The sequence below is a fragment of the Peromyscus eremicus genome, chromosome 1, assembly GCF_949786415.1.
Source record: "Peromyscus eremicus chromosome 1, PerEre_H2_v1, whole genome shotgun sequence".
Lineage (NCBI taxonomy): Eukaryota > Metazoa > Chordata > Mammalia > Rodentia > Cricetidae > Peromyscus > Peromyscus eremicus.
Window position 1 is genome coordinate 72,379,906 of NC_081416.1, and position 142,623 is coordinate 72,522,528.

General features: G+C 47.4%; 2 protein-coding genes across 9 annotated transcripts; both read left to right on the top strand.

Moving 5' to 3' along the window:
• Positions 1-3,534: 3,534 nt before the first annotated feature.
• Positions 3,535-15,016, top strand: LOC131906169 (uncharacterized). Its single transcript, XM_059256987.1, has 3 exons — positions 3,535-3,639; positions 10,545-11,148; positions 14,901-15,016. Exons 1-3 carry the CDS (start codon positions 3,535-3,537, stop codon positions 15,014-15,016), a joined length of 825 nt encoding a protein of 274 aa, XP_059112970.1.
• Fgfr2 (fibroblast growth factor receptor 2) lies at positions 14,968-120,661 on the top strand. Of its 8 annotated transcripts, none has more exons than XM_059265816.1 (17): positions 14,968-15,223; positions 34,658-34,924; positions 36,115-36,192; positions 49,465-49,634; positions 60,002-60,125; positions 80,113-80,303; positions 81,399-81,546; positions 84,858-85,054; positions 95,533-95,684; positions 98,920-99,041; positions 101,187-101,297; positions 103,255-103,445; positions 110,158-110,280; positions 111,348-111,418; positions 113,244-113,381; positions 115,203-115,308; positions 119,010-120,661. In XM_059265816.1, the coding sequence occupies exons 1-17, from the start codon at positions 15,058-15,060 to the stop codon at positions 119,172-119,174; spliced, it is 2,520 nt and encodes an 839-aa protein (XP_059121799.1). In that variant the 5' UTR covers positions 14,968-15,057; the 3' UTR covers positions 119,175-120,661. The 8 variants fall into 8 exon arrangements, with proteins under 8 accessions (XP_059121799.1, XP_059121808.1, XP_059121817.1 ...); XM_059265825.1 differs by lacking the exon at positions 81,399-81,546 and adding an exon at positions 82,749-82,893; XM_059265834.1 differs by having other exon boundaries at positions 118,917-119,127.
• The last annotated feature ends 21,962 nt before the right edge of the window (positions 120,662-142,623 follow it).

Below are 142,623 nucleotides of genomic sequence, written 5' to 3' on the forward strand. Positions count from 1 at the left end.
GATGGGGCGCAAGAGCCACAGAGGCTGCGAGGGATGCTGTAATAGGCTGGTCCCCATCCCACCTAGGTCTCCAGCTAACCTAGCAGAAAACCCAGGGAACCAATGGTATATCATTCTTGGGGCATATGCACATTCTTGGTCCCTGCATGTTGAGGAATGGACAGAGGCTTCCTCATGAGAGTCATACAGGGTGTGTTGTGACTCCTGGAGGAAGTGGTGTCCTAAGGTTGGGGTTTCAGAATGACCGTCATGGTGGCAAAATCTGATGGACATTCTGTGTACACAGTTGACAACCAACTACCACATTTCCAATGGTTCAGGTCCAACCCCAGGGTGGTAGCTCACTCAACGGGAAGCTTGGCTTTAAAAGATATGATGGCAGCCACCACCAAAGCTACAAATAGTTTTGTCAACACACACGTCAGTCACTATGAAGCAAGCCCAGGTTGTCGCAGTGGCCCCAGAAACCAAGCCCAAGGAAGACATTGCAGAGTTTTCTTCTGGCCCACCCTCCCGTTCTTACAAGGCGCTTCTTGTGTAAATCCAGAATAGAAGGCTTTTAGCTTCCTGTCTCCCTTGGGCTTGCCCCACCCATTCTACCCAGGTGTCCTGCTTGGTTTTATCGTCCACTTGACATAAACTAAAGTCACATTGGAAGATGGAACCTCAACCAGGGAATTGCCTACATCAGATCAGCCTGTGGGCATGTATATGGGGCACCTCTTAATCGCCAACTGATGCAGGAGGACCCCGTCCACTGTGGGCAGTACCATCCTTGTAGCTGAATGTGAGCCTGGGAGCAAGCCAGTGAGCAGTGTTCTCCATGGTCCCTGCCTCCAGGTTCCTTCTCTGAGCACCTGCCTTAATGTCCCTTCATGATGAACTCTATATAACATGAAAGGTGAAATAAGCCTTTCCTTCCCCCAAGTTGCTTCTGGTCAGTGCTTTACCGTAGCAACAGAAAAGGCAAGGAATACCAATAAGACTGGCTCCTATCCAGCACGGGGAGGCCATATTTAATACCAGATATTCAGGTAAATCAGAATTTCAAATAAATGATGAATAATGCTTTGATGTATGTATATCCCATGTGATATTGCTCATATGATGCTGTATGGCAAATACAGTAAAAACAATTAGTTTACTATTTACCTCAAATTCAGATATAACAAGGAATTATATATATATATATGTATATATACACACATACACACATATACATATATACAACATAGAATATATATATAACAGATTTGGCAAACAGGTTCCTCAGAGTTCTGAAGTGGTGTCTCATTTGGAGGAAATGAGGCTGACAATGGTTTCTAAACCCCTTTTCAGCACACTGAGACTTTTTATAAAGAAAACAATGGCTCTTTCCCCTCTTTACAGAATGGCACAAATGGGATATAAGTGATAAAGATGACTCTTCCAGCTGTCAGAGAAGCTAACAAATAGGGCGGCTTTCTGGGCCATGCCGAGGGTCTGTTAGCGGAAATACAGAGAGGACGCATTCTGCCCTAGATGGTATAAACCAATGCCTACCGACAGTTTCAAAGCCAGTCATGTCTGAGGGTCAGAGTTCACAGACAGGGATGCAGGGGCTTGGGAGGGCCACACCGTTTGTCTAACATCAGCCAGCAGAGGCAAGCGGCAGGAAGTGAGGCCAGGGTTAGAACTGGGCTCCAGCGAGGGTGGGCCTAGAGGCTTTGGTGTGGAAATGATGCAAGGGATCAGTCGATCTGGTGAACAAAGGCCTTTCCCAGCACCTTCTGTCCCTACAGAGGGTTAAGTAGACATCAGTGTGGTACGTGTCCTTTTCTGTCCGTGAGGGGCTGGCTCCATGGCCACCTACAGATACTCAAGTCTGCGCCTGCTCAAGCCCTTTACATGTAAAGGTATCATGTTTGCATATAAACTGCACATCTTCCAGTAAACGGTAAATAGCCTCTAAATTACTTGAGATACCTGAGACGATGTAAAGAGTCACTCTACTGCATGGTTTGGGGAAGATTACCCAGCACACAAAATATGTACACATTAAATGCAAATATAATTTTTTGCCAAATATCTTTCTCAGCTAGTTGAATCTATGGACACAGAGCCAAGTGGTGATAAGGTACACCTTTAATCCCAGCACCCTGGGAGGCAGAAGCAGGTGGATCTCTGTGAGTTCAAGGCCAACCTGGTCTACAGAGTGAGTTCCAGGACAGTCAGGACTACACAGAGAAACCCTGTCTCTTAAAAAAAAAAAGTGCTTGAACCCATGGACACAGGATCTGGAGATCTGCAGAGCAGTTTGTACCTCACTTACACATGGGTCTGTGGGAAGAAGGGTCAGACACAAAGTCCATTTATGGCTAGATTCCAAATCCTAGGTTCATACCCACTATGGTCAGCCAAGGATGCAGCCACAGGCCGCATGTCTAAAGCCAGCCCCTTCCCCACGACAGTGTTCTTGGCTGGGCTTCTAACACCATAGCATGTCTTGTTACCAGGGATCACCTAGAGGTATTCACGTGGTGTTCTTGTGTTTGAAAGCAGTTAACCCCTAAAAGACCATGGAGCTGCTAGGACAGTGAGCACCCAGTGAATGTCTGCCAGAAAGCTCCTCCCCGTGTAAGAGCCCTGAGTCATGATCCTGCAAACGGGGACCCACCAAAACTCAGAGTGACCTCTGGGACAGTGAAGGTAGTGGTCCCCATTTCTGGGCAGGGTGGCGGATGGAGAGAAGGCAGAATTGCAATGGTCAGTCTTGACTACTAATTTGGTGGGGTTTAGAATCACCATGGAAACAAGTATTTGTGCATAGTTGTGAAGGAATATCTAGATTGGATTAATTGAGGAAGGAAGACACACCCTACATGTGAGTATCACCGTTCTGTGGGCGGGGATCCTGGACCGAGTAAAAAAGAGAAATCAAGCTCTCTTCTTCCTGACTGGAGCAAACCCACAGCTGTCTCCAGCCCCCGCCACCATGACACTCCCGACAGGATGGAGCCGAAGGAAACCTTTCCTTCCTTAAGTTGCTTTTCTCAGGTAATCGATCATAGCAAGGAGATAGGCAATACCGTTTGTCTCCGCCTGGTTTGTTTTCACAAGGGCACAGCCCTGAGCAGGGCACTGACTGGCCTCCGTGGTAGGGAGCCGGGAACCTCAGGCCTGGAGGCCGCAGTGCAGATGGCCCCCAGCCAGATATGCTAAAGGCAGAAAGCAGACTCTAGCTTAAGGCAAAGCTACAGAGGTTGTTCGAAACCTTAGTCCAGGTGGAGAGATGAGGTCACAAGCAGGCCATGCAGAACAGTCTTCGGGGGCGGGGGGGGGGGGGGGGAGGCGTAAAGCCACCCTATGGACAGAGAAGAAGCCCTGGACGGCTGATGCTTGCCTTTCAGGCGGGATGCCAGCCCCAGACACTGAGACAGTCCATCTCAGCTGGGGTTGGGCAAGCACCTGGATTCTTCCTGCAGACATGCCTCCTCACCAATCACTGCATCAGCTGCACAGCAGGGACCACTGGAAGCCAGGAGCGGTGCGAGCATGACTATGCTCCTGCTATCCTGGAAAACCCTTCTCTTGCACCCCGTCAGGTCACCCAGAGCCGGTGTGCGGGCCTCCCTGTGCCCTTCCTTCTTCTGCCCGCAGGTACGCCCACGGCCACACGGGGGCGCTAGCGTCCACTGCTCATCTACCTCCCTGTGCAGAGCTCGAGGAACAAAGAGCCCCCAGACTCAGGCCTGAGGTCCGAAGTGTCCTTTACCTGGGACCACCTGCCCTCTGGGTCCCAGAGCATCAGCTCAGAGAAGAAGTCGACTTTTGCTCAGCGCTGTTCTTAGAAATCTGTGAAAGAAATCTCCCTTCCTTGGGGGCCTTTCTCCCCAACCTGGGGACAAAATACAAGCGCTCTGGGACCCTAAAAGGGTTACAGGGTTTGTGGTTTTACACGCCATCCTGCTCTGTATTCCCTGCCTCCTTCTCTGAGTTTAGCAGGGTCCTGGCAGCAGCATTTTCCTCCCTTTTGGTTTATTAAGGCAACTTCTTTACACAGTTGGACGAAATAGACACACACCCTCGAGAAATAGAATAACGAAACTGCAGAAATCGGCAGAAAAGGAGGCACGCACCGTGGAAACTGGGTCACTGCAAACAAGGGGAGGGACATGTAGCTCATTCAGTCTTGCCCTAAAATGGCTTGTTCTCCCTAGTTTCCAGGTGGACCTCACTGTGTGGAAAGTCTCATCGAAATATGCTTCCCGGCTCCCCCATGAAGAGACCGGAAGGGGCTATGTTTCAGTCCCCATCAATCAGTAAGAATCTATTTGCAGGCGCGTCAGCTACAAGTGCAGCTCACCAAACTCTAGCACGCCCGACAGGCCAGGCCCTGTGAACCCAGAGAGGCAGAGGCTGTGCCTTTCCAGTTGTGATGGCCTAGCACTGCCCACCCAGCTCCTTTCTCCAGGACCTGCTGGGCTTGCCCCAGGACCATGGCTATCTTGGTTCAGCAAGCCCTTCTCATTGGGTACTCACAGCTGTGAATTTCCGAGGATTGGAGGGAACAGTGAACCTCAGTGTAGGGAGCCAGGGCTGACTCAAGGGGGTCTCGGGGTGGGGAGGTAATGCAGGACACAGGTTCATGGGGTCAGCAGCAAACATTGTATTTGCTGAAGGAAACCTCCCCAGGGTTTCTCCTATGTGGTTTCCATGCTAAGCAGTAGAATGGTTCTCAACCCATGGGCCACGACCCCCTTGGGGGTAGAACAACCCTTTTGCAGGGGTCATCTAAGACCATCGGAAAACACAGATCTTTACATTATGATTCATATCAGTAGCAAAATCAGTTATGAAGTAGCAATGAAATAATCTTATGGTTGGGGGTCACAACAACATGAGGAACCGTATTAAAGGGTTGAAGTGTTAGGAAGGTTGAGAACCACTGCCCTGAGTCCTACTGGCAATGCAAGATGCTTCTATCCAGGCTGTGGGAGCAGGCTAGATGGGCTTGGGTAGGAAGGAAGAACTCCTGAAGGGTTGGAGGAGGAGGAGGAGAATGTAAGCAAAGGCTTAGCCCACACAGTCCAGCACAGTATCATGGTAGCAATAGCTTCTCACATCTTTTGCTCACCATGGCATGGCTTGGGGACTCTCAGAATGTGGCTAGTGCTACCAAATTGGAGCATAGGGCTCCAGGTGGGGATGTGTGGCAGGCAGGAACTAAAGGTAGAATTGGATATAATAGTGAATCTCTTCCTATTTGTTCAGCACTGGGGTACAACCCTATGCAAAACTTCTCTGCGGTCTGCCGAAGGGGTGCAGGGTGGACTGTTGTAGTGGAGGTGGTCCCTGTGTGCTGCGGGTGGGGATGGCGAGGGAAGGGCCCGGAGGCTTGCAGCCAAGAAATAACACGCCATTCACTGTTCTTAAATAGCAATGGGCCAGGATTAGGGGAGTTTTCTGGTGGAGGCTCATTGTGAGGAGGCAGGGGTCATCAGCAGTGCTGCAGACAGCTGTCAGTTCTTCAGCACGTCCTTCAGTGACAGGTAAATGACAACCTCTCAGCTTCTTTGGACCTCAACGTGTAGGCCAGGAGACCCATCGGAGATCAGCTTCTCCTTTAGGTTAGATGGGAGGCGTGCGTGCAGTGGGGGTTGGGGGCGGCGGCTCAACTCCGCTCATAATGATGAGCACAGGACTACAGGGATCACAGTCAGCCCTCTGGACAGCAGTGGGATGAAAACCAAACCTGGGATGCCTGGACCTAGTGCTGTCCATGCCACTTGCCAACCACCAAGAGACCCACGGCATCATAGCCAACCATGTGGCTGCTTTGGCTACATAGCTAGCCAACTGGGTCCCTTCTCGTATTCAGGGAAGCAGATGGCAGAGATTCATCCCTGTCCACTGGGCACAGGGCAGAAGGGGGCAGTGTTGAGATGAAAGCCCACACGGTCCACCTGTGGAGTTTCCTCTACTTGTGGTTTGTTTTTATCATGAAATTATTCAAATATCCAGCAAAGGTGTAAGCATGTACAACACCCGTCGTGTGGACTCCAGAGAGGAGGTATATGGTATCAGGTTTGCTGGAGCTGTGTGTTTATGCTGTTTTTCCTTGCAGGGTGGCCCTCAGGGCCACCTGTATCCTCTAGTGTGCGGTCCACCCAGCTCCATACAGTCCTTTCCACATCCCCCAGTAACTACTGTACAGGAGCAGCAGGTATTGACCAGCACTGAGGTGCCTCACTCCCCTCCCTGCACCCACGTTCTGTGCAACCGAGGACACCACCATGCCAAGGCTGACCTCTCAGGTGGTTCTCATTGGGCTGTTCTGCTGGGGTGGGAGGGCCTACCAGCCGCGATGGCTCCAGAAGGCATGAATGGAGGTCCTTACTAATTATTAGTAATAGCACAGTAACGACAGGACAGTCAGAGGAGGCTCAATCCCCTGATAGTCCTGGGCAGGGGGAGAGCAACCTGTGGGGTGGTTGGTGATTATCATAGAACACACACGGCCTCTCCCATGTGCTGACGTTTCTGGAACCCCCTGGAAGTCCCCTGGTGTTTGTCCCATCCTCATCCATCCATGTTTTTTGGAATCCATGAGGCAGCAGCGACGTAAGAGCCACTACTTCCTCTCCTTTGGGACAGAGAAAACAGGTGACTCCGAGAACGGAAGTGACCGGCTCAGGTTCACATGGTTGGAGGAGCTAACAATGGAGAGGGAGAATGCCACAAGGCCTTCCACCCTCAAAGAGCAAATTCCCTTGGCATCAAAGTGAGATAGTCCTTCTAGGAGGACGTTATTCTTCTTTAGCCATTGTCTCATGTAGCCCAGGATGGTCCCCAGCTCACTACCTGAGGCTGTCTGTGAATTGCTGGTTCCCTGTCTCTGCCTCCCTAGTACTGGGATTACAGGTGTACATCACCATGTCTGGCTTCCAGAAGGACTCCATATGCCCAGGGAAGCAGGTCCATCCAGTTTAGAATCCTGGATGACATTCAGTATCAATATGGGATCAACATCTTTTGCTTTAGTGAAATGTCACAAACTGAAGGGCGGAGCAGAGAGTGGGCTCTTCTCATCCTGGAGTAAGCTGCCTGGCTGTAGTCCTGGACCGTGAGCTTGAACTCTAGCCATGCTTTGGACTTTATAGAGATGTCACTTGAAGACTAAAACCCATCATTCTGCATGGAGCCTGGCCCACACTGGCAGGGCTGGAGAGCCCTTCAATGTCACACAGCCTTTCTTCACCCACCTTTTCCATGGGGTGAAGGAAACACAACCCATTAAAACACACGTTATTAAAAGGCAACATCAGGATCTCAACAGAGAGAGGCCGAGCCTTCCGCCTTTCCTTTTCTCCTCTCAGTGACGGGGCTAACCGCACAATTTGTTTCTTGAAACGTATAGGCTAGCTGAGTTCTGGTGCCCCTGTTTCTCCTTCATTCCATTGATAGATCATTACTAGAGGAGCTGGGGGGGGGGGTAAGGGGCCGTCCTGAGGCCTTTTGGGGAGAGAGAAAAGGGTGACTACTCAAGACATTTTGTGAAAGGGGAAAATTGGGAAGAAAGGAGGCCCCGCAGGGGGTGGAGGGTGGAGAATGTGGCCTTGTCTGGGGTTTCTTTCAGCCGAAACCTGCCGCCCGGCCGCCTTCAGTTCCACTGTCACCTTCAGTTCTTGCTGCCTTTTCTGCCCTCACCCCCAGAACCTCAACAGATTGGGGCTTATTTACCTATTCACACTCAGCCGTGGAAACTCATTAATAGGCTTATTAGTAACAGCATTCACGGGAGGCCATTGACAAAAGGGGTTCCAGCCACTTGAAGAAGGGAGAGAGGAGAAAACCTGCAAAGAGATTATTTTCTCATTCAGAAGCCTGGCTGGGGCAAAAGCTTCCCCAGACCCTTGAGGTCACTTGAAGTCTAAATATGATGCAAAATTGATTTCTTCCAAAAATTCCAAGCATACTTAAATTTTTTTTTTTTTAAACTTAAGAATTTCCTACTGTGGATTTGTGGGCTTTGCTCACTTGAAAAAAAAAAAAGAGTGCTCTTTGGTAATCAGGGACTTTGGATGGATGGCTACCTTTTCATCTCCGTAAAGAAGAAATTCTGCACACTGCCTCTGACGTTAAAGAAGGTGTTTTTGTTTTCAGCGGAAGGCTTCCCTCCCATTCAGCATCCATAAAGCTATGGATGAATGGGGGACAGGGACAGCGGCTTCCTGGGCCATTAATTTATGTGAGAATGTGCTAACCTCATTTTCAATGGCTGGTGGACCCGCTGCAGAATGGGAAAGGGCTCTCTGTGCCCTGAGACACGGAGTTTCCCATCAGTAGGAAACATAGAAGTACCGGCTTGGAGCAGGACCACGGCCTCGTGTTTGTGATTCCAGGTCAGAGAATGAACACACATGGGCACTGCAGTGAATGGCCCAGTGTCACCTGGCTGAGGTGTTCTGATCCAGGCCAGAGGACTCATCCAAAACACATCCCTCCCCACTAAACATATAGACAGATCATTTTGTTTGGGGATCGGGTTGTTATTTTTGTTGAATTTCCAAACTATAATTTCATAGCTATTTGCCTGGGGCATAGAAAATAGATTTGTTTCTCCTTGCTTTTCAGTGATTTGCATAGAAGTTTCCCAGGCTATTCTGTGAATAAAAATGATCTAGTCAAGCAGGGCCTGAGGAATCCATGTGTGTCAATGGTATAAAGTCCAAGTGTTAGGTGCCACTCCCTTCCAAACCTGCTGTCACAGGTGGGCTTTACTATCTGGCTCTGTCTGTCTTCAGGCACCAGAAGGAGTCCTTTTGAACTTAGTGGCCTTTTTGAGTCAGGATCTCAAGTAGCCCAGGCTGGACATAAACTCAACATATACCCGAGATTGGCTTCAAACGCCCCAACTTTTCTTTATCTGGTGAGTTCTGGGAATACAGTCCTGTGGTACTATATTTGGCTCAATAATTATGACTTTAAGTTATTTATTTAGACAAAATGTAGCTCAGTAGACCAGACTGGCTTCAAACTTACTATGTGGACCAAGTTGGCCCCAAACTCATGGCACTTTTCCTGCTTCACACTTCTGAGTGCTAGGATTACAATTTATGTGGTCTTGAATTTAAGCACAGTTGCTCAAGGGTTGGATGAGTGAGAGGGTATATTGAAAGATAAATGATCCCAAGATAGCCTAGTGGAAGAGACAAATGGGAGATGCCAATCATTCATAGCCTGGCCTGACATTTAGTAAAGGAATCCTGCTTTACAACTGAAGAACATAGATTCAGAGAGAAGAATCCAATTTGCTCAAGTTCAGATGACTCTTTTTGATAGAATTGAGTATGTAAGTTCCTTTCTCTCTTTTTCTTTTTGGGCTGGAGATCAAACACGGGTCCTTGTACATGCTCGGCAAGTGATCTACCGCTCTTCAACATCTCCAAGCCCTCTAGACTCTTGGATTTCCTCTCTCTCTCTCTCTCTCTCTCTCTCTCTCTCTCTCTCTCTCTCTCTCTCTCTCTTCATTTTATTTGATGGGTACAGATGTAGCCTGCGTGTCTGTCTGCACACCACGCATGCAGTACCCGCAGAGGCCAGAAGAGGGCTTCCGACCCCTGGAACTGGAGTTAGAGGTTGTTGTCAGCCAGCGTGTGGGAGCTGGGAATTGAACTAGAGTCTCTAGAAGAACAAACAGGCAGTGCTCTTAACCACTGAGCTCTCTCTCCAGTCTCCTTTTTTTTTTCTTTTAAAGATTTAGTTTTATTTTATTATTTTTTTTAATGTGTCTGTTTCTTTGTGTGGGGTATGTGCAGTTTCCTAAAGAGGCCAGAGGCTTTGGATACCCTTGTAGCTGGAGTTACAGGCTGTTGTGAGGGCCTGAGAGAATGCTGGAAACTGGATTCTGGCACTCTGGAAGAGCAGGAAGCATTCTAAACTGCCAAGCCATCTCTCCAGCCAAGTCTCCTTTGGATTTCTTTATGCTAATCTACATTGATACTATTAAACGAGATATTTTCTGTTGGAGATTTTGGCTTTTTCGAAGACAGCCACATTAACAACAGCCAGCTGTGGTAACCTCCCTGCTCTCCAGTTTCCTTCTCAGAATCTGGGTATGTTGCTAGGCAGGCAAATGTGGGAATTAAGTACAGTTCCCTAGTCACAAGTCCCCTTCCTAAAAGAGGACTTCCCAAAGACACGCCCCCCACTCCCTTCTATTGTCCAGAAGGACAAGATAACGCTAACAACTTCCACGAATATTAGTTGCTTCCACCCTCAAAGCTCCCGTGGCGTGAATGTCCAGCCCCAGTATCCTGCAGACATATTCTCAGATGTCTGAAGGTGCACAGCCTTCTGTTACTTGTTTCCTAACTTGACACGAAACAATGTAACCCATCCACTCAGTACACCGAAGCTGGCTAGGGAAGGGGACAGCGGCGACCCAGGGCGTACGATCCGATGGATCACTAGTCAGGTTCTGAGAGATCATCTTCGCACCCCTAAGGGCAACGCGGCAGGGCCCCTAGCCTCCCGGGCGGGTGTCTCTTTGCGGCGGCTAGGCGTCGGGAGCGGCGCGGGGCTCGGGACTGCCCCAGCGCGCGGCGCTGATTGGCAGAGCGGGCGCCGCCGTCCAGGAAACGGCTCGGGTTTCAGCGGGGGGCGTGACCCTCCCGAGGAGGCTGCGGCGGCGGCGCGGGCGGCGCGGGGAGAGCGCCGGGAGAGGCGAGCGGCGGCGGCGGGCGCGGAACGGGCGCACGAACGATCGGGTGCGCGGCCGCACGAGCTCCGGCGCCGGGGCTGCCTGCGCGTCCCTGGCCCGGCGTGGCGACTGCTCTCCGGGCTGGCGGGGGCCGGGCGTGAGCCCCCGGGCCTCAGCGTTCCTGCGTGCTGCGAGTGTTCGCCACTCGCCAGCAAAGTTTGGAGTAGGCAACGCCAAACCCCAGTCCTTTCTTCTCGCTGCCCAGATCCGAGGGCAGCGCTGGCGTCATGTCCTCGCTGTTCTGCGATCCGGGGCGTGCGTGAAGCCTCGGAACCTTGGCGCCGGCTGCAAACCAAGGGATCCTTTTCTTTTTGGAGTTTTCCTCCGAGCTCATCGTCTGCTCCATCCCGACCCACTCCGGGCTCCAGCACAGCACCGAGCGCGGAGGAGCGCTGCCGTTCAAGGTAATCGCCGTGCCGAACGCCTCCGGGAGCTTCGCCAGCCGGGAAAGTGGGCGCCGTAGGAGGACTCGGGGCGCAGGATTCTCAGGAGGAGGGCGCCAGGGAAACGATTTGGGGGCGCGCCCTGTCGGTCTCTGGCTGGATTGGTGGTGGGAGAGTGGTTGCATGTGGACGGCTGGCTTTGGGGGAGTTCTTTCAGCACCTCCATCCAGATGCTGACATCTGTGTCTGCCGCCGGCACCCTGTCAGACTCCGGCGGGCAATCCTGCCGACTGGGCGCGTTCCTCTGAGCTCAGAGCCGGCGCGCCATGGGGCCGCCTGCCAGTGGCACAGCCCAAAGGCGGGGGCTCGGGAAGGGCATCTTCGGGGTGCCTGGGCTCTGGGAGCTCCAACCCGGTACTATACAGGCCGTTGGGAGAGGTTCTTTCCTGGGAAGAAACTGCTGGAGTGTGTCCGGCGACATCTCTCAAGGGATGGAGATGCCCGGGTGGCACCTTTCGGGAGGCAGTGGCTCGGGTCCCGGATTCCAGTGCCGGGCGTCTCTCGCCCGCTACAGCGGTTGGCGCAGGAGGGATCGCCGCGCGCCTGGGGCTAGGGGGCGAACTGGACCGACTTTTCCTAGTTCTCCTAGCTGCTCCGACCGCAGCCGCGCCGAGATGTCGAAAGCGCAGGCGAGTTCTAACTTGCGCGCTCATTCTTTCAGCGCCGGGGAATCCGCCGAGGGCCCTGCGTGGCGCTGGCTTCCACCGTCGCAGCCAGGGAGCAGGCTCGGGAGGCCGGCCCCAGGCGCGGAGCCTCGTCCGCGCCCCTGCAAACTTCCCAAGACCTTCTTTCCTCACCCCCCCCCCCCCCAGTTCAATAAAACCTACCCTTAAAGGCAGACTTGCTTTAAAACTCAGGGCACCCATTATGTGTTTGGTGTGAAATGCTATCAACATTTAAAACTCTATTGTCCCAGGCGTCCCAAATCCCTGTAAATCTTCCACCAGCCTCGACTCATTTTCATCTGAAAAGCCTGTTTAGTTTGAATAGAAAAGCAATCAGGCGCCCCTCTCCCTCTCGTTGGAATGTCAATTAAAATGCAGATTTCTCAGAGCTCTTTAGCGCCCCAAGAAGAAGGACAAAACTGGATATTTCAGGCTGACAAATGAAAGAAATACTACAATGAAGTGGGGTGGTGATGTGCACCCCAAGCTGCTCAAAGTACCCAATGAAACAGGAGGGCAGGGGATTGTGGTCTTACGGCAGCTTGCATTTTGGGGATTTCGTTGTGTTTAAGGCTCCCCTCCCCCAGCCCGTGACAGCTCCCTTCCCTGTTCAGCCACGGCGAGAAGTAAGGAAGCCTTGAGCCAGGACTGAGGTCTACATTTAGTATTAGCCTGGTAGTGTTGACTCCTGCCATGAGAAATCCACTTGGGAACAAAATGCCAATTGCTCAGCCCGCTTAGGCATCCTGGGACTGAGAGCCCCTTTAAGGTAGCAGCACCCCCCGCCCCCTCCTCCGCTGGCCCTCAATTAGCCTGCTTTCTTGAGGATGGAGAAGAGTGTGCAAAGTTGTATAGCACTGCGCAAGCTCCCCAGACAGGCCCTTTCTGCCGGTCACTTTGCCTGTTTTTGGAGGCAGACTTGCGCGGAGGTGACCCTAAGGGGCCGGTGGCCGTGAAGAGCCATCCGTCAGAGCGAGGGTGAGGACTCCTCCCTAGTAGGCTGAGAAGAGGATTCCTTTTCAGGGGGAAAAATAAACACGCTGGGGCTTTCACTGGGGCTCAGCCTCCAGGAAGGATTATGGTATTGAAGGCAGGAAGCTGGGATTGTGGCCGCCAGCAGCATGCTGGGCCTGTGTTCCCAACACCGAGCCTTGGGACCTAATTATCCTGCCTAGGAGGTCGCTCAGCACTTTTGTCCACTCCGGTGAGGAGCTGCGCAGACCTGCTGCCTTCCTTCTCGCCTTACAGAGGTTTGAGGAGGGGGCTGCTGTGGGGCCTGGGCCTGCGAAGAACCAACGTTCAAGCTGAGTCAGCCTGGGGCACTGGCCATCTTCCTCCTCCAGCAGAGGCACTCCTGGGTAGGGGTTGTGGCGAAGCGGCAAGACCTACTAGGATCTGAGATTGTTTGTAAAGTGCTTGAGAGGTGGAGAATTTCCCAGAATTCTGGAAGTTCTTAGTAAATCAATGAGAATGTTTGTGGACTTTGCTCTGACAGGTATGTAGAAATAGACAGGGAATTATCTTTTGGGACTCTTGACTTTAAGAGGAAAAAGAGTTGGGGAGGAAAATCCTTCAAGGCATCCTAAAAAACGCTGGGCACCTAAACACACACACACACACACACACACACACACACACACACACACACACACTCTCTTTCCTGGCTTTTGTTGTTAGCGATACCATTTTACCTGTGCTTAAAAACCAAAACCAAAACAGCTTCTTATTCCCGGTTTGGAGAGGATGCCTCCTCTTTCCGCCTATACTCCTTTGAATTCCCAGTGAAGAGTAAAAGGAACAGATTTTGGGACAGGGCCTGTTCAGGGAGGTTCTGTCGATGCTGGAATCCTATGTCATAATTGGAAGCATCAAAAGCGCAGGATTAGACTTTTTCCTTTGGCATTAGAACTCACAGCCAACCCCAGTCTCATGAAGCGTGCTTCACCGAATCCAGCGCCCAGGGTTTTGTTCAGTCCTTCCCTGAAACTGTCTTCCACAGAGTCGCTCACGCTTGTGCATTCTGACTCAAGGCTTAGTCACTGAGGACACTGAACAAATTTAAAGTTATTTGTTCAGTGGTAAGCTTTCTTGGGAAATTCTCTCTGCTTTGGATAGAGTAAGTTGAGTGCCCCCTTGTAACTGATACTCTGGAAGTTTAGCCAATAGGTTGGCATATTGAAAGCCCCCAGGCCAATCACATACCAGGACAGCTTACAGGTATCATCACCATTGCTAATAAACTCCTGCATTATTCATCAAGGTTTGTGTCTGCTCTGTATCTTAACCCCCTTGACGCAGGTCGAAGACATTTAGTTAGTATGCCTGTACACTGCCTGGTAGTAAGTGGAAGGGAATTCAGGCTTCGAATCCCCCGTTTGGATCAAACTCACTCTTTGTAAGTGGCCGCTTGGCGAGAGACTGAAATACAGGCCTGCGTTTGAAAATGAATCCTGACAAGTGTAAACTGGTGGGAATTTTTTTGTAGCCTTCCTGGGATTCTTTGATTCTGTTGGTCTCCTTTCTTCCCGGGAATTACACTGAAGGGGTGGGGGAGGGGGAGGGGGGAGGACACGCCGCTCAGCTCCAGCCCAGCTGAAATGTGGTTCTCGGAGCAGACCCTCCTCCTGTCAGCCTCTTAAAGGCCAGCTGGAATAAGAAAAGTTAATGAGGCTGCTTGTGCCAAGCCCAGCGTTTTAAACTCGGTTTTTCAGTTGCCCTTGAGAGGGAGGAAGGTCAGGTTGCTTCTGCAACCTGGTAGCTTTGATAGTGCATGGAAGGGCACACTCTGTGTGTGTGTAGCTGAGTGGCTGGGTCCTACAGCTATGGTTCATCTTGGTGTCTCCTAAAAGTAAGCTTTAAAAAAGATTAGCCTACTGCAGCTTGTGGACCATTCTGGAAACACTTGGGACGCTGAGGTGAGGATGGAAGGCTTTTGTCGATAATGAAAAAGAATGTGTCTGATCATAGCTGACAAACGATTTTATCCCATCTGGGTTTAAGCGAGTTGGCACGGGAAAAGACTGTACTAACTGGCTGAATCTCTTTCAGTGGCGGCAGCAGCAGCAACAGCAGCAGCAGCAGCAGCAGCAGCAGCAGCCGCGCCGCAGCCGCCTGAGCACAGCCACGCCACAGCGCTCTGGCTCCTGAGCCCCCCCGTGGGCTGAAGGCATTGCAGGCAGCCCATGGTCCTTGAGGAAGTGTGCAGATGGGATTGCCGTCCACATGGAGATATGGAAGAGGACCAGGGATTGGCACTGTGACCATGGTCAGCTGGGGGCACTTCATCTGCCTGGTCTTGGTCACCATGGCAACCTTGTCCCTGGCCCGGCCCTCCTTCAGTTTAGTTGAGGATACTACGTTAGAACCAGAAGGTAAGTTCTTGCATGCCATTTTTAAGGTCCCAAGTTGTTGTGGGGACATGTCTTGGGGAAGTGGTCATTAAAGGAAAGGATTTTTTTTTTTTTTTTTTAGTCAGGTGCCTGAGGAGGGTGATCTTTCTTTACATCTTCCACAGCAGATCTTAGAAAGGAGGGTCTTGGCTCCCAGGCAGGAGCGGAGTGGTTTAGTTTGCTCTGTTCTCTGTGCTGGGTGAGGGAGGCAGCCTGGAGCTCTTTTTCGGCCAGTGCCTTGCTGCACTCTGGAGGGGATGTGTTTTAGCAAGATGACTGTCATCTGTGGCCTTCTGCAGTAGCTTTCGGGATGGAGGGAGAGCCTTGAGTTGCTGGTTTTTGGCTAAAGGAAATAGGCAGCCTCCAAAAGCTGATGTTTTCTTTGCATTGTTTTAAAAAGAAGGTTCTGAAGTGGAGCACCATAGCCTTACTCTGCTGGATGGTTTTTAAGCTGTGGTAAGCTCTTTGTGCTTAAGCCCAGCATCACAGAGGGGCAGGTTTTAGGTTAGGAAGACTCGAAAGTGCCTATGCCAAGGGGGTCTCCCCCACCCGAGGAAACGCCAGCTTTCCCTGGGATTTGGCTTTCGACACTTGGTTGCGAATGTGGAAAGCTAGTTGTGAGGAGGCCATGCTGAAATACTGAGCTGGGCAAAGATCTGGTCCTTCTCCCAGGTCCTTCAGAGACGCGGTCGATAGCCAAGCCTCTCTGCTTGGTGCAGCATGGAAATCTGTCATCGGGAGGGAATATTGGTAGGCGAGTTATTTTTTGAGTGGTAATCCGAGCGTGACGCCGCAGATCCTAGCTCTCATCGCCACTTAATGAACGTGTTTGCCGAGGCCCACCTGGTGCCGGCTGGGCTTTGGAGTCCGTCACGGTCCTGAGTGCTGGCAGGTCAGCTGAGCTGCTGTGGTTATGCACCCCGAATCAGGGTCCTGAGGAGCAGTGTGTTCCTCCAGGGAGGAAGGGTGGACAGAACCCCCAAGGATGTCTGTCCACAAGGAGGACTATGTACTCATCCTAGAGGTGGGCTGGAGAGATGGGTCTCCAGTCACATCCACCCAGGAACTATCACTGGCTTTGTGTGAATGAGGCTGGGGGATGTTGGGCCGCACAGATGCCTGGAAATGTTACACATTACCAGGTGAGACATTGTGGCACCTGTCCTGACTTTGGGAAGGAAATATGGTTGGAGCTGATGTGTGAGGCTAGTTCAACACGCAGCCTCAGACCCATTTTTGGAACCACCACCTCTTTGTGACTTATCCTGTGACATCGGGGAGAGAGTAATTTGCAACAGTGACCTGTTTTCAAAGGGCTTAATGTGAGGGGAAGGGATTGGGTTGCTCAAAGTCTGGTCTGTACTTCTTTAATTTTGCTAATAATTAAAATGGATGTTCCCCTAATTGCTGGTTTTCCCTGGAGTGTGTGGCTCAGCACAAACTCAGGAAGCTGAGCTGGGATTTCCTACAGTGCGGGCTTTAGAAACAGCCCTAGTTAGGAAGGAATTGTCATTTTTCATTTGGACTCTCGGGGCAGTGTTGCTATGAGTTGATTTCGGTGTCTAGTCTAAAATGGTCTTGGAGGGTTTCCTGGGCTGCTTCTAATTACCTAAGGAAGGCTGCAAGATGTGTGTACGTCAGGGAGAAGACAGGTGGGGGAGAGGAAGGAAGAACAGTGAGATGGAGTCCCCCAAATGGCTCTTTGTGTAAGAACTGATATCCAACAATGTGAGCATTGTTGAAAGCAGATCCCACCACCTGGGGACCTGTAGATGCATGTAGGGCTAGGGAGGAAGGCCACGAAGTCCCAGAAGTTGTAGGTCACACACTGCCAATGCCCTTGGGTACACTGCGCTAGATTTAGAGTTTGCATGAATTTCGAATCACATCCAGAGTTGGGAGATGCTAAGAAAAAGAAAAAAGAAGAGAAAAAAGTGCTCGAAGGTGTGGAGCTTCACCAGCACAGGCTGGGGTAAAGCAGAAAACCTGAGGGTCTCAGTTTCCCCTTCTACTACAGAGGGTTCGATATGATGAGTTTGGAGAAGCTCTTTATCAATAGTCATTGAACAGTAACATCCCCAGAGGCCTCTGGCTACCCCCTCAGGTGTATGTTTCATCAGTGATCTGGACAGAAAGAGAGAAAGCATAGCTTCTGGCATTGATGGCATTGATGGTGGCTATGGCTACCACCATCACCAGCAAGCTGGGACAAGGTGGTGCCAGTTCTCACAGCAGCGAGCAATCTCTGTTTGAGATGAAGGTTGCCCTGGGAGGAGTCCTCTGCGCTGGATCCCTGCAGGATTCGCACTTTCTCCTTGTCTGTTAGATCAACATTGCCATGGGTGTCCTGGTGATTAGAAGATAATCAAGTGAGAGATGCTGCTCCCTGCTAAAGGCTCTGGTGTCTCCCCACCCCAAATGAAGTGTGTGTGTGTGTGTGTGTGTGTGTGTGTGTGTCCCCAGCTGTCTTATTTAGTGCCATGAGAACTTTAGCTAGCTAACACTAACTTGCCTTTGATCGGCTGAAGCTTTACCATGCAAGACTTTGGTTTGCTAATTTGGAAGTTCAGTTTAGATAATGTCTGTTGGGCCAGAGAGGTATGTAATCAAGAGGTTCCCAGAAAGAGCCTGTGCTCCCCTACTAAGGAGTCCCTCTTTTTTGACCCTTTAGGGAAGTGTTCTGTCCAGTCATGTAGTTCTCTGTAGTATATTTAATCATGTAATGTATGTAGTCATATCCCATCCTGTCCTGTCCCATGTGTCTCGGGACACTTTCTCAAGTGGCGGCAGCAGCAGGCTTGGGTCAAAGTCAGTTGACCTAAGAAGAAAGTAATCTCTATATGATTTTACTCAGTGTCTCAGACTAGAAATGGTTGTATCCAACTGGTCTCTCGTGACAAAGGACAACAGTGTCAACAGTTGCTGACTGGGGAGGGCTGGTCCTGATGCTAAGAACTGTTCTGTTGATTCATATTTGAATGGTCCCACTGGAGTCAAGCTTGATGACTGCCAGTCCATGTCTTATCTTCAGGTTCTCCTGACATTGTCACCTGCTCTGGTTAATTAAGTAATTGTTGACATTAAGGGAATCTGTTTACCCCAGCCCAGCAGGAGCTAGAATAAAAGGGCTTTTCTAACCCCAAACCCTTAATTACTTTCCCAACCTCTGCAAAGTGAAATTCTGCAAAGTGACAACCTGGGGGAAGGTAATTTGCATGCCTTTGAAAGAAACCACTAGTTTTTGGGCAGTCTTCTGGGGTATAGAGGTGAAGGCAGTCTTCTAGGGTGGTAGGGGTGAAGGCAGTCTTCTAGGGTGTAGGGGTGAGGGCGATGCTGCCCTGGATTCAGGTGAGCAGAGACTTTGAGGTCTGCGTGGAGACCACCTTAAGCCAGACTTTCCCAGGGTAGTTTAAGTCCTTTGCCAGAGAGTAGGCCACGTGCTGTGGTCTCAGCCCTCCACATTTAATGGCCGGTTCAAAGAGGAGAAAAGAGTTATCTTCATGGTGCAAGTGGATGATTTAAAATAAGTCTTGTGTTTCCTATTATCTGCATTTTTGTTCCTCAGTATGAGTGTGAATATTTAACAGTTGACTGTAACTTGATACTTCGCTGAGGAACAAGGGCTTATTCTTGGCCAATTAAACCAAAAGCAGGCGCATGCTGTTAAACATACAATGGAGTACACATTCTTCATTAGTATATAACGTATTTCACAATTCATGGACAAAGAACTGTGTTTAATATTACTTCTAGAGCAAAAATCTGGCAAGCCCAGAAAATTGGCATTTGTCTTAACTTTTTCTTGCTGGCTTCCGCTGATCCAAATAGAGCAAGGCGCTCACGTTCCCCGCCCCCCCCCTCCCGTGTGTGTGTGTGTGTGTGTGTGTGTGTGTGTGTGTGTGTGTGTGTGTGTGTGTGTGTCTGTCTGTCTGTGTTGCCTATTTATTTTAGTCAGTTAAAAGATTGCTTAAAGAAAGTAAAGCCCTCCCCCCGCAGCCAGCACTAAAGACCTTTCACTGTTGTTTTTGTTGTTGTTAAGATTTATTTTGAATTATTTTGAGTTGGGTGTAGGTATGTGTATTTCTGGGTGGGTAAGTGTGCATGAGTACAGGTGCCCATGGAGGCCGGAGGTTTTGGATGCCCTGGAGTTGGGTCTGGAGGTGAATGGGAGTCCTCGGCAAGGGTGGCCTGTGCTCATAACCACTGAGCCATCTCTTCTGTTCCAAGGTCTTTCAAAGTTGGTTTTGCTTGTTTGTTTTTTTCTGTTGATGGTGAGAATTCAAATAACCAAGCATTCCGGTATGAAATGTTTCCAATAACAGATTTAATGAATAATTACATGGTTATGAAATACTGGGGTAGTGTTTAAACAGGAAGGGGATGTTTAATGTTCACATTCTCTGTGGAGTGTATGCAGTAGCCCTGCACATGCAGTAGCCCTCACACTTGCACACTGTTAAGCTACTTACACAGTCAGGGTGGTTGTTAAAGGACAGCCAAGTCCCGTTCATCAGGGTCTGCCTTACTTTTCTATTTCTGATCGAATCCCTGGGAAGTCTGATCCAGCAAGGTGTCTTGGCTTGCTCAGCAGCCCAGGAATTATTTTGGGGAAGGGGAGTGCTGCAGGCTATTTTACAGATAATTATGGGTTTCCTGTGCAGAAATGTCCCTGAAGGGGCTGGGACGATGGCTCTGTGATTAAAGAGTACTTCCTGCTTTTACGGAGGACGGGTGTTGGGTCCCCAACACCCACAGGGAACTGCTCATAATTGTCTTTATCTCCAGCTCCAGGGGGATCGGATGCCTCTGACTTTACTGCTACCTGCACACGCCCTTTTTATACCTGTTTCCCTTGCTCTTACTGTCATGATTGCTTTGTAGAGAATGATAGAAAAATCCAAGATGGCAGTCTCGTGAGTGGTGGCCAAGGGTGTTTAGTGGTAGTCTTGTCCTAATATACAATTGATGAGCCGGGTGGTGGTGGCCTTTAACTCACTTGGGAGGCAGAGGCAGGCAGATCTCTGAGTTCTGAGGCCAGCCTGGTCTACAGAGTGAGTTCCAGGATAGCTAGGACTACACAGAGAAACCCTGTATCAAAAAACCAACATGCACCCCCCCACACCCCCCGCCCCAACACACACAATTGGTGAAAGCTTGAAGCTGTATTTTTGCAAAAGTGTATTTAACCATCAGGATAAACTGTGATCATTCTTTTGTGCTGGTGGTTTGTTTTTGAGAGAGGGTCTCACTATGTAACCCAGACTGGCCTGGAATTTGCCCTGTAGCCCACATTGGTCTAGAGCTATCAATCCTCCTGCCTCAACTTCCATACCCAGCTGTCTGTCATCCTTGAAGAGCCTGTCTCAGTTTTCAGTAATTTTGGAAAACTTACACTATTCTTTTATTTTTTTTTTTTTATAGTGTATTTCTTTTTATGTGTGTAAGTGTTTTGCCTGAATGTATGTATATGCACCATGTATGTGTCTGGTGCCTGTAGAGGCCAGAAGAGGGCTTCCAGTCCCCTGGAACTAGAGTTACAGATGGTCATGAGCTGCCATGTGGGTCCTGAAAATAGAGCCAGTGGTCTTCACCACCGAGCCAAGTCTCCAGCCCTGTGATTAAATGTGGAATGTGCTGCTCATTTGCTTGAGGCTGCCATAAGTAAAGGTGCCCTTTGTGGACTTTTTTACATCATGAGAATAAAAGAAAATCCACTGCTTGCTTTTGACTGGGCCAAGTCAGGGAGCTAAACTGTCACAGACCCTTTCTCTCTCTCTCTTTTTTTAAAAAATAATTTATGTAACTTTTATTTTATATGCATTGGTGTGAAACTGGAGTTACGGACAGGTGTGAGCTGCCATGTGGGTGCTGGGAATTGAACCCAGGTCCTCTGAAAGAGCAATCAGTGCTCCCAACCCCTGGGGCATCTCTCCAGCCCCAACATATCCTCTCCTTTAAATTCTCGTCCAACTAAAGAATAATGACTCCCAAGTAATTTCTGGACAGAATGCGTACACAGAGAATTTCAGATTCTGGTGAGCATGTTTTATGAGGATGTTAAAAGTAGCTCATAAGGAGAATGCTGATAGATTCAGGAGTGAGAACCAGGCAGGCATGTTTATTTCTGTTATTTATATAGCACCTTTCCCGAAACATCTCAATCCTGAGTGCTAGCTAAATAAACTCATAAATTCCATGATTGTTTCCTAACCCTGGAATTTCTCTTTTATTATACAGTAGGGTGTTGTTACACCTGATAGTTTACAAACACTTTTTTTTTCCCCATATGTGACCAAGTTTTAAAGGTATCCAGACACTGAAAATGGCCAACTTGGTGTGTTTGTTACCGATCGAAACTAGAGATCTTTGCAACTGGAGATCTTCCTAAAGTTTATTCTCTTTGGAAACCCTTCAAGTTCACGTTGAGAGTTGACAGTTGGCTAGCCCTAAAGTCACGTGGCTTGCTTCAAGGTGCCTCTTTCCTGCTTCGCCCCAACCCTTTGGATTTCCACTAAGACTGTTGTTTAGCGAGTTGTAGCGGGCACACTGCTGAATATATGACTTATATGGAGAAATGTTCGGATTAAAGAACAAGTCAACATTTGACTCTTAAAATTTTAAATAGAAGCAAGTGGAGTTGGTTTGAATAGTGTGCGATGTGCTTTCTGGAGGTATATTCTCAGAGGAAATTGCCCTTGGGAGCTGAGTTTGAATGTCTCTACTATCTACTTGACCTCAGCCAAGTGAGATAACCCTTCCGAAACACCAAGATAATATCTCTCTAAATTGTGCAGATTGAATACAAACTGGATTGGAGTTCCTGGCTCAGCGCAGGTGCTTGGCAAATGCTGATTTCTTCCCATCCCACACCCTCGTCAAAGCAAATAAAACCCATATTTCAAAGACCTGATAATATGCTTGCCTTGTAATCTATAATGATAAATGGTGAATGTACAGATATTTAAATAGAAAGGAACATCAGACCTTCCTTTATCCCACTCCCTTTGCCCCCGTGGACTTTTGCAAGCCCCTCCCCATCCGGGGTTTAGACATGTGACCCTTCTGCTGCTTCCAATCCAAGTGTTCGAGGTCGGCATTTTCTTTTCTTTATTAAGAAAGTCAATTATAGCCTCACAGTACATAGTGAGAACACACATCATGAGGTATGCTGTGTTTTGGCAAGAGAGTCTTCTGCCTGAGGTTTCTAAAGGATCAATGTAGGCCCGATGAAGGATGGTGGGGAGGTTGTTACGGGCTTGGTTGGATGTGCTGTAATGTGCTCTGCTCTGTCCAGGCCAGTGAGGGACCTGCCCCCAGAGCAGGTGGAGATTGCCAATTGCCATCTTCTCCTATAATGTCTTCCTCCATCAGCCTGCTAGGGTTGCTAGGTACTGGGCTTCCAGTCTGCGTGGAAGAGAACTTCAGAAATTGTGATGGAAGCCAGAATGGCGATAGAGCTGAGTGCTCATTTGCCTGGCGCCTCCAGGAGGGGTTCATGAGAGCGCAGGTTCAGGGTGAGATCATGTCCTTCAGCTCCCTTCTTGGGATAGTGATGGCTACCGTGAGGGTGGATGAGGTCATGCTCTTCTCACCGTTCCTTGTGATAATGATGGTGAAGGTGGCGATGATGGGAGCAGCAGGCATTTATTAAGTGCCTGTGGTGTCTCAGATGTACTAGGTATGTCGACATCTTGTCCCTTTCCACTAAACAAGCAGACCCCAGGGATCCCATTTCATGAACAAAATCCCGGCAGTTCTTGGCGATGCTGGGATCTCTGGACAACTTCACAGCATACACCTAGCCTCTAGGTGAGTTTATTGGTGGAAGATGGATTTCACAGCTGATTCCTCCTTCCTCAGCAAGAGGATATTGGGTATTGGGTGCCGAGCACCCCTCTTGCTTTTTCCTTACCCCTAATTTGAACGTAAAACTTCAAAGGACAGGCTGGCTGATCTTCCTCAAGGACCCACACCCCTTCCTTAAGTCATTTAAAGAAGAGTTTCAGGCAATACATTTTCCCACCCTTGATTCCTCTATAATGGCTTCCGGTGATATGTAGGTAAGAAGTCTGCCCTCTGCTGCTGTGGGGAGACTGCACAGAGTCCTGGATGGTGACTTATGCTGAGTCACTGGACAGGCGCTCGGGACAGGAAGTACTGTCCTGGGCTTGCCCATTTGTTCCTAGGTCACTCCAGGTCTTCTTTGCCCCTTACACCCTGGTGGTCTGCCTCAGATCCTGCCAAACCTTCGCTTGATTGGGTTGCCATCCTGATAGCATTTCTGGCTTTTCTTTTGGTATTTCTGCTATGCAACCAGGTGGGAAGTCAGAGGCCACCTGCACAGGACTACCCAGGACTCCTTCAGCCCGTGGCTATGGAAATGATAGGTGTGGGGACCCTTTCAATGTCACTCCTCCCCAGAGATTAGGGACTCGCCACCCTTCTGCCCACCCTCTGTCTCCTCCCCTTTCCCCAAGGAAAAAAAGAAAAAAAAAATTCCAAGAACTAAAGGCTGGAAACCAAGGCACCCACTCCTCCTCCAACTTTGGCCAAAGAAGGGTGTTCCTAGGGGCAGAAGAAGCCAGGAAATGAAGCCTGTTTTTAAAGCCAGCAAAGTTCACTTTGGTGGCTTAAAAAAAAAAAAAAAAAAAAAAAAAAAAAAGAAGTGCACTCAGGTCCTAGCCAGGTGTAGAGGTGAGTGGCACCGGCCAGGATACAGGTTTTTGTAGAGGTGGTTTGTACAGTGAGTGGGGATGCTCAGAGGCTGCAGGCATGAGGTGAGGCATGGCCACGGTTATAAGAAGGAAGCAAGGCAGCTTTTCCTCAGAACTACAGTCCTTGGGGACAGTGACGACTTCCCAAGCCAGCAGAGAGAAGATGCTCTAGATGTGCTTTTCCAGTCTCAGGGTAATAACCTTCCAGTCAGTTTCCCAACTTATTGGTTAATTAGTTGAGCCAGGGTCTCATGTAGCCCAGGCTGGCCTTGAGCTATGTAGCTGAGACTGCCCTTGAACTTCTGATTCTCCTGTCTCCACCTCCCGAATGCTGGGATTACAGGGCACACCAATATGCCCACTTTCCATCTCATCTTTGTTGTAGGAAGGTGTTCACCCTTGAAGGGGTGGCCAGTCTGAGGAGGCCGCACCATGCCGCAGCTGGGTTATTTTGCTCTGCTCCTTGGTGTCTCTTTCCTGACACTTCATCTCTCTGGTTTCTTGCCCAATCATCATGGAGGTCAGGAAATGGCAAGAGCCGAGAGGCCAGGAAAGCCCTGCTGGTCGTGGACAGAGTAGTGACGGCTCCTTCCTTGCCTGGCATAGTGACACACCTTGTCCTCAGGAAGCCACAATGTCCGGGCGCCTTGCCCGGGTCTTCTGGACTCAGTGGTAAAGTCTGAAGGTAGCTACTCTTCAGATTTGTTTGCTTTCTGAAAGCCTCCCCTCCAGGCAAATCTGAGGTCTGTAAGGCGGGAGAGAAAGGTTAACCGTGGTGGTGCCATCTTCATTAGGAACTTCCAAGCAAATGTGGGTTTCAGGCCTCCTCGACAGCATCCCCAGAGCCTTGCTTTTCCCTGCAAAACACTGCAGAAAAGTGATTCTTACAGCCCTGGCCTGCCTTTCTCGGCCCTGCGGTATTAACCCAGCTGGAATGGTGTCTCCCCCAACTCCAGGATGATCCCTGCCCTCTCCTGAAAGCAACTTTTGGCGAGGTCATTGCTGTCCAGCTGCTTACTGACCGCTCCTCTAGCCAGAGAGTTTCCTCCGGCTTCCAGGAAGGCCTGAGCTAGCTGAGCTCCAGCAACAGGATCAAACCCATCCCAAGCAGGAAGACCATCTGTTTCTCAGTCTCCAGCTGCTGGCCCTTCATTTGCAATTGGCTGGGATGCTGCAGAGGGGACTGGTCCTGGGGACACATCTGCAGCCTCTGAATGGTGTTGTAACTAGGGTCCTGCTGGGAAAAGAAAGGCCAAGCCCTTTAAATAAACGAGCTGAACAATACCCCCTCGAAGGTCTAGAGTCAGAGAAGCGGGAGGCAGCCTGCCCTCCAGGGCTAACTCTTAACCTTGCCTTTTGTAGCCAGGCCACTTTAAAACTGTCCTTTTATTCAGAAGGTACTTACCAAACGGAGGAGGGAGGGCCTGCTCTGAACAAGGAAAATGTCACATAGGATTTGGGCATCGATCTGCCCCTTAAGGGAATTAGAGGGCAAATATCTCTACTTGAGTGTATGCCATTTATTGAATATTTATCTCGGTGTCAGGGAGGCAAGCTTGTTCCAGATGCAGCTCTGAAGAGCCACAGGCAACGTGAAGTCCGAGCAGGCTCGCCTCTGGAATGTAGTTCGGCCTCAGGAACACCTGCCAATTACCCTGGTTCATTGCATGCAGGCCCTCAAGCTGTAGCTGCTTTAGGCACTGTGAGATTCCTGGGCCTGTTGCCTGTTGTTTGGTGTTGGAGGCCTTATCCCCACCATCTAGGGGGTTATGATAACAGCCTGCTGGCGTTTTTAACTGTAGGGACTTCCTACAGGTTGTAACCTGGTGTGTGTGTATTCACTGAATGGATGAATAGCAAGTGTGCTCTGTGTGTGTGTGTGTGTGTGTGTGTGTGTGTGTGTAAGCACATGTATGTTTGCATGTTTGCGTTTGTGTGGTGGCTAGTTTTTTTGTGTGGTGACCTCAGTTTTTCCTCAGGCATTGTCCACCTTGGTTTTAGTGAGAGGGTCTCTCACTGACCTGGAACTCACTATATAGGCTAAGCTGGCTGGCTAGCAGGCCCTGCAGATGGATCTGTCTTTGCCGCCCACCACAGCTGGCTTTTTTATTTTTATTTATTTATTTTTAATGTGAGTTCTGAGGAATCAAATCAGGCTTGCAAGGTTAGCACTTTACTGAGCTATCATCTCCCCAGTCCCCGAAGGTACAGTAGGCTTCTTGAAGCAGGTGTTAGACCTGGCCTAGATGAGGAGGAGCCTCCCAAGACCTTCAGATGTTTAGTTCCACTTGGGAACCTTGCAGGAATCCCCACTTAGGGAAGCAGCGTATATAAGATGTGACAGATCGGTTCATTTGGAAGAAAACACTGGTTTGGAGTCAGAGGAATACAAGTGGACATTCTCACGGGGCTGCATAAATCCTCTGCTGACCCATCGGCTGACCTGTTACAATCAGGTTGTGACCCATAAACTCAAGCCCCAGGTGGCCCCTGGCCAGTGCAGGGCTGCAGATAGAGCTCTTGCCCTACTATGCACAGAACACTTTCTCTCCGTGTGCTCCTCACATCGGGGTACTCGAGGGACTTCCCAGAAAGCCTTGGGTTCTCTTTGTGTCGTCATTTGACAGCAGCAAGCCTTAAGCTGGCTGCGTCGTCCTCATCTGAGAGCCCGTGAGAACGCAGCCCATGTCAGAGGCTGACACCGGAAGGTGGTCCTTATGCACAATAAACCAGGATCATTGCATTTATTTTCCCTTCTCCCACCTCCTCAGAATCTCTCCACGAGACTGGTGGGTGAGGATAAATGTGTTTGCCTGTTGTAGATACTACATAGATAAAACAAGGCTGTGATGTCATGGGGACAGGGATGGTGACATTTGTCGCAATAGGAATCAGGAAATCTCATAGGGGACACACTTGGGTTGGATTTTGAAAGCTGCATAGGAGCCTCTAGAGTGGAATAGTGGTTTGGAGACAGGGGACAGTATACCTCTGGCTAGGCAAGCCACCAAGTGAATGAATGAGGGGAGGAGGGAGGGAGGGAGGAATCTGGGATCTGGGCAACGTGGTAAATTAGTTTTCCAGAGAGACACTTGAGTATACCTTAAGATTGTAACACTGTAGGTATACTTTAAGACTGTAACACTGTAGGTGGTATACCTTAAGATTGTAACCCTGTAGGTATACCTTAAGACTGTAACACTAGGTATACCTTAAGACTGTAACACTGTAGGTTGGATCCCTTCCATTCAGGCTTTCACCTAAAGAGACCTCCTCACCCCATTCCTTGATGTTGCACAAACCTTGCCCCACAGCTGAGATTCACCAGTTTCCCAGTGGCGTTTGTCTGTCTGTGGATCCAGCCCCAGATGGCAAGGTTTCCAGACCAGCGCATCCCAAGGAGTCCTGCGGACCTTAGGAAGCTCACGCCTTCTCTGCAAGTGCGCCTTCAGGACGCAGGAGTCCTGGGTCTGGCTGGCCAGACTGTGGATACAGACTCTTCTTTGTGCCTCTGAGCCTCCGGTACTAGGTGCTTCGACATAACTTGTAATGCCAGTTTCTACTTCCTGGGTGCTGCGGAATCCAATGGCTGAGCTCTTTGGGATAGACACACTCTCTGAACAAAAGGCTCCATTTTGCAGTTCTTGCTCAAGCAAAGCATCAATAGCTAGGGATTTGTGTGGACTGCACGGTTTGATTTCTACTCATGGCCCCGTGGGAATTGTACTCCTGGGACTGTCTGAATTGGGTGCCTCTGTTGTGACCAGAGTGAAATTCGTCTTTTTGTCACTTGGACATCATCATCACATGCTAGGATGGGGTGGGAGAGGGGAATGCAGATGGGTAAGGAGCAAAACTGCCACTTGGAGTCCAAGTATTGGCTGATACAGTGACTCATTTTCCAGCGAGGGCATTCTTAGGTCCTTTTGCCCTTTTTTACATTTTGATTTTCTCCTGGGCTCAGCATAATTTCTTTCAAACACAGAGGGTTGTTCACCCCGTTTCTCAAAGCCAAACCTAAATTATGAGGGGTGTGCCTAAATACGTAATGTGTAATGGTTCCCATATTGGAAACATTGACTACTTACTGGTCCTCTCTGATGGGGCGGCTTGAGCCAGCCCAGAGTTTCTGGGGCTGTCAGGCTACTGCGGCGGAGGTAGCTATTAGCAGGGTTGATGCTGACAGGACACAGGGAGTTTGCAGTCCCGACATGTGTTGGAATAGACGCTCCAGCTATTGGTTGTAAACAGAAAGCCTTGGCAGCCTGCTCACCCATCTCCTCTCCCCGGCCTTTGCATCTCTCTCCTCCCCCTCCCCCATTTTTTTATGCCGCAATATTTCTTGAGGTTGAGAACTTCCAGCTTTGTCCTGTGTGGGTGTTGACCCCCTCCCCTCTTTAAGAATGAATTGTACCACGGCCTTATAAGGCCTGAGTTTGATATCAGGACTTGCAAGTTGGTTCTTGTAAAGGGGACGCTCTGAACGAGCAGGAGCTGTGGCGGCCAGCTCTAGGATGTCACCTTTGTGTCTGAGGACAGGCCACCCACCCGAGGTGGTTCTTCCTGATGCCACCAAAGGACCCCGTTGCCCTTAGTATCTTTATGCTGAGCTCTGGTGCCAGCTCCACGCCAACCATGCCATGCAAAAAATAACAGACGGGGCTCTTCCAAGGTCCCAATGCGGCCAGATGTCACCGGTTTCTAAAAGCCTAGGTGGGCATGCCAGGTGTCATCTGCCCTCCTCTCTGGACGCCTTTGATTTGCAGTTACAAAGAGTATCTCAAGTTCCGAACACTGTTCTGTGGCCAGTGAGCCCAGCCCTCTAGGACTGTGAAGTGGCCACTATCTGGCATCTTTGTGGCCCAGAGGGCAGAGTGGGCTAACCCACTGCCACTCACCTGTCCTGCTCCTGGTGTCCTGTGACTGTGCAGTGACATTTGGCAGCTTGATCCCTATTCTCTGTCAAGACTGCTGGCAGCCCTGTGGCTGTGGCGTTTGTTTGTCTTGCACTAGCTGGCACTGTCTGGGAGAGCACCAGGCCATGTTATTGTGCTGCTGCAGTGTTCTTGACGCAGTCCTCATGGTCTAGAGGTGTGCCGGAAGGTGGGGACAGTTGAGTTGGGCAGCCCAGTCCCCTGACAGGACATGCCTACAGAGAATGCCTCCTCTTCTCCACCTTCCTCCTCCCCGCTTCTCTCCTTGGTTTTCTACCCTGCATCCTCTCTCCTCTTTTCTCCCCATCTCCCCCCTTCCTCCCCATATTTCCTTCTTCTGGGTGAATCTATTCCCATCTCCCTTTCTTTTGCTTCTAGAGGAGTGTGTTTTGGAATCAGATACCCTTGTGGGGAGACTCCCTAAAGTGAGGCGGCTTGGGGGCCACCCCACCGTATCCTTAGCTCAGATCCTGTAGTCGCTGGAAGTGGAGTCATCCTGGGGACAGCCCGAAGTGGCTCCATGTGTGAAATGTGGTGTGGTTAGTTGGCCCAGAGGCGGTCTGCCGAGGTGGCTCCTTCTCCCTGAGCGGTGAGTCTCCTCCGTGCATTCTGCAGGAGGTGATTGGCCAGGGCAGGACTGGGGCTCTTCCATCTGTTCCCTGTTTGCTCTTGGGCGCCATTTCAGAAACCACACGGGAAAAGTTTATAGGCAAACATTATAAAAAGTGACAGTCTGAAGTGCTGCTATCACGGGCTTGGCAACATAAAGCATTACCTGAAGCGGCTTCCCATCTCTCGCCACTGGATCTGTGTGGGAGCCTCAGGACCTCCATCCCGGTGGTGCTGAGGCAGAAGTCCCTCTGTGCACTGTGAGGTTTCTCGTTCCCAGCCTCATCTGCTCCTGCAGGATCCCTTCCTAGGGTGGCTCTCACATAGCAAGTCTCCTCACTTTGCCCACTTATAGGAGGGTAAACACAAGTTGTCACTGGTGACATCCAGGTGGGTCCCACCCAGAGGCTGTGGCCTACCTGGATCTGCAGAAGGACTTGGGGAGGGGGCATGTCAGGAAGATTCTGCCTCAGTCTCCCTTTCACCTGGGTCAGAAATCCCTCATTTCTAAATCTCTACTACCTTCCAAGGAGTAGTGAGTGACTCAAGGGACATCTTGCAGAGAAAGTAGGCCCATGACAGGGTGAGAGCCATACATATACTTTTTTTCATGGCTTTGAATGCACTCTGTAGCTTAGGTAGGCCTTAAACCCACTCCGTAGCCCATGTGGGCTTTGAACTTATAACCCTCCTAACCCAACCTGTTAAATGCCCACCAAGTACCACCATGCCCCCAACACAGTTGATATTTTTGTTACTGACTTTTGACGCTGTGAAGGACCCCCCCCCACACACACACCTCCAGAATATATCAGAGTAGTCAACTCACTGAAAATACACCTACCACACAGGAAACTGCTGGCATGTCTCAAGGGATTAGAACCTGTGGGTAGAAACACAGCTAAGCCTCCACACGGGAGAGCCTCCAGCCAGTGTTTTGTTTGTGGCAGGTAGAAACAGCTGAGTGGATCCCTCCCAGAAAGTAAACATGTCACCCTGTTTGTTCAGAGAGTTTAGGTAACAATGACAAGGTATGGCCTCGCTCCCTCGCTTCTTTCCAAGTTTCCATTTAATTATGAAAAATGTGTGAGAGCATGCTTTCTGTCTATGGTAACTTCTGAAAGAACATTTGGTGTCGAGAAAAGCAGCTTCTGGAACGTTCTCTCTCCCCGTTGTGCTGCGGAGAGTGCCGAGGGAGGGAGGGAGCTTGAAAGCGAGTGTTCTGAGGAGAAGGGAACAGAAGCCGTGGCATCAGAAATGTTAAATCCAGGAAATGTTGATATTGCTATAAAAGGGACTGTTTGGATTTCCCAGGGAGTTCCTTGCCCTATGCCAATAGTCACGTGCTACACAGAGCGAGTGGCTTGGTGGAGTCCGGCAAGGAGCGGCCTGCATCAGAAGGCCGCCTGAGTGGGAGAGAGAGGTGAGGTGTGGTGAGCTCGGTGCCTTTGGTGCCTTGGTCCCCTGTAGGACACTATGAGGTGATTACCATAGAGAGTTGTAATACCACAGGACTCTAGGAGCAGACAATGTTTGTGAGTAGCCAGCCCGGAAGTTCCCTGAAGGATCTGGACACAGAAGAGAAGACTTCAGCTCGGAAGCAAGTCTCCAGGGCCAGGCAGGAACAGGGTGGCTTCTTCCCAGCATGCCTCTGGGGTCCCATGTTCTTAGTACCCTGGTCCATGATGTAACTCATGCGTGCTCCATTTGCAGGGACCTACCAGCTAGATCAGTGGGGACATTGGATGGCCTGGGATGCCATCCGTTTGGCTTTTCTCCCTCCTTGTGGTTCTGCCCATCCATCCCTCAGTGTCCTTCTCTGTTATCTCCTCTCTGACTCTGCAGTGTTTGACCCTCTCCCTCCTTTTCCCCTCCCTCTCTTTTGCCTCCACTCACTGGTTTTCCCTCCTTCCTAGGATACCCAAGGAGGAGGTAGCATGGCTAACCACTGATGCTGCTGCCCCCTGCATGGGTCCTCTTGTGAAATGGCCGTTGTGGAGGCAGGAGGAGTTGTGCTTCCCGCCTTGACGTTAGAATGGCTTGATTGCAGATACTTACCTTTCTTACGTGTGCTTGCAGACGGTACTTTACTGTCTCAGTCATCTTCCTGGGGAACTAGAGAACAACAGTTGAGATGACTGACATCTGGTTGGTTGTGGCCGCAAGATCAAGTTCACAGTGGGTGGCTCCTAGGGGCCTCACGTATAATGCCTGCCTGGGTAGTGCTGTGTCTTGGGGACCCTGTGGCTGCGAGGTTATGCAGGACGGAGAGGAAATGCACTCAGGTGTCCCCCTGTACCCAGGGCAGTGAGAGCCCCTTTACCAAACATCCTGTGTCCTGCCCTACCTGAGAGCCCCACTTCATCCGGTGTTTCTCATGGCAGGACTAGAAATGGTGGTGTAGTGCAGGTGAACTGGTCCAGCATGGACCTGCAGTGCTGCCTGAATTCAGTGAGTCTGGATCCTTTCTTGCTATCATGTGGAGGAAGGGCTTCTCAGTGGATAGGCCCTATCATTTTCTAACATCGCATGAATCTTTCATTCAGAGATGTTGGGATGAGAGTGGCAGGTGGTACCAGATTTGGGGTCAAATTGAACCCCCCTTCCTCTCCATACTTCTCTTCCTTGCTCTTAAAAATATAAACCCTTTATTTTACTTGTTGTTGTTATTATTGTTATTTATTATTATCGTTATTATTGAGCGTGTGGATGATGTATGGGCACACGTGCCATGTTGTCTATGTGGAGGTCAGAGTGCAGTTCTCTCCAGTCAGTTTTCTCCTCTCTTTCCACCTTTCCGTGGGTTTTTGCCATGACCAGTCTTGGCTCTGGGCAAGCATGCCTTCACCCTCTGAGCCCATCTTGCCAGACTCGCCTCTCCATCATTCGGTTAGCTGCTCAGTTCAGCTGCTTCTTGGTTTAAACAGGCCTGGGAGACTTGATCCGAGAACCTTCCAGCTGAACTCTCGACATCTTTCAAACTTGGCTTTGTGCTTTGCCTGTCAGCACAGGGTGGCTGCTACTCCTTTGGAAGCCTCCTCCCATTCCCCTCCTGCCACAGAAGCTGAGACACCTCCTGGGAGGACAGCACTATCCATGTTGGGGGCTTGCAGGCCATGAGGCCTCCTTTGCAATGACTCCGGTGTGCCCCAGTAATACAAAAGCAGCCCCAGACAATACATACCCGAAGGAGTATGGCACTGCTCCAAGAAGTCTTTGTCTACAAAAGCAAGTGGCTGGCTTGGCCCTGGGGCCATGCTTTGCTGGCTCCTGCAGCCCCACGGGCCTTCGCCCACCATCTCCGTATGGACCACCTAGGTGCCTCACCCTAAGACTGCTTCACACACTTTTCATTTTCTGTGAATTTGCTATTTACTCTCGTTTGCCTCACTTACAGTGGAGGGTTCTCCGGGGCTGGGGCTCCACCTTGTCTCCTTTGCTTCCTGAGCATACAGAACAAAGCTTGGCCTGTGGTAGGTGTTCGATAAACAGTGGGCAAGTGAGAAAAACAAGCCTTTGAAACCTTACCTGGCTGTCAGTTGGGGCTTGCTTTCTGCCGTGTGTGAGTGTGTGTGTGTGTGTGTGTGTGCGCGTGTGTGTGTGTGTATTTTCTTCCTTATGTGGGTTTCCCTCTTTGTGTTCCCGAACTGTTTAACGTCTGCACCCCTCTTGGCTTGTGTGCATTTGGAGGGGATCCCCTGTGAAAAGCCTCAGGCCCCTTGTGTTGGCTGCTGCTGCTGTGCTGGTATTTCTTGGACCAGATGTTTATTAAATAGTGGGACTAAAGCATGAATGGACTGTATTTTAGTCATGTGGGAGATTTGTTCTTTCGAGCGAGCTCTGGGCAGAATAATTGCCTTGTGATGTTGCTGCCCAGATCTGGAATTGTCCCAGATTGGATGGAAGGCATTGTGTTTTCTAGGCTTGGGACTCTGGGTACCATCCACAGCTCTCACTATGGGCATGAAAGCTTACTTCATGGGCCCTCAGGGTCACCGTGGCCCTGAGGAAGGCCCATGGTCTAATCCTGCCCTGCCTCTTTGAGAACTGCGATGGTGTTCTGTCTGTCTGCCTCCTCTGTGTATGTCAAAGTTCTCCAGGGTGGAGAGGGGAGTGGGGCATAAAGACCTATCAGAATTGGGCTTTCCGTCTGGGACTTGAAGGATTCCTCAGGAAGTCAGGATATTCACAGGCAATGTGTCCTGTTCCAGTAGTTTTGAGAGACAGGCAGATGGATTTTAGAGTAGGAGAGACCTCTTTATTTCCAGCCAGGTGGGTCATGGAGGGCCATGATTAATCTGGGATCAGAGAAGGAGCTGAGCTAAACAGGAGTGAGAGGGAGACGTTATGTTCTTTAAAGAGAAGGGTGTTAAGGAGACTGGGGACTGGGGCAGGATGGATCTGGCTTCGCTAGTAGCATGAGAGGTGGACAGTGTAGACAGCATCCTTATCTAAAAGTTGATTTACAGGATAGGGCCATTAATTGTTAGGGACCCCCTCCTTTTCTTTCTTTGGATGTTAAAGGCATCCAGGCTTCTATCATTTTGAGGAAGACAGCATCTCCCAGCTCACCCAGTACAGAACCAGCTCAGCACTGATCGGACCCTGAGAGCTAATAAAAAAAAAAGAGTAAGCCAATAGTTGCGGCTTCTCAAATGCCCAAGAGTTTTGTAGATGGGTTCATTTGCCTTCAAATTTGAGACATTTTTGCATCAAAAAGCTTGACTAAGTGAAACATAAATAAGTGGTTAAGTCAGTCTGAGAGTGTGTGTATGTGTGTGCATGTATCACACACCCCGTCATGTTGAATGGCTAGCTTGGCAATCACCTTTAAACATTTCTTGTGGATTTTCCTTCTACTCCGGGGCGTGGTTGGTTTTTAAAGCCCGATTTACAGTCCGTGGAAACAAACCGGCACAGGACAGCTTCTGCTGGCTGCGTCTGTGGCCATTGTTTCCAGGGCTGTCCGTCAAGTCCGAGTGGGGGCTGCTTCCTGGCTTCTGGGGTGTGGTGAGAGATGGGCACCTCCCGAGGCCGTTTGTCAAACAAGAACAGTGTCTCCTGGGAAAGAACGGCCTCCACTGACCTTTGTTGGACCTTCTCTCCTCTCTCCCTCCTCCCCATCTGCCTCTGTCTTCTCTCTCCCACCTGTTCTGCAGAGCCACCAACCAAATACCAAATCTCCCAACCAGAGTCGTACGTGGTCGCCCCCGGGGAGTCGCTAGAGTTGCACTGCATGTTGAAAGATGCCGCGGTGATCAGTTGGACTAAGGATGGGGTGCACTTGGGGCCCAGCAATAGGACAGTGCTTATTGGGGAGTACTTGCAGATAAAAGGCGCCACACCTAGAGACTCCGGCCTCTATGCTTGTACTGCAGCTAGCACGATAGACAGTGACACTTGGTACTTCATGGTGAATGTCACAGGTGAGTTGGCTTGCAAGTGTGACGAACGCTCTGTCTCTTCTGCAGTTGTTTTCTCATTGAAAAGTCATTATGATTTTCGGCCAAGTGAAATCACAGTGAACTGTACTCATTGACTGCCAGGCACAGACAGTGTCAGTTTGCTATTCATTCGAGACAAGGTCGTCTTTTGTTGCCCAGGCTGGACTTGAACTCCTAGGCTCACATCAGCCTCCCACCATTCCCCAACAACCCCCCACCCCCCAACAAACACACAAACAAGCTGAGACCACAGACGTAGACTACTGTGCCTGGCTGATCTATTTCTGACATTCCTCACTGGGACCCAGTATACCACAGATTTCTCAAGTGACAGAGATATTCCCAAAGCAGAGTACACAGTCTTCTTCACCGCGCCCCCCCCCCCCCCCCCCACATTCTTGGCATTTACAGTATACAGTTGAAATATGGGAATCTAGATTTGGGTTCTTTTGTTAAACCCTAAATTTCTCTCCTTTTTATTTCCTTCTATATAGTGAAGGGAATGGGTAGCAGCAGGCCTCCTTTGTGGCCAGTTGGGAATTCTCCCTTCCGAATGTTAGCTAGCAATCAGAAGGCCCACTCGGGAAACTGAGTTTTGTTAGGGAGTCATTTCTATCTTGAGAACCCCAAGTGTTGAAAAGGGGAAATAAAACCAATGTTTGGCTATTATAGAGTCAAAATTTGTTGGGGGTGGGGCGGGACTGGAGAGATGACTCAGCAATTGGGAGCACTGGCTGCTCTTCCAGAGGCCCCAGGTTCAATTCCCAGAATGCACATGGCAGATCCCAACTGTCTATAAACTACAGTTTCAAGGGATCCAACACCCTCACACAGAAATATATGCAAGCAGAACACCAGTGTACATAAAATAAAAATAAAGTCATTAAAAAATTTTAAAAGTTGTTGGGGATTTGAATACTCTTTGAAGCTCAAAACCCATCCCAGTTTTAAATAGGAGGAAATCCTGAGAGTCAACACAGGGTTTCCAGGTGATCCACTCTTCACAGAGATGCTTTAAGCCACTAAAACCGTCTTAACACCCCAAGGTCTCTGCCATTGCTCCTGGGCTCTTGGGTGGTGGAGCTCTCTCTCTCTCGAGAAGAGCTCAGCCGCAGGTGGTGGTGACTTTTGCCTTTGCAAACGCATCCATGGATATGTTCTTTTGAATGCAGATGCCATCTCATCTGGAGATGACGAGGACGACACAGATAGCTCCGAAGACTTTGTCAGTGAGAACAGGAACAACCAGAGTAAGTAACCTGCCTCTGAAGGTCCCCGAGAGGAGAGAAGAGGGGAGTCCTGCCTTCTGTCGAATCCTCACCTGTCTTCTGTCGACTCCTCCGAACCGCCGTGCTGTGTCCCTGGCCCTCACTGTCCGACCCACCCTATGTCTGCTGTCCCTATTTTCCAACTTGAGAATAAACGTGCTGCTGCTGTCCACCCTCTCGCCACTTGTGCTTTCTTTGTGTGTCAACAACTCTCTCTTGCAAACACTGTTTCTGTCTGTGGTTCTACTTTCTTCTTTGGTCTCTCGGTGTTCATAGACAGACCACTAGTAGGACTTGTGGCCATCTTGGTCTTCTTCATAACCCCCATCATGCCTTTCCTGACTTAGGGGTGATTGCCTCTCCTCCCTCCTGGAGTATTTCACTGTTTTTACTGCTTTATTCATTCATGGAGACAAGGTCCCGACTTTGTTGCTCAGGCTGGACTTGAACTCCTGGGCTTGTGTGATCCTTCCATGAGCCTCTCGAGGACTGGGGCCCACCGGTGTGAGCCACCTTGCCTGAATGATCTCTTTTGGAAAGTCCTCCATGGGGCCTGGTGGTGGCTTGTGGTTGGAGGTCAGAGATGTTCCTTATTCATAGCGTATAGCTTAACAAGAATTATCTGGCCCAGAGTACAATGTTCTGAGGCTAAGAGACCCAAGTCTTTGCAACGTTGCCTCTTGCTGAGGGGAAAAAGCATGTCCTACTTTGAGGATGGTGATGAGAAAGGGGTGAAGGTTGGCATGTCTTAAGACAGTGGGCACTGGGCACTCACTCTTGAGATCGCTGACTTGCTCAGTAACAATAACATGACCAGCTTCTTGGAGCTGGGCAGCCAGAGATCCAGTAGTGATTCACTGCTTCTCGGTTGCCCAGTTGCTGTCTGTGCCTCAGATGGGAATGGCAGCCATGTCTTCTGGGAAGTTAGATTAAAGGAGAGCGTGGGCTTCGAAGACTCAGTGCTTGTGAACATTTGTTCCACAAAGGCACAAAACACAGAATCAGTTACATTCTCCAGGTAGGGCTGGACTGTTCCAAAGAGATGGTGGTTCTGTTTGCTTTGCTCACCATACCCTATGCTTGTTGTATTCAGCGTTATTGTGAAAGGATTTTTTTTTTTTTGTCACAGGTGAATTAAATGAGTCATAAATAATAACAATTAGTTACTAAAATGAGCCTGTGGCCTTAAAATAGGTTTTTAGGGCTGGTGATGTACCTTGATTGGCACAATGCTTACCCAGCACGGGCAAAGCCCTGCTCTCAACTCCCATCACTACATGACTGAGCACAGTAGCACATGCTTGCAGTCTCAGCTCCAGAGGCGGAGGCAGGAGGATCAGAAAGAAAAAGGGTACAATTTGAATAGCTCACAGCAAAATCAAGAGATTACCCACAGACTTCCCCTGCCCCAAGGATAGCGTCTCCCATTGTCAACAGTGCTTGAGACCTCTGAAGAGCCCACATCGGCTCAACACCGGAGCCCAAGGTCTGTGGTCCTCAGGGTTCACTGTAGGATCTGGGGCTTATGCAAATGAATAACAATATGTTTCTATCATCGTGCTATCACACAAATTTTATTGTCCTAAACATTGCCGAGCATTACTTATTCACACATACACACACACACACACACCCGCCCAGCCCTTAGCCACCACCAATCTTTCCAGACTTTGCCTGTTCAGAAATAGCATATGTTAGATTCATACACTATGCCAGCTTTTCAGATTGGCACCTTCCGCCTAGTGATATGCGTTACATTTTTTCCCCTGAATTTTCCAATGAATTCAGCTAATTTTTTCTTAGTACTGAACAGTATCCCCTAGTTTGTATGTACACAGATTGTGCACCTCTCCATTGAAGGACATCTTGGTTGTTGCCTAGGTTTGGCAGTCACGAGATGCCATAGACCAGGTGTGGGATTTTTAGCTGTACATTTCCTTCTCCTTGGAACATCACTGTTAGATGCTGTGGTAAGTTCAGATTCACTGGAAGCTTGCCAAACGGCTTTCCAAAGCAGCCACAGCATTTTGATTGCCACCATCCGTGAAGAAGAGTGCCCCTCGCTCTGCATCCTTGCCAGCACTGGGTGATGCTGGTGCAATGGATTTCTGCCATTGTAGAGTGCGTTTCCTCATGATGAGGATGGGAAGCATCTTTATATGTGCTCCTTGGTGAGTGTCTGTTAAATGCTTTGGCTTTTTTTTTTTTTTTTAATTGAGTTGTTTGTTTTCTTATTGCTGAGTTTCAAGAGTTCGTGTATTTTTGGGTCGCAGTCCTCTACTCCTTCATTCAAATCGTCTCTCCTAGTGTGAGAATCCCTTTCTTCCACAATGTCTCCCAGAGCAAGCATTTTAAAGTCTTGCTTATTGGCTCTCTCGTGGGTCCCCTCATGCCACTGGTGTTGTCTCTAAGAAGTCAGGAGCAAACTCCAGGGCAGCCCTCTCACTCCTTGGGAGCGTTATAGTTTCGTGTTTTACGTTTATATTCCAGTTGTGATCTGTTGGCAAGGTCTGGGTGTAGGTGTGTTTCCTCTTGCCTCTGGATGTTGTTCACAGTTATTCCTGTACCAGTTATTGAAAACACCATTGCTTAGCCTGGGTTAGCTAACAGAGAGAATATTGTTAGGCCCTGGGATAAATATTGTCACTCCAGTGAATGTTTGGCTTTGTTCTTAAGTCTCAATAGTTTGAGCATAAGGAGAAATAATTTGGTTAATATAATTTTTACTCTAGGGAGAGTGAACACTCAGAAAAGTGGTTTTCAAAGTGTGCCTGGACCAGCCGTGTTAGCGTCACGTGGGAACTCTCTAGAGATACCTGTTCCTTCAGCTTGTCTTCAGACCTGCTTAGAGATGTGCGGTGTGTGTTCCTGTGTGTGTGTGTGTGTGTGTGTGTGTGTGTGTGTGTGTCCACAAGGCAGCAGTTCTTATACCTTAATGTGAAATGAAACACACACACACACACACACACACACACACACACACACAGATTTGCCCCAAACAGGCACAAACTACCAGCCACATTCCTAAAAACCAAGAAGGCAAGTGAAAGTGTGTGCTGCAACTGTGAGCTGTGGCAGCCTTGCAGAGGCTTGTTACCTCTCTTCCTATCCTCTGGCAACAACACGGACCCAGCGGAATATGCTGTTCATAGTTGCCGTTCTTTGGCTCTCCCCGAAGCAGGAGGCGGAACCCTCCCAAACCGGCTCTGGAGGGCACCGGTGCTCTGGAGGGCACTGGTGCTGGCTGTCGGCTCAGGTTCGGCCTCCAGTAACCCTTGATGCAGAAAGCAGCAAGTCTTATTATAGTGACCAGAAAATAGTCTTAGGCCGCAAAGGGAAGTGTCCAGCCACTTGAAGCCTGGTACCCGTGGGCATCCCAGGTCCCCACGGGGGCAGGGGTGTGTGTGAGCTGATATGTTTGCACAGTTGTTTATAGCTCTCAAGTGGTACCACATGTGGGTGCCTCCATGGTTGATTGAGGTTCCACCCACTTGGTTTTGCTGGCACACCTGGGAACGGTTCTGTGCTGGGTCAGGCCTGCTGCCTGACGACATCACTAGGAACACACGTGATGTCATGACGTGTAACAGCAGGTAGAGGTTATATAACAGCCCAGGCTGAGTGATTGGACTCTCCTAGTGTTTCGGGGTTTGCCTGTTGGGGACCTCTGGGGCTATTGCTGTGACTGCTTGCCTGACTGCCTAGCATCTGTGTAGAAGGGCTGGGCAACAAAGCATGGTGTGTGATGGTGCCACCCCATCGAGAGGTTGCCACACTTTCACCCTGCAGTGGGGCTTTTGGTAATTAGCTCTCAAATGACACCCGCTCTGTCCCTGAGATGGGCGCTGTGTGGTGATTAAGGGCTGGTGTTAGCTGTACCAGGGAGATAGTGCTGCAGGGAGAAGCCTGTGAAACATTAGATGCTATTTAAAGTGATAGCAGTTCTTAGCTGGCTACTTGGCCTCCGCCATCTGTTAGTGTGATTAGCCTGGTCTGATGCACAGGTGCAGCCTGGGGCAGCTGAGATTAAGCAGCTGTGGCCTGTGTGTGGGGACCAAAGAATGCTGGGACCAGGATACTTGGCAAGCAGGGAAAGGGGATGTTACTGTTCAAACTTTTTTTTTTTTCTGCCACCTCAAGTGTCAAATACCTGACCTGATTCCTAGGGAAAATGCAGAAGGTCTGAATTCTTGGCATTTTCAGACACCTGGAAACATCCTTGTGTCCACGTTGATTCCTCTGGTGCCTCTGTGGTCTGGAGATGCCACTGGCATGTCCTTGAATATTTGACTTGAGTAAAGTTAGCCGGTGGTGCTCTCGTGACTGTGCCGACTGTGGTGGTCTTGGGTTTCGTGAGCGCCATTTTCCTATTTTCCTGCTTCCCTTTGGGATGTTGCCTTCCCCCCCCCCCCCCCCCCCCCCCCCGAGACAGGGTTTCTCTGTGTAGTTTTGGTTCCTGTTCTGGATCTCGCTCTGTAGGCCAGGCTGGCCTCGAACTTGCAGAGATCTGCCCGGCTCTGCCTCCCGAGTGCTGGGATCAAAGGTGTGCACCACCATCACCCGGCCCGGATGTCGCATGTTTTAAGTTTGTGTTATTCAGCTTGAAAAGTGTCCAAGTGATTTCTTCTGCCAGATTGCTAGACTGTCGTTTATCTGGTTTTGCTGGCTCATTGTAGGAAGGCAAGCTTCCCTGACCAACAGAGGTCTTCAGTTCTGTGTCAGTGCGGAAAGCATGGTTGCCAAGTCCAAGCACAAAAACAACCACCAAGAACTAAGAGGGCTGGGAGATGGTCCAGTGGGTAGAAAGGTGCTTGGCACCAAGCCTGATGACCTGAGTTAGTTCTCAGAACCCACTTGATGGAAAGCGAGATCAGACTCCCATAGTCAACGTCTTAGTTAGGGTGACTATTACTGTGATAAAACACCATGACCAAAAGCAAGACGGGGAGGAAAGGGTTCATTTCACTCACAGTTCCATATAACAGCTCATCATCTAAAGCGGTGAAAACAGGAACTCACACAGGGCAGGTATCTGGAGGCAGGCAGGAGCTGATGCAGAGGCCATGGAGGGGTACTGCTTACTGGCTTGTTCTCCATGGCTTACTCAACCTGCTTTCTTATAGAATCCAGAACCACTAGCCCAGAGGTGGGGCCACACAAAATGGGCTGAGTCCCTCCCCAATCAATCGATAATTAAGAAAATGCCCTACAGGCTCACCTACAAGGGGATCTTATGGAGGCGTTTTTCTGAATTGAGGTTCCCTCCTCTCAGATGACTCTAGGTTGTGTCAAGTTGACATAGAACTATCCAGCACAGTCAGCATGCATGTGTGTGCATGCACACACACACCCACCCACCCACCCCCACACGCTCATGTTTAAGGAAAAGAATTAAGAGACAGTCATGGGATTGACCATCACCAATGCAGCAGAAAATAAAGGAACGCAAACGGAATGAAACAGAACAGTGCAGTTTGGGTTAAGAAGCTGGTGGCCTTAGAAAGTGCGGTTTGATTTTTGGGTGGATATTCTTGAGCGCTTGGGTTGCTTCTGACTTCTAACTCTCCTCTTGCTCAGTGAGTGGAGCCCATCTTGTCATATAAGCTCTGGGAACTCACCTGTTCTACTTTGTGACATTGTCTACCATGTGACCTGGCATGGCGGACCTGTCTTTTTCAGTAACTCATTGCTTTCTTGAGAGCAAGGACCAGCCTGGTGTAGAATGAATATTTTGTTGGCCTTAAAGGCTTCCCAAGCATCTTTTATGGGTCTCACTTAAAACAGAGCCCTGTTCAGAATTGATCCATATGTGAAGAAAGCAAGCCACTGTTTCTCAAAGGGTATTCTCTGGAGCCCTAGTTCAGAAGAAGTCTCTGCTGAAAGTGACTTGAATCTTATACTAAGTTTAGGAAACACCTCATGCTGTGACCCTTGCTTAGAGAGGGAGTCCAACATGCTCTGAGGGCTCCTCTAGTAAAACATGTTTGATGTTCTTTCCCAGGATTTCTCAAACCTAGCAACCATAAGACCCCTTTAAAATTTAGCATCTAGCCAGGCGGTGGTGGCGCACGCCTTTAATCCCAGCACTTGGGAGGCAGAGCCAGGCGGATCTCTGTGAGTTCGAGGCCAGCCTGGGCTACCAAGTGAGTTCTAGGAAAGGCGCAAAGCTACACAGAGAAACCCTGTCTCAAAAAACAAAAACAAACAACAACAACAACAAAAAACCCAAAACAAAACAAAAAAAATTTAGCATCTCCTAACATCCTGTTACATACACACGCTATGCATCCCTGCATTGGCTGACAGGATGAAGAAGGCTCCCCATCCTCTTTTGAGTCAAATCCTTCTATCGGAGGAGGTGTGAAGGGCAGGCACCGTCTGTCCCTAGGTCGTATTTTAGCAGCTGACTAGCTGATGTCCTCACACCTTGCTAGCACCCGCTCACTCTCCTGAGCAATCCTGTGATGTCATCATAAGCGTAGGCTCAACTTAACTTGTTTTCTCTGGACCAAATGTTACCAATTCAAATGCTGATTTTTGAAATGCATCCAGGTTGAGGTTCCCCGTTTATGCATCAGCACAGGAAAGGTAACTTACCTAGTTCTTGCCTTTTCTGGGAATTTAAGTGTCTTTGTAGATTATCTGACAGCAGATTTATGGAGGTTAAAAAAAATTGTTTTCTTCAAGCTTGTGTTTAAAGTGATTGTTTCTGAAGATTCTGAGAGTTAGTTCTAGTGTAGCTCATGTTTGGCTAAAAGTTTGGCTCCGTTGCTTAACTGGAGGGGCTCCACAGCAGGACAGTGGGACAGCAGGACAGCAGCATCCAGTTCCTGATGTTGGAGTTGTCCTTTCTAGTGACGAGGGATTTTTCCATTTTGGTTTCATCTTTGTTGAGACCGGCAAATGTCCCTTGCCCCACCTGAGAGAGAAGGCGGTGGTCTTAGTTTCTCCTTTTTTCGGCGTGGGGTGGGGGGCCGTGGGAGGAGGGCTGGAGGAACAAGGGGAAACCAAAGTCCGTGGTATGAGACCCTAGACTCATGGGTTACCCTGTTGCTGCTAACAGTTCTGAGTCACTATGGTTCTGATGTTGTTGTGTTTTAAAACTTGGTAGAGGTGGTGTCCAAGTTGGTGAATACACGAATTGAGAAGAGTGAAAAAGACAAGGTGTGTAGGCTGTAGAATGTTCTGGAAATTCTGCCTAATGGAAACCTCCTCAGAAGGTGGGTTCAGGTGCCTCATGGCAGATGGTGCTAATGGTGAGCCTGACCCTGGCTAGCTGCGCTGTCGGTGATTGGGAAGCCTTGTCTTGCAGCAGATCCTGCGAATTCCATGGACTCTCCTAGGGGACTCCAAGTCATTTCTCTTGTAAGTGACTGACCCCACCCCGCCCCACCCCACACACACCACGTGTGTTGGATAAAACACATCACTGTTCAGTGGGCTGTTTGATAGAGATTTCTAGAAGCCAGACTGTACCTGTGGTGGTTTGAATAAGAATGGCCCCCAGAGGTTCATATATTTGAATGCTTAGTCACCAGGGAGTGGCTCTATTTGAGAAGGATTAGGAGGTGTGGCCTTGCTGGAGAAAGTGTGTCACTGGGGATGGGCTTTGAGGTTTCAAAAGCCCACACCAATCTCTGTCTCTTTCTCTCTGCCTGTGGACCAGGATGTAGAGTTCTCAAGCTACTTCTCCAGCACCGTGTCTGCTCTCTTTATGATGATGATGTACCGTAAGCCAGCCCCAGCTAAATGCGTTCTTCCCTAAGAGTTGCCTTGGTCATGGTGTCTTTTCACAGCGCTAGGACAGTGACACCACTCTTTTCTAAGTCCCGCCCTCCACCCCACCCCCCAGTTCTGCTAGATTTGGTTTCTCTCAGTTTATATCAAACCAAAAGCAGGTGAATGACAGTCTGTCGCAAGGATAGTGACATTATAAAAACAGAAAACAAACAAAACCCAAAGACATCAGGGGGCGTAGCATTCAGATGTCCTGATTAGTGATATTTTTAAAAGCCCTAATTATAGACTTAAGGCAGGGGCCTTAGTGAGGCTTTAGGGAGCTGGGGAGACTTGATCTAAGAGCTGAAACAGCTCGTGCGTTTTAAAATTTCTGCATCAATAAAAATAAAGTTGGCAGTCATCAGCGTCCCCGGCTCACATAAATCTTGAACTTTTGACTTAATTACTGTGGGAGAGTTCACAGGGCAGCCTGCTGTGGTTGAAGAGCATTGCTAAGGGATCTGGAGACTGGGGGCTAGCCTTGGCCCGGCCTCTGGCTTTGTGACCTTGATCAAATCACTTAACCTTTCTGGGTGACATTGATCCTGTCAGCCATCAGGCCAGATGGAGGAACATTGTAATATGACTCTGTTTTTCCTTTAAAATATGGGGCTGTGCTTGCTTTTGGTTCTGGACAGAGAACAGCTTGTAAAACTTAGATGTCAATACTTGGCCGTGTAAGGGTTTTTATGGGGCAGGCCCAACAGCTTATGTTTTATCATTAAGTTTAAATTGCAGGGTCAAAAACCCCTGTAGTCCTACCATTTGTTGACAAAATCAATACCTGCGTAGCACACAGATGCCTGGGAAGAATATTAGAACCTTATCAGAACAGCTTCCTTGGTTTATAGTAAAGCTTTTCCTAGCCGTCCATCCTCCTACCCTGTCTGCAACTCAAGCTGTGGCCTATTTTGTTCTCTGCCTGCTAGCTGGCAGTCACCAGCAGGTGTACTTTCCAGGATGGACACCCTGAGCGTGGAAGCTGGCATCCATGATGAGGAAGCAACCATTACAGCGGAGGAGGCACGGACCTCCTCCGTGGTGGGACAGAATGGCTAAGGATGGCCGTAGGGTCCTTGGAAGAACTGTGAGTGGAGTCAGGGCCTCTCTGAATTCAGTTGCATTTTAGCAGAGTGAAAATCTACTTAGCACGATCACCCAGAGGTGATAAGTGCTGGCTGGTATAAAGGAGGACGGCTGCATCTTTCTGACGGGATTTTACTTCTTTGTGATGCTGCATCCGACTGTTTGTTTGATTTCCTTATTGTTTGTATTTTGTGACTAGCAGGCCGTTTTTCTTTTTGCTGTGATCTCCAGGAGGAAGATCTATGAATGTCAGAGCCAAAGGGAAGTCCATTCATTTACTTCACAAGTGACGTGGTGTGCTTCGCTTTTTCGGCCTTTGGAGGTCTAAACCACAATCCCCTCTTAACAAATCGGTGCCTTTGAGTGTGTGCTGCGTATCTCTAAGGTGATACCAAGGGAGGCAGAGAAGGCAGCTGCGCGCGGTCCTGGTTTCAGGCCACCTCGTGTGCTGTCTTGCCAATTCTTTTCCAATAAGTTTGTGGAATAGCCAGTGTGTGGCCATCTGCTAGGTACCAGGATCATCTCTGCGTCTGCAGGCTTTGACGCCGTGGCAACACTTCCTGCTCCACGTGGAATTGTGGACAAGCTCCCAAGCTTTGGTAGGAAAGAGGCTGGCTTGGCTTCTCCAAGATGCTTGGCCCTTGTTTCTCTGATTGTCTATTCTACCTCTATGGTGCCTGGACGTTTGTACGTAGTTACTTTGTGGAAACGGCAGGGAATATTGAGGAGAAGAATCTGCAGAGTCCGGGGTGTTGGACCTGCGATGCCAGCACTAGGGAAGAGGAGGCAGGACCTTGAGTTTGATGCTAGCCTGGGCTACAAAGCAAGACTGTCTCAAAGGACAGGAGGCTGCTGCAGAAGGAAAGAAACACAGTATGATGGTTGTATAGGAGTGTTATTTTTCTAGATTATGAAGTTTATATCGGGAAAGGCCATGTTATTGTTAGAAATAATAGTCTTATCTCTTCTCCAAGCATCATGTTTATTTATTTTTTTAAATATGCACACTCGCCATCTTAAAGGTGGCTCAGTTGCAAAGACTGTTGTCCCGAGGTAGCACTCAGCAGAGTGCTGGAGGCCAGAAAATCAGCAGCACGGTAGAGCATAGGGACGTCCCTTCCCTGGCACACTGGCACCTTGAACAACTTAGCTCGGTGACCTTTCGGCTCCCCAAGGCTTGTTGTGAAATTCAGTTCCAGCTACAGCCTCATAGTGATTGGATTTCATGGTGCCCCCACCCACCTTGGGTCTCTGAGGCTGAGGCAAGCAGTATCCAGACTGTGGTATGTGGCCAGTGCCTGTTTTGTTTTTGTTTTTTTGAGACAGGGTTTCTCTGTGTAGCTTTGCGCCTTTCCTGGAACTCACTTGGTAGCCCAGGCTGGCCTTGAACTCACAGAGATCCGCCTGGCTCTGCCTCCCGAGTGCTGGGATTAAAGGCGTGCACCACCACCTCCCGGCGAGTGCCTGTTTTGTGAGAGCATATTTTCTAGCGACAGTTTCCCTCGAGGGAAGCAGCTACCTGCTAGAAAACCCAGCCACATTCTTTTATCCTCTTCCTTAAGTCATTCCTTGGCTACCAAGACAAAGGCTTGGGTTGCCAGTGTGCTGCTGGCACAAGCCAGGACAGTGCATTGCACGTGGCTGGGGGGCAGTCCCCTGCGGTGGTGCAGCCTCACGGATGGCTTAGAGTAGAAAAGAACATTCCTAGTTCCTGAGGCCAACTCCTACTTTTTGACCTCAGAGAAAGAACATGAAAATCATGCCTAATGGTTTGTAAGCACCTATTTGTTGATTTCTTTTATGTTTTTTTTTTTTAAAAAGGACATTCCAGAGCTCAGCCCCGCAGTAATTGATGCTATCTGAAAGAGTGACTGCATTAATATTTAGCTAATTCATGTGAATAGGCCATTGTGTTTACTTAAACAAATGACATGAGTCCAGACACCTGACAGCATGAGGTATGCTTTCCATTTAGGTCAGATTTGTTAAAGTCTTTGTGTAGGGACAAAGCTCATTATTTATTTTGGGATCTCAATGACTGCTTTCAGTGGCTTTGGATGGATTTTTTTCTAAGTAGAAGCTTTTAAAATGAAAGATGATTGTTTCAGGGTATGCCAGGTCCTTGGGGTCTTGTGATAAGTAGGAGTCCAGTGGTTCCCCTGGTGAACTCTCAGAAGAATAGATGTGTTTACAAGTATCCAGTGCCCTAGCTACAAGGTCCTCAAGATGCATATCACAAATGCAACTGGATTGAAAGGAAATAGTGCAGCCTCTTTTCTTCTGGCTTGGCCTCCTTCCCTCTCCCCTCCCCTCCCCTCCCCTCCCCTCCCCTCCCCTCCCCTCCCCTCCCCTCCCCTCCCCTTCCCTCCCCACCTCTCCCCTCCCCTCCCCACCTCTCCCCTCCCCTCCCTTCCCCTCCCCGCTTTCCCTCTGCTCCAAATGGGTGAGCAGCTGTGATTTTGCAGTCTTAGTGTCGTGAGGTTGCCACCTACACCCCACCACTTTGACACTTGGGCATGCATTAGCAAGAATAAGATACAGTGCCCTCTTGATAAGACATCCCAGCCCTGCCTCTCATAGCAGGTGTCAAAAGCAAGGGCAAGACAGCCGGGGGCAGGGGCAGTTATTCCAGAGAGGGATTGTAACAGGAGAGCCTAGCTGTGCAGGTTGAACCTCTCCCAGCAGATGCCAGAGGGGAGCCTGCCAAATATACTCCTTGGCTGGGACCATTTTGCCTCTGGGTTGTGGAGTGAGCAGGCCACTCCTGTTGCCCCTCACCATGGGGAAAGTATAATTGTTGCCCGGAAGTTCTGGGCAACGCTGGAGGTTGGAGTGTTCACCCTAACAGACTGTTTCAGATCTAGTAGTGTTCAGTGTCTAGAAGGCATGCTCGAAGGCATGACTTCTTGGTGAAGCTGGTCAGTGTTAGCAAGGAGACTGGGGCTAGGAATTGGGACTTGGGCATCAGACTGATGTTGGTTAAATCTCGGTTGCGTGGCTTTTAGTGCTGTGACTATTTGCAGGTAAGGTCTCAGTACCTCAGTTTCCTTGACCTGCAACAGGGACGGTAATGGCTCCCCACTGAGCTGTGAGGATTCACATGCTAGGCATGTACAAGCTCTTAGAGCAATGCTTGGCAAACAGATATTGGGTCATGGGTAGCCTCGAGCCATTAGTACTGGCATAAAGAATTGATAGCAGCATTCTGGATTGATGGTGCGGCACCTGTTTATAAAACATACTTTACTTGTTACTTGGTCATTGAAAGATCTACCTCTTTTTCTGAACTTAAAAAGAAAAATCCCTTGTACCTGTGACTGTGAGGGCCATTTAGGGGTTGTGACTTATTTAGCATTTGATTAGTTCTCCTGTTAAGCTTAGCCATGGCATGGGGATTATAGTGTTCATAAGCACCACTGGAAAGAAAAAAAAAAGATCTCTTCCTTTTAAAAAATTAAGCTATACTTAGCAATACAGTATTTTGATTTATCAAATAAGGTGCTAGGAAATTAATGATGGCTCCCAGGATCATTTTATCATGCTAAGGTAATTTATGCTATTGATCACCATTTACAAGATTGCTTGGGGCTGGCTAGAGTGTTAGATCAATGGGTAAAGGACTTGCTCTGTTAAGTATGAGGACCTGAGTTGGATCCCCACAACCCTTGTTAGAAAAAGCTTGGCATGATGGCACATGCTTGTCATCCCGATCCTGGGGAAATAGAGACACACAGATCCCTGGGGTCGCAATGGCGGGCCAGCCTAACTTGCTGGTTAGGTTCCAGGCCACTGAGAGACTTTGTCTCAAAAAACAAGTCACTTAGCTTTTGGCACTTGAGGAATGTCACCTGAGGTTGACCTCTGGCCTCACACACATGCACATGTGCCGGTACACACATGAACACCCATTATACTCATGCCCACACAGAAAGAAAGTTCTGATGGGCAAGTTTATGTGGTCCCCGAGGACAGTTTATTTTTACAGTGTGTATATATGACCATTTAATAGGCGTGGTGATCTAAAATGATGTGTTTTTGGAGGACTGAGCCCATGCTATTACATGGGCTGTTTCTGTGAATCTAAAGTAGCATTTTAAAGCATGATTTGACATGAAATTATTTTTTGGCACCGGACAGGAACAAGAGAGAAGGTGCTTCAGATGCTTTTTTTTTCCCCTGTTAATAGTCATAACCCAATAAGCAGCCCCTCTGGGGACCTTCTGCTAGGCCAGCTGGACCACACTTCTGAAAATAGTTTCCTAACATAAATATTATTCAAAGAGTCGAAAGAAAATCAGGTCCTTTCTTGTACCACAAAGCAGCCTTACCTTTCTGGGGTTGATGAGGCTATCCCTTCATCTACCGCCTGTCATTTGTCTTCCGATTCAGGAGCACCGTACTGGACCAACACAGAGAAGATGGAGAAGCGGCTACATGCTGTCCCCGCCGCCAACACTGTAAAGTTCCGCTGTCCCGCTGGGGGGAATCCAACGCCCACAATGAGGTGGCTGAAAAACGGGAAGGAGTTTAAGCAGGAGCATCGCATCGGAGGCTATAAGGTAGGACTGAGCTTCAAAAGCCCTGTACTTCTGAAATGTTTATTTTTCAAAGTCCTCTGAAGTTGGCAAGACCAGAAGGAATATGCATTTTTAAAAAGACGTAATTATTGTAATCGATCACGTCACCGTTTGATATGTTTAAAAGATCACCCTGGACGCCCCTGTAATTTTAAAGTTAGTCCCCATTTGCATTCTTCTTTACATGAGGAAAGTTTAATAACCAGGGGGTCGAAAGTTGAGGGTCTGTTTTCTATATGCTTTATGGTCTGTAAAACTTGAAGTGGCGCAGCTGCCCTGTGAGGGTGGGGTTGTGTTGAGAGTGAATAGCTTGGGTTAGAGGAGGGAGTGTGAACTAGTACGTGTTGATAGGGGGAGATGCTGGACAGTGACAGAAGCCGTCGTCCCCCACCCCCCCTTCTCCATCACCGGAGATGCTCAATGGCCCATCAGGCACTGGGGAATTGGGCAACAGGATCTCTGTGACATCCCTGAGAGGACTTTTTGGGATGCTAAGTATAGTTCTGAGCATCCATTCAGCGTCATTGATTGAGTGTCCTCATATACGACACTGTCTAGGCACTGGGGATGCTAAACCGAGCATGGCTGGACACGGCCTCCAGTCGGAGGGGCCCTGGTTTGGCGGGGAGGCCAACTTGAGATCTGGCGTTGGGAGGCTGCTGAGAAAGACAAAGTCTCAAGGGCCTGTTGCATCGGGTGGGCATGGAAGGAAATGTGGTATTAGTACAACTGGAGAAGAGGGAGAAAGGAGCACCAGGCAGCCAGATGTGGTAGCACCACGTCTTTAATCAGAGGACTCAGGAGGCAGAGGCAGGCAGATGAGTTCAAAGCTAGCCTGCTCTACACAGTGAGCTCTAGGATAGCCAGGGCTACATACAACCACCACCACCAAAAAAATAAACAAAAAAGAGGAACAGAGAAAGGTTTGAGGATTAGTTGGAAAGATATTTTTTTTTTCTTTGAAAGAGAGGGATGGAATTTTCAAATTACTCAGCATGGATAGAATTTTAAGTATTTTGCGTGTGAAGAGGATTTAAGGAAATCTTATGATGAAAGCCTGCTGCTGTGCATTTGGAAGAAGAGGTGAGGGTGTATCGGTTATCAGTTGCTGTGTAACAAGTTGCTCCAGGTTGAGGCTTTATAGTCTTACTGCAAATCCGAGGGCAGCCTGGTGGGGTCTTTTGTCTTGGTCTCTCCAGGACTGTGCAAGGTTTTAGTTAAGGCTGGGTTTTCCCTCAAAGGCTACACCAGGGAAGGAAGTGTTCAGTTGCCATTAGCATTCACTGTCTTGCTGCTTGCCACATCGGCCAACACAAAGCAAGTGACAACATGAGAGCGGTCATCTTCAGGGTAAGCCGACGAAGGAGCCAGAGTGGAAGAACCAAGATGTCAGCTTTCTGTCACCCCCTCATGGAAGCAATGTCCCAGCCCTTTTGCTCTTCCCTTTTATTAAATGAGTCCCCAGGGAGGAGATGAGGCAGGGGCATAAATGCCAAGAGTGTGGGTATCACTAAGTCCCATCTAAGAAACTTCTACATGGGTAAAGAGAAGGCGCCAATGCCCAGTTCTTAAAAGGAGGCGTTCGTGGAGGCAGCATTGGAACGTGTGTGGAAGAACAGACTGGTCTCTCCCTGTGTGGAACCTGGTACTGTGGTACCCAGCCCCCATGCCACCTTGCAGAGCGTATGTGGGCTTCCTTCCCATCGTCAGAGAGCTGGGGCTGGCAGAGTAGGCTTTCATCTTCAAAGGCTTATTTGCTTCTGTAAAAACATTTGCCCTTTGGTAGGTCTGCTGGACCTCAGACGTGGAAACTCTTCATTTGTCAACTGCAACTTCTACTTGTTAGTAGAAGCAGAAGTCATGAGGTTGATGTGTCCTCTCCTTCTTAGTTTAGACCCTAAAATAAATAAATAAAAATAACAAATAGACAAGGGTTTTATTAGTCTTTGCTGCTTAGAAAAGGAGGGTCACCGGGGGCTGGAGAGATGGCTCCGTGGATAAGAGCATTGGCTGCTCTTCTAGAGGATCTGGGTTCAATTCCCAGCACCCACATGACAGCTCACAACTGTTTGTAACTCCAGTTCTAAGGGATCACATACGTTCAAACCAATCTACATTAAATAAATTATTTTTTTTTAAAAAAAGGAGGGTCACATCACTTAAACCCCCCCCCCCCCCCCAGGATTGGCTTACTATTCTGGCTTGCGGAAACTCATACAATTGATGCAGTTTGAACTATTTAAATGCAGTTTTACTGTGAGAATGGTGGTCAGAATCCTAATTCTACTCAGAAAGACAAACTCTAAGCAGGTACAAAGCGAGCCCGTGAGTCTCCAGAGACTCTTGGTCTTAAAATAAATGGGCTGTACATCATTATTATGGATAAGGAACATTTTGCAAATGGGAATGAGTGATTACGATTGTGGAGCTGTTAGGCACAGGGGCTTAATGAGGGGATGCCCTTGATTTTTAACAGGTGCAGGTAATTTTAATTACCCATGACAACATCGTGCTGAATAAGAACACCCAGGAGGACCCCGAAGAATGGCTGTAGCCTGTGGACCGTTCTTTTTTTTTTTCAAAGATTCATCTAATTTGTTTTATGTGTATGGGTATTGCCTGTGTGTATATTTGTGCACACATGCCCGCCTGGTGCCCTCAGTTCAGAAGAAGGCATCAGATCCTCGGAACTGGAATTGTGAGCTGCCTTGTGGGTGCTGGGTCCTCTGCAAGAGCAGCAAATGCTCTTAACCATGGGGCCATTTCTCCAACCCTCCCACCCCACCCTGAGGGGTTTCGCTAATTAGTGTTTGAGCTGTTTCTCTGGAGGCAAAGAGAAAGGAATTTGAATGACTAGGGACAAATCTCTAAATCCAAAGAACATTTTGATGTTTTTTTTTTTTTTTTTTTTTTTTTTTTTTTTTTTTTTTTTTTTTTTTTGTGAGGGCTGGGGTGACGGGTCAGTTGGTAAAATGTTTGCAAGCACGAGGACCCAAGTTCGATACCTGCACCCGTGACAAAAGCCAGCTGTGCTAGTGTGTGCCTGTGCTCCCAGGGCAGGCGTTCACTGGCCGGCAGCTCCCCTTGTCCAATCAGTGAGCCTCGGGTTTGCGGAGAGACCTTGTCGCAAAAAATGAAGGTGGGGAGGGAGAGTCCCAAACTTGACCTCTGGCATCCGTACACATCTGTACATAAACATACACTTATGCATGCCGCCCCCCGCAAAAGATGAAGGGAAGGGGGTGAAAAGGAGAAAGAGAAAGCCGGCCTTTGGAATGTGTGGTCCTGCCCCGGTGCTCTCCTGATCTCTCTGATGCACGCAGAAGGAGGCTGTGGCCTGGTGGCCCCTGAGGTGACCCGTCCAATGTAAATGATGGTGCAATAGAGATTTTCACAACAGGGCAATTAAGGTTGACACCCATAGGATGTTTATTTGGTGACACTGGGAATTTAGAAATTCTGTGGAGCCCCAGGGGCTTCTGGGACTGAGGGAAGTCACAGCTTTCAGCTTGGCAAACATGGTTCCCTAAAGCATAATTCTTGCTGAAAACGCGCTAAACCCGCCCAGGTTCCTGGCGCGAGAAACATGGGAGGTCCCTTCTCCTGAGGCTGGTCCCCTTCCTGGTGTATCCGCCTGCCTGACACCTGTCTACTTGAGACTTCACCTGGGCCTTCATGGGACAGTGCTGGGTGTCTTGGTCCCTGTGTGGGCATCTCCTTTTGGTATTCTTTTTCATTGCTATGTGGACTTCTAAACAAATGCACCTACCAGCATTTGCCCTGAGGTGCTGTGTGGAAACAAGCTGTAGCTCTGCATCCCTCAGAACTGAAAGGAGAGACCTACTTAAAAACAAAAAAAGCTTATTTATGTGTGTGTGTGTGTGTGTGTGTGTGTGTGTGTGTGTGTGTGTGTATAGGTGTATCATGTGGAGGTCAGAGGACAACCTGTGGGAGGGAGCTGGTTCTTTTCTTCCACCAGATGGGTCCTAGAGAATCACACTTAAGCCATCAGTCTTGGAGGTGATGGCCTTTACCCACTGAGCCTTGTCATCATTCAAGAAATACTTAATTGAAGAGACCTACCTAACTCAAACCCCACAGAGAGGGCCTGCCGCGTCCCAACCCCTGACTCCTCTGATTCCTGCCTGTTTGCCTCTTAATGAGGCAAGTTGTCAAGTTTTCCACAGTGTGTTTTTCCAGAAAGCCAGAGACCTGGAAGTTTCCGTAAAGGAACATTGGTTATTTGCGCAACTTTTCTTGTTTCTTCATAAACCTGTCATTCTGGAGCCCACCTCGGCTTTGATGGCCAGGCCAGTCCTGCAAACTCTTCTGACTGTTTATGGCTTCGTGGCCCTTGGCCACTACACCCCAGCATGACTTGTGCATGGGGCCATCCTAGGGAGAAGGAAAAACACAAAATCACTTGAAGTCAGAGAATTGAAAAAATGGGACCAAAACTTGGGCTGGAGGGATGGCTTGGAGGCTAAGACCATGTACTGCTTTTCCAGAGAATCTGGGTTCAGTTCCTGGAACCCAAAGATTTGGTGTGCCTCTGGCCTCTGAGGGCACCAGCACTTACATACACATATCTTTCCCACATAATACACATTGATTAAAATAAAAATTATTAAGTATTTTTAAATAGGGGAGGCAGGTGGATCTCCGTGAGTTCGAGGCCAGCCTGGTCTACAGAGCGAGTTCCAGGACAGCCAAGGACAGCTAAGGCTACACACAGAAACCCTGTCTTGAAGGGAAAAACAAAAAACAACCCCCACCCCCCAAAAGAGGACCAAGACTAATTTCAGTGTAGCAATATTTGGCATCCTGCACTTATTCTTGCCGTTTACTTAGAGACATACTGGATAGCTGAGACAGACCGGCCTCCAACTTACTGTGGAACCCAGGCTGCCGTTGAACTCACTTTTCCTGCCTCTACCACCTAGTGCTAGGTAATAGGCATGCACCACCACATGCATCCGTATTTTTTTAGTCAGAGAGGCGGAGGGAATGGCAGTTGGTACTGAAGTAAAGCTTGACCAGAAGCATGGTTCGTTCTTCTCTCTCTCTCTCTCTCTCTCTCTCTCTCTCTCTCTCTCTCTCTCTCTCTCTCTCTGTATTCTTCCAACTCTGCCACCTCTCTGGATTATATTAAAAAAATATTCACCAAAAATTGTCCTAGAATACCTATAATACCATATATTGCTTATCCATTTTTATTATCTCCAAAACTTTTTTGTTACTCTAAATAAAATCTCTGCACCCATTAAGAAATTACCCCTCGCCGGGCGGTGGTGGCGCACGCCTTTAATCCCAGCACTCGGGAGGCAGAGCCAGGCGTATCTCTGTGAGTTCGAGGCCTACCAAGTGAGTTCCAGGAGAGGCGCAAAGCTACACAGAGAAACCCTGTCTCGAAAAACCAAAAAAAAAAAAAAAAAAAAAAAAAAATTAACCCTCCCCTAGTACTTGAGATCCTCAAGTCTATTTTTTTTTGTCTATGAATTTTTGGAGTCACAGGGTGTTTGCTTTTATGCCCAGCTTATTTTACATGATGTAATGTATTCAGGATTCATCTATGTTATAGTATGAGTCAAAACGTAATTCATGTTTATGGTTGATTCCTGTTTCATCAAATGGATGTACCTACCACCTTTTGTGATCGTTTCTGTGCATCTGTCTGCGTCCTTGCTTTCAGTTCTCTGGGGTGGATACCTAGTGGACTCGCTGGACAGTTCTTTGTTCAGGTTTTGAAGGTCAGCCTTGTTAAAGAGCTGAGTTCTCAAGGTGTGAGATGCCCCGTTGCCGATGCCCCGTTGCCGCCCACTTTGTTAGCGCTGTCAGGCAACAGGCCGTTGAGTTGGGCACCCTTGCATTTTGCAGTTGTAAGTCACACTTCCTCTGCAGAGATTCAGGACTTGTTGACTGGGCAGAGTGGAGAGATTCTGTTTCCACTAGCGGTGGTACGGGGCTGATGGTGCAGCCCTGCTCTCTGGACAGCCCCCTGCAAAGCAAACTGCTACCCATCAATGCCGGTTTAAGCATTAACAAGTGTTTGCCTTCATTTCTGGGTGATGACCAGCAGCCCCGAGTGCCAGTCCCTCCACATGTGTGAGCCCCGTGCACGATTACATCCAGAAGGAATGGCTTGACATTCCCAAGAGCCTTCTGGAAATGGGGCTTGATATGGAGTAGTGAGAGTCCATACATCTTAACAAGAGCAGGTGTATTTGTAGACTGCCTTTCTGAAGTCCAGGCTTCAGCGATTGCTGTTTGCTGGAAAGTCACAGGGGCATCTGTTGTCACATGAACACCTCCTCCGAGCTGGCTCAGGGTACAGCTTCTGGATGTTTATTCCACTTGGTAGTGCACGCCTGGGTATTTGGAAATCTTTGAATATTTTGTTGTTTTGCAATGAGGAAGCCAAACATCCAGGTGACAGTTGGGGCCTTTGACCCTCGACTCTCTGGTGATATGTTCGATTCTGCATTGATGTTAAGTCTTCACTCCCTATGGCACCTGGACATAGCTGAAGCCTTCACAGGCACTCAGAGAGGTTTGAGATAGCCGAAGAGTCTGGGAAAACAAAACAAACTAACTGTCTGAACCATCTTCTCTCTTCACATTGGTGGGGTGTGAACCGTTTGTGGAGTCTGTTTTTCGTGCTGCAAGTTAACTGCTCAGGGGCTTAGCGTCAGTCTGCTTTGTTTCAATACTGAAATGTTATTTCAAGAAAGACCTTGGTGAACATAGTTTTGGAGCTCTGCTCACCAGTTCTGTTTCTTGGCAGCGGGAAAATAAGGATGAATTCCACACAAATTTGGCTGTGGGCAGGAATGAAAATAAAGTTCCAGGAATGCTGCCTGATGCAGGGCTCCTCCTGTCCCTGGCCTTTTGTTCTTGGTCAGCTAGAGAGATCCAGATGGGGACGTTCTCCAGAGCAGGATCTAGGACCCAGCAGACGGCTGAGGAGCCCTTCTCTTTCAGTTCGTGTGTCTGTGTGCCCCTGTGTGTGCACACACGTGTTTGGAGGCTGGAAGTGGCCATCAAGTGTCTTCCTTCGTCACTTTCTATTGTATTTTGTGAGACAAGGTCTCTTACTGAACCTTGAACTTGCTGATTGGCTAGACTGGTTATTTTGTGCAGACAAGATACCCAGACGTAGCATTAACAGGGTTAAACAACAACAACAACAAAATGTCATTAATTTTAACGGGTGCCATCAAATTGTTCCTCGGACTGGTTTCTCTGGCTTTATGTTGCCATTTTCCATTTGTCTCTGTGTTCCCTTATATTCACCCGCCAAGTTTGAAAGTGACACTGATCTTCCTAATTTTTGTTAATCAACTGGTGAACAAGTGTCTCATTATTGTTTTAATTTGCATTCCCTTGATTGCTAATGAGGTTGAACAGCTTTTCAGATTTTTTGGCACGGGGAAGGGGGGGGCAGTATTTATATTCCCTGTTCTCTGAAAGCAAAAACAATGTATATGCATTTGACCCAAATGACAAAATAATTGTGGCCCTGCAGATCTGAGACACTGAGAAGAGCACGCTGAAGGGCGAGGTGCTGTTCACATGCTTGCTGCAAGGGTACCCTCTTCAGGTCACGTGGACGCTTGGTGTGCAAACATTGATTTAATACGTTTCCGAACTCGGTGTCCCATTTCTTGCAGAATTGCTGTTGGGGTTGTTTGACTCGCTGTTACTCTCACTAAGAGGAGGCTCTCCTCTACAACAGAAGCATCTACCTCCCACTGTTGGAGGTTTCTAAGAGCATCCGTTTGCAAAACGCCACAGCTTTAAAATTTGGGTTTGATGGTATGTCAAGGAACTCAGTTGGGAGCAGTGGTGTCAGAAAGAAAATATGAACAGCACTGCATGTGGGGGATATTGATTGAGTAACAACGTTCTAGGAGGGTGGAGATAGCTACTTTGGTCTATGTGCTTCTTACTGTAATAGCATACTAACTTATTGATATTTGTAGTGTGTCTCCAAGAGATGAATATTCAGGGCTCTTTCTTAGAATGCCAAAGACCCAAGGAAACACCTAACAGACCATGTGCTTTGCAAGAGAGGTGGGGTGGTGGTGGCGGTATCCAGAAAGGCAGCTGCCAGGCTGTGCTGCCCCAAGCCAAGATCTGATGTCTTGGACAACCAACGTCACCTCCCTTAACAGTTCAGGGGCAAATCCATTTGGAATACGCCATGTGCCAGAGTCTGAATCCAGGCACAAGAAAGACATTGACAGTTTGGATGGGGTCCAGAGTGAGGCGCTGCCATGATTAAAGGCTTACAGGCATGACATTTGAGCGGGGGCTCAAAGAACTGAATATTTACAGCAGGGCTCAAGGCTGGATTATGAGGCTTGGTGACTCTGGAGCCTGTGGCTGCCTCCCCAAATTACCCTCCATGTGGCTGGCAAGGAGAGAGCCGTTTCTGATATTCCTGAGATCCTGGGATGCAGAGGGTCTGCCTTGAGTTCTGCAAGAGAGCTGGTTACTTCCTCCCCATCTTCCAGCGTGCCAGCTTCAGGTAGCACCCTGGGACAGGAATTAGATCGGTTCCTGGAAGACCGTGGAATTTGGCATGTGTTTCCCCCAGCAGGACACTGATACTGCGTGGGGTAGGGAACTTGTACCTGTGAGGAGGCCATCTCTCTTCCTCTCAGACTGTCTTGCAGGTCCTGCAAGGAGACCTATGTGAGTCTTTTGAAGAGCACAGACTTTCTCTGTGATCAGCCTGAAGCCCTCAGATTCGTTGCCTCTCCCCACCTATCTCGCTTGTGAGTTGGTTTTCCGTTGCCACCTTCCTGTGCTGGATTCTGAGGCGACTCCACAGCTGTGCAAGGGTTGGGGTCAGTGGCATCTAAGCAAGGCGATGCTTAGCCTCATTCCCAACCCTTTGCTTGTGCTGTTAAGAGGGATCCAGCCCCTTCCTTACCTCAGTGGCACCATGTGACACCCTGGTGGGAACGATGACCTTGGTGTTGAGCTCAGCAGCAGTAGACCCCCCTCTGCAGTAACAGTCACGGCATACTCTTACCCCTGTTCGCAGGTGCATCATGGGACGACTGCCCTGCCCTCTCCTCTTAGAAGGGAGTGGCTGTGAGGTGACTCTCCTTACTCTCTAGTTTAGGTTCTCGTAAGATGAGAACATTAGAACCTAGTGTGAGCTGACAGGCTATGGGTGGGACTCACAATAGGCCCGTTTTATATGCACTTCTTATCTTTGGAAAGTCTCAAGGCACTTACAAACAGATAAGTAATTTGGAGTCCTTGCTCCCATGCCTGGAATTCTGGGAATACCAGGAACATGTGCCTTTTATTCGTCTCCCAGCAAGAAGGGAAAAGGGCAGACCCATGGTCCCAGGTGAAACTGCTTGAAACTTCCATAGATCTGGGGGCCCAGAGAAAGAAACAAGAAGCTGTCAGAACAAGAATAGATCTGACCCAAGGGTTTCTTGGGGAATTAAGTTAGCTAAGGCAGAAGGTGTGGCATATAGCTGGTGATCACCAATGTTGGCTCCAGGTGGTTCCATGGTGCTCTGGGGACTGCAGGCTCCCATTGGGAGGGTGGCCTTAGTAGTTCGCCTGCCAGTCAGATATGACATTGTGTGGCTTAGTGATTTGGACCTCTTGGCCATGTGGGTTCTCTTAATGGAACTTCAAATCCAAGACAGGGGCATATCTTTGTGTCCTCCTGGATAGCCCTGTGTGTTCAGAGTATGCCACTACCTGCCCGCCAGGCTGTTCTAGGGAAACCTCTCTTATCATTCATCACCATTCTGAATATTAATTGTGAGGGCAGATTACAATTCCTCCATATTCTCTACTTCCACCCACTTCCCTGGAAATTGAACCCAGGCCATGTGGGTACTGAACATGTTGTGTCCACTCTTAGCCCCAGCCAACTTCTGGAGCTGGAGAGCTTCTCTCTGGGTCCCTCCGAGTCCCGGCAGTCCGACAGCCCACTTATAAAATAAACACACAGACGCTTATATTATTTACAAACTGTATGGCCGTGGCAGGCTTCTTGCTAACTGTTCTTATGTCTTAAATTAAACCACTTCTATAAATCTGTACATTGCCACGTGGCTCGTGGCTTACTGGCATCTTCACATGCTGCTTGTCATGGCGGTGGCTGGCAGTGTCTACCCCCCCTCAGCCTTCCACTTCCCAGAATTCTCCTCTCTCCTTGTCCCGCCTACTTCCTGCCTGGCCACTGGCCAATCAGTGTTTTATTTATACAGAACGATATCCACAGCAAACTTCATTTTAAGTCAAGAAAGCACACCACAGGTATCTGGTGCTAGGTTTGTTATAAATAACCACCTTTCCTTTGGCTTTTTCAGGTACGAAACCAGCACTGGAGCCTTATTATGGAGAGCGTGGTCCCGTCGGACAAAGGCAATTATACCTGCCTTGTGGAGAATGAGTACGGGTCCATCAACCACACATACCACCTGGATGTTGTCGGTGAGTTGGCCTCTTGGGCAGCAGCACACTGCCAATCTATCCTAGCTTGACTCAATTAAAACCACACAGTGAGGGTATTTTCTCCTCACACTTAGGGAGAATCGGCTTGTCTCTTTTTTTGTATCCATGAGATATCATCTGAGAAGGTTGCATCTGTCATATGACTATGTTCTATTTCCTGGGTAGCCAGGTTTTATGGGCTTCAGGGGGATCTTCTTGGTTCCGAAGCATTATCTTTCATCAGTATAAAAGTATGAAATAATCAGTATAAAACATCTCATTCTGGAAGCTAAGATTACTTTGAATAATCTTAGTGTGTGCAGGGAAACTTTTAATTATGTATGTAAGTGTGTGTCTGTGTGTGGCTACGTGCAATTGAGTGTAGGTGCCTGTAGAGGCCAGAAGAGGGCATTGGATCTCCTGGAACTAGAGCCATAGACAGTGGTGTACCACCCAGTGTGGATGCTGAGGATGGAACCCAGGTCCTCTGGAAGAGCAGTATGTGCCCTTAACTGCTGAGCCGCCTTTCCAGCCCTGGAAAAATTTTACTTTAAAAGAGAGGCAACATTGTTTAAAGAAGGACAACTTACCATATTGACTGAAGAGTAAAGAAAAAGTTAATATAATGATTGAGCCTGTGCCTGGCTGGAAGAAAAAAGCCAATGTCAGAGATGGTCATTGGGTAGTTCAATGTCTATTCCTGGAAGACATTTCTCTGAGCAAAGGGAACCACTTGTGTTTGAGAGCTCACAAACATGTTTTTGTCAAAGATAAGTAGATCACTTTTGTTACCCATCATATGGTTACACATCCTGTAGTTCCCCAAAGGAACATTTCCTCCCAAGTTTTACTGGTTATCATGAGTTTTTGTGACTAGTGAAGAGATTTGATTGGTTGCTACATTAGTTACTTTTCTTGTTGTTGCACAAAACACTCAACAAAAGCAACCCATGGAAGGAGCCGTTCATTTGGGCTCACAGCTTGAGTCTGCCATGGTGGCAATGGCGTGGAGTCAGGAACAAGGCACCTCGCTCCTCTTTTTGTGCAGTCCATGTAGTGGGGTACCCACTTATAGGGTGGCTCTTCTCATCTTTATTAACTTACTCTAGAAACTCCTGCATAGACTTGCCCAGAGGTTTGTCTCCTAGGCAATTCCAAGTCCTGTCAACTCTGAGTTGGTAGTCGTGTTTGCTCACAGACCCTGACAGGAGTCTGGCTAGGCCTCTCTGTGTTGTGGGGATGGTGAGTTCAGAGCTCTTCCCTATAGAAGCTGTCTGTACTCTGAATTGACTTGACTCCTTTCCTGTCCCTGGTCATTTCTTTGAGTTACTCTTCCGTGTGCAGACTGTTGCCTGAGGTCTCAACGCAAGAGTTCCCAGGGATCCGTTTTGATTTCTCACGGCCTTTGGTGACTCCACAAATGTGGCTATCCACTTTACTCTGTAAACATGGACTCTCCTACATCATTTCCTATGCATGGACCTGGATATTATCTTACTTATGAGCATTTCTGTCCTTTTATAAAGTGTAAACTATTTAAAGGAAGATTCTGCAAATTCTTGAGCTGCCCAAGAACCATTAAAAACCTTCCTCAATGTGGGATTAACCAAATTGCATAGTTTTGTTTAGTTGAAGATTTAGGTTAACTAAAAGTTAAACAGAAAGTCATATTGGTTTTTCTGTCTGGTTAAGTGAGGTTACAGTCACAAAAACTCTGCCTTACCAAGCATAGTTTATACAATCTTTAACTTCCATTTGAGTGTAAGCATTTAAGTGGCAAGAGTATTTTGAGTTATTCAGAAGGCTTAATGTGAAATTTGATAGGCCATTGTGTAATACTTACCTATTAACTATCCATAAAAGAGTGTCAGAGCCTTCTTTTATGTCTTTATTTTTATTTACTTCTATGTTTGTTGAGATGGTCTCATGTAGTCCAGGCTAGCCTTGAACTTGCTGCGTAGTTGAGGATGACTTTGAACTCTCCTGTTCCTCCTGTCTCCACCTCTCTAGTGTGGAGATTATAGGTGCTAACCCCCACACATGGCTTATGTCTCCCACTTTCTCATTCCCAAATACTCAGGACTGAAATCAGGGCCTGCCATGCCTTAGGCAAGTGTTCTATCATTGAGCTATATTCCAGACTTTTCTGTTTGTTTGTTTTGTTTTGTTTCACTTCGAGACAGGGTTTCCCTGTGTAATAGCCCTGGCTGTCCTGGAACTCTCTCTGTAGACCAGGCTGGCCTCAAACTCACAGAGATCCGCCTGCCTCTGCCTCTCGAGTGCTGGGATTGAAGGTGTGTGCCACCATTGCCCAGCTGTTTCCAGACACTTTAAAAATATGTCTATTAAATATTGAAACGAGATCTCATTAAGTTGCCTTGCTGTGTTATCCAGGCAGGTCAAACTTTTGATCTTCCACCTCAGCATCCTGAGCAGCTCATCTTGTGACCTGCATCATCAGGCCTGCCTCTGGTCATGTTTCTTATAGAGACATCTGTGGTATGCTAGGCTCAGATATTTTAGTAAACACACACACACACAGAGGAGTGACGTGTGAGAGGATTTCTTCTGTCACAAATGGCTCTAAATCCATTCATCAAGGAGCACATGATTTGGGATTTACCTCAGGCTGCGTGGACTGAATCTGACACGAAGTGTTTGCATTAAGAAAAGAAAGTTAGATTTGGAGCTAAAAGTTCTGAATACTTAAATTTAAAATTAAGTAATTTATTATGGAGGAAAAAAATTGTTCTGTAAGAGTCCTTTGGGATTTGAGCCTAGCACAGGTCTACAAATTATTCATGATTGGGGCCATTCCAAGAACTGAAGAGTCAAGGCAGGGCCGCTGCAGCCCCAGGGTCTTGCTTACAGCAGGTTTTAGCTTGAGTTGTTGTGTTAAACATTCAAAAGCCCCTCGCCCCACCTCCCCTTTGAGCCCGCTGGCAGCTCATCCCTGTGAAAGCTCTGAAATCTCTCTTAGAGTTTAGGGCTGGGATTTGAATGGGGCTGCTGAATAATGGAATTGGCCTGTCTAATGTTAATCCCCTGGCAATCAGTCTTGCTGAAAAGAGCGTATGATTCAGTGGTGTGATGTGGAGGGAGCATGGAGTGTATGGAGTAATGCAGAGAGAGGCCTGATTATGTCACAAGTTTGGGAGATCGCCCAGCTCAGCCCGGGCCAATAATGACACAATGCTGGTTGGGAATATCCATTAAAGCACAACTCCAGTGATTTTTTTTTTTTCCTAAGCCTTGAACCTTCTTTATAAATAGAAGTCAAAAGTCAGTGGAATAGAAGACATTTTTCAGTAAAGATGGAGGTGTGAAATACTTTTTTTTTTCCTCCCTAAAAACCCCAGCAGTTGCTTTGAGAAGCACTAATAAAATGAGAATTGAGTCAGCGAGGAGCCTCATAAAGACTTACAGGGTTCTGAACATCTTCTTGGCAAGTGGGAACAGAAAGGATTCAGGCTTAGGCAACAAACTCCTGGTGGCCCTGGAGCCCAGATGCAGCACTTTGCTGTGTGGTAACAGGGTCTCAGTTACCTCTTTATTTCACAGAAAACTAGCAGCTGTTTCCAGTGACCGGGCAGCTCGGCTCTTGCTGGAGCGTTTCTGCGCCACCCCCATCTATGGTTCGGTGTTAGGAAGCATGGAGACATACAGGCTCCACATCCACATATCTCAGTAAATGCCGTGGAGTTTAAGTGATACTCTTGTGTTCTGGAATAAAACAGCAGGCCGTTGTTGTTGTGTGTGAGGAGATTGCTGTTCATTGACAAGGTCCTATGAGGAGCCTTGCTTGATCCTCATTAAAACTGACACCATTACTTTTCTGCCATTTACAGGGAAGGGAAATTAGCATGAAGCTCCGTGTCTCGGTGGTTGTGTCAATAATGAAACAGCCTGCCGAGTGAATGGCTAGGGGTGGAGGTGGTGAGTCTTCACCATGATTCCTCAGGGAGGGATGCTGAAGTCCTTGATCTGAAGGATGCCCCGCCACCACCAAGTGGCACCTAGAAGTCATTAACTCTTTTCACTGGGTCTGACCCAAGAACTGAGGCCCTGGCATGTTAGGAACAAATACAGCTTGCTCTCGTGATGAGAGCAGCCAGCCCACTGGCAGAAATACCGTGGGCACCAGAAGAGCTACTGAGCTCTTCTGAACCTGCTTTATAATCAGTAAAATTGGGAAGAAGAGGTTGACCTCACTTGTGTGGTGGCTGCATGAGTGTCCTAAAACTGCTCTAACTAATGTCCCCAAGGGCTTGCTCTCTAATAACTTTTCTTGGTCTCAACTAGAAGAGAGAGACACACACACAGAGACAGAGAGAGAACATGTCTAGTGGGGTGTAGGTGTTGGAGGACAACTTCTGTGCTCCTTAGGAGCCATTCACTCCCCGCCACCTCCTCCTTTCCACCAGGTCTGTCACTGTGACCGTAGGCTAGCTAGTCTGAGTAGTCAGTTCCTGTGTGTCTTCCTGGCACTGGGTTTGCGAGTGTACATTATCATGCCTTGCTTTTTTCCAAGTCTTAACTAGGCAAACAGAGTGCCCCTCGGGGACCAGTAGGTGAAGTTCTGTTTCCTGCTGACTTTGCACCTTTGGTTAATGACATCATCCAGGCCATCTTAGACTGCTTTGGCTCTTGGGCTGACAGAGGATCACAGAACTTCATTTCTCCTTCCACCTCTCACCCTCATCTCAGAGCTGAGGAAATCTGGGCCCAGCAGGGGTCAGTGATGTATGCGAGGTCTTGGAGAAGACACCAGAGTAGGCATCTCAGACCCCACCACAGAGCAGGCATCTCAGAGCCAATCTCTGTGGCTCTTACTTCAGAAGACCCTGTCTCTGTGGCTCTAACTTCAGAAGACCTGGTCTCTGTGGCTCTAACTCAGAAGACCTGTTCTCTGTGGCTCTAACTCAGAAGACCCTGTCTCTGTGGCTGTAACTTCAGAAGATCCTGTCTCTGTGGCTTTAACTTCAGAAGACCCTGTCTCTGTGGCTCTAACTTCAGAAGACCTGGTCTCTGTAGCTCTAACTTCAGAAGACCTGTTCTCTGTGGCTCTAACTCAGAAGACCCTGTCTCTGTGGCTGTAACTTCAGAAGACCTGGTCTCTGTGGTTCTAACTTCAGAAGACCCTGTCTCTGTGGCTCTAACTCAGAAGACCCTGTCTTTGTGGCTGTAACTTCAGAAGACCTGGTCTCTGTGGCTCTAACTTCAGAAGACCTGGTCTCTGTGGCTGTAACTTCAGAAGACCTGGTCTCTGTGGCTCTAACTTCAGAAGACCTGGTCTCTGTGGCTCTAACTTCAGAAGACCTGGTCTCTGTGGCTCTAACTTCAGAAGACCTGGTCTCTGTGGCTCTAACTTCAGAAGACCTGGTTTCTGTGGCTCTAACTTCAGAAGACCTGGTCTCTGTGGCTCTAACTCAGAAGACTAGTTAGTTTCAGGCAAGGGAGAGATTGCTCAGTAGCTAAAGCACCTGCCAAGCAAATGGGCTTGAGGGCTAGAGTTTGGATTCTTAAAACCCTGGTGAATGCTGGGTGAACGTGGCATCCCCAGCCTTGGAGGGTGGAGACAGGATCCCCTGAGCAAGCTGGCTAGTGAGATTAGCTGTGTCAGGGAGCTCCATGTTTAAGAGACCCGGCCACGGAGAATAAAGTAGAAATGATCAAAGAAATTCCTGATGTGTACCTCAGGCCTCCACAGCTACATACACGCTTGGACCCACACACATGCAAGCGTACGTACATGCACACATATGAAGAAGTGGGAGATTAGTACCCTTCCTCACTCATGTAGTCCCTTTGGCTTTGAATTATGATCTTGCTAACCGTTACAGCTCTATGTTCCCAGAGACTATTGGATATTTATTGGTGACCCTTTTATCCGGATGTCTGCTATTGGGGGGCGGGGGCAGAGTGCAGTGGAGGTACGGATAGTTCCTCAGATCCCTTAGTTTAATTCTCTGGAATCTCGTCTCCCACCCCAGATGTTGGTTGTTTGGGCTGTCATATGCTGTCTTTCACTGCTGCCTGGGTGGGGGTGGCTCAGCCGTTACCGCCAGTCCTGACCTGTCACTGGCAGGCCGGAATGATACTGTTGGCTAGCTCTTGACACAAATCCTCCGCAGCTCAGCTCTAGACGTGATGGGACACAGCCTGGCAGCGTGTGCTGAGCACCTCAGGTGTATCTTCTGGAGGAATGAGGTCTTGTTTCTTCCAGGTAGACTGTTAAAAGCCCTGCTGTGTGGCCAACCCCTGGCCTGGAGCCTCCGGCGGTCTCCAGTGGGAGTGGGAGATATTGCACAGAGTATTGGTTTGCTACTTAAAGGCTGGGATGACAGGCTTCAGTGCAATCTCAGAGCCGTGAGGGAGGGATCGGAGAAGTCAGAGTTCCTAAAACCATAGCTGGTTATCCAATTTGGGACCTGCTGTGGCTCTGGAGTAGCGTTCAAGTCACTGATGAAAAGTGTTATCAGGGGCCCGGGCTGCGGTGTGACTCAGCTGGTAGAGAGCTGGCTGGCATACATGGTGAAGTCCTGTGTCCAACCCCCAGCCCTGCCTAAAACCAGCTGTGGTATGGCATATCTGTAATCTTAGCACCTGAGAGGGTTAGAAGCCAGTCGTCATCTTTGGCTACAAATGAGTTTGAGGCCAGCCTGGGCTATATGAGATCCTGTATCACACATGAAAATAACAAAATGGCAATAGCAAGTTTCATAGTGAATCAATTAACCATTGAGTTCATTATAGAACCTGCCACTAGTAGATCTCCTTGATTTCTGCTGAGGAAGACCTTATGTGAGTCTTGGTTGTCATCTGACAGTGGCTTCTTAGAGCTTGATGTGACAGGAAGGGGCTTGGCTGGAGCATTGAAACGACCCGCCCCAAGATCTGGAGGTTTCAAGGCTCTGAATGCCGATTTTCCCTCCGTTCTTGGTTGGAAGGCCTATGTTCCTACAGCACCAGCCAGGTTTCAGCACTGGGCCCCGAGGGGCCCTGAAGTGCTTTCCTGGCCTCCAGGCCTTGCTTACATTTGTCCATATTTATGACCTCGCTGCCAACTGACACTGTCCCATTTCTTGCTATAGCTTGACACCTTTCTTATCTTAGAGCTGGCTTTCTCTGCCAGCTCTGGCCTTAGGAAGTCAAGCTGGAGCAAGGCGTCGAGCCCCTCCACTGTGAATGGGCTAAGGGTTAAGGTTGCAGGCAAGTGATAGGTTGCAGTTAGGGCCTTTGTGAAGAACACAGAATCACAGCCCCAGAGTAGCAGCTGTCGGGAAACTCATTCCTGTTGCTCTGTGGCTCCCACAGCCATTTTTACCTTCCCAAATCATGGCTGCCACAGTTAGGATGTGAGAGTCTCCTTGCCAAATTGTGGGAATTAGGCAGGGCATAGGCATTTAAATCCCACGTTTGCCTTCTGTGACCTTGGGAAGCCCTAGTCCTTCTGTGTGTTGATTCCTTAACTGTTCGTTTATGTTGCTGGTCATATACCCTCTACCACTTTGGGGAAGACATGTTTATTTCGCCTCACAGATTCTGAGGTATTTCAGTCCATCGCTGGAGGAAAGGCAGAGTACAGCTGGCTGGGATGGGAGCGTGAGGTGGAGTGGCTGAGAAATCGGGGAGAGCGTAGCCAGGTCTGTCTTTCAAAGGCCCACCCACGCCTGCCAGCCACAGAGCACTCAAGATAGGGCCACCAATTGGGAGTCAAGCATTCAAAACCCGAGCCCATGGGAGCCCTGGTTCAAACCACAGTGGGCGAGAACCTGCTTCCTTTGTAGCACCCACCAGAGAAAGAGTTGCCAGGAGAGCAGTGTTCTAAATCATGGCACGGGTGACCACTGGTCACTCTTATTAGACAATCCTTTGCCTCTTCACCTGTCTCCAGGCAGAGACACACACTCAGCCTCTTTCTCATTAAAGGAATGGTAAAGCTTAGTATTTTCTTCGGGATGGGGATTTCCAAACTCCCTGGGGTCAAAGCCGTTTAATGAGATTCCTTTCCTCCAGAGCGGCTCTGCATTCCTGCCTTACCACAGGGCTTCCAGGGGCAAAGTCTGGTCAGCGGTCAGCTGCTTCAAAGGCACTGACTGGCAAATGAGTGTTTTCCTGGAAGAGGTTACTCCTTTGCAAGCTCTAGGAGCAGATGATGGCTCATGGGCACTAACCTCGTAGGGACCTGTCGGTGATTGATACTAGCCTACTTTTGCTCTGTTCCTGCAAACCTTCAGATGCCCTTTGACTCACAGTTGAGGAAGGAAGATTATTGATTCCTCTCAGTTCTGGCAGGAGTCCTGGTAGAGGTGACCGACACAGAGGCTAATATTTGGTTGGCTGTCTGATCTTTGGCAGGGCATCTGTGGTAGAGGATATACAAGTGTTGCGGTCGGGTTAATGTCTTACAGGTCTGTGTGTGAAGATGACCCTTCCTGGGGCTGGGCACAGGAATGCAGGTGGAGGCAGGCGGATAGAAAGCTACTAAACGGCAACCGGGCGCAAGTATAGTTTGAGGATGTGTTCCGTGGACATCAGCGACAGTGTATGGCAATGGTTCCCTCAGGTTGAACATTCCTAATCTGCCAAGTCAGTCTCCAAGATGTCTTAATTCTCTCACTGATTGCGAGTTTCAGATTTTGGAGAAGTTCAGATTTCGGAGTTTTAGGATTATGGATGTTTAACCAGTGAAGCAGAAGCACACATATCCTGACATCTGAGAAATCCCTTTATCTGAAGCACTTCTGGCCCCAAGCATCTTCGATAAGACACATTTACCCTGTAACAGAGAAACTATTTCATGAGTAACTTCTAGTTGGAGTTTGGGGCATCCTAATGTATTTCAAATTCTGAAACAGAAAAACCACGGAGTCTTTAATACATGTATTCATACAGCTTAGTCAGCACTATGAGCTAAAGGGCCGTGTTGTTGAGTCTTAGGCCAGCTCCCATTTGGAGTGAGTATGACCCTGACGCCATTTTCTTCCCCTTATAAGTGATGTGTCCAGGTTTGCTCTCATGGACTCCTTACCCTGCTGCTGTGTTTATTATCATCTTCCCATTTGGTTTATGTCCATGGAGAAGGGGGATGTGGCTGGGATGTGCTGCTAAGATAGTTATCATAGGTTTCTTTATTTCTTTTTTTCTTTTTCTTTTCTTTTTTTTTTTTTTTTTTTCCCGAGACAAGGTTTCTCTGTGTAGTTTTGGTGCCTGTCCTGGGTCTTGCTCTGTAGACCAAGCTGGCCTCGAACTCACAGAGATCCGCCTGGCTCTGCCTCCCGAGTGCTGTTGGGACTAAAGGCATGCACCACCATCACCCGGCGATTAACATAGGTTTTGAAGGGTGTCTGTAGCTTCTTACTGGTGTGGTTTTTACATAGCAGGTCCAGGGCAGGAGGCCGTGGGGAGGAGGTGGCCAAAGACACTGATGTTGCTGTGGGGATGGCGTTCTGTTTCTCCTGTGAAGAGAGGCTGTCACTGTCAAGGTTTGGAGGAGACATTAGAACATTGTATCGTATTGTGAGGGTGAATCCTCCACGTTGGCAGTGCAGTGTTTGGGATCTGGGTGATGATTTCGAGTCTTTCCACTACTTCAGTGCTTCTTGAACCACAAGTAGTTTTCAGTGTCCTTGTTTGGTCTCCAAGCAGTTGATGGTTCAGCGTCCCATGTTGTCTGTACCTGAGGGAGGTATTTCTTGTTTGCTCAGATGGGCTGAAGACTTTTCCTTCTGCTTGATCCACCCCAGGAGCAAAACAAGGCATCTGAGGGATTAGCGTGGAGCGCTCTGGACTTCCTCTAAGAGAGGCTCTTTAAATGGTGAAAGCTGATGAGAGGCGCCAAGTCATCTTCGAGATATCCTTGTGCCTACACATGCCAGTCCCTTCAGTTCCTCCTTGTGACCCATATGCTGCTGTCGTAGCCATAGTATGTAATCACATTTAGGATGTGCATACCCTCATTCTCATTAAAACATGACCACAACAAGCTCTGTACACATCTATTAATTGGGCACCTGTGAATATTTTTCAGGGACAGAGCTCTAAATATAGGCTAACTTGATCCTTTCAGGTAGATATTTGCATAACATTTGGAACCCAAGACATAGCATTTTGACTTTGGGGCTTTTCCAGTGATTCCCGTTTTGTTTCTTTGCAAATCATTTGAGAGAAGATGTAGTCTGATTCTGAGTTCAGCCTGTCTAATAAGAGGGTGTATTTAATGCCTGAGCAATTTCAAAGGAACAAAACCTTGTCCAGCATGCTTTTCCTGTGAGGGCAGCCCAGCTCTGCACACACCAGCTAAAATCACACATTCCTGAATTGTGCTGCTCCCCCTAGGCAAGTGGGGTGCAAGGCTTTATGGTGTCCTGCCCGGTGGGGTGGCTCTCAGCTGTGTTTACCTCTGCTCCCCAGGAGGGAGCCTGTGGACATCTGAGTTGACATCAGCCTCCACACCGAAGCCCAGTGGAGGGGGAACCTTGTGGAGACTTAGTGTTGCAGTAAACTGTCATTCAGTAAACTGAGCAAGGGTTGCCAGCTAAGAGTGTGGGTTTGCCACAACCCTAGGAGTAAACCTTAGTGATTCCACGATATGGTCACGATAGCCATGATATATTTGCTGTGTCTCCTTTTTAGAAAGCAGTAGTTGTAGCTCAGGTGTTGAGTGCTTACCTAACATTCACGAAGCCCCAGGTTCCGTTTCCAGTGCCACAGAAACCGGGTCTGGTGGTGTACACCGATAATCCCAGGTGGAGGCAGAAGGATCAGAAGTTTAAGGTCATTGTCAGCAATACAGCTAGGTTGAAGCCTGCGATACGTGTATTGTACAAAACTAACCATTTTAAACTGTTTTTTGAAGGTATGGTTTAGTGATATTTAACACTCAAAACATCACCCTTGTCTGGTTTCCTGAACTTGTTTATCTCCCAAAGCCAAGTCCCCTTTAAAGAAAAGCAGAAGCACTTTCGAATCTAAACATGGTGTAAGCGCCGTCAGTGCTGGCACGCCTCTGAGGCTCAAGGGTGTCTTAAACGTTTGGGGTACAAGTAACACCAAGCCCCGTTCCTGTAATTGGCCTAAGACATCTAAATTGGCAACCTAGCAGGTAGAAAGTGCCCAATTCCAAGCCGAGTCATCGTCTGTGACATTCTTTTTTTTTTTTAAATCAAATTTTTAAATTTATTTTACTTACCAACCACAGTTTCTCCTCCCTCCTCTCCTCCAGTTCCTTCTTAACTCCCCCCATCCACTCCTCCCTCTCCATGGAGTCAACAAAGCATGGCATATCAAGTTGAGGCAGGACCAAGCTCCTCCCTGCTTCATCAAGGCTGAGCAAAGCACCCCACCATAGAGACTAGGTTCTAAAAAACCAGCTCATTAGCCAAGGACAGGTCCTGGTCCCACTGCTAGGGGCCCCACAAATAGACCAAGCTACACAACTGTCACCCACATGCAAAGGGCCTGGGTTGGTCCCATTCAGGCTCCCTAGTGGTCAGTTTAGAGTTCGTGAGCTCCCACAAGCTTGGGTCAGCTGTCTCTGTGATTTTCCCTATCATGATCTTGACTCCCTCTTGCTCCTATAATCCCTCCTCCCTCTTCAACTGGACTCCAGGAGCTCGGTCCAGTGCTTGGCTGTGGATCTCTGCATCTGCTTCCATCAGTTACTGGATGAAGGTTCTATGATGACAATTAGGGTAGTCACCAATCTGATTGCATGAGAAGACGAGTTCAGGCACCCCTCTCCATCTGTGACATTCTTTAGGGAAGGTCCTTTGCTTGTGCTTGCTTGGTCTTCCCAGCCCTGAGCCCCGCCAGCCAGCCAGCCAGCCCTTCACTCTGCCTGTCCACGCCAGTGAGCGAGCACAAAGGAATCAGTAGTGTTTTGCTTCTTTGATTTTGCATGGTGCACCCTTCGTAAGAACTCATGTGACTTCAGCGTTCACTGGAGGGGAGGCACTTCACCTCTTCCTAAACAACCTTGTTCCCCAGACTCTGCTGTCTCTGCAGAGGTGTGGGAGAGGGTCCGGGGTGGGGTTGGTTGGAGGCAGCCAGAGTGCCAGCCCAGTTCTGCAGGACTTTGCATAGGCAGATGTTCCCGTAGGAGGGGGTGGTTACCCGCTGGCACAGCAGCGAAGATCAGAGGAAAGACAGCAAGCCAGGCACCTTCTGCAGTTCCAGCTCTGTTCTTTTAAAAGCGGTGTGGAGGGCTGGAGAGGGGCTCAGTGGTTAAGAGTGCATACTGCTCTCGCAGAGGACCCAGTTTGGTTCTTAGCACCCACATCCGGTGGCTCACAACCACCAGTAACTTGAGCTCTGGAGGATCCAGTGTCTCTGAGCTCTTAAGTACACATACTTCGCACCTTCCTGACACTCATATTATTAATAATAATAAAAATAAATTTTTTTTTCTAAGTAATGCAGGAGTAGGGATGGGTTGGGGAGAGGGCACATCGTGTAAACCCGAGAACAGGGGTTTCCATCCCCAGCTTCCATGCAAAAAAGCGGGGAGACAGGAGGACCTCTTGGGTTTGCTGGCCAGCCAACCATGTCAGTCGATGAGCAGTCCTGGTCAGTTTAGTTCTGAAACTAAAGGGGAGGGGCTGCTGAGATGGCCCAGTGGTTACGGTGCTTGCCGTACAATCCTGATGACCTGAATTTGATCCTTGGAACACCCGGGACGTGCAAGGAGAGAAGCAGTTCTACACAGTGCTGGGGCAGGTCCTCCCCGCATCCATCCTACACAGTAATAAAATGAACCGGAGGGAGAGAGTAACCCAGAGGCACACCCAGTATTGACCTCTGGCCTCCACGTGGAGGTGTGCACCTGCGCACACGTGTGTGTGTGTGTGTGTGTGTGTGTGTGTGTGTGTGTGTGTGCGCGCACACAAGAAAAGAGAGATGAGAAGAAAGAAAAAGTAATCAAGAGCCCTGGGCCTAGTGGTGCAGAAGCCAAGGGAGGAGGACCATGAGTTCAAGCCCAGCTCAGGCTACAGAGCAAGACTCTGCATTTAAAAAATAATAATCCAGGAGACAGAGACTGTCAGATCTTTGTGAGTTCAAGGCCAGCCTAGTCTACACAGAGAGTTCCAGGACAGCTAGCTATTGGGGAGGGAGCAGGCTTGAGAGGGAGGGAGGACTATGCACTACTCTCCTGCCCTGGGCACTAGCACTCACTCTGAAAGTGCAGTGCTCCCTTAATCCCAACTCCGCACTGCCTTTGTCTGTCGATCATTTGTAGTTCTGGCCATCTTTTGTGCTGATATCTGGAGGCTGGGAAAAGGTTAGGGAAAAGAAAACAAAACTCAGAATCCAACCGGATTGAGCCTGTCTGGTGTGACTGTGTCAGCAGAGGCCTGACAGGGCGGTGAACTCATTCTGCTAATTGTAATGAGCATGAGCGTGGTGAGGCCTTCAGCAGGTTGACGTTGGGCCCTGAACGTCAGTGAGCAGCAGCTTTGATGGCTGCTTCTCCTAATAGCCATGCCTTACGAACTGGTTTAGTGCGTTCTCATGCAGCAAAATCAGCCGCCGCCTATTGTTGGGAGAAAAGCCAGGCTGGCTTTAGAAAAAGGATTCTCTCTTGTTTCCACTCATCTTCCAGGTCGTAGAAGGTTCTTTCTCTGTTCAGCCCTGTGCAGTTGCTAAGAAACTGCCATTTTGGAAGAAGGGCAATTAAAATTTGATTTCGATTTAAAGGCAGAGCAGGCGAAGTTATCCATACTCCTTCAATGAATGGGTTGTCCAAGAGGGCACTGGCTGTTTCCAGGACCTTCCTGGGAACTCGGCATGGCTTCAGTGGTGCTGCCAGAGAAAGTAACTTTCAACTTTTTCTTTTGTTTTCTTCTTCTTCTTCTTCTTCTTCTTCTTCTTCTTCTTCTTCTTCTTCTTCTTCTTCTTCTCCTTCTTCTCCTCCTTCTCCTTCTCCTTCTCCTCCTCCTCCTTCTCCTCCTCCTCCTCCTCCTCCTCCTCCTCCTCCTTCTTCTTCTTCTTTGTGTGTGTGTGTGTGTGTGTGTGTGTGTGTGTGTGAGAGAGAGAGAGAGAGAGACAGACAGACAGACAGACAGACAGATAGACAAAGTGTTGCTTAACTTTTGAGGAGAAAAACTCAGGATACTGGAGTATGCCAGGAAACCAGGGACGCTGGGCTTGACTAATTTATAGGTGTGATTTAAGAGCTCGGTCCTCTGATCCCTGAGGTACCTGTTTACTGCATCTGAAGACAGGAGACCTCTGCTCTGTCACAGCAGAACTTGTCGGTCTCTTATAGGTCGACATATCATCATGTCTAGAGGAGTCCTGACATGTTATAAAGTTTCAGTGGTCAATTAACAAAGATTTATTCTTCATCACTCAGATATCCCCCCCCCCCCAGCTCCATAATTACCTTGGAATGAAGCAAGCGGTTGTGTCTACCCTCTTTAGCTGGGTCTTGGCTCCCAGCTACAGAGCAAGGCTTAAGAGAGTTAATGTGTCTATTCAGTCCCTGAGCAGCTGGACTTTCTGCAGGAGTGAAGTGGGCACTTGAAGCAAGGGGGCCAGAGCAAGCCTGAGAGAGAGACAAGCGGAGGGCTTTTTTTTTTTTTTTTTTTTTTTTTTTGAGCACTTCAGTCTGTATTTACTAAGCATTTATTTAGAGGAACCTCATTCCAGAGCTGCAGCCAACTGTCCCATCGGCCACAGCCACACCCTTTGGACTGCATTTGCATGGTGTCTTAATTTGAAATTCACACAGGGGTCTCAAATGGCTATCTGGGAGCCTCCTCCCCCCTATTTTGGGTCCATGTACCTACAACGTGCAAGTCCAAATTGTAACTATTTTAAATTGCAGTCAGGAAATAGAGGTAAGCTGCCCGTCAGCCTATCTGCCTTCTGCGTATTTATTTCACTCCCTGGAAAAAGAAAAATGTGTTTTCTATAATATCGGAGAGTTGAGCATGCTGTAAGAGAAGCTTGCCTCACACTGTAAATCCTGCCTGCTGGAGGAGATGTGATTCTTGCTGTCACGTAGAGGAGCTGAGCCAGCACTGGGCTTGAGTCTCTCATCCAGAAATAATTCACGGACTAATCCTTTTATTTCAGGGTGCTGTGGAAAGCTGCAAACCTGTGCGCTTTGATTTGCTTGGGGCTAGATGAGGTTCAGGGGAGCTATTTGGAGGACTGTCATTCTGGAGCCCCCACCCTCTTCTCTTATGCCCCCTGGGAAGGCCACCTGCTTTGCCAAGCTTCTTCATCAGCCATCTGACTTGCTTGCACCCCAACTTTCCGGAAGGGTTCCCATGTACTTTCACCAATTTCCTGGTGGCTGCTTTTTGTTGTTGTCTGTCTTTTTTTTTTTTTTTAAAAAAACAACAACAACAACAACAACAAGGTCTCACTACACGGCCCACGTTGGCCTTGAACTTGTGTTTCTCCTGTCTTGGGCTTCTGAGTGCTGGGATCACAGGTGTGCACCTTCCACCCTGGCAGGCCCATAGCTGTTCTTAAGGGTCTATTGACACCAGTGGAAGATCCATGGTTGAGGAGGGACAAGAAGAGGAGTGTGGTACTTGGCAGATGTTGGCATCCTGGGACCTTTTCCAAGACGTTTCAGGCCTCATTCTCCGACTTGTTTAAGGGCAGAGACTAAGGTTGCAAAGGAAATCAAAGCCTGGTGTGGAGAAATGAAACATGAGGCCTACTGACTTTTAAAAAACATTTTAAATAACATTCTCTGAGGTTTCATTTTATACTAAGCGCAGCTGTAAGAAGTTTGGGGAGACGGTGTAAGGTTTCTATTACACAGCAACCGTACTTGCAGTTTTTCTGCCCAAAGTGAGAAAGAGCCGAGAGGGGAGAGGGAGTAGTTAGGAGGTCATTTCGTATAAGGTGAGAAAATTTGGAAAGATGAATTCAAGACTGCGAGCTCTAACATTCGGTATGCTGTAATTTGCAAATGCAATAACATTGAACCATTGCAGAGGTCTCTTTTTTCCCTTTGGGTGAAAATAGTCCGGATAGCTTGGAATAACTTAATAACCGGAGCTCAGCAGCCCTTTGACCACAAAGTAAAACAAGACTGCAAGCTTTGGCCCGGGCCCTGCCAGTGTTACCCCAGCGACAGATTCCCTGCCCAAGGCTGGCGCAAGAGGAGACGCTGCCTTCTGAAAGCACTCCTTGTTCGCAGTCCCTGTATTACATGTGTAGTGTTTGCATGTGAGACCGTTTATTAGAAACAAGTATGGCTAAGGAAAACAGGCTTGCCTTGAAATTCAGTAGATCTGGCTCAAAACCTCAGCGATTTTGTTGTCCTTTTGTTTCTAAAGAAAGACTGTCAATAGTTAGACTGCTCATGCACACACATGCACATGGATGCATACATGCACTAAAGCATATTTGTGAGTACAAAATTGGAAAACCGAGGCAAGGAATGAACTGATACCTAAATTTTTTTCCTTAGGGCTGGAGAGAGAGAGAGAGAGAGAGAGAGAGAGAGAGAGAGAGAGAGAGAGAGAGAGAGAGAGAGAGAGAGGCAGCTTGGTGGCTAAGAGCATGTGCTGTTTTTGCTGATGACTCCCAAGTTCAGTTCCTAGAACTCATGATGGGGGGGGCTCACAACTGCCTGTAATTCCAGCTGCAGGGAATCCAGTACCCTCCTATGGCCTCTTAAGACACCTGCATTCACACACACAGACACACACACACACACATGCACACGCATGCACAGTCACCTTCACATTTGTGGAGGCTAAAGGCTTATGTTCCTTAGTCCCCCCCACCCCACACTTTATTATATGTTTTAGACAGGGGCTCCCATTGAACCTGAAACTCACAGATTTGTTTAGGTTGGCCATTGGTTTCCAAGGACCTTCTTCTCTCCACTCCTCCAGTTTCTCTCAGATATGTGCCGTCACACCTGGCTTTTTAAATGTGTCCTCTAGAGGCTTGAACTCAGACTCTCAAGCTTATGTAGAAGGTGCTTGGTTGACAGAGACATGTCCTCAGCCCTACAATTCCTTCTTTACCAGAAGGAATTGACCTTCTTGATATTTGACAGGTAGAAATGAACATATTTTGTGAGTTTGGCTGGCAATGGCCAGCCCGGCAGAGAGCCTCCATCCTGCTGGTAGAACTCCTGGGACACAGGCTTGGTGAACACAGAGGAGACATGGATGAGGGCACTTAATTCTGTACTTCTCACATTACTGGGCCCCTCTGGCATTAAAACAGACCTTGGTTATTCCCTATGGCAAACAAGTCACTCTGGCCCATCCCAGAAGCAGGACATCATCCCAGGGTAGAGGGTTTCCTGTGATGTATGAAGAAATGAAGCTTTGAGATTTTTGTTTTCCAATCACAAAAATGAATGGTGCCACTCCTCTGTCCTTTGCTCAGCCTACATGGGTGATAAAGGAGCAGATGAATGATTCTTTGGGGGGCTCTGAAATTTTTATCTTTATTGTATAGAAATGTAGGTGTCTATGAAGTGATGGAAGATTCCAGAGTGAAATGTGCTCAGACTTTTTCTTTCTTTTTAAAAGGTTCCTTAAGGGCCAGCAACAGGCTTATGGAGTAAAGTCAATTTGTATATGGTCTGGCTTTGGTTCAGCAAATTCCACAGGATCGGAAAGGCCCTAACACAGAAAGACTTAGAGATTTATCATTCTAATTTGCCGCTTCCAGCCCAGTTCACAGAGAATCTCAGACATGGGGTTGTTGTTGGGTTGGTTTGGTAGTGATGGTATGTAGGGGTTCTCCTTGTTTCTATTAACTATTTGTTGTTGTTATGAGACAAGGTCTTACCATTGTAGCCTTGGCTCTGGAACTCACTGTGTAGACCAGGCTGGATTCAAACTCACAGAGATCCACTTGCATTGGCCTCCAAGTGCTGAGATGAAAGATATATGCCATCATACCCAGCTCTGTTTGAAGTGCATTTGTTAAGCTGGCACAGTGGAACTCATGGTTGGAGACAGAGGAAGGGGGAAGTGTTGGAGTGTATAAGCATGTATTTGTGAATGGGTTGGTAACTGGGGTGCATGTGGCTGTTGATAGAGCTGCTGTGAGGAAGGTTCCAGTAAATTTGTAATTACACTGCTTTTGTATTTGAGATCAAACAGCAGCTCAGTCTGTTAATTCTTTGTTTACTCACTCATTCATTTTACTGTTGTAAGAGCAGTAACGTGTGATGTACTCCTGATGTAGCTGTAAGTGTATAGTACCTTATCTTCAGTCGTAGGTAGACCAGATCTCTAGAATGTATTCATCTTACATGACTGAAAGTTTATATTCTGTGATTAGTCACTCCATTTCCCCTCTTCTCCATCTCTGGCCACCACTATTCTGTTCTTATGATAGATGAATTTAAGAGTTTTACATCCCTCCTGGAAGTGGGGTCACACAGTATTTGTCCTGTAGCTGATGTATTTTGCCTAGCATGATGTCTTCCAGGTCTACTCCTGTTGTCAATTGGCATCAGATTGCATGATTTCCTTCTTTTTAAAGTTAGTTAGTTTTTCCATTGTATATAGAGACCAGAGTTCTTTTTGTTTGTTTGGTTGGTTGGTTGGTTTTTCGAGACAGAGTTTCTCTGTGTAGTTTTGGTGCCTGTCCTGGATCTTGCTCTGTAGACCAGGTTGGCCTCGAATTCACAGAGATCTGCCTGGCTCTGCCTCCCGAGTACTGGGATTAAAGGCGTGCGCCACCACAACCCAGCTTTTTTTTTTTTTTTTGAGACCAGAGTCTTTATTTTATCCATTCTTCTGTTGATGGGCATTGAAGGTGCTGTTTAAATTAAAATCTTGGTTGTTGTGAATAGCCCTGTGATAGATGTGTCTCAGATCCTCATTGAAATGAGGACTGCTGGATCAGATAAATTGCTTTTTTTTTGCTCCAGACTTCCTGTACTTACCCTAGTACAGGAAGTGATGCAGGGGTTCACTCTCCAGGCCCTCAATGGTCTTATTATGTTTTTAATGATAATTTTGATTTGCACTTCCCTAATGATTATGGATGCTAAGCATCGTTTCAGCTGCTTGTTAACCATGTGGATGTCTTTGGAGAAAGTTCTTAGTCCGTTTTTAATTGGGATCTCACGTGTAGTTGCCAGCATGCCTGACCCAGTCCCTTTATGGATTTCTGCTGAGAACGCCTCTCACCTGGAGAGGAACCTTCTAGTATAAGACAAGGAGGAGTGTGCTTTGTTGAGATTCTTCTCTGAGGCTAGAAAAGAAGGGCCAAGCAAGCATCCCTCCCATGGGGCCTCCTCTGAGACTGTGAAACTTAACCTGGAAACAGGCGTCTGTCCCTGTGTTTCTTTAGCACCACATCTGATAAAGCTAAGGAATATCTACATATCTACATCTGGTGCTTGGCTCATCGTGACACTTGGTACTTGCAAAATGAATGAATAACTAAAGAAAAGACCACTGAATAGAGTCGTGTCATGATAGAAAGAGGGATCCAGTTAGTTTGGTTTCATCCTCACTTGGAACATTAGTTTGCAATTTGCTTTTTAAAGCGGGGGATACAAGACTTCCCAGAGCATGTTAGCAATGAACTTGGAGAGATCATGCATAGAAGAACCTCTTGTGATTTTTCAGGGTGACCTTAAGAATTAGCCATGTCCCTTGCCCCTGCTGTCTAGCTTGTGTTTAAAGTGAATCCATGCATTATGTCAAGCCAAGTAAGTGAATAAGTGTCCTTCCACCGGCTCCATCTGTCTCCTGGATGGTTGAAATAAAGAATTTCCCCTCGTTTCATTAGGTGGTCTGTAACTTGCGGTGTAATGCGTTCTTTTCTGGATTCTCTAAATAAGTGTCCTTTACAAGGGTTGTGCTCCAGTGATCCGCTTTGAAGTCCTGTGTGTTGTGCATGGGGCCCCCGTGTTATTCCAGAGGAGTCAGCCAGCAGACGGGAGGCCTTTTTGGCTTGAGTTCCCGGACAGCCTTCTGGACAACACAACTCATTTATTGCTCTCTCTCCCCCTCCCACCGCGTCTCTCCATCAGAGCGATCACCACACCGGCCCATCCTCCAAGCTGGACTGCCTGCAAATGCCTCTGCGGTGGTCGGAGGGGACGTGGAGTTTGTCTGCAAGGTGTACAGTGACGCCCAGCCCCACATCCAGTGGATCAAGCACGTGGAAAAAAACGGCAGTAAATACGGGCCTGATGGGCTGCCCTACCTCAAGGTCCTGAAGGTGAGGACTTTCTGGATCCCGAGGGGCCCACAAGTGAGGGCCTCCCTTGGGGACTTGGCCAGATCTTTGATTTCCTGTTGGATTTCTGAGATGGATCTCTTTATGGACTAGTCAGTAGAGTGTATTCAGGAACTGGTAGCCACTAGGCCTGCTGGTAACATTTCTGAAGGGAGCTGTGGTGTAGGCGAAGTGCTCCTACACTTGGAGTCAGAGAATCCAGCTGTTTATCAGCCCTGAGGTCTGACAGGAGACTCTAGTGCACATCTTTAAAGCTGGGGTCGGGGTGCCTGCTTACAAGGCAGTGTGCAGAGTAAATGGGATGGAGTAGGTGGAAATACCTGAAAACCTCTAGACAGTGTATTCGTGTTCTTCTGATGTTGTTTTATGTTTTCTGATATTTGATGTCATATTTATTAGAATCAAATTTTCGTAGCCACCTTTTAGATACAGTACTTTGCTTTTTCAAAAAATTCTCTCTCACCTTTTTTGACTTTCGTGTGGTCCAGAGAGTAAACTTGGGGGGATGTTTCTGTACCTGTCAAATAATGAATGAAGAGAGCTCCCTTCTCTTTGTATTTCTCATTAAAAGAAATCCTTTTTTTCCCCTCCCCGCCAAGTTCACATGTTTGTGGCTTCAGCCTCTTTAGTTTTCAGGTCTAGCTTCCACTTCCGCATGGTAAACCAGGTCTCTACTGTCCATTCTGAGCCATGACTGCCTGTCTACCATGCTCGCAGGGAGTGTGCTTACACAGAACAGCCTTCCTATGCAGCTATGGGAGTGGCAGGAGGCTAACGAAGAACTCTCAACCAATAAAGTCTCCTCTCTAGCCAGCAATACCCAGGATCCAAATTGCTGGAGAAAGCCGACCGGCCAGGAGAGCTGCACCCATTCCACCAACCGTTCACCCTTCTCCACCTCCTCTATCGGATCACACTGTTCTCCACCACTCCACGACTTTTGTTCTCCCCCCTCCCACAGCCCTTTAGAAGTGATTAATGGAGATTGTTTTCTTGTGGTGTGTTGGTGGTGGGACCATAGGCAGCACCGAGTCCTTCCTGGTTGGCCGTTATATTGTTTTCCTATGTCTGTTCTAGCACTCGGGGATAAATAGCTCCAATGCAGAAGTGCTGGCTCTGTTCAATGTGACGGAGATGGATGCTGGGGAGTATATATGTAAGGTCTCCAATTATATAGGGCAGGCCAACCAGTCTGCCTGGCTCACTGTCCTGCCCAAACAGCAAGGTAACAATGTTTTTGTGTTTGTGGTTTTTTTTGTTTTGTTTTATTTTATTATTTTTATTTTTAAAGAAAACTGGATATAGAAGTTGAAAAGACTCGGTGCTTTGGGAGGCAGCAGGCAGCTTCTAGAATAACTCTTATGGCCTTGGTATATTTATAATGATCTTTCTTTGGTGGTGCAGCTGGCATCATGCCAGCGGCCATGGAAAAATGCCCACAGTGTTCAAAGTGCTTGAAGATTATCCATTCCCCGCCTCCCGCCCTGGTTTCAAGCCCTTCTTTCTGGTCTGTCGTGTTTGGACTGCACACTTCTCGTGCTCACTGAGTCTGAGTAGCATGTGAACCTGGAGTTTGCACGCCTGTTGAGTCTGCAGTATCCGATTATTAGGCAGGGCTCACGTTGCTTTTTATACTGGTTGTGGAGAGAAATGCTAGGATTTGCCGAACAAACAAAAACTTGTTTGTTTTTGTTTGTTTGTTTTGATCCCATACCCAAGCCTATCTGAAACTGGAGGCTGGTTATCTATCTTCTAGTGAATGTGTGACTAGATGATATTGAAGGTAGAAGGTTAAGTTTTCACTTATCATTAGTCACATTCAGACATTCATATTAAAAAAGTAAACCACAAAAAAAAATCCAGTTTTTTTTTTTTTTGTTTTTTGTTTTTTGTTTTTTTTAAGACAAGATGATTTTAGCCTGAGAGAAATTAACCAAATCTGGTAACCAAGATAACCTCCTTGGTTCCCATGGGGCCCAATGGATGTGTGAGCCGACTACCTCACAGCTTCATCTTCCATGTTTTGTTCCACCACACAGAAGAACCTCCCCTTTTTCTCACAATGGGAGTTTGCATCCAACAGGACCAGAACCCAGAGTAGCCCTCTGGGCAACAAACTTTTTGAAAACCCACCCCTAAATCCAAATGAAAACAAAGTCAGAGAGAACTCTGTGGGCTCATTTCTCCATGTGTTCAACTGCATGCATGTCTAGGTGGTGACGCCGGTGTGGTGACGGGCCTGCAGAGGTGAGCTGGCCAGTGTCTCTCAATGTCTCTCTCGGTTGTGGGCTTTGTGGATGGGCTGCAGTCGGAATCTCCTGATGGCCGGCACCCCCTGGAGCCGCTGCTACGAGGCCTCTTGGTTCCAAGGCCCCCTCCACAATCATTCCTCTGTCTAGCCCTTTTCTTGCTTCCTTTGTTTTCTAGGCCGCCGGTGTTAACACCACGGACAAAGAGATTGAGGTTCTCTATATTCGGAATGTAACTCTTGAGGATGCTGGGGAATACACGTGCTTGGCGGGTAACTCTATTGGGATATCCTTTCACTCTGCATGGTTGACAGTTCTGCCAGGTACATACTGCTCTTCCTCTCCGTGGGTTTTTCTCTTTTCTTGGTTGATTGCTATAAAATTAACACAGCTTCTGTTCTTAGAAATAGTCCCTTTTATCCATTGCATAAAGGTGCAAAGAAAAATGTTCAAAATGACTCCCCCAGGGAGAAGAAACTGCCTTAGATATTCACATTAAAGGAGATCCCATGCTTGTATGTCGAGTAAAATTTCACCTATAAACCCCAAAGGGATCTTGAAATTTTAGTGAATCATTGAGCTGATGACTCAGTGAGCCCACCCCTCTGCTCCTAAGAAGGAAGTCAAATTATTTGGTAAAATTCAAAGTAATTTTTTTTTTCCCATTGCAAATTCCACTTTGCTGAAATCCCTTGTGTGGTTTGATGCCTCTCAGTCCATCTTGCTTACATCTCAATTGAGTACAGAGATTTCTCTCGGGGTGCCCGAGAAGCACCTCTGGATGTAGGTGTGCAGAAGCAGTGTGTTACCTTGGGAATCGGGTGGCTTGCTGCATGCCTTAACAGGGTGGACTTCAGTTCGCTTTTACTGCAGAGCATGTGTATGCCATCTCGGGCTTGATGTTATTTCTGCCTTCTAGAGAAATACACATCAGCGAGGCCCACTGCTCTCTACGTCTCTAACCAATGCCTCTGTTCTGGTCCAACTTTCTCGATAAATGCTGCCTTCTCTCATGCATTGCCTCGCATTTCCTTTGGAAAACTGCATAGACCGTGTACTGCAGCTCATGATGCTCGTCTACTCCAGTTATTAATGCCTTGTTTCTAGAGTACCATGCCTACTGCATGCTTGTTTTATAGCTCGTGAAAATAAATTGATCGTTTTGTTTTTGTGCTGTGCTGCTGAGAGTTTTGATTGTCTTTGCAAATATTTGTTTTTCTGATTAAAATGTATGAGCTTTAAAAGAATAACTATTGCACCCATCTTCCCCTTTGGTTATGAATCTGCTCTGTGAGTATTTATTCTTGAAACAGAGATGCCTCTCCTGTTGAGCTTGCTTGTACTTACAATGCTGTGCTCTGTGAGTGCCCGACTGGCACTTCTTAACCAATTTGCCTGACAACACTACCCCCTTAAGGAAATGCAGCTTGAGGACAATAATGTTTGGGAATACACTGCTTGTAGAGTGATCGTTTCAGAACCAAGGAGGGACCAATAGAGTTGACAGAAGAACGTGCTAAATCAAAACCATCTCTATTCACATGCAGTACCATCTTTTTTAAAGGCTCAGTAACAAGTTAATATAACTGGATATACCAACATTTTAGTGGTTGTTAGGTATTTTATATATATATTATATGTGACTATCTCATGGTTGATACATTTGTTTGTTTAACTGAATAATATTCTGGATTGTATGAAGGTACTCACAAAAACTTTTTGGGCCAGCCTACTAGATAATTGTGAACTCCGTGTGGAGCTGTGGTCCCCTAGGGCTCTGTTGAGCCTTCCCTTGAAGTGCCACCCTTAGTAACAGCAAAGCATTGTCCCTGTTTCCTTAGAAGCAAAAGTGGACGTGCTCCTTTTTTTTTTTTTTTTTAACAATTCTCAGTCAGATTTATTTATGTTTAGCGACATCTTCACCACACTTTCCTGTGGTGGGTGTACTGGGTGTCCTGCTCTGTCCAGGGGCCTAGTGGAATGTGGCTTTGTAGTCTCCCACTACAATTTAGGATCAGCTACTCACTGGTGGCAGATGCCCTTTGAGGCTAGAGAAGGTGGCTGCCTGGGCTGCAGTGATCAACTGAGGAGCCCTTGGCTATTTGTTGGGCCCAGGCAGGAAGCACATAGCTGTTCTGCCTCTGGGTATCCTTCTGCATTGACTTATTGATGGGGAAGCACTCGTTGCCAGAATGGTTCCTTGAGATACGTACACTGTGATGCATCCCTCTGGTATCCTAACTCTGTGGCCTGCTTATTTGTTCCTCTCCTATGATCTGCAATCTAGCGCCTGTTAGAGAAAAGGAGATCACAGCTTCCCCAGATTACCTGGAAATAGCTATTTACTGCATAGGGGTCTTCTTAATTGCCTGCATGGTGGTGACAGTCATCTTGTGCCGAATGAAGACCACGACCAAGAAGCCGGACTTCAGCAGCCAGCCAGCTGTGCACAAGCTGACCAAGCGCATCCCCCTGCGGAGACAGGTAACAGAAAGTAGATAAAGAGTTTGAAGAAACTTATTCCCCTTTATCACCCAGCCAGCTCTTAGATCTTTCCCTCTGCCTTGATATCCCCCTCTAACTTGTGTGAGCTTCAGCATGCAGGTTTAACCTGCCACTGTGCAGAAGATCAATCAGTGTTTGGAACTTAGAGTCTCAAGCCACCGTGCTGCTGGGGGTGGGGGATGGGGGTGGATGGGGTCTAATTTTAAAGGAAGGAAAGACAGCAGTGTGCAAATCAGAGCTACTCAGGGGGATGGGCAGTTACTCTGGAGGCAGTGCTCTCTGGGTTGGTGGTAATATTTAAGGACAGGAGTCTGTTGGAAGAATAGGTATTTGTGTCTGGGATACGTTGCTCCTGTATGAGACAGGCTTGGAAATTCAGATGGAGCTTTCATGATGAATTGGAAAGAGACTCTAGTTTGCTTTTTTGTTTCAAGTAGAGATCAGAAAGAAACATACAGTCTGGAGGTATAACTGAACTACTGCTTGCATGAGAATGGTCTGCGATTTCTTCTAAACTGGGTTTTGGCTGAATCTGTCTGGGTTTTAGAATAACATTGTATGCCTATACTATTGCCTATAAGTTATAGGTGTGGCTAGGGATTCAGTGATAAGATGATTTTATGTATGTGTGTGCGTGTGTGCGTGTGTGTGTGTGTGTGTGTGTGTGCGTGTGTGCGTGTGTGCGTGTGTGCGTGTGTGCGTGTGTGCGTGTGTGCGTGTGTGCGTGTGTGTGTGTGTGTGTGTGTGTGTGTTATAAGCACATGTATTCAGGTGCCTGTGGAGGTCAGATCACCTAGTGCTAGAGTTATGGGCAGTTGGAGGCTTCCTGACATGGGTGGTGGGAGTTGAACTCTGGTCCTCTAGAAGAGCAGCAAGCACTCGTTAACCTCTGAGCCACTTCTCCAGCCCCCAGACAAGGTGACTGTTTCATGAGACAGGGAGAAGGTTACTTTTAACCTGGGGCTTGGTTTTTGATGGCTAGTTCTAGTTCCATGAGGCAAGATAGAACCTTCTCTGTGCTGTTCATTCAAAAGCAAATGGGAAAGGAAGTATTTGAATTCTTCTCTGCTTGTTCCTGGGGACTATGGTCCAGGGATGTGTGGATGCAAATCTTTAGCAAAGGATTTGGAACTTGATTCTGATAAGACTGCCGTTAGTTTTTAAGTAGAAGCTGAAATGGCCATCACTGGCTGGGTTCCACTGTGCATCTTAGTAGAACCTGGAGGTATGTGTTCAAATTGTATATTCATTCATCTCAGCCTCAGAGATTCCTATTCAGTAGATCTTGAATGGATCTGGAAGCCTGTGTTTTGAACTCTTCCTCGGGTGATGCTGCGTGACACCTTAAGAGTCTCTGTGTTTGACCCAACTCTGTCTTTCCTAGGCCTTTGGCTAGTAAAGTCCTTTCTGTGGACAGGTTCTGGGAGAGACTGGGAACTGGCTGGCCAGTCGTGGCTTGGACACAGGCCTGGCTGTTCTCAACCCTGCTTCACACTACAGGCTGAGCAGGTCCTTGGGGCCTTGTTCCTCTCAAGGTGTTTTCTTGCAGAGGCTTGGGATAGAATCTGGAGCATATGTCGGATATAGCAGAGGACCAACTGTGTTGAGTGTGGGGATCAAAGAGGTCCGGTGGGTTCCTTCTGGCCCCTGAGAATGCTATTACAACTTTGAGTGGCACTACTGTCATTTGTGGGACTAGAGAAGCAAGATGGGGCTGAAGTTAATTCTTTGCCCAGTGAGTTGCTAGGAGAGTCCGATCGTAAGATGTTACCTGGCCAGGTACTGCTAAGGCTTTAGGCTGAATACCACCCTTTCGTAGCCTCTCTTCATCTCTTACCCCTGGACCATTCATCTTCCACACTGGAACTCTGGCATAGGGAGTTTAAGTAAAGGGAGTGATGTCCCCATCTCTATTATTTGTTTTTGTCATAGGGAAACAAGTGAACTCTGTAACTTGATGTAGCTAGGCCATTGGCCCAAAATTATTTCATCTTTTGAAAAAAAAATCCATCTTTATGTGTATGTATATTTACACATGTGTACAGGAGCTCTTGGGAAGCCAGAAGAGGGCATTGTATCCCTAGCAGCTGGAGTTACAGGTAGTTGTAAGTTGTCTGCTGTGGGTGCTGGGAACTGAACTTGGGTCCTCTGCAAGAGCAGCAAGTGCTCTTAATCACTGAGCTATCTCTCCGGCCTCATCACTTTTAAAGAAAACTCTTCCCACATTGTTTTGTTTGTGTAGTGTGTGTGTGTGTGTGTGTGTGTGTGTGTGTGTGTGTGTGTGTGCATGGGGGCAGGCATATGGCATAGCATGTCTACGGTAGCCAGAGGACAACTTCCATGGGAGCCAGGGCCTTCCTCCATCATGAGTTCCAAGGAATCAAAGAGGTAGGGCTCTTGGTGTTGAGCACTCTTACCAGATGAGCCAACTTGTTGGCTCCATCATCTCTTACAGAAAAAATTGCACATCTGCTGCCATGTTCTTCCTTTTGCTTCACATGAAGAAGACAGATGCTCTTGAGTTCCCTTTGACACCCGGGTTCATCATGTTCTCCTCTCTCTCTGGCCGGCTGACTTTCTTCATCTCCACCTAAGCTCTCAGTTTTTCTCACATTCCCTGTGTAGCCAAGGGGAAAGTTTGGGTTTCTTCTCATTTCCCTCCCCTTTTCTTTTATTCATTGTCAGCTAGTAAATGCACAGCCTAAACCGGGCACGTATTTTACTGCACAGGCCTAAATTAGGATTCTTGGGCTGGGGTTGTAGCTCAGTGGTAGAGCGTTTGCCTAGCACGTCCAATCCCCAGCATCACCAAAAGAAAATAAATTGAACCCATTTCATGTCAGATAAAGCCTGCCCATTGGCCATTGACTTCGACATCCTTTTGAAATGTTCCAGCAGGGTCACATTGTATAAGGAAAGTGTGTGAATACCAGGCCCTCTGGATAAGTAAGTCTCTGAGAGATAAATGGGTTGAAGAGGTGTTGATGTACCCCAGCGATTCCTAGAGTGTGGTACTGCTCTTCCCAAAGGACTTCCCAAAGCACAGCCCACTGAGTGGAGGAGGAGATGCTTATCTTGTACCTGGATAAAGAGGGTATTGGGCTGTGGCTGGAGGGAAAAGTCCCACAAAGGCCCGAAGATAGGCTAATGACAGAGTGAATTCCACAGGGATGCCAAGCATGCCTTTACCTGGCGACAGATGAGCCTGTAATCAGATGTCTGGAGGACGGCTGCTCCCAGGCATTCAGAGACTAGGCTTCGGTTCCTGTTGGCCTGAGCTCCTATATGATGCAGCTAGAGTCCACGTTTGATCCTCCTGGCCCTGATTCCTGACCTTCACAGCACGGAGGTTCACAGCCTCTCTTCACTCATTTCATCCTTGTCTTTGTTTAAGAACAAGAGAAGTTGGTGTGTTTATTCACGTTGTTTCTTCCGTGTGTGTGCATTTGTGCAGGCAGGTGTGTAGGTGTGTACAGATGTGTGCTGAGGCAAAGTGATAACCTCAGGCGTGGTCCACTCCCAACCCCTTTTGGTTTTCTCCATGTGAAGTTTCTCACTCACTGGCCTGGAACTAGCCGAGTAGGCTAGACTGTCTGGCCTGTGAGCCCCGGGGCTGGCCCGCCCTCCTCTGTGTTGGGATTCCAAGTGTCAGCTACCGTGCCTGGCTTTTTTGGTGTTTTTGTTTTTGTTTTTGGTAATGTAGGTTCTGGAGATTGCTCTCAGGTCAAGGAAGGATTTTACCCACTGAACCATCTCCCTCTCAGTCCTTCTTCCTCCTCCTTGATGTTTACTTCCCTGCCCTGACCTTGTTTAAAGCAGATATTTTATTTTATGTTATTTTTCTGAAGCAAAAAGGTAGGTTTTTTATTTGTTTTCAGTATCAAATAAAGTCTTTATAGCCTTTTTCTAGTAAACATTAATTTTGGGAGGCTTTTTATGAACTTTGATGCTTGGAGAAAGAAAAGCAAGTTTACAAGCTAGTAGTAGCCTGTGGGATCTGCCTGTTAACGAGGATTCATCCCTCCCTTCCAAGGTCAGCACTGGACACTTTGTAGGAGGTACCTACTTGCTCCCCTCTACTTCTTGGTACTTAGTGTAACACCAATCTTAAACAGTCTTATTAATAAAAAAAAACTCAGGAGCTAGGTATTAGGGTGAATGCTAAAAGATCAGAGAAGCAGAACAAGCCACAGCCAACCTCACTTCACCAACTTCTCAGTCGATCCTGTTTCCTCAAACTGGAAGCCTCTGAGTCCTCATCTGAATGGATCTCAGCTGAACTTGCTGATAAAGGCCTAAAAGCTTAAAAAGCCTCTAGTTCCTGGTCTTCACCCCTTATATACCTTTCTGCCTCCTGCCATCACTTCCTGGGATTAAAGGTGTGTGTCATCATGCCTGACTGTTTCCAGTGTGGCTCTGAACTCACAGAGATCTGGTTGGATCTCTGCCTCCCAAGTGATAGGATTAAAGGCATGTGTGCCACCATTTTCTGGTCTCTATGTCTATCTAGGCTGTTCTGTTCTCTGACCCCAGATAAGTTTATTAGGGTGCACAATGTATTGTAGGACACAATATCACCACAACTTTAGTGTGTTAAATGGCAGTAGCCAACCCAGAGAAGCACCTTGTGAGTCAATTGGACCATCAGTGGCCAATGAGAAATGGTCTTTGTGTACCCCTGAGTCCAAGGGGAGCGATTTGCCTTGTTATTTCCACAAATCCCTGTCAGGGAGAGCATGGGCACACAGAGGGTCAGAGGAAGCCTGACTCACCTTTCCCAGGGTGTCAGCTCTTCCTCTGAAGCCAGAAGCTTTCGTACGGCAAGATGGAGATTCAGCTATCTGTTGATTGGCCATGTCCAGACGAATCCATAACCTACCCATGTCCCAGTCTCACAAGGGACTGTAGTGAGTCTGTCCTCTGCCTCAACCACTGACATGGGTAGCTGAGAAAACCAGAGAACAATTTCATAATGTCTTTGTGGCATATGGTTATTAGGGGTGGGATGGAGGGACGCTTGATTCCAGAGCTGTTCTCAAGGTGATGTATTCATAGTCTTGGAGTATACCAAACTCAGCGAAAGTAAGTTCTGACTCGATCACTGCTTAACAGCTCAACACCATGATCTGGAATCTCCTTCGTGATGGAGTCAATCCAGTGCTGCAGTATACTAGTTCTAGAAAACATTTGTGCACCTGGATAGTTGTAGATGACCCAAGTGGAGCCTGCCCTTTCGTGGGGACCTCTCACCTTCCTTGTCCCTCGGTTCAACCTGTCTTTTCTCTCAGCCTCTGAAAGACATGCTTCTTTGACACTGATCTACCCTGGTCTTTTGCTGATGAGGTGTAAGTCTGATCAGAATTCCTGGGCTAGGTGCTTTTATTTTCGTGACAGGCCATTCAAGCATCTGCAGGTGGTAGGGGCTGTTTAAGGGGAAGCTTGAGTGATAACACAGCTTTTGTTATGGAAGGAGAAAAGAATCCACCCCTAAAGGTCCCCTGAAGCTTGGTGTGGGGCTTGCCTTCTGCTTGGCCATAGAGATGTGTGGAGCTAGACTTGTGGCAGAGGTATGTACAGCCTGGGCTTCTGTTCTGATGTGGAAGGCTCCATCCACTGCGTGGAAGTTGGAGGGTGTCTCAAGTCTGCTGTGGTCCAAGGGTATGTGTCAATAAACAGGACTCATCCCTCACCACCACATCTTCGATTCTGCCTGCTCTGTTATCTGTGAGGTCTCCTCTGGATGTTCAACTTAATTCAGAATAAAGAGATACCGCTATTTCTTGGTGGCCCTTTAAAAAGAAATGGGGAGAAAACCCACTTCCTCCCTTAATCTCCCATATGTGCTATGGAAATATATGAAAAGCACATTTAGTTAAAAGCTTGATTTATGGCACGTGGTAAGGAGATCCCGCCATGTAAGGCAGCCGAATTGGAGACTGTGAAGAGTGCATGGCTTTTAAAAAACCGCCTGCCAAGATTTGGGTGGGTGGGGAAATGGTTTACTAGAGTGTTAGCATTTATTGTTTGTAAGTGACTTCTAACAGTGGGAATATTTTTAAGTGTGTTGAAAGGGAAACTCCAAAATTGAAGTTTCTAGATTAAGGATTGAAGAATATCTGAGGAGGGAAGTTATAATTAAAGAAGAAAGAAAAGAAATAAAATCAGTAATGTGTCGGTTCTGAGGAAATGAATGTCTTCCAAGGTGGGCGGTGGGGCCACGATTCAGAGGAAGGAGCCCTGAAACACAGGGATCCTGGGGGAACCCCTGCCAGAGATGTTGCCAAGCCCTGCAGACAGGTTGAGTTTCTGAGGAAAGGGGAGTGAAGAGAAAGCCAGTCATGCTTTACAGTCCCAGAGGGGATCTTAAAAGTATAGTAAAATACATGGAGGAAAAATTAAGATATCCCTCTGTAGACAGGGAGAGCAGATTCTGTATGTTCAGATACTTTGGGTATTTTCTTACCCTTTCTCTCTCGGTGTGTTTTTTTTACAAAGGTATTTCCCAGACTTGTACACTGAATCTGAATCTGCACTTTATACTGAACACAATTCCCACAAGTAAACACAGTTTTATATTTTAATAGCAATGGCTACAGCAAAGACTGTCAAGGTTTTCTCCATGTTATTCTCAGTTTTTTTTTTCCCCCTCTGTTTTCCATTTTGAAAAAGGTCCACATTGAACCTTTGTGGAGATGCATTATTGCAAGGTGTGTAGGTGTATGGGAAACGTGTCGCAGGGCTATGGTATTCATTCCTGGGGGGTCAGAGGTTCTCCACAGAGCAGTTAGTGTCAGACCCAATGGGACATCTCTCTGATTTGAGGTAGCCCCTAAGTCATATTCACCAGCAGGATTGTGTTACCCCACAGCTTTCCTACCTCTGCCCTAGGACTGTCCCCTAACTCCTACATTGTTTTAGATGTCTTGCTTACTGGAGCCCCAGGCCATCCTGGCTGGCAGCTGAGGGGCCCATCTTGTAAGTCAGACCTGCAATTAAAGTGTATCCTGTCTAACATCAGAACAACCCCACACAACAAAGCACTCTGATGAGCTATGGCTGGCCCAGCTCAGCAGCAGGCATTTAGCTTCTTCTGTTTTCATTCTGTGAGCTGGGACTGAGACCTCCTGAGACGCACAGGTAGTGTGAATTATAGACCCGGGAATCTGATCTTGAGCACACAGTGCCGTTGACCAGGATGTAGCCCACCAGACCCAGGGGAGCTTGGCCTTGGATGGTCCCTGGGTACATACATTGAAGAATATGGAAACATATAAAACAGCCTGGTGGCTCAAGAGAGGGGTGAAGATAAGGATCTTGCTGTTTTCTACCTGAAATCTGTGTATTTCAAACCTGGGCCTTCCTTTTTCTCTTAGTTCATGCTTGTTTTATTCCAAATGATATTTTAGTTAAAGAACTTCTACTAAAACATGAAAGAAACATGAGACCATGGTAATAAAATCTAAATGATATAGAAAGTGCTGGAATAAGACCTGTTTCCTACTCTGCTCCCAATTCTTGATCTTTCTCCCTGAAGGTGACCACTGCTAGCTTTAGGTAGCCTTCCAGAAAATGCCTGTGGTCTCATCCCATCCTGCAAGCCTCCCCTGGGTGAGCACTGACTCTCAGGGACAAGCCACAGCTGGGATGTGCCGCTAGCTGCTAAACATGAGCATCATTCAGCACCATGGTCTCCTGAGATTTCCCAATTAGTGTCCCCTCCACACTGGTCCTAGCACACCGTGGGTCCTGACAGTTTAGTTCTGCAACTTTAGGGTCGATGATGCAGGGCCAAGCTGATCTGATGGCCCTGTAAAGAGTGTCCCGGCTACATGCAGCCTCTGCTGACTCTTTGCTCTCTAGGGCCTGTCTCATTACTGAGCTGACGTTTAGTAATTTGGCTGTGACTTCCTGCCTCCGCTCCTCTGGTGTGAATTTCTACTATAGTAAGTGATAATTTTTTTGCCTGTTTGTGTGGAAGGACTACCAGAAAGATCTTACAAATGAATGAATGAATGAATGAATGAATAATCACACACTTTTTTTTTTTTTTTTTTTTTTTTGGTTTTTCGAGACAGGGTTTCTCTGTGTAGCTTTGTGCCTTTTCCTGGAACTCACTTGGTAGCCCAGGCTGGCCTCGAACTCACAGAGATCCGCCTGGCTCTGCCTCCCGAGTGCTGGGATTAAAGGCGTGCGCCACCACCGCCCGGCTAATCACACACTTTTTACAAGCATAACCTGTGGCCCCGATTCAGAATTAGTCAGGTAGGTGGTTCCAGAGAAGCCCTGTGGGCCAACCCCATTCCAGAATCTTCTGAGTCCCTTTCCTGTGGATGAAGCTCATGGTATTTTTGTGGCCAGTGGAAAGTGGACATCGTGACGTTGTCAGAAAGCTCCTGGTTTCTGGTGCAGCCTGCAGATGAGGACCGCTCACCACCGCAGGCTGGATGCCACGCAGAGTGTGAAGGGGCTTTGGAGACATCCCCTGTTTTGCTCTGGGTGGGGTTCTTAGTGGCTCCTACTCTGGTGGCTTTAGGAGGGAGCAAGGGGGTGGATTCTAGAGGAACTCACATGTTTCCTAGCTGTCTTTCCCTGCTTGCTTCTGCATTTGCCTCTGAGACTGGGACCCTTGAGGGTGTGGCTCTCTATTACAAAATTATCGGTCCTTTGGTTCCTTCTTTTAAAAAAGAAAATCAATTTTTGTTGTGCCACGATGAGTAAAGGCCCTGTTCGCATAGTAAAATTTAGATATAGCTTCTCCTTGGGGGTTGGTGAGATGACTGGACGGGCAAAGGCGCCTGCTGCCAAGCCTGATGATCTGAGTTCGATTCCTGGAACCCATGTGGTAGAGAGAGAGAACTGACTCTCAGAAATTGTCCTCCGACCTCCACACAGATAGGCATGCAAACACACATAGATGAATTTTTTCATTAAAAAAAGTCACCTTTCCTCTTCCCCAAAGACAACTTCAGAAGGTTCAGAAATGTTCCCATGTTTATTTTAAATGATAATAGGATTTCACATCAAAGCTCACTCCCTGATTTTAATATTTCTTTTTTTTTTTTTCTGAGATAGTTCAAGCCCAGAGATCCTATGTGGCTAAGGATAACCTTGAACATCATTGACTTTAATACCTCAGGCACCTTTTCTCACTTCCGTTAAGGGTGGTTGGGGTTTACAAAGAGCAGAAAGGTGTGCCAAATGAGACAGTCCTGGGAAGAACCTAAGTCCTGGGTCCCCTGACGAGAGTCTAGGATCCACCCGGGAAGGCTCCTTTGGCTTCATCTGTGCCAGCTGGATTGAGGAGATGTTTGTCTGCTCAGCTGGGGATCATCTGCCATGAGGGGATGGAAGCCAGGATGGCTTGGTATGATACCTGGGTGGTTCCTGTCTAACCTTAACATTCCATGTGTCTTCGGCCAAAGCCTCAGTCGAGGTCCAGAATAAAGCAGTACCCAGCTGCCCACAGTCAGACCAAGGCTGTGTGGTCAAACCCAGGCACAGTCTTCACGTGGGCTCTGAGGAAATTTTCTTCCTCAGGCATCCGCCAAGGAGAGACCGTGTGTTTAAGAGATAAACACTGTGTCTGACATAGGCTGCTACAAATCAAGGGACATGAGAAAATAGCTTGGTGAAGCCTGTGTGCTGCAGGTGGGAGAGGGTCCTTCCCGTGTGGTTCTGAGTGATGATGTCTTTCCCTCAACTCTTGGTCTCATGGGTTCACTGCCCTGCTTACTGGAGCTAAAGTGACAAGAGCCAGCCCATTTTCACCAAATGGTCTGGACATCATCAAGTTTCAGAAAGACTGGAGATGAAGAATGACCTCCCAATGCCTGGGCCTTGGGTTTCCTTGAATGAAAGACCTTTGAGTTACCAGAATGCCCTTCCCATGCATACCCTACAGCTCTTTCCTTGAGATCCCCCTTTTGCTTTTTGCAAAGGCAAGTGAGAGAACTCATCTGCTAGGTATTTGTGAATCCCTGCTGCTGATTCAGTTTGGGATTTGTTTTTATTTTATGGTGCTGGAAATGGAACTTAGGACCTTGTCCATGCCTGGCCAGCACCCTGTACTTGAGCCCAGCCTGCATGTTAGTGAATTCTTAGGAGCACAGCATCAGTCCATGGCCTGAGCAGGACTAAGAGAGCTTCTTCATCCAAGGCTCTGAACAAGGAAAGGCAAAAAGATGGTAATGAAGCCTGTGGGGTCTGTCTGCACATTCTTAAGTGACTGTCTTTAAAAATTAAGATGAAAAGAAGAAATACCATGATTAAACTTCTATAAATATTTTTATGGGGAAACCTGATCTTTCCTGTGACTTTTCCTTTTGGTCCACTTTTTTTTTTTCCTTGTTCCTTCCCTTTTTTTTGTAAGAACTGATGCTCTGGCTGGGTCCCAGCTCACTTCCAGGCTCCTCAGGTAGAGCCAGGATTACATCTGCCTCTTTGCATTTTGTATCCAGGTTTCGGCTGAGTCTAGCTCGTCCATGAACTCCAACACCCCGCTGGTGAGGATAACGACTCGGCTGTCCTCAACGGCAGATACCCCAATGCTAGCAGGGGTCTCCGAGTATGAGTTGCCAGAGGATCCGAAATGGGAGTTCCCCAGAGATAAGTGAGTACTTCTTCTGTGCATAGCCCCAGTGAACGCTTAGCTATAAATGGGAATATTGGATTGACATTTTCTTTTCATGGCCTTTAGCTGCAAAGGTCTTACTCTGACATTGTCAACAGGAGTGAGATTGTGTTTCTGAATAACCAACTCCTGGAAAGAAGAATTAAATTTTTTTTTTTACAAAGTTCTGCCTACTAACCAAGCAAGATGGCATGTGGTTGTCATTGTTTAAGTTTCTAGACAATTCAGACCTAGTTAGGTGGAACAAAAATGGAGTTATGCAGTCTTTAAAACAGAGCTGACATTCCAACTTCTGGTTACCAGATATTGCCTTAAGGATCTGGGTTTTTTGTTGTTGCTGGTTTTTTTGTTTGTTTGTTTGTTTGTTTGTTTTAACTTATTTTTTCGAGACAGGGTTTCTCTGTGTAGTTTTGGTGCCTGTCCTGGATCTTGCTCTGTAGACCAGGCTGGCCTCGAACTCACAGAGATCCACCTGGCTCTGCTTCCTGAGTGCTGGGATTAAAGGCATGTGCCACCACTGCCCGGCTTTGTTTTGTTTTTAATAGTTATTCGCGTGATATTGGGCTGAAAAGTTTCCAATCTGGCACCTGATACCTGAGTTCTATGCTCTACAATACTTTTGCTTATTGGTTGATAGGGAGGTATCTAGTTATGTGCTGAGGCACAAGGTTGCCACGCGTGCTTGAATGGGGCATTCCTAGGAGCTGTTTGTCTCTCGGCCCAGCCTGAGTAACTCCATGTAATTGGGCCTGGGCCTGGGCTGGATTTGAATTCCAGTTCTGCCAGTCCGTGGCTGAGCAGACCCGAGGGATTCACTCAGTTCTTCTGAATGTCTTGCCTATAAAATGAGGTCATGGTCTGCACCTCCTGGGACTGAGCACAATTCTCGGTGGTCAGACTCTCATTTCCACATGTGTCTTGGTAACCAGAGGCCTTTGAACTGCAAACTTGAGTGAGATGGTGTGTTTCACAGAGCTGGTGGAGCAGATGGTAGCCTATCAGCCTCTCCCCTCCAGGTAGAGAGCAACCCTAGCTCCAGGGAGTGAAGCTCCCTGGAGGGCTGGCGGCTTCCTTCTTGTAGGATTGGAGTCTAAACAGCTTGAGAGTAGCAGAAGGTAGAAATATTGGCTCTTTCTGCATCAGAGACACAGGAGTAAGCTCTCGGCTTGCTAAAAAACAACTAACCCACTATCTTGACATTTGCAGTGTCTTCCTAAGATTCTGTTAGTGCTTTGTTTAACACACACACACACACACACACACACACACACACACACACACACACACACACTGTGTGGGTGTGTGTATGTATATACAGAGATTCAGGAACACAAAGATAAGATTTCCCTAGACTGGATGGCCAGTTCTAACTGGAAGGGGAAGGAGGCTTGGACCTTACTTGGGTCTTTGAGTCATACAATTCCAGGCACATTGGTTCCCAATTTAGAGATTTTCACATATACCTTAATCCAGGGCTGAGTTACTGTCTATGTAGCCTACAGTTTATGTCAATGGAAATCATTTCCAGCTTATTTGTGTACTGTGAAATAGAGTGAAAAGAGCATCCATTCATGCCTTCCTTCATCCATTCAGGGAATGTTTATTGGACATGTTACTGGTGAGGTACCAGAGAAAGCACAAAGCATGGTTTCTTTACCTGCAGACTTTTGAGAGAGGAAGAGATGTTTCTCTCGACCTCTGCCAGCCTCCTAGCTGTGTGTGATTGTATAAATAGCTGGGTTCATGTGCACATTCCTATGTATACAAGACTGAATTGGGGAGTTGTGCTCATAAGTTAGAAACTTGCAGCGTTCAGGTTAAGTCTGTATTTTTGGCCACCTGTGACACCAGTCAACAGTGCGAGTCTGTGTTGCCCAGCGGCTCCCACTCAGGGGTACCTAAGTGTGGAAAATCTGAGCACTGTGCATTTCCAGGCGGTGTTTAGCACAAATGTAGGTGGAGCAGATTTCCAATGAATGAAGGCTATTTAGAAGCAGTTTATTAGATTGGAGGCAGAAATTACACAAAGAGAGGTTTGTTATGCTTGTAACGGGGCAATAGGACATAAATTAACCATTTTCCAACGCAAATGTTTATTTTCTGCCAAGATGTTCAATTTAATTTTATTTCTGGACTGAAAGGGGATGCCTTCAGCATAGCCCTTCATTTTCTTTCTTTCTTTTTTTTTTTTAGCTTTTGAAAACATTGTGTACTTACTGTAAATGCTGTATACTGAGAACAGCTCAATACTTGTCTGTACTGTGCTTATGTTAAAAAAAAAAAAAAGCTGGAGAGTGATCTCCATGGTTAAGAGTGGGTACTGGTCTTATAAAGCAACAGAGTTTAGTCTGCAGCACCCGTGATGAGAAACCTCCCCGACCTGTAACTCCAGACCTGGGGGATCTGATGTATCTGGGCTCCATGGGTACCTGCACTCACATGTCCATACCCCCTCCCCAGAAACACACACATTATTAAAAATAAATATTAAAAAAAAACCCTAAAAATAAAAACCACTCAAAAGTCTTCCAAAGACTTCCCTATGAATACCTGAAACAGTGGCAGGCTGATTATCTGACATGCAGAGAACCTTTATGCTTAAAAATGTAATTTGTGCCTTTTTCTATCTATTTTCTTCCTTGTTTATTTTGGATAGTGATAAGGATTTCTAAACTTATGTCAAAAAAATATCCTGCCCATTTTCTAGAGGTTGCTTTCAATGAGAAACTACAGGTTCTTTGCCATGTGCTGAAGAGTCCTATCCTGTAACTTGGCAAGCAGTGTAACCATAAAATCTACTGGTATTGCGTAGTAGTGATGTGAAAGCTGCCACTTTTCCGGGGACAGAAAATAAGAGCAGCCTTTTGCATTTTTTTCCCTCTGCACCATTTTAAATTACAAATATTTAATTGGCTCAAGACCAAAAGCTCCTCACAGTTGGCACACAAGGGAAGCTGACCACCTCGCTAGCAAGGACACCTTCCACAAAGCAAAAGAAAATAAATGGAGAGCACAAACGTGAAATTTAATAGCTGCTCCAACAGTAATTGACGTTCTGGAAAAACGTCACTAAGAAAATACCCCGTGTGTGCATCAAAGTCTCATTGGTTCCATATGCATGCCGCTGGAAGATTTTTATATTTAGTTCTGGAATTTCCCTCCCCTGTGCCCCTCCGCCAGACGCTCTGCGCTAATCCCCTATTTACACATTTAGGCTGACGCTGGGCAAGCCCCTGGGGGAAGGTTGCTTCGGGCAAGTAGTCATGGCTGAAGCAGTGGGAATCGATAAAGACAAACCCAAGGAGGCCGTCACCGTGGCAGTGAAGATGTTGAAAGGTGAGTAGGTGGATGGGAGGGCAGGGAGGGCCTTATCAAGAGTGTTCCTTTTGTGACATGTGAACTCTGCAGTGATGTGGGGTCAAAGAGCACATACTTGACCTCGTGGTTGAAGGGGTTTCAGGATAAATGAGCATCTGAGACAGAGGATTTACCTTGAGCTCTGTGTGCTTAGAAAAGAAAAGCCAGTTTAGGAGCAAGTGAAAGCTTGCTGGGCCCAGTTATTCTGACTGACTCTTAATAAGAGGTCCTGATTGATTCTCCTCTCCTGGTTATTCATGGGCTTAGGAAGTTTCGGGGTTTGGGTGGGAATGTTGATATGGTTTGATATGGTAAATTCGGGACCCAAACTTTAACATACAAATAAGGAGAGGTAGGTATTGGAGTGGGTAGAAGGAGGGCCAGGAAACAGAAAGCCACATTCTGTCTGCCAAAATGTGGATCTCAAGAGTCACTTAGAAGTAAAAGAGGAAGGACTGGGGCTGATGCAGAATCTCAGGGATATGTAAGCAATCACCCCAGGATATGTAAATGTCCTTTTTTTTTCTTTTTTTTTTTTTTTTGGTGGGAGTCTGAATGTTTGCATACAACCTTTCCAATCCAGCTTGATGCCCAAGGAACTTGAATTACTTTTTACTGTTAACTTGTCCTTGCATGGTATTCTTTTATATGAACAGTTAAAAGGAAAGGTCACATTATATATCCTGTTGTGGGAATCTCAGAAAGATTTCGTGCCCAGTGTTTCCCCAGCTTGTCAGCAGAGAGGTCTGTCCTGTAAGTGTAGATGTTGCACATACTCAGGAGTTAGGCCATTTTTTTTCTTTAGCAGGATGCTTACCACATCCCTCCCTGCTGAGAACAAGAAAGGGTTGGAACACCATTCATTCATTTTGTCTTCTTAGCAATTGACCTGAGATTCCCAGGGAACTCGGATGGTCCTTGCTGTGGAGGTTGATACCACAGAGAAGATAGCAAGTATCTGGGTAGCAGGGCAGAGGCAGCCAGCCCCTGGTACCTGCTTGGAACTGTGGGGTAGGGAGGACCAGGCATCATACAGTGTTCTATAGGACTCCTGGTTTTGAGATCCCTGGGGCTGTTGTAAAAAGGAAGGTTTAGGGGTTGGTCCTCTTCTTTAAGCACAATTGTCCACTATCCTTTTAATCATGGTGGAAGGACATTACCCCCAAAGCCTTCTCAGATTCTTTGTGACAACCAGAGTATGGCTAAAGTCTAGGGAAGGCAGCATGCTCAACTATGTGTCTACTGAGTGCTCTCTTCCCACCTCCCTTCCCTCTTCTCCACATAGGTGAGGATAGATCCATGCCCCTATTTCATTTTTTAAGCTGGATTCAGCCCTTATCTTTTTCTTTTAGCTCAGATTTTTTTTTTCTGTATTGAATTAGCTCAGTGGTAGACTGCCTGAGTGGCATGCACATGGCACTGGGTTTGAGCCCTAGCACTACACAGAACAAAATGACAGCTGAGGAATGAACTTTAAGGAGGGCACACTGGAAAGGGTCTTAGCGCTTATTAGAAGCTGTGAGCCTGTGTGTGTTGGGCTTCTGCCATGCATGTGAGATGTGACTTGTACTTCTCTTTTAGGGTGGTAATTGGGAGCTATTGAGAAGGCGTTTTGCTCACTCAGACTATTTCTGTATGCATACACATTTACAGATGCACTTCTGGCCTACTTCCTGGGCCTAACTTATAATAAGCTAAAGGTTGTGTTTCGAATTTTTGCTCTGTAAAAACAAATTTTATAGTGATTCCCAGTGTTCCTCCTATGGTTTTCTCCCTATCGCTCTTGGAGTTGTTGGGGGGCATCAGGAAGTTTGGTGTATTCTAGAAGGTATCTTAGATACATCACAGGATGGGGTTAGTTCACGATCAAGAACTTTGCTGTAAAAGACTTGGCCTTAGTGTTGGGGGCGTAGATTTGGTCCCAGCTCTGACCATGTGACCTCTTTGAAAGAGCATGACACTCCCGTGCCTCAGCTTTTATCTCCTCACTGATTAGATGGGAATATGTTTCCGGTTCTAAAATTCAGCTCCATGGTGTTCTAAGAGTTTGATGGTTAAGAGTGTGACAGCCTGGGAGTTGGGAGAAACCAACTGATCTATGATTCACCTATCTCATGTTCCTAGATGATGCCACAGAGAAGGACCTTTCTGATCTGGTGTCAGAGATGGAGATGATGAAGATGATTGGCAAACATAAGAACATCATCAACCTCCTGGGCGCCTGCACCCAGGATGGTGAGTAGGAGGAGGGGGTGTGTTCTGTTCACACACCGCACTGCTGGCCAGCAGACTTCATCTAGAAACAACGGTGCTGTCGGGTTTCTGCTCTTAGGGCTTCTCACGACCGTATATTCCCATCAGACATGTAGTGCACACCTATCCCAGCACCAAGAGGCTGAAACGGGGGGTCACAAGTTGACACCAGCCTGGGGTAGATAATAAGACTGTCTCAAAAAATACAGAAAAGTAGAGGCTGGAGAGAAAGCTCAGTCAACAGAGGGCTGGCCTTGCAAGCGTGAGGACCTGTCAAATCCGTATTTAAGTTGAGTTTTTGGGATCCTAGCACTGGGGAGGTGGAGAAAGGTGGATTTCAGGACTTACTGGCCCCCCGAGCTTAGCCTTCTCGGTGAGTTTCTGGTCAGTGAGAGGCCCTGTCTAAAACACAAGACTGTCCTCTGGCTGCCACAGATAAGCACACGTACCTGCTTGTGTACTCACGTATACAAATACAAACAAATGTATGCACACATACATACACACATTTTTTTTTTTAAAGTCACTTTTATTCTACCCCTGGGAAAATGTTACCAGCCACAGATGCACAGCAGGTCTGTGGCTGCCCCTGGGGGTCATGGGAAGTTGGGCATGGGGGCTGTTTTGGAAAAGGCTTTCTTCTGATGCTTTTGTTGTGTGAGGGGCCAAGAGAGATTTCTTAAAATAAGACCAGTATGTTTTGCTTGAGAAGTTCTTCCCTTGAAATGGGGACTGAGGAATCCTGTCTTGCTGTAGGTAGCAGATGGCTGAGCTCTCAAGAATAGCTTTACAGAGAGAAAGTGGAAGGAAAGAGCAATCTCCCTCAGGGGGAGCGATTCCCTGGGTGCTCTCAGGAGTGCCGACAGGCGCTTTAGAAATCAACCTGACAGTAATTGGGAGACTTGAAAAATGCTTGTGCGGCTCCTTTAAGGTGTGTGGGGATTGGAACCTTCTTCTCCAAAGGGCAACTGTAGATATTTTAGACCTTTGGTCTTTGTTACAAATACTCATCACTACCATCATATTGGAAAAACAGCCTTTATGATACAGATGTGAATGGGCATGGCTGTGGGACAATAAAATATGATGACTCAGACTGGTATTGGGCAGGATGTGGCCTGGGGACCATTCTTTCCAGCCCTGGAGTCGACAGCATGCTCTGGCTGTTTGAGCCATCTAAATTCTCATCTTTTATTTCATCCTACAAACTTAGTATTTACTTATATCGATACATATATCGTTACAGTATATGTGTATGCATACACACACATACACACACACACACACACACACACACGCACACACACACACACACACACACACACACACACACACACACACGCACCGAGTGGCTCAAGGGAAATGGAAGGGCCAGGCTTCTGACGGTTGTTGTTTTCCCAGGAAGACATAGAGCAGTGGTTCTGAATCTGTGGGTTGCGACCCCTTTGGGAGTCAAATGACCCTTTCATGGGGGTCACATATCAGATAGCCTGCATATCAGATATTTGCATTACAATTCATAGCAGTAGCAAAATCATAGCTATGAAGTAATTACGAAAACAGTTTTGTGGTTGAGGGTCACCACACCATGAGGAACTGAATTAAAGGGTTGCGGCATCAGGAAGGTTGAGAAGCACTGAAGGGCACTGGCCCGAAGTTACTACAACTCTGTCTTATTTCTTTAAATCTTTGGAAGTTATCATGTTGATCATCACCATTTTGGAAAGATTGGAAATGGAGGTCTTTTTTTATCCATGCCTTTCTGTTGCCAAGTAACAGACTACCTATCCAGCACTTACCAAGTGTGTTCAGGGTTCTGGGTTCAATCTTCAAGCACTACAAAACCACAGTGGGTTGAAAATGACAGAAAACTTTGCTGAGTCACCCAAGGGTTGTTCCTGCCTTCACTGCCTTAGGGAACTTCTTTTCTCTGTCACAGGGCCACTCTATGTCATAGTTGAATATGCCTCAAAAGGCAATCTCCGGGAATACCTCCGAGCTCGGAGACCACCTGGCATGGAGTACTCCTATGATATTAACCGAGTTCCTGAGGAGCAGATGACCTTCAAGGACTTAGTGTCCTGCACCTACCAGCTGGCTAGAGGCATGGAGTACTTGGCTTCCCAAAAAGTGAGTCCTTCCCATTCTGCTTGATTGAATGCAAAAGCCAGTTAAGTCTTTGAAGAAGCTGGGCGGTTCAGACATGTTCATTTGCTTGATCAAGTCCTTGCATGTCTTGTACAACATGGAAAATATTTGTGGTGTTGTTCATATTCCAGTTTAATGGACTCTTGAACGGCCAGAGCAAACGCATAACAACTTCAGGAGAGTGGGCTCTGCTCCAAGGCAGGGCAGGTGGGATGCTCCTGGGCTGATAGGCTTCATTCGGAGTGAGCTTGGGGCATAGACTTGGGTGTTAAATTTAGAATGATCAGCTTGATGTGGAATTAAATGATCTGAGAATGGAGATTGAGCACAGGAGTAGTTTTGACATTGAGAGTCTGGGATTTCTGTTTATTTTGTCTCGTTCGGTGATCCTGTGGTCAGAAGTTGGCCAGGTCCCCTGAGGTAAATGGTTGGCATTCCAAGCAAGCCACTCACAATGGAACTCAAAGCATTCCAGTTATTCTGGAAGGTGTTAGGCAGGTGCTCAGAGTTTTCATGGGTATTTCCGAGTACCTAGGACACCCTTCCTCAATCCCACACAGGGCACGAGGGTGCTGTGTGGGCGGAGATGGGCTGGGTCCTGCCTGGAATGGAGCTGGCTGCATTTCCACTGTCCTTAACTCCTCAGGTTGCCAGAGACAAAAAGGATGATCCTCTGGCAAGGCGCTCCTCTGTCATTTGGAGCATGGGCTACTTGAAGGGCCATAAATCTGGATTCCTCCAGGGGCCTCGATAGTGTCAAGAGTGAATCAGGTGACCTGTGTTGGAAGGTGCAGGTGGTGGGCACTCTAGGGCTAGATGGTCCTGAACCCTGCTCTCCATCGCCTGGGAACAATGGCTTAGAGTTATTATGTGCTCTGAGTTTTGCATTGCTTTATTTTATTACTTTTTTCTATTTTCTTTAGAGTTTACAGCTTATAAGTTTTCTTTTTTTTTTTTTTTCTTGTAGCAACTATAAAACCTCCTAACATACAGGTTTCAAGAAGCCAAATTTGAGCAGTTTTGAGTGTTCCGATTTTGTACATGTGTATGTGCACATGGTGGGGAGGGGGTTGCCCTCAAGAAAATCTTTGGCATCAAGAAACAGACAGACAGATATAAAATGTGAGATATTTGACAAGATACCACTTTAGATTATCTGTGTCATGCCTGTTTAAAAAAATACTGGGAGAGCTGGGGATGTAGTAGAATGCTACTGCCCAGCATGCATGAAGCCCCAGGTTCTATCCCCAGCATTACATAAACCATACATGGTGCTACAGACCCATAGTCCCAGCACTCAGGAGACTAGAAATTCAGGGTCATCTTCAGCTAAGTATCGGGTTTGAAGCCAGCCTGAAAGACACGAAATACAGAGACAGAGAGACAGACACACAGGCAGAGACAGAAAGATAGATTTGATTAAAGAGGCTAAGAGACAAAACAGCCCGATGCAGAGGTGTGACAATCCTAGACTGGCTCTTTGGAGTGGGTGGTGAAGGCTAGATCTTACTGTTAGTGATTGATCCTTGAACATGGACTGTATCTTATGTAACACTACTATGTTCAAGTTGGGTTTGGACTGGGGTAACCATGGCATTGTGTTAAGATGGGGGATGCATAGTTGGGATATCTCTTACCCTAAATTCTTTAAAACACCAGAGTTAGAGTTTTAGGGTGAGTTTTTGTAATATTTGCCTGTACATAATGAGACATGACCTAAATGAAACCCAAGTCTGTTAAAATCAACTGTTTTCTATGAACTATATTCACATAGCCAGAGGGTACCTTTACATAGTATTTTTAATGATTTTGTACATAAAACAAAGTTTTGTGGTCTGGAATTTTCCACTCATGGCATCCCGTCAACACTGCGATGGTTTGGATTTTTGGATTAGGAAATGTTGAGGAACCAAGATGTGAAGTAACTGTGATGCTTGCAGCTCACTTCTAAAGGGATCAGCAGTGAAAACAAGCAGATTGTGTGCTTATGCACGGGTGCGTGTGTGCGTGTATGGAGTTGTACATGTGTGCATTTGTGTGTGTATATGTGTGCATGCATTTATGTGCCGATAGGTATATGTATATGCCTGTATGCGTGGGTATGTGTGTTTGTTTTTTGGTGTGTGTAGGCTGCACACAGAGTAACTGAATGAGCATCATAAACAAATCTGGCCAACGTGGACAGCCATGGCACTATGTCACTGTGAAATGTTTGAATTATTTCCCATGGAAGCCTGGGCCAGGCAGTCAGCCATAGGCAGCCTGTTAACTTCTCTAGGCTTGGTCGCTGCTGGAAGTCCTCCTTGGTGGGAGATGGGGGAAGTGTTTGTATGCAGTATGGCTTGCAGCTGATGCAGAAGTGGTAGGAGAACCACCTCTTCATTTTCTTCAGTCCCCAGGATTTCCCAGATGACTGTTCTCTGGGTTGGGATGTCCAGTGGGGTGGCCAAACAGATGTCATTCTTGATTTCTTGAAACAAGAGTTATGAGTAACAGTAGGAAAAAAAATGCCAGTAAATGTGAAATAAAAGTAAGTACATAAACAGCTAGAAACATTGTGATAAAGCCCTACTCATTCAGGGCCTTGCAGTGCCAGGCAGGGCCCCTGGGCTTGGCTCTTGGGGCTGTGCAGAGCTATCAAGGGTGAGTATTAGGGCCAGGTGTGTGCTTTATAGTTTGCCCTTGTATGGCACATGTATGGAAATACCGAGTTCCTCTTTGGGCCAAACTTTTATCAGGTCCTAAGACACTGAAAAGAAGTTGGTAGTTGGAATTTGGACACATTTTACTGTCAGGTAGTGGGATGATTAGGTGAGGGGAAGCAGGGTGATCAAAGACAACTCCTGATGTCCAGCTTGAGAGACTGAATGGTAGTGTAGCTTCCCAACATGAGGGAAGACCTGGGAGCCAGGAGGTGGGACAGGAAGTAATTTCAGTAGAAAATGCAGAGCTCACGTTGGTTAAGGGAAGGTGTCAGCCAGCAAGCCATAAGCTGGAGCTCAGCCCTGAGGCCTGCACATCATTAGGAGGCCAAAGGGTGTGACTTTGATTATGGTGGTGAACTGAGGGGAAGCTGAAATGAGGGAGGCTGAGAGGCCAGGATGCCACTCTTGGGTACCACAAAAAGGGTTTCTGGTCTGAAGTTGAGGTCAGCTGTGTATCCCTGTTCAGAGTCGGGAGGAAGGAACATGCTGTTCTGTGTGGTCACAGAATTAGTGGAAGTTCCGCACTGCCCCCGTATTGTGGACTTGAGGTTTCTTGGTTTGTAGCTGCTAGGTAGAGTGGAGCAAGGGCTGTCCCATGAACTTTGCAAAGGGGAGTGAGTACGTTTGGGGGTTGCAGAAGCAGCAGGGAGTAGGATTGTCCTCACAAATAATATGGTGACCATTATAGTTATTCTTACTCCTAATTGCCAGCTACCGATTGAGAGCCTATGTCGCCTGACACAGCGTGGCAAGCATCTGACACCAAGTGCATCATGGGTACTTAAGGTCATCCACCATAGGTAGGCTAGGATCCCTTTATGGAGGAGAGTGCCAGGGATAGCTAGGGCATGGTGGGCACGCTTTGTACCCAGGTAGACAGAATCACTGTCTTCTCTTCTGTGATAAGACCTATATGTCCGCGGGGCTAAAGGGGGAAAGGACTGGTTCCAGACCTGGGTCCCCTGGGCCTCTGCCCAGGCACACTCTGACCTCAGTGCTTTCCTGATTCTCTCCAGATCCAGACAGATCAATAGAGTCCCTGCCCCCGGCTGTGGATAGTCACACTATGTGGCTGTCTCCATCAGTCTGCAGAAGAGCCCAGGGTAAATGATTCTAGGTGCGTTTCTGGTTAGCTGTGTTGTCCTAACATCTCTCGTTCATGCCCATCTGCAGTGAAGGCTCTGCAGAGGTATGCAAGGGCGCTGGATGAAGATCTTAAGAATGCTTCCCTTAGGGGGCATCATTTCTAGAAATGAAGAGCAAGTTCTAGAACGTGAAAGATGAGGAAGTGGGGGAGTGGCGGGCCTCAGAGGTGCAGTTTGTAGAAGGTGACAAAGAACTGCTGGTGTCCCAGAACTCTGAAAACAACCCAGAGGGCAGCTCTGGGAATATTCAGATGAGGCACTGTGCCTGACCTCAGGCCACTGACATTTCTGTGTGAGTAGGAGGTGGAGCCAGCCAAGGAAAGAGACAGTATGGCACATACAGTAAACTAGATAGCAATGGGGGTATTTTTGCCTTAAAGTGCTTATAAAAATCCTTGCTATTTCTAGTTCAAGGATATTTATTTTATTTAAAAGCAAGCTCCACATCCCTACCTAGGACACCCATCTCATAGGTCACCATGAGAATTAGATGACATGTGGACCAGCTCCCTGTCTTCATCACAGGGGTATTGGACTTCCTTTCCTTAAGAACCTGTGGGGAAACTTCCCTAGGGCCTACATTCTGTAGACAGTAAGTACTCTAGGCCGGAGAACAACTCAGACCTCTGTGTGCGGTAGGATTTAGGGATTTGGCTTGCCTTTCGCTATTTTCTTCCTGAGCACTGGTTCCCGGTCTTCTGTTTAGCCCTTGGTATTTATTTTCCAGCGCCCTGGGTTATAGAATGAGCAAGATGGTAGCAGTAGCCTGTGGCAGCCTCTCTGTCCCTGTTGAGCCTCGATGTGTGGTCGGAGCCCCCTGCAAGGAAAGCCAGATTCTTCTGACCACTCGGCTTGCCAAACAGAGAGAACACATGTCAGCAGGAGCACACACACCACCAGGAGAACTTGGCCGGGGCCTTGGAAGTTGAATTTGAAGAGGCCTCCAAACCGGCAATGCGCTCCAGCCCAGGCAGAGCTGCAGGCAGCCCTGGGAGCTCTCACATTTCCCACTCCAAGTCTGGCTGGGGACATGCAGACTTGGGTGGCTTGCTGCTACCTCATCTCTGATCTTGGCCCACCCACACATGCAAGTGAACACAGGGGATGCTCGGGCGTGGGTGAGGGCAAAGCTAAAATTCCTTATTCATGTTTCAGAAGCAGTTAGGCTAGTTCCATTTTTATGTGGTCATTTCATGGAGCGCTTACAATAGGTCATTCCCAGTTCGCTCAGCCAGTGGATGAAGTCTCTCTGCTTCGGGTGATCATTAACCTTGATTCGTAACCTATATAAAGGCGTTTGAGGGTGGTGCTTGCTTCTTTGTACCACATCTCTTCTAAAAATAGAGGTGGGTGATCCGGGGTCCTATTTACGTGTATCTTAGTGAAATCAGAGACTGTTAAAGTATGGCTGAAACACAATAGTTGTGGATGGCCTGGCCTTCGTATATAATAGTGACTAAACCTTCCTGAGACTGGTTACTGTTGAGACAGTGCACCCTCCTATCAGATGTATCATAACAAGCAGAGGCGTACCAGGTCCTGCTGTATGCGCAGACACAGTTTAGCCCTGCACAGGCTGGGCATTGTAACAGACTGCACTGAGAATATGGATAGATGGACATTGGCTGGGCAGTGAGCCAGGAAAGGACATGCTGGACGGTGTCTGAAGCACATGGTGTATGCGGCATAAAAGGGGAATCCAGAAAGCCTTTGGGCAGTTAGCATAGCAGTCCACGGGGGGGGGTAGGGGAGGGCAGTAACCGCAGCCTGGCCTAAGGGATGGATGAGCCGTGGAGGACAGACTTTGGAGACATCTTAGAGCTGGAATGATCAGGACTTGAGTGTAGAATATGGACCTTTCTGTGTAAGGACCAAACAGGATAGGAGTCAGGGAAGCAGAAATGTTGACTTTGAGATGTCAAGAGGGCATTACTGTCTGTGGAAATGTCCCAGAATGACTTGACAATGAATCCTCCAGTCTCCGCAGAGGCCGGAGGTAGAGGTTTGCAACTGCTTTGTGTATCTAAGAATTGATGCCCCAAGGATAGAAGAAACACAAACAGCTTGTAGCAGTTTCTTTGCTTTGGAGGGAAAAGGGAAAAGGAGAGTCAGCCCAAGCGTCTGCTAGAGAGTGAAGCAAGGGAAAAGGGGCGGGGGCTGCAGGAAAGGCATCATTTCTAGAAACAGACATCTACAGTGTCCATCTGCAGAGAGGGAAAACGTGCGGGTCTTAGAAGAGGCCAGTTGGATCTAACTGAGGGCCGACCTCATACAGCCTGGAGGCAAGGGTGGGAAAGACAGACAGCACTCAGGGAAAGGAAAGACAGAAATGACAGAACTAGACCTTGCGGAGACCCAGTGTTTGTAGGACCTGAGGTCACATTGTTAGAGAAGTGACGGGGATGAAGAAGACAGTTGGAGTTGAACCCAGTCATCTGAAAGTTGGGCTTTTGCCGACTGGAGAGAGCAAGTGTTGAACTCCAGGATTTTTGAGTGGTATCTGATGTCCAGTTTGTGTGAAACTGTAAGAGACACACTGGTGTTGTGGGGCACTTGCAGATAAAAGAGAATGTGGTGATGTAATCAGCCTTTCCTGACTAAGATGACCAGGGCCTTTGTTTGTTTATTTAAATTAGGATGAGTGATTATCGTATCAAGTTTGGGGCTCTTGATGACACTAGTCAGCTTGTTGACTTTACAGCCCAGTGTGGCTCTTAAAGTATTCTGCACCCAGTTTTTGACTTGGGATGTGTTTTCTGTCTTGCGTTTTTTACAAGAGTCTGTTTTTCTTTTGATTCCTAAAACACGTTGGGATTATTTCTCTCTCTTCTTCCTTGATTGCAGTGTATCCATCGAGACTTGGCAGCCAGGAACGTGTTGGTAACAGAGAACAATGTGATAAAGATAGCAGACTTTGGCCTGGCCAGGGATATCAACAACATAGACTATTACAAAAAGACCACAAACGTGAGTGCGCGACGTCACACTGGGGGGTGGGGCCGGGAAGGTTACAGAATGACACATGTTTATCAGTGGGAGAGCCGTGGGGGCTTCCCTCCATACTTCATTCGGTTGTTTTTGCTTAACTCTCGATCACCCAATTTAGGCGACCTCTGAGATAGGTTTAGTATATATATGGAGCACTCTTTTTTTTTACAGAATAACAATCAATAGCCTCCGAGGCTTTGTAATGGCTCTCTTAGGAACCTTCATAATTGGGGGATGGCGAGATGGCTCAGCTCTTAAAGCAAGGACTAGAGCTTGGAAGTGTGCTGGCTTCAGTTCTGACTAAGAGGCTATCGGGGTATAGCTGTGTGCTAGGGAGACAGATGATAATGAGAATACAAAGAAACTTTGACACTATGCATCTTAGCCATTATTTACAGAGCTGGTTGGAGCTTATTTCTACCCGTAGTGGTAAACTGATGAAACCCATTAGAAAGCCATCTCTTCCCTCAGAGGGTAAGGTAGATAGATACCTGGGAGTGGTGTATTAGGGAAGCATGGGCTGCCTACCACTGGGTGCTAGATGGATGCTCAGGTTTGGAGCCCAAATTCAAGACAGGCTGGAGTAGGGAAATGAAGAAAAGACAGGGACCTAAATCTACTTTTCAGACCTGGTTCTTGGAACCAGCCAGGAAGTCCTGATTTAATTTGAGACTTTTTTTTTTTAATTTTTATAGACAAGCAAACAGAGGTCCTGTGCATGCCACCACAGTAATTTCCTCCACATACCACCAAATGCACAGACTTGTCTCCCTCCACATATGTGGGAAGGTCCTGCAAGACCTAACCAATCAGTATAGTTCTTAAGTCATTTATTTTAAATTTTGACAGCATTAGAAAGCCAGGTGTGGGAGCTCAAAAGCTGAGGCAGGAGGACTGCCAAGAGTTTGAGCCTACCCTGGGTTAATTGTAAGCTGTGGGCCTGCCTGGGCTGCAAAAAGGAAACAGTGTTCTGACATAGCATGTGGCCCTGTTGGGCCTTCTGTAGTACTCTTGTAAAACCTAGGGGTTTCTACATTTTCCTACAGGGGCGACTTCCAGTCAAGTGGATGGCTCCTGAAGCCCTTTTTGATAGAGTTTACACCCATCAGAGTGACGTGTAAGTAACATCTGTCCTTGGCTTCTATATGGGTTGAGTTGTAGAACTACTTAGGTGCTACATGTTTGTAGAGGGCATAGGAGTCAGGGGTCTCAGATGGCATCATGAGTTTGTGGTAGATTGGTACCCAGTGTTTGCTTACTGATCTGCCTACCTTTGGGAGGTGGGGACGCCACCCTCCTGCCACAGTGGCAGCACCCTGCACCCATCACAGATGCCAGATGCTCACTCACCACACTCGGTCTCATTTGTCAAGTGGGTGACATGCTCTGCACTCCCATAAAGAAACACTCTTAGCTGGGCCTGGAAGTGTACGTGTTCGTCCTAGCACTCAGAAGGATCGCAAGTTCAAGACCAACCTGGACTACATGTAGCAAGCTCAAGGCCAACCAGGGCTATGTAGTGTGAACCTATCTTTATAAAAATTAGAGGGGTTGGGGATTTACCTCAGTGGTAGAGCGCTTGCCTAGCAAGTGCAAGACCCTTCAGCTCTGAAAAAAAAAAAAAAAAAGACAAAATAACAAAAAGCCTATAAAAATTAGAAAAGAGAGAAGACCCTGAAGTCCTTCCTAGTTAGGTGTCTGGGATTGTTCTTTAGCCCGGGCTTGTCCTTAAAGGTCAGTGCTGAATGAGGTGTGGTCAGTTTGGATGATCACCACATCTGCTTGCTGTGGTTATTATAAATTTTTCAGTCTTGTCTTAGCCTCTGATGATGTTCTAGAAATACAGTAGAAATTACAGGATGACTCATTTAAACTACTGTTAGAGCTAGGTTCCAACTGATATTGTAGATTGGGAAATTTAGCTAAAAGATGTTACTAAAAGAAACTGGATAAAAGATGCTTTTTTTTTTTTTTTTTTTTTTTTTTTTGGTAAGTTCCTATGGGTCTGTAGGTATTCCAAAGGATGAAGGTTTTGTATTGTTTTGTTTTTAATTTGGAAGTTTTTTGGGTTTTTTTTGGAAGGTTTCTGATGTGGGTTATTGATTCTGCCCCAGCATGCTGGGTCCCGGCAGCCTTCCTAGGAGGGAGTCACAGTTTTTGCTTGTACATGAATATACTGCGGCTCTGAACTGTTTTTGCCTATATTGTGGCCCCTGCTTATGCTTAGTAGAAAACCAGGGACAGTTTCAGTGTTGCATGAGTGTCGTCCAGAACTGCAGGACACAAGTAACCTACAATTCTCTGCTTAATTTTCTCTTAGTCTTGAGTCCACCAAACTAGGTTGGGGAAATCCAAATGTACCTCTCTGAGAAGTTGCATACAAACAGCACCCTGTGAGGTCTTCTTGCTTTCTGCTGGATGAGCCTCTTCTTCTGGGGCGTGAAATTCTTCCACGCTAATCCCAGCCCTGTGCTGGCTCCCTTCGCATCACACGAAGTCACAGAATCTTTGCCCTGCGGGTGCTCCACCAGCCATCTAGGGCAGGCATCCCCTCACAGAGTCAGCTTTCTGGCCTTATTCTGTCATCTGTAGGTCCAGGTCTGTGGCAGCCACCAGGGAGATGGGTGATTTAGCCAGAAGCAGCCTGAAGTCCAGGAGTCTAGACCTCCCACATTAGTTCGCACCACATAAAAGACAAAGAACTTCATGAGACAGTGGTGTGGCTCTTTGTCAATTAGTGGAAAATTCCATCAGACCATCCGCATGTCGTCCTCATTTAGGGAGGCTCCTGAGGGGTCAGGAAAGGGCATGTAGGATGGATTGCGGGAGGGCTCATTTATCTATGGATGTTAGAAGTGAGTGGGTGTTTATTTTTTTAACTGACATGTTTAGGTTTCTGCGATCTGGGCACATTACTAATGCTGTGTTTTTTTTCTTTGCAGCTGGTCTTTTGGGGTGTTAATGTGGGAGATCTTCACTTTAGGGGGCTCGCCCTACCCAGGGATTCCCGTGGAGGAACTTTTTAAGCTGCTCAAGGAGGGACACAGGATGGACAAGCCCGCCAACTGCACCAATGAGCTGTAAGGGCTGTGGCTGCCCCTGCTGACAATGTCGTAGTCTCACCACATCTGCCCTGTTTCTCCAGACACATCTTGGGTTCCTCAGGCCCCCATTTTCTAAACATGTTCTAAGGAGAACTGTTGAGGCTGTCTGGGCTCACCCCCAGCACTGAGATAGAAAGATCCACAGACAACTGTGGCTTGTCCTGAAGAAAGGCATCTTGCCAAAGTGTATGGAGTGGGCCTTCAGTCTGGATACCCATGGGGAGGAGTGTGCTGTGCCACACGGTGACATGAACACCCATAGGTCAGATACCAAGCAGGAATGCCACAGAGCTGCTCCTGTGGAATGTATAAGGTTGTTCACGGTGCCAACAATGCCAAGTAGGAAATGGGCTCTTTCCATTAATCACTGATCGGTTGTCATGACAACTAGGCACGGTGGTTCACACCTGTAATCCCAGTACTCTGGAGGCTGGAGCAGGAAGGTTCCCACAAGGTTGAGGCCAGCCTGGGCTACAGAATGAGACCCTTTCTCGATAAAATAAAATGAAAATAAGTTAATTTTTTAAAAAAGTGATGGGGACATTTGGGAAAGCGCTTACCACACAAGCATGAGGACCTGAGTTCATTCCCAACACCTACACAAAAGTCTGGGCACAGTGGTGTGTGCACTTGTAATCCCACAGACTGCAGAGGTGGAGCCAGGAAGATCCGTGGGGCTTGCCAGCCAGCCCGCCAGCCTAAAACAGCAAACCTCAGGTCTCAGTGAGGGACCCTATCTCAAAGAATAAAGTGGATGGTTTCTGAAGAACAATACCCATGGTTGACCTCCAAATGTGCACACATGCATGCATACACACACACACACACACACACACACACAGAGGAAAAGGAAGTTGCTATTACATTAACTACACTAACTCTGATTGAATGGACTAGTGTGTTTGGCTACCCGTATTTTCAAGCAGAGAACCCAAAGTTTATCCTGGTGCCATCGTGAGGGTCCCGTTTCTGCTTATGAAAGTGTGAGCTGGTTTCTAGGAACGCCTTCCTCACACTGTAGGTGAAATTGTGTTGGTGTTAATGACGCGTGCCTTGTGCAGTGAGGTGCCCCCCCCTCCTCTGGGGCAAACTAAGAAAGTGATTGTCCCAGAGACTGCCTTCTATTGTGTGCTCCTTCATGGGGATTTCAGAGCAGTAATCCCAAGGAGCACTCTCGGGTGTGCAGTGGAGAGCTGATGAATGGCCACTTTTTATAGCGTATTATATAAAGGCATTTATTGTGTGCCTTGTGTTCCTGTTGCTTTTTCTAACATAGAGGGTCTGTCGAAACTGATAATCAAGATAAGGCGGGAAGCTTGGACGATCCAAGAGTTAATCAGGAAGTTAGCTCAAAGCTCCGAGGTGGCAGATTAGTTTGCATAAACCTTCTAATTGTGGTTTCTGAATACATATAGTTTTTTTGAACTGAGGAACTTTTGTCAACAGACCTTTAAAAAAAAACAAAAAAACCTGAAGTGTAGTTCAGGCGGGAGTGTTTTGAGGGAGAGGAGAGTGCAGCTCCGTCTCCTTCCATTCTCTAGAGATGGCTGAAAAGTGTGACATCATGGTGGGTCACAGAGGTCAGAGAGGTAGTAGCAAAACACATAGATACCCCTTTTGGACGCAGAGTCGCTTCCCTAAAGCGTTCTGGGTTGCAGAGAAGTTGCTGTAATATTAGTGCTTCTGTAGTTACAATTCATTATTTAGGGCATGTCTCCCTGCCACCTGTTCAGACCATCCACATCTGTGTATCAAGTGCTTAACGCCATCAATTCACCAGAGAAATCCTTTTCCCAGGTATATGATGATGAGGGACTGTTGGCATGCTGTACCCTCACAGAGACCCACATTCAAGCAGTTGGTGGAAGACTTGGATCGGATTCTAACTCTCACAACCAACGAGGTAAAAGCCTCCTTCCAGAAGCCTGGAGACCGTGCTTGGCTCAGGAGATGCCTGTTTGTTAAATGCAAGCTCCCCTGTTGGAGTCGGTGGCGTGTGTGTGTGTGTGTGTGTGTGTGTGTGTGTGTGTGTGTGTGTGTGTGTAGGGGTCAAGCAGAGTTAAACTGTGTGTTCCTTTCCAGTTAGGTTTTTTTTTCCTCCCTCAGAACTGAGTTTTGAGAATTCTGACTCATGAGGCTGGAGGCTGAGGCTCTCCTGAGTTGTCTTCATGGCAACTGGTGGTGGTGGTGGTGGGGTGTGTGTGTGTGTGTGTGTGTGTGTGTGTGTGTGTGTGTGTGTGAGGAAGAGGTGGAAATGTTTTGTGGTAGTATTTTGGTGTGCGTGGGAAGGTACTGGCATGTAACGTGAGCCCTGGATTCTGTGTCCTGGTAGTTAGTGTGAATGCTGCTTGTGCTCAGGGGCTGAGCAGCTTGGTGAAAGGCAGTGAGATTCTATCGTTTCCATGTGGTACTGCCCTATGTGAGCCTGTCTGGAAAGACATGTGGCTCAGATCTTTCTATGTGACACATGTGTCACACATATCATGTATGAGTTATGTAATTCTGTTATGAGTGACTTACAGGATTTTTAAGTTGACAGTTGGAGCCTATAGTTAAAATATTTATCCTAGGAGTGGAGTTGGGGGGTAGGTAGCTAGTTGTTGCTAGAGTGATGGCCACACAAGTGTGGCACTCACCCCGAAAGTCTGGTGTGATGGTATTCTCTTGTAATCCCAGCGCTGGGGAGGTAGAGATGGGTGGATCCCTGGGACTCAGTGGCCAGCCAATCTAACCTCTTGGGCAAGCTTCAAGTTCCAACAAGAGATACTGTTTCATAAAACAAGGCTTCCATATGCGCGTACACTCACACACATGCGAATACCCACAGAATATTTCAGTTTTTGTACTCATAATTTATGCCAACCAAAGATACCATTTTCTATTACTCTTTGCCTAAATACAGCCATGTCTCTGACTTCAACATAAACCAAGTGACTGTTAGGGTTTTAGAAAGAATATTCTACAAGCAGAAAAGCTGATAGACCCACACAGTCCAGGGAAACCCTCTGCTAGAAATTGTAAACAAATTTTGAGATATTCCCTGAATGTGCCGAGCAATATTCCCTCATGAAAAAAAAAAAAAAAAAGAGGTTGATGTAGATTTTACACCAGTAAAAAGTTTTAAAATCTCCCAGGTACTTAAAAGGAAAAGAATACAGTTAATTTCTGATTTAAAAAAATAGAGTGATGAGAAGGAAAAGCAGTTGAATGTAGAGATGTAAAGCCTTAATGTGGCAACTTTGTCTTGTGCTCTTGGTCGGGGCTTGGGCTGGACGAAGAGGGAGCCTGCGTTTAAATGAACACAGCTGACCTTCAGAAGTTGAAAGAAAGGAATAGTTCAAGGGGGGAGGAGGGGAAAGCCAACTTTCTTCTCTTGCCAAAACTGTTGTTTCTAGCCTAAGTTCCTCTAACCCTAGGCTTGGAATCCAGTGATATTCTTTTTTTTTTTTTCTCCCCCCCACCATCAGATCTGAAAGTTACAGCTTCATTTAGAAACTGGGAAGGGCACTAAGGTTTTCATATAATGATCCCAGGTCTGCACTCAATGTTAAGTATTGATATATTTATGTTTAAAGAGGGACCCATTTCTACTGAACTTTATATTCAGATCCTAAAATAAGAGAGCAGAATGCCTTATTGTCTAACGGATATAAAAATCGAAGTTTCTTTCCTTCTTAAAATCATTACCACATGCTCAAGAAAAATGGTTCCGTTTAGGACAAAATTTCATTTTTATCATTGTAAGCAAAAAGTCCTCTTTTGATGTGGTGGGCGTGTTTGTTTCTGGTTGTGCGGTTAATGCTGATGTTGTTGGAGCCGACACATCCCCTTCTTGGATGGCGACTCTTTCTCTTGCCAACCCTGGTGATGAATTATAGTGGTTTTTGTCTTTTAAACCGTACGGTCGCCAACATTCCATGGACTCTCTGCTGATAACGCTGGGGCAGTTTGTGCTGTAGTCTGCGCTTTTTGCCCCCTCTCAGCAAAACCACGCGTCACAGAGGATTGCTGGCTTCTGGGTGTGTAAGCAAAGCCACCTTATTGTGCCAGGGCTGGTAGGCAGTGAGAGTAGGAAGGCCCCTGTTTAGAAATCTTTTCAGGGCTGGGGATGTAACTCAGTTGATAAGAGTGTTTGCTTAGTGTGCACACAGCCCTGGGTTCATCCCCCAGCACTCTATAAACCGAGCATGATTGTGCACACCTGTGGTCCCAGCGCTCGGGGAGGTGGATGCAGGAGGATCAGGAGTTCAAGGGCATCTTCAGACACACAGCAGGTTGGTGGCCAGCCTGCAATCCTTGAGACCCTGTCTCAAAACAGAGAGGAAGGAAGGAAAGAAAAAAAAGGAGACAGACCACACACACACACACACACACACACACACACACACACACACTCACTCACACTGAGAGACAGAGACAGAGAGATACACATTGAGAAACAGAGAGAGACAGAGACAGAGACAGAGAGACAGAGAGGAATCTTTTCCTAGTTTCCAACCCGGGTTGGCCAGTACTTTCTGTAAGGGCCAGAGTGTAAACATTTTCAGCTTCGAGGCCATATGGTCTCTGTCGAAACTCGGCTGTCCTAGCACGAAAGCAACCCCAACTTTATGTAAATAAATGAGTGCCTGTCTTCCACTAAAACTTTATGGACTCTGAAATTGGGAAACTTATATCATTTCATATGAATTTATATCATTTCACATCATTGGTTGCCATAAGATATGCCTCTTAATTTGATTTTTCGACTGCCCATGTACAAATGTTGAGAAGCAGCCTTGTTCATGGGTCAAACAGAAATATACCAGGGCTCTCTCCCTGCCCAGAGCTGGAGGAAGAGGAATTCTGAGTGAGCCAGAGAGACCTCGGCAGTAGCCAGGGATGCTTTGAGGAGTGGAGAAACTTTATGAACTTCACGTTTTCGAGACTAAACCCCCTTTCCCTAGATTTTTCCTTTAACAGCCCATTATGGATTTAACATTCATGAGGGTATCCAGGCCTTTCCCCAACCTGTTTACGTTGTTAACTCTGAGAGCTTCTGAGAGTAATGAATTACATCTGTTAAATTATGCAACAAATGGAGAAGCCTTCCCCTTAAATGATCCTAGGAACGACAACTGTAGACTGTGATTCAGAAAATACATATTCATGGCCTGGCTATTTAAAGGGGTCCTGTGGTGTTTCTACTTCACTGTGCTTTAAACTCCAACAATGAGCTCTAGTGAGGAGGGCTATCGTAGGTACCCAGGTTCTGTGGGCAGAGCTGACTGCCCAGTACGAGCAGTTCACTGTGTTTTTATTGTCTACTACTTGCTGGTGGTTTATCGGTGTCACGTTATAAGAGAAAGTTTGGGGCAGCCTAGAGTGGATGAGGTTGAGGTCTCAGGGAGGTCTGTGTGAAGTGGGGGTGAACTGGGCCTTGGGGGTGGGTTCCCTGTCCTTTCCCAAGTCTGATAGAGATGTCTCGGGAACTTCTGTTTGAAATGAGATTCTTCTCTTCCCTTCTTGCAGGACTACTTGGACCTCACTCAGCCTCTCGAACCGTATTCACCTTGTTATCCTGACCCAAGATGAAATAAAAACGTCTCTCTTCCCTTCTTGCAGGAATACTTGGACCTCACTCAGCCTCTCGAACAGTATTCTCCTAGTTATCCTGACACAAGGAGTTCTTGTTCTTCAGGGGACGATTCTGTGTTTTCTCCAGACCCCATGCCTTATGAACCCTGCCTGCCTCAGTATCCACACATAAACGGCAGTGTTAAAACATGAGCAAATGTGTCTTCCTGTCCCCACATGGGACAGCACCAGGAACCTACTGACACTGAGCAGAGAGGCTGTGCCTCCGGAGCGTGTGACACACCTCCCCTTGTACATATGGATCAGAGAAGAAGTAAATAATGGGAAGCATATTTGGCACATGTGTAAAGATTTATACGGTTGGAAACATGTCACCTTCCCAGGAGAGGACGTGTATTTCCTGATAAGTGGACAGCCGCAAGCCACCACGCCATCCTCTCCCCCACCGTGTGTACTGGATTGCGCCCCAGTAGGACTCGAGGCAGACACGTGTTCTGCCTTCCCTTGTTAATTTTGTAATAATTGGAGAAAATATATGTCAGCACACACTTACAGAGCACAAATGCAGTATATAGGTGCTGGATGTATGTAAATATATTCAAATTATGTATAAATATATATTATATATTTACAAGGAATTATTTTTTGTATTGATTTTAAATGGATGTCCTGATGCACCTAGAAAATTGGTCTCTCTTTTTTTAAATAGATATTTGCTAAATGCTGTTCTTAGAATTTCTTAATTTTCACCGAGCAGAGGTGGGAAAATACTTTTGCTTTCAGGGAAAATGGTGTCACATTAATTTATTAACCAATTGGTAATATACGAAATGATTAATCATTTATAGGGTGTTTTTTTGTTTTGTAATTTAAGTGGCATTTCTATGCAGGCAGCACAGAAGACTAGTTAATCTATGCTTGGACTTAACTGGTTATTGGATCCTTTGAGAAGAGAAATATTTACGATATATGACTAATTTGGGGGGAAATGATGTGTTTGATTTATCTGTATTTCAACTCTGCTGTCCGATGATTATGTTTAGACACCTCACTGCCCACTTACAAGAAACCTGTTAAGCTCTGTCACCCCGGTGTATCATGTAAACAGATAAGACAAATGGTACCAGCGTCCTCATCCCAAGATGCCTTAATCCACTCTCTGGGGACAGACTTCCACTGGATTGATAGCAGGGTGGGTTCTGTCTGGCAGCTGGCCTTCTGCTTGAGTTACACTTCCATCACACTAGCCTCGCTTCTCCTCCGTGAGTTTTAATAACAGTTTCGGGTTCTTCAGCATCAGAAACCCCTTTGGGGCTCTCACAAACCCAGTATTTCTCTGCTGGGAATTTGGGAGCTCCTTCTGTCTTCTTAAGGGTTTGCTTCTGGCTTCCGCCTTTGTCTGACAAGACCTCACCGAAAGATCTGGCTTAATCGCTACATCCAACAAGATGGTGGTTATTGTTGATTTCCATATTCAAGGATTGTGTTTGGCTTTGGATACACCCACTCACTTTGCTACAGTTGTGCGAAATGAATGCAGATTACACTGATTTTATGTGTTTTGAAATTGGAGAAAGTATTTAATAAAACCTGTTAATTTTTATACTGACAATAAAAATGTTTCTACAGATATTAATGTTAACAAGACAAAATAAATGTCATGCAGCTTATTTTTTTAATACCTGTGTCTTACCCAATGGTTTCCTGTGCTCGGACAGAGGTGTTGACAGAGTGCTGGGTGGCGTGGATGCGCAAGAGGCAGAGCTGGAAGGCCACACATTGGGGTGACTTACCAGGGTTGCCTGGGAACAGCAGTGCCTGGGACGGATTGATCAGTGGAAAATCAGAAGTTGGTTCAACCCTGGCTAGGTTACTTACCTCAACATTGTTCCTTCCTGGGTCCTTTACACTTCCCAGAGAAGCAGCATGGGAGAGACCTTAAAGGTGACTTAAAGATGAGGAGGTGTCAATGACAAGATTTTTAGAACCGCCTAGGCTGTCCTCCTTGTGGTGCGTGGAGAGAGAATTTACTTCCTGCTGCTAAACCTCCGAAGAGAGCTTGTCGCTTGTCCATGCATGTGGATCTAGGACCTCTAAGGCTCCATTGGAATTGCTTAGGAGCAGCTTCTTCACTGGAATTGTAGCCGTGTGGAGTTGAGGGTCACTCAACAGTGCTGTCCTGCTGTCCCTGTTCGGCTGGGGACGTGGTTGAAGCCAGGGTTTCACTAGGCACCGGGAGGGTGGCATCTGGTCTTGGTCTATACTTCAGTTTCTTATTAGTAGAGCAAGGTAATGACCCCACGAAAAGAATGTGAGTGAAAAAAAAATAAAGCAATGTGGGTGTGGGCTGGGGTTGTAGCTCGGTTAGCAGGGTGTTTGCTTTACAAGCTTTCGGTACCGAGTTTCATCTCCAGCAGAGCACAGAAAGCAAAGATGTGAAAAGAGTCACCTGGGTGCAGGGTGGTTATGCTACTAGCTGGCCATCCCCATCTTTTGGATGCCCTTGATCTGGGCAGAATGGACCTGCTGCTGTTACTGGTGTATTTAAACCCAGGCATAGGATCTAATGTTCATTTGTCTCTGTGAAGATCAGCGTTACACATCTCATGGGACACTGACTTCGACCATGCCAATTCCAGTGAAAGAACTGCCAGGCTTGTCTGTCTTAGGGAGCTGGGTCAGCAGGAATCCTAAAGCAGCTATTGGTGATTTTAGTTTTAGAATTATTTTTGAGAGATTTGTCATGGAGGGAAAGAAAACAGGAAATCCCTGGAAAAGATAGGAAAAAAAAAAAAAAAACAAAACCCACCATATGCAGAGCTTGATGAGAATCCTGGAGTTCAGGGCCACACCCACATACTCCACCCCCACCCCACCCCAGACCGAAGGAAAGCTTTGAGAAGTAGATGGTTGTCAATGAACCAGGAAATGAGTTCATCTGTGAAGAAAAAGATGGTAGGTGTTTTGGGTGTGTCATGGACCCTGTTGTTTCCAGGCAGGAGGGGCACATTCAGAAGGCTACCTTGAAGTCCAGCTAATTGTGATGTATAAACAGGACGGGGAGGATGGACAGTTGGGTAACAAAGATAGCCCCTCTGGGAGTGTTCTGTGGATTTCTTGGGCACAAAGGGCTCCTCATCCAGTGGTCAGTCTCTTCCCCTGGGAACTTCTTACCATCTGATGTTGGGGGATCTTCTTGAACCTCACACTCAGGAAATGAGAACAATTTCATAGTGTCAGACCTGTGCACAGCTGTGGTTCAAGGACCCCACTCCCATGCTGAGGACAGCGGTTTGGGCTGCCAGCTTGTCCTGGCTAATGAAGGTTTCTAGACCATTCCAGAGGGCTTAGCTAGTGCAAACAGAAACTTGAAACTGAGCTGCAGGTCTCTAAGAGTCACCCAAAGAGCCTAAACAACTAAGCCTGTGGCCTGTCTGGTGCCATAGAAAGACCTGGCAGGTGAGCTGGGATTGAATCGACCAACATGTTTTGTATAGCTTGGTGGTGTTGGCCAAGTCCCAGGTTCTATTTGGACATTCATCATAGGTCTTACCACAAGGATTACCTGTAGAGGTTTAGCTCTGGCAGACAGTCCCCCTCTTCATGGGAATTCTTTATGCATACTAGTGGTTTTTTTGTAAAGTATATTCACAATATCATACAACCTTCAATACCAGAATGTCTCCAAATTTAATTCCGTTTCCAAAAAGAAACCCAGTGGTCAGTCCCCAACTCCCTTCCTAGCAATTCTCATCTGTTCTCTGAGGAGACGATTCACATACATTGGGTCCTACAGTAGGTTGCTTTCCATGTCTGGTTTCATTTAGTTAACATAAGATTCATCCATATTGCAGTGTATCAGTATGTCATCTTTATTTCCAAATTATATTCTGTTGTGAGGGTATATTGCACACACAATATATTTATTTGTTCATCTATTGATGGACCTTATGAATAGCACTGCTTTTTAGCATCCAGCTATAGGGGTTGTTTTGGGGGGGTAGTTTAAATGTGATTGGCCCCCATAATCTCAGAGAGTGGCACTATTAGGAGGTGTGGCTTTGTTGGAGTGGGTATGGTCTTGTTAGAGGAAGTGTGTCATTGTTGGGTGGGCTTTGAGGTTTCCTATGCTCAGGATACTGCCCAGTGTCTCAGTTGACTTCCTATTGCCTGCAAGGTGTAGGACTCTCAGCTATTCCTCTAGCACCACGTCTGCCTGCATGCCGCCATGCTCCCTGCCATGATGACAATGGACTGAACCTCTGAACTGTAAGCCATCACCTCAATTAAATGTTTTACTTTATAAGAGTTGTGTGGTCATGGTGTCTCTTCAGATCAATGACAGGGGTGGGGTGAAAATGGGGTCATGTGTTTTTATTTCTCTTAGGTATATACCTGGGGGCAGAATTGCTGGGTCCCAGGATAACCCAGTGTCTGAACTTTTGAGGGACTGTCATCTCATTTCCTAAGCAGTTACCCTGTTTTGTGTTCCCACTAACAATCTCCCACTTTTTTCCCCACGTCCTTGCTAACACTTGCTGTTGCCTATATTTATATTATCTCATACTCACAGGTATGAAGTGCCCTATGGACTTCAGAGCTGAGAAGGTGGGTACTGCTCAGATCATGGGTCAAAGGCCTATACTACCTTCCTGGGCTTTTCAGAAAAAGGCACTGCCTTCCAAATGAATTGGCCTTCCTTCCACACTTACAAAGTAGCTTCAACAATTGGGAGGTCTCGTGGGTTCTCATGCAATGGAACGGTTGAGTGTTGCTGATTTTGTCCTCTGAATGTAGCAGCCATTACCACCTTAACCAGAGTGGTTTTGGCTACCTGCCTTGCCCAGAGACACTCCCTTGAGTTTCCAGCCCCTATCTCTCTCCCTCTTGTGCTCTTTCCCAGCTGTATGTAGTTCTGCCCCAGATGCACACGGCCTTGGGAGATGCTAGAGCTTATAGAGTATAGAATATTAACTGAAGGGGATACTCTGTGCAGATATGGGAAGTCATTGTCCATGCTGGGGGACTTCAGTGATGTAGCTGTTTGGGGGTCACCCACACTCCTGTAAGTAACCCCTCACCCATGCTCCTATAAGCCTAGTAGCTTGTAGTTAGCCAAACCAGTTTGGTGGTCTGTTGGTGTGTCCCTATCTGGGATGAGTAGACATTTGATTATGTCCTCCCAGCAAAAGTCACACGACATTGAGATGTCAATGATTCCATCCCTCTCCTCTTGGCTGAGAGATGAAGGAAGAAGCCTGTACTTGATGATGGGTGGAGATTTTCTGGTTCATCTCTACCTCAAATCTCCAGTGTTCTTCCAAATACAGCCTGGCAACCTTGAGCAGCCTGTGTGGACGGATAAATGTGCCATTGCTCCTGCATGCACACTGGAGTCCTCCAGCCCACGTTTTCATGTCATTTGTTTACTTATTTATTGATGGCCTTTAAGAGATGAAAGCGGAGCTTATCACCTGTCACATTTCATCCTAGGAAGCCTTCAAGGGAATTGGCAGTCTATTCTGGGCAGGGACAGGAGAAGCCTTCCGCTTCTCACATGTCATTCTGAATAGGGCCCCTTGGGCTCCCATTTTCCTGGAGCTCTGGGGCCAGTTTTGAATGGAAGCCTCAAAACTGCTTTGCACTTCTGACTCAGCCAGTGTCGAACATTTCCAAAGTGGAGCCTCAGGCCATGGAGTAGTTCAGAGATAAAATTTATTTTAAAATATATATGTGGACAAATGACTTTGCTTCTCCACAAAGAACTCTGTGTCCTTTTGGGCACGACTGTTCAGGTTCTGGGTCCTTCTGTAATTCCTTTTCTTGAGGGTCAGTGAATTTTGCCTATATCCATCGCAAGTCAAATCTGTAGCGTTATGTACTTGGATAAAGACAGAACACATCATCTGATAAACCAAGAATAAAGGAGGAGCTTAGGATGGTGGTGTAGTGCTGTGATCCCAGCATGGAGGATGCTGAGGTGGGACTATCTCAAGTTTAAGGTCAGCCAACCCCCATAGAGAGAGACCCTATCTCAAAAACAAAACAAAACAAACTCAAGGGTGGCAAGATGGTTTAGTGGGTAAAGGCACTTGCCACCAAGCCTGACAACCTGAGTTCAATCCCCAGGACCCGAATGGTGAAAGGAGAGAGCTGACCTTCAAGTTGTCCTCTGACCTCCACAAGTATAGCACTTGTACACACACACACACACACACACACACACACTAAAAAGTTAAAAACACCAAGCCAAATAAAAAAAAAATGTTAATATTTTCTTGATCTCTAAATGAGGTAATAAATGATCTCCATGTCAAATAAAATTCGGGTTAAATGAGATTTTTATGTGGGATGAACCAAACTGTCCCTGTTATATGGCATTCAATTATTAGCTGTTCTCTCTTTCTCTTTGCAGTTATTGAGATAAATAAATATAAAGATAAAATAAGCATATATATTATAGTATTATATATTATATATTATATATTATATATTATATATTATATATAATATATATTATATATGTTATATATGCCACTATTACTGCTAGTTGGTTATGAATATGCCCAGGATCATGCTCTCTCCCATGCCTCTTTTAAAAAATGTATTTATTACTTTTTAATGTGTGTATGGGCATGCACATGCCATGACACCCTTGTGAAGGTCAAGGGACAACTTCATAGAGATAATTCTGTTTTTCCATCTTTACATAGATTACAGGGTCACACTCAGTCATCAGGCTTGGGGCCTTTACCCAGTGAGCTACCAGGTGGGCTCTTCTAAAACAAACAAAACCGTTCATTGGGCTTTAAGTCATTGAAAATAATGATCAAAATCTCAAGCAATCATGATGTTTGCACAGCAGTCAATCTGCTGTGCTCACCATGTAAACACGCATTAACTCTACGGCTCCATCGGGTTTTTAAAGGACCATTATCCATTTTGAGGATGGAACAGACCAAGCTGGTGAATGGATTGCGTACTATGGTCCAACAGCTAGACCAGATGAGAACTGCATTTTTTGATGGTTTCTCCAGGGCAAGACTAGTTCCAGGGGTTGTGTTGTGATCAACAAACCCAAAGGGGAACCTAAGACAAAGGGAAATTCTACATTGAAAAATCAAGGAGTCCGACACTCTTCAAGTCAGATGCTGACTCGGCTATGCTGATAGACTGCCGTGTGTGAGGTGGGGCTTGGAGAGGCTGGCACAAGCTGTCCTCTCTATAGGGAAGTCTCCCAGGTCCTGGCTAACAATGGAGTATCTTGTTTTTATTTGTTTGTTTGTTTCTTTTCTTTTTAAATACAGGGCCTCATATATCCCAGGCTGGCCCTGCACCCCTATGTAGCCAGGAGTAACCTTGAACTTCCGATCTTTCAGCCTCTATCTCCTGAGGGCTGGCATTACAGGTGTGCAACTCTACACCTGGTTTATGTGGTGTTGGGAACTGGACCACATAAACCAGGGCCCCTGCATGCTAGACAAGCATTCTGTCAACATCCCCAGCCCTCCGGCCAGCTGGCCTGGAGGCTCATGCAGACGCAGGGCAGCCCCTTCATGTGGCACTGGGACTTGCCTTGCTGCTTCCTACAGGAAAGGTTGTTTCCCTGCATACGTTATCACTGTAGAGAAGGTAATAGGAAACCTCTTTCCTGGCATGATCTCTTCTCCCCAGGAGCCCAGCCCTTTGGTGGCCTCTTGCTGCCTTTAGGTTGACCCAAAAATGCAGAAGACATTTTATGTATTGCTGTCATCACCCACGAGCAGCCAGAGTTGCAAGTAAGAAAGGCAAATTCAAAACACTGACCCATGTAACCCACAGCAAATCACTAGGCTGGGAATGTGGCAGTGGGAGAGCTTGTTCGTTCATGCTTAGATCAGATAGTGAGAAAATAAGGTCCTTGGACCCAAATGGAACTCCTGCCTGCTTTTGTATTTCCTGTAAGCTAAGAAACAATTTTAAAATGAATGAAAAGATACATTTGGTGATATATAAAATTATATAAAATTCCAGTTTCGGTGTTCATAACTACATTATTGGGACCCAGCCATACCCCTTCACTTACATAATGTCTAGGGCAGCTTTGGTGGATGATGGCCGAGTGGAATGGTGGAACAGTGATGACCTGCAGAGCTGAGAATGACAATGCTTGCCACCCATCCATTGTTGTTTGTGAAGAATACTTTGAAGGACCCTGCTTTAGACAGGATACACTAGTGCGATGCTGGGCCTCTGAAGGTGGCCTCTAGGCAAGGACTTTCGGGGTAGCAGTTTATTGAAACTAGATGATGCTTCAAGAATGGCATCCAATTGAAAGAGAGAGCGGCTGGGGCTGAAGAGATGCTCAGTGGTTGAGAGCACTTGCTGCTTTTGCAGAAAACCCTGGTTTGGTTCCCAGCACTCACATCATGTGGTTCACAGCTGTCTATAACTCCAGATCCAGGGGACCCAATGCCCTCTTCTGGTCTCCGTGGGAGTCAACACTCATATGGTATACATATATATGCAGGACACACACATACACATTAAAAAGAGAGAGAGAGAGATGAGGGGTATGGTGAGTACCACTAAACATGCTCTGGCCAATCAAATGTTTTTAAGGTGCCTTGAAGGTAGCTGACAGTCCATGTGTATGTCTAACCCAGCCCTCCTGATACCATTTCACCCCTGGAGTGCCATATAAGCAACATGCCATTGTTCTTCCAAATAGGGTTGCCACAGAGATCCACAAACCCAAGGCTAAGTAAATAGCACCATTCTGGGAGAAGGAGAGAGGGTGAGAGGTTGACATTGAGCTGTGAGGGATGCTTGTTTGGCAAGAAGTCAACCAGGTCTCTCTACTGAGGGAACACTTGGTCCTATAACACCATCTTCCTTGACTGGTCTGGATTAGCAGGTGGATGGCCCTCTCATGGTCTTGCTGGCCCAGTTGAGGTTTCCATCACTGTGGTGCTGTTGTGTGCATTCAGATGTCTATGGCTCAAAGGTCTCTTGTTGTCTTCCCTTCGGAAGGCAAAGGTCACTTAGGATAGATGTTTATTGGAGCCACTGCAGCCCACCTGGACACGTAACTAGGAGTGTCTTTTCTTTTCTTATCCTTTTCCCCCCTTCTCAACAACTGCAGTTAAAAGCATCCACAAAGCTCCAGTTGCTGAAGACTTGAAATGACCCAAGAGTCACTTGCCCCATAAATCCACATGCAACTCCCCCGTGTAAACAGATCCACAGAAAAACCTCCATTGGCTGTAAATGTGTACAGGTGATGGAGACTGATAATCAAAATGCTCAGATCTGGTTTCAACAATCCCTTGTCTTCCAAATGAGGCTGAAAGCCAATCAAGCACTTAGCTCTTATTTTACTGACCTGACAGTGGGTAAATTTAGTCAAGTGCAGGAGATAGGAGAGGAAGGGGTGACCCCTCATAAAGGAAGCTGGGTACACACAGCCGCTCTAGGGAAACTGAGCCCTGTGGAGATTCCCCAGGGTGGAAACTTAGACTCTTTTCAAAGACTGGGTGGGCTCGAGGGAGAAGGTGAGGATGCAGAGAGCATAGTGAAGGCATGCATTGTTGGCCTGTCCTGATTTACAGGGCACCTGTGGACTGGGAAAGACCCTGAGAAAACCTGAGAAGGGGCATTTATAGTTGTTTGTGTGAGCATGTGCACACACACTCTTGTAGACCAGGCCTGAGAAGGGGCATTTACAGTTGTCTGTATGAGCATGTGCACACACACTCTTGTAGACCGGGCTTTTATCGCTTCTCAGAACAATAAGAACATTCAAGATTCTTATGGTGGACACACTGTGTAGGGCCAGCTGGTTACTTAAGATCCTTAACGTGACCCAGGAGCATCTTAACAGGAGAGTTCAGATGGGTTTAGAGAGCAGAGCAGCTAGTGAGAAAGGATGGTGGGTACAGAATCAGGGCAGGCATGGATGGTTCTAGAATTTCTTTAGGGATAAGTTGGCTGAAGTCTATGTGGAAAGTGGTTTGGGGAGTAGGGGGTTTGGACTCAGAGCACTTTTGTACACCAAGCACACGTTTTTATAGAAACCACATTGTTTAGATGGGGGTTGAATGTGAGGGTCTGAGATAAACAGAGAATATCAAAATCTCCCCTGACTAGCCACTTTGACCCTGCCACGTGTTGGAGTCTAATTTAGCCTGAGTAGTTTGGATCTCAGTCCTTCTCCCAAGCAGTCACGTCCAAGTTCTGACCATCCCTTCTCCCCATTCAGGCAGATAAGAAGGAAGAAGAGGTGTCCTTCCCCTGCTGCTTACAACCCTTATATTGCCTTGTGGAAGCATCTGGAGAGCCAGACTGATCCTCAGAGGAACACAGATAGCATGAGGCTTGCAAAACTGAAGTGACCTCTGAGTCAGAAACAAAGGGGGCTTTACTACTTGGAAGAGCCAAGGGTCTTGGTATATCCTAGCAATAGGCACAGCCTGTTTCCATGAGAGGAAAGGCATTCTGGAGACAATGAGAATAGGATACCTTAGGGTGGAGGAGATCATGGGAGTAGGGGGGTGTTAGGCAGAGAGACCTCTGGGTGGTGCCTGGCCCTGCCAAGTCTCTTCTTTCTCCCTCATCTTCTAGGTTTGTCCTTGTCATTCTAGCCCTGACTGCCAGGATAAAAATACGTCAGCAGGTGAAGCTTAAGTAATAGAAGCTTATTTTCACACAGTTTTGTAAGCTACAAGTCCAAGTTCAGGGAGCAGTCCGGTGGGGTCTGGTGAGGGCTCTCTTCCTGGCTTACAGATGGCCATAATTTTCTGAGTCCTCACATGTTCTTTCTTTGGTGCTTAGTCATAAAGGCAGCGAGGGAGGAACAGAGAGAGTGAGAAATAAAAGGAGAGAGAGAGAGAGAGAGAGAGAGAGAGAGAGAGAGAGAGAGGGAGGGAGTCTTCCTTTAGGAACACCAATCCTACTGGATAAAGCCTATGATGTCTAATATTATCAATTTGATAAGAGGAAAATCACCTAGGAAACAAATCTCTGGATATGCCTGTAAGGGGTTATCTTGACTAGGTTAATTAAGGTAGGAAGGCCCACCCTAAAATGGGTGGCACCATTCCCTAGGCCTGGGTCCTGGATTGCATAAAAAGGAGAAAGCTAGCTGAGCATGGACATCCATCATTCTCTGCTTCCTAACTGTGGACACAACTTGACCAATTGCCTCAAAATCCTGCAGCTATACCCTTGAACTGTGCACCAAATAAACCCTTTAACCTAAGTTGCTTTTGCCATGGTATTTTATCACAGCAAGAGGAAAAGTAGGAAGCCAGTTCCAAACTGTCAAAGGGTTCTTGCAGGGAGGAGTGAGGAATGAGGAAGTATTAGATGGAAATATAGATGGAGATGATGAGAAAGACAGAGACACAGGATAACTTTGAGAGAGCCCTGGGTCAATACCCAGTTGCCCCAAGTTAAATAATCATGATGGGCTTTGTATACATCAGCAAGGGGAGGAACAAAAGACCTCCCCTTTCAAGGTTGAGGTATAAAGTATCAACAAGTGTAGACTCTTCAAAACACCTGGTAACTGTGCCCTTGGCCAAATCATCCCATTATGTAGCCCTGCTGGGCAAAGCAAGCTCAGACTTTCTGACCTTGAGTAAGGCCTTACTAGGGAGCCTCTGTGGGCCCCCACAAGTAACTAAGATAAGGTCCCACCCTTTACAGACCCTTTTCAACCTTAATACAGCCCTATCTCCAAAGCCTATCTCCACATTAGGAGTTGGAGCTTCAATGTGTGAATTTGGTGATAATGAAAAGGTGTGGTGTACTCAAATCAGTTTTTCTTTTTCTACATAGTTCAGAAACAATCTACAATAGCCATGCTTTCAGTTTAGAGTGGGTGAGTTTATTAAGTGTATAGCTGAAGTGAAAAAATAAATAGCAAGAGGTAGTTTGATAGATGATAGATAGAAAGATATCATCAAACCAGGGACTTAAAACCTTCTGCAGAAATCAACTGAGAAAGCCCATTGAGGCAATCAGCTGGGGATCACAGCTGAGAGCCCCCAAACAGAGTGGTATGTCCCCTTGGGCAAGGCATCCTCCAAGTCAAAGAACAAATAACAACGGATAGAGACAGCATCATGTTTACTTACAACATTCAGCAAAATTCAACTGGATTTCCCGATGGAGCTTTCTGTGTGGGGCACAAGGAGCCCCTTCATGTTCCAATAAGGCTGAGAGGAGATGGTACTGTAGCCAGGAAGCTCAGCATCCATAAAGTCTTGAAGTCGCACTTCAAACCCATCTCAGTCCCCACCATCCAGGTGACCCTGGTGAAACACTCAGGCCCTGTATGCCCAAGTTTCTCAAGCATAGTGTATGGACAAGATCACAACCCCGGGTGCAGCTTTTGAGATGGCTGTTCTGGGGGAACCTTGAGAAATCCCCGGGAAGAGGCAAAACAGTATTCAAGTCTGATACACAGATGTGTGTAAATAAGAAATCGGAGTAGATCAGGACATAGCTTATCCCCAGGGCTGCAAAACAAGAAAATGTACAAATATAACAGAGGTCTTTATAGGTTGCATGTAGTGCCACACATCTGCAACCACAGGACTTTCTAAGTTGAGGCAAGAAGATGGAGGAGGGTTCAAGGCCAGCCTGGCCTACAGAAAGAGACCCTGTCCCAATAAAAGAAACGGCCAACTATGGACCATGGGAAGGATGCCATGGCCCAGATTTAAGCTCCCTTCAAGATTTTGCTTAAGGATATAGATTTCTGGGACAAAGTGCATATGCTAGGAGCAGACAGGAGCTCTCCAGGTGGTTCTGGGTGTCCCAAGTACAAACACCAGAGAAAGGGACCCTAGTTCTCTCAGTGGACAGGGAATAGGAACACATCTACTATGTCCTCCCTGATACCAGGACACCCAGGCAGAAGGGTGGTCCAGCAGACTTGTCTCTCACAGACATCAAATAGATATCTACAGAGTTCCATCCTTCCCACCTTCAGTGTGTAGATGACAATATCAGGGAGGGGAGAGAGCCTCATTCATTTCACATGTGACTCAGTTGTTTTTAAACTGAGTTGTAGAAGAGAAGTGTGCCACGTGGTGGAAGAATTTCAAACCAATAGAAGTGAAGTCCAGGATGAGGCAGTTTGTTACACTAACTGGAATGCAGAGCTTCCCATGCTGCCCCTAAGTGGTTGTAGGTGGTTCTGACCAATTCTCTATAGTAAGCCCCATTCTTCCAGTAGGAGCTGGGAGCTTATTGCCCAGAAAGGGTGGCTTTTCCTGACAGAGACTTGCCTTAGTTTATCATGGCTTCCTTCTAGTCTCTTGCAGTGACTCTTCAATGTATCCCAACTGCAGCCTCCCCTCCCTCCACTACTCTTAGCCACCCCCCATCACCTCTTCCTTAGATCTACTGTTTCTCCATTTCCCTTAAGAAAAGAGCAACTGAATACAGCATAGTAAGTTACAATAAGACTAGGCACAAACCCTCATGTCAAGGCTAGACAAGGCAAACTGGTAGGAGGAAAAGGGTCCCAAGAGCAGGCAAAAGAGTCAGAGATACCCCCACTTCCACTGTTAGGAATCCCACAAAAACACCAAGCTAACAACCATAACATATTTGCAGAGGACCTAGCTCAGACCCATGCAGGCTCTATGATTGTCTCTTCAGTCACTATGAGCCTCTAGGAGTCCTGTTTAGTAGATTTTGTGGGCTGTGTTCTCCTGGTGTTCTTGAGCTCTCTGGCTCTTAGAATCCTTCCTCCCCATCTTCTGCAGGGTTTCCATGAGCTCCAAGGGAAGGGACCCAATGGAGATCTCTGATTTGGGGTCTCTCTCTCTCTCTCTGCCTAATGTTTGGCTATGGGTTTCTGTATCTGCTCCCATCAGGTGTCAGTGAAGCCTCTCTGGTGACTGCTGGGCTAGGGACTGATCTATGAGTATTTGCTAGTTACCTTTTAAAGCTACTATCTCCTATATTTATTCCATGATTTCTTTCTCTCCCTCTCCCTCTTAGTAACCTCACTTAGTAACCAAAGACAATCTTAAACTGGAAGTCTCTTGAGTATACTAACCAATGTTAGTAACAGAAAATAACCAGATAGGATTCAATTGTAAAGAAGTAGTAGTTTGCATTTCTCCATGTTTTCCTTGTTTCTCTTGTTTGGCCTGCCTGGCTTAGCCCTTCTGAGCCTCCAGTTCCTCATTTTACAGATGTAGACAAAGGCATTGATAAAGTCCCTACCTTCTGAGCCTCTTGTGAAGAGAAGAATGAAAGATACAGCTGAGGTCTGATACTCATACAAACATGGCCACTGTATCTCACACGGTGTGGCTTCATCTTCTTAGTCTGCTTTCAATCATTTTAGGGAGAGTCCTCATGAGACATCACCCGAGATCTGGAACACTGCACCCAGAGATCCACCTACCCTAATTCTTGAGCCATCAAAAGCTGAAGGGCTTCTCTGCTTTGCAGAAAATACCTGATTCAGTGAATGGGTCTACTGACCCCTGGTGTAGAATACTGGTTGAAATCCTTGATGTTCACCTTGCCCTTTCCCCTCTCCTCACAGATCAAGGAGCTGAGACCAAGCAACATAGGTGTTGGTAGGTAGAAGAGCTGCAGAAGGGACTTAGGCTGGGAGCTGGCTGCACCCTAATTCTGCATGATGCAAGGCCTCTCTCTCCTTCCACCCATGTGTTGAAATTCTGTCTTGATAATGTTGGGAGGCAACAGAGCCCAGATCTCGAAGGGCGCCAGTGTGCTGTGCTTTGTTTGGCCCGTGTTGTGTCTAAGATATTTTGGAACTTGTTCTCAATGTTAAAATTTAGAGGATTTCAAGAGATTGTGCATATTTCAATGAGTCTTTTAGGAATTTCGATGCTGGTGCCATTGGCTCACTTTTCCTTACAGCCACAATTGTTGGGTGTATGTAAGATGTTGTTCCTTTCAGATTGGACATAACATCTCATCTGGTCAATGCCCATCTAGCCAGCCAGCATCAGCCCTGGAAGTGTCTTCTGGCATTTGTGGACACTTGAGCCATTGACTCCTGAGTGGAGCTTAGTGGTCCAGGGTCTTTGATGATATAGGGCTCACAAATTGACATCTCTGGACAAGAAGAGATTTTTGTCTGGTTGCCTTTTCTTTCTCACAAGTAGGTTTACTGAGTTTCAGATAGAGGCAAAGTCAGAAATCTCAGATCCACTGGGACGGCCGTTGTACACATGGACTCAAAGCAGTAGTGGCTATCTGCACAATATGGAGTCCATCAACATCTCTTTATGGATAGGGAGGGGCTTGTCAGGTTCTATTTCCCCTCAAGGAGCTATACTGACAGTTCATGGTTGATGGCTGAGGGGCATTCATAGCCTTTAGTGGCATAGCCAGTGGTAAACTGTCCTTACTCAAGTAAAAAGTCCCTCTTGCTCAAGCAAGGAACCCTAGTTCAATGCAGTGGACCACAAATGAAACAAACAAAAGACAAGACATAAAAGGGGCGGAGCTTGGTGGGAAGACAAAGGGGCTCTGTGAGGGAGGAGGTGAATGAAAGAAGGTAATGGGGGGGGGAGTGAATGAGAGAGGGTAATGGGGGCCAAAGTAAATCTTGTATGTATGTATGAAATTTTGAAAGGATAAATACATTAAAAACAAAAAGACATCCCTGTCCATAATGCAATTCTTTCTTTAATGTCCTAGAAATCTCAAAATTCTCAGGGAATCTCCTTCCACCCATCCAGTTGACCTAGATGCAGGGGAAAGTCTGATTTTTCTCAGAGCCGCACTGGTGTAGGACGTGGAGAGAGTGTTCAGCATTTCCATGAGGAACTCTTTCCGGGCCCCAAAGCCCAGCCATAAAGATGTGTTTTGGATGAGAATTCGTCCTTCCCCAGCTGAACCTGGGACTCTTTATTTCCAGGCCCTTCAAAACATCATCTCCTCTTGAAGTTCAAATCCGTGTGGTTTGTGGCTCCCTAGACCCTGCCTGGGGTTTGGGATTTCACAGTATGCCATTCTTCCAACCCCTAATTTTAAAGCCATCATTCCCTCTATTTATTCCATGGTTAAGGTTGGTATTTTCTCATATTTTTCCTTATGAGGACAGGGTTACATAAAGGAGGACTACCATTTGCGCTGAAGTCCTCCATGAGGAGTGATTTGCATTTGTGGCTGTGTCTTATTTGTTCTCAAAGTGAGCCTAGGGATGTATTTGTAATGCTCTGGATGGAGTGATCAGGAAATGGAGCTCCAGGCCTCATGGAGGTGTTCTCAGGGAAATTTCTGAAAGTTGACCCTGTGTCCTCCCGTCACATTCTGTTTAAAGAAATAAAAGGTACTAAGTGTGAAGCAGTGGCTTGCAGAAAATGTAACTATCCTTGATATTTGTCCACGGGCTCCGTTCATACAACTCCTGTTTCTGGAACTTTCTAACCTGTCAAGATGCCCACCCAACCTCCTAAGCTGGAGACTAATGACCCACCCCCTTTGTTCTCTCTGTTTAATATTCAGTTGGCCACCACTTCCTGTCTATCCTCCTACGAAATGCCCTAAGCCCAGGCTATCTTTCCCATCTCCATGGTCAGATTTCGCCTGGGCGCAGCTTCCCAACTGGCTTGGCCTCATCCCTTCCTCTGTGCCCCACTTTCCAGTTTCAGGTTTGTTTGTTTGGTTTTGTTTGTTTCTTTAAATCCTACAGTCCCATTCCTTTCTCTGGCCTAAAACTCCCATTGCCTCTTGCTGCCTCAGGGCAAAGCCCAAATCAAGGCCCGCTACACAGCCAGTTTCCCAGTCTTGTCCTATCCTTCCCCTTCAGAACTGCATGGTTCTCTTGCCCTGAAGCCATCATCCCATGGACAAGCAGGCCTGCTCACACCATACCTTCTGTTCACCCCATCTAGTTTCCTCCTCCTGTGTCAAGGTCTTTGTCAGCCACCCTGCTCTTCCAAGGTCTTTCCTGGTCTCTTCCAGTCAGAGCTCCCGTTTCATGCAAAGCTCAGTGATAGCGTGTATTGTGGATTACCTTTGAGTCTTATCTTCTCCAAGACTATGGTCACGTGGAGGACAAGGTTGTCGATGTGCAACTGCTCTGCCAGCTCATGACCCATAGGAGGGACTTCCTCTGTGTCATCTGACTCAAATAATCATTGCTAATATTTATCAGTACTTGTCAGGCAGCTGGCAAGCATCCCGGTGCCCTATACATTGTAGTATTCACAGCCACCTATGAGAGATAAACACTTACGTTTGCTGATGAGAAAACGGAAGCACAGAGAGGGAACAGGACTTACACGAGGTCACATGGCCTGATTTCAGTGAATTCAGACGTCTTGAGCACAGAGCCTCCATGCTGGTTGAGTTCTAACATTATTCCATTTCCCAGTAATTGAGGCTCAAGTCGAGCACTCTGATCCTCTTTGAATACAATCGAGGTTTAAACTCAAGAGCCCCTCCTGGTCCAAGATTTACATCTCAGACTGTGGACCAAATGCTAAATCTCTGTGATCTTCATCTCCTCAGCTAGCAGACTTAGGTGAACCAGTGGAGGGAGAGCAAATCATTGACCTGTTTTAGAGCAAATCACTACAAACCTGAACTTCTGATCCCAACAGGTACCTAAAAGAGAGTGCCAAATCCCCACAAAGGGAAAGACATATTAACATCACCACCAACCACATCATCATCTTATTATTATTATCGTCATTATTCAGGAGTCTCTCTGATGTCAGAAGCAGACTTCATGTATCAGATTGCTGGAAAGCAATGTCCTGCAGAGAAGCCCCTCAAGAGGAGGCCTGTTGATGGTCCCTCATAAGAGAGAGGCTAGAGGAGGGTCATTAGAGCCTCACCATTGATTCCATCCACTCCTTCTTCTATGTCTCTCCCAGCTGTATGTAATTCTGCTCCAGCTGTACTGAATCCCATGGTTCTGGGAGGGGATAGTGTGTATAGAGTATGGCAGATTAGCTGAAGAGGGGCTTCCATCATTTCGGGAAAAGTTGTCATCCATGCTGGGTAAGGCTTCTTACTGGTGCTACCGCTTTGAGGTCACCCCTTCTCCTGGAACTAACCCCTTACCTACGCTCTTAAGTAGGCCAAATAAACTTGTTGGTTTGCCAAGGTGGACCTTAGGGGAATTATACTTTGACTTGCTGTTGGTGCTCTCTATGGGGAAGGTAGACACTTGTTCACATCTTCTTAAATAAATAAATAAATAAATAAATAAATAAATAAATATCTTTGTGTCCCAGACTGAATTATAGTTTTTTATACATTTGTTGCAGAGCATGGGTTTGTGCTTGGGGCACCCAGGTGACTAGAGTGTTATTGATGTTTTCTGCAGGAATACCATTCAGGGGGATTGAGGGAACTGCCACTCTCCTGCAAGGATTGGGATACAATTCCTTCATCTGTAATGGTCAAGCCTTGTTCCTATGAGAAAGTGTCTCTTTAGAGTTTTCCCACCTTCATCAGGAGCCTACATCTAGCAAACACCATCAAGATCTGACCTCTTCAACAGAGGGTCCAAACAGAAATAGTCAGGTGTGCTGGAGAGAACAGAGCCTGGTCGGGCTCCATGATGGCTCTGCCACTGCCCCACCCCATGGGTAATTACTACTCACCTCTCCAGTATAATTCTCTCCCCTGACTCATTCCAACAGTCCCACTGCTGTTTGATGTGTTTCTGGGGATGCTGATTAATCCTGTCTCCAGGGATGGAGCCCAGGGCCTTGGCCTGGTCAATTACCACAAGGTGGCTGTGTAACTATTGGCCAGAGTGGGCGTGTGATCTAAGTTGGTCTAATTAGAGGACTTGGGATGTGGAGATAAGATAAAGCACTCTTTCTCCCTCTTAATTTAACCCTAGGGACTTGTTGGAAATGCAGATCCTTAGGCTCCTCCCCAGTCTATTGAGCCAGGGCTCAGCAAAACTCCCAGATGATTCTTAGGAACATTGGATATGAGGACCACATCTCCGCTTCCATCAGTTTACAGATGGGCAAAGTAGATGCCCCCAGTCACATACATGGCTAGTGAGGAGCCTAGCCAGGACCAAACTAAGCCAACTTCTCACCAACTCCTTCAAGAGCCATCTTGAACTTGTGTTTTCATAACCCATAGAGTTATGGTAGGAGCTGAAGTCTCACCTCTGGAAGCTCCCCGCTCCTAGTGTTGGCATTCATATGGGGAGATGTCCTTTGGGATGAGGCCTCCGTTAGTCATAGCATGGCTGTTGTATCACAGATCCAAAAGCAGCTGCATTTTGGAGACCTTAGAGTCAGCCAGGGGCTTTACTATGCCCAAAGACACAGGGCCACAAGGGGCTGAGCCCCGGTGCATTCTGGGTGACAGCAACCAGCCGTCACCTCCTGTGTCAAGTTTCAAGTAGGTCAGCTGGCTTCTTCTGAGCCTCAGTTTTGATTCATTCCCTACCCTGAGCTCTGCTCCGTGTGTCTGAGAGGTAGGTGTGTGCATGCGTGTGGGGGTGCGCAGCTGGTCCCTGGCCAGAGCCGTGGCTCCAGTCTGGAAATCCAAGCATACCTAAGTTGTCTCTCTTGGCTCCCCAACGCCATATTAGGCTGCCCCCTCGGAGGGGTGGAATCTCTGACTCATCCGCCCCTCCCCCACACCCCTCCTTCTGCCAGTTTGGGCCAAGATTAGAATTCCCTCAAATCTGTGGGTTCTAAGGTTTATGTGCTGTTTCAACTTGGCAGCCAAAACCCCTCTTATTTCAAGAAGCCTTTTCCTGAAAGGGGCTTTGGGAGGCTGGGCTCGGACACCCCAGGTTTCTGCACAGTCAAAAAGCACTGAGGTGACTGACTCTGGTGTGTTTGATCAGCAGGAGGCTGATTGGGATTCTCAGATGCCTCCTGGGATGAATGAGTGGGGAGCAAGGAGAATGTTCCTATCAGTACTATACATCGAACCCCCCCCCCCCCATCCACTCCTGACTACACGGAAGTATCCTATGTGCATTGTATCAACACACACCCCCATGCCACAAGGAGAGAAAACATTGCCATTTTAGAGACAAGGAAACACAGTCAGAGCCACGGAGTCCTCAGGCCAAGGCCGTGCGGGAGGTGGTGTCAAGCCTGAAGCTCTGGCCTTTCTGCCATCGTTGTACCCTGCCGCTGTGGCGTGAGTATGGCTTGGCTTGCTCAAGACAGTTAGCTGTGTGATCACCTTGCCTTTGCTCTAGGATGTAGGCATGTCAGTTGGGGCTTATTAGTCATGTGCAACGGAAGAGGAAATAAAAAAAAACAAAACAAAAACAAAAACATGGCAGCAGCTAGAGGGATCGGAGAGAAGGCTGGGGGGTCAGGGCAAACTCGTGGAGGCTTGGCTGCCCAGAGAGAACCCTTGGTGGAAGCACATGGAATGTGGCCACAGAGCTGCTGCTAGAATGGGGGACGGGGGGGGGGGGGGCGGCTGCTAGAATGGGAGCAGACCTGCTCCTGCCTTGGTTCTGCCCATAACTCAGGTTCCCGGGAGAGCACGTGTATTCTGCTGGGGGGCTCAGGCATCCGTGGTTGGATGGGGGAAAGGCGTATGTCCTGGATGATGAGCCCATCAGACTGTGTCCAAGTGGCTAAGAGCTCATTCCTCAGAAGGAGAGCAGGATGGCGCTGCTTAAAGAGAGGGAAGGAGAGAGGATGTGGGCTGAAGGGCCAGCAAGCTGGAAATGCCCGTGGTGCTGAGATTGCCCAGGCACCTGGGAGCTGCTGCGCTTCTCTCTGTGGTACTCCTCTCTTGAACATCTTAGAGTCAGGGGTGCACTGTTGGGTGGCACAGGCCTGTGAACATCAGCCTGTTCAGAGCTGACCGCTCATTCTGAGAGACGGCTTGGCTCAGCTGCCTAGTGGCCACAAAGGCTGAGACAGGAAACTGCAGCCTTGCTTCCTCCTTCAGAATACCATCCGCTAGGGCTTGGGATTCAGGCCTCTGAAACCCCAGTCCTGTTTGCCTGAGGCCTTGGGGGACCACCCAGGGCTGGCCCTGAGGAGCTGTGGGTAGCAATTATGAAAACTCCCCTGGCAGGAAATGCTGCAGTTAAAGTTAGGAGCCAACCAAGCTCTTCTCTGAAGCTGCCAGGAAGTGCTCCCAAGATGAGGAAGGATAGAAGAAAACCAGGGTCTTAGGTCCAAGCCAATTATTACTTTCGAGAGGGAAACCAAGGCTGTGCATTTGATTGACAACCCATTGAGAGAACTCGTAGGGTCTCTAAACTCCCCCAAGGGTGTCCCTCACCCTAACCCCACTGTTCCATCACCTATCCTGACATGTGGTCAGTCTATCAGCCCCCACTTATTAAGCATCTCCTGTGCGTGTGGTTCTGTGGGAACACCAGGACTCAGGAAATCTACACACTATGTGAACGAAAAAATGAAATACAAGGAAGAGGACGTGACTACTCACTCCTAAAGTATGGAGGATTTCTATTGTAGATAAAGGAGAAAGCAGGCAGAGGAAGAATCCAGGCTGAACATAGTTAGCAGACTAACCTGGACCATGAGAGGAGAGGGGGGCATGGAGAGCAAGAGAGGAGCCACCAACCAAGAGACTGGCATGGCCAAAATGGCTGAGTTATCTAGGGATCATGCCGGAGGAGCAGGGGTGGGGGTGGGTGGGGCACGGAAGCCCAGCCCTATGAGGGAGAGGTTTAGGGTAGTGGGTGGGGCACGGAAGCCCAGCCCTTTGAGGGAGAGGTTTAAGTTAGGGGGTGGGGCACGGAAGCCCAGCCCCTGGGAGGGAGGGGTTTAGGGTAGGGGGTGGGGTTAGGAATGCTGGGAGGAGCCACAGGTACTGAGTGAGCTTTGTCTTGAGTTTGAGACCTAACAGTACCCTGAGGGAATGTACAACTAATAGGGAAGAGACATTAATTAGTCACCGCAAAGGACTGCAGGGGAAGGACTCTACCTCAGGGACTCAGATGTTTCCTTCTTTAAACCCAAGCTTCCATCTGTGTCCCCAGAATAAGGGCTATGAATAGCAACAGGTCATAACAGACGACCTCAGAAGAAAGCCAGTGGGCATTAGTGTGTGTGTGTGTGTGTGTGTGTGTGTGTGTGTGTGTGTGTGTGTGTGTGTGTGTGCAAACAGACAAGGGCTGTTAGGATCTTCCTCTTTCTTCTCTGGGAGGGGTTTTTAAGATCTGGGTATTAACAGAGCACGTGCTGCAGGGGAGAGGACTCCCGTGCTTTCTGGGTTCATGTGTGTTCTCATGTTCTTGCCTTGGCTAAAGGTTTGAAGAGTGGAGGACTTGACACCTTTTCTTAGCAGTGTCCTCCCCACCTGGGCCTGGGCTATCCACAGCCATCTCAGCGGTGGCTGTGGTCCTCCACGCCCCACACGGAGGCCTGCCCTGCTCCCCTCATGTACACTTTGGCAGCCCTTTCCACGCAGATCCCAGGAGCCCCTGCTACAGATAGTGCAGAGTGCAACCTGGGGCCAGCTCGGGAGGCTGGTTCATCCTGGGCCACTTTACATACTCTGACGATCTTTGATACTTCTATTTGATTAAAAAAAAAAAAAGATTCACTATGCCCAGGCCTAATCTTTAGGATAAAAAGAAGACAAGGAAAAGGAAATAAAGAAAGGAATGTAGTGTCCTTGGCTCTCGGCTGTTCTCTTTTACAAACGCATGTACAGTCCAAGAGAAAGGCCTGGGAAACCTACTCATTAGGTAGCTAGGATGCTCTCTACTCAGGAGCGTTATCTCTGTTCTAACAAAGCCATGTTGACCTTCCCTAGTGAGTGTCCCCCATGCAGGGGAAGCCTGGCCACCTAGATGAACTGTGAGAGCTCCTGTTATCTCTGAGGTGTGCCTGCTGCCAAGGGAAGAAGTGGGACTGTGGTGTGCATCCAGAATAGCAGAAACAGAAAGAGTGCAGGGAGACTTGAGGAGGCCAGTGGGTCAGGGGAGAGCCAGGGACTTGGCCTTCTCAGAGCACGATGAGGCATTTAGGGAGCTGGTTTGGTAGATTAGTGGGAAAATCCTTTCCTGCATGCTTGAAGCCCTAGGTTCTAGCCCCAGTGCTGCGTAAGCTGGGCATGGCGGTGCACACCTGTAATCTTGGCGTTTTGAGAAGCAAAAGCCGGAGGATCAGAAGTTTAAGGCCATCCTATGTAACAAGCTCAAGGCCCCATTTTGAAAAAACAAAACACGAAGACACACACATACACACCCTGCATGCTCATACACACACACACACACACACACACACACACACACATGCAGAGACAGAGACACATGAGTGAAGAACTTGTTCCTAATGGGATTCTTTTTTAGAGAAAAGATAGTGCTTTCAAACATGTGAAGAGGGAGTGTTGTGAGAAATGGCGTCACTCCAGCTTTCTGGCCCAAGGATGGGGCTAGCAACTATCAAGAGTGCTGGAGTTGAAGGAGTTCTAGTAGGCAGAGGGGACAGGAGGAATTACCCAGGAGGCTGCGAGGAGGCGTGCCTCACATCCAGCGATGGGAGAGTGGATGAGAGGCATTGAGACTTGACTCTCTACCACTTCCTCCACATTTGAGGTAGGGGGTCGAAATCTTTACCACGGTTTGTGATGAAACCACCTTCTACAACGGTCCACTGCACTGCACATCTGCCAGGGCCAGGGGCCTGGTCTCCTGGCATCTCTAGTGCCCTCTAGGCCT

Bases quoted from the DNA above. Each gene is read 5' to 3' on its own strand.
- LOC131906169 (XM_059256987.1), top strand. From the start codon at position 3,535: ATGACTATGCTCCTGCTATCCTGGAAAACCCTTCTCTTGCACCCCGTC. The intron at 3,640-10,544 runs GTACGCCCACGG...TGCGGCGGCTAG, and splicing joins CTTCCTTCTTCTGCCCGCAG to GCGTCGGGAGCGGCGCGGGG. The intron at 11,149-14,900 runs GTAATCGCCGTG...AATCTCTTTCAG, and splicing joins GAGGAGCGCTGCCGTTCAAG to TGGCGGCAGCAGCAGCAACA.
- Fgfr2 (XM_059265816.1), top strand. From the start codon at position 15,058: ATGGGATTGCCGTCCACATGGAGATATGGAAGAGGACCAGGGATTGGC. The intron at 103,446-110,157 runs GTGAGTCCTTCC...CCTTGATTGCAG, and splicing joins AGTACTTGGCTTCCCAAAAA to TGTATCCATCGAGACTTGGC. The intron at 115,309-119,009 runs GTAAAAGCCTCC...CCCTTCTTGCAG, and splicing joins TAACTCTCACAACCAACGAG to GAATACTTGGACCTCACTCA.